This window comes from Mastacembelus armatus, chromosome 20, assembly GCF_900324485.2.
Source record: "Mastacembelus armatus chromosome 20, fMasArm1.2, whole genome shotgun sequence".
Taxonomy (NCBI): domain Eukaryota; kingdom Metazoa; phylum Chordata; class Actinopteri; order Synbranchiformes; family Mastacembelidae; genus Mastacembelus; species Mastacembelus armatus.
Window position 1 is genome coordinate 14,260,693 of NC_046652.1, and position 144,179 is coordinate 14,404,871.

The window sequence follows — 144,179 nt, forward strand, 5'->3', positions numbered from 1 at the left end:
CCACTGGCACCCTGTAAGTCAACAGCTCCAGTGGCGGTCGTTGTTTGACCCGGGCCACGACCGATCCAGTATGGAAGTCATATTTGTGATTCGCATGTTTGACTTAGCTTAAATTTTACGTCGGATGCTCTTCCTGACGCAACCTCTGCATTTACCCGGACTTGGGACCGACACTGGATTGTGCCCCCCTGTGGGTGCATGATATATATATATATATATATACTGTATGTATATCATGTATATAATATATATGTATATACTGTATATATATACAGTGGGTACGGAAAGTATTCAGACCCCTTTAAATTTTTCACTCTTTGTGTCATTGCAGCCATTTGCCAAAATCAAAAAAGTTCATTTTATTTCTCATTAATGTACACTCAGCACCCCATCTTGGCAGAAAAAAGCAGAAATTTTTGCAAATTTATTAAAAAAGAAAAACTGAAATATCACATGGTCATAAGTATTCAGACCCTTTGCAGTGACACTCATATTTAACTCACATGCTGTCCATTTCTTCAGATCCTCCTTGAGATGGTTCTGCTCCTTCATTGGAGTCCAGCTGTGTTTAATTAAACTCATTGGACTTGATTAGGAAAGGCACACACCTGTCTATATAAGACCTTACAGCTCACAGTGCATGTCAGAGCAAATGAGAATCATGAGGTTGAAGGTACTGTCCAAGGAGCTCAGAGACAGAATTGTGGCAAGGCAGAGATCTGGCCAAGGTTACAAAAGAATTTCTGCAGCACTCAAGGTTCCTAAGAGCACAGTGGCCTCCTTAATCCTCAAATGGACAAAGTATGGGACGACCAGAACTCTTCCTAGACCTGGCCGTCCAGCCAAACTGAGCAATCGTGGGAGAAGAGCCTTGGTGAGAGAGGTAAAGAAGAACCCAAAGATCACTGTGGCTGAGCTCCAGAGATGCAGTAGGGAGATGGGAGAAAGTTCCACAAAGTCAACTATCACTGCAGCCCTCCACCAGTCGGGGCTTTATGGCAGAGTGGCCCGACGGAAGCCTCTCCTCAGTGCAAGACACATGAAAGCCCACAGAGAGTTTGCCAAAAAACACATGAAGGACTCCCAGACTATGAGAAATAAGATTGTCTTGTCGGATGAGACCAAGATTGAACTTTTTGGCGTTAATTCTAAGCGGTATGTGTGGAGAAAACCAGGCACTGCTCATCATCTGCCCAATACAATCCCTACAGTGAAACATGGTGGTGGGAGCATCATGTTGTGGGGGTGTTTTTCAGCTGCAGGGACAGGACGACTGGTTGCAATTGAAGGAAAGATGAATGTGGCCAAGTACAGAGATATCCTGGAAGAAAACCTCTTCCAGAGTGCTCAGGACCTCAGACTGGGCCGAAGGTTCACCTTTCAACAGGACAATGACCCTAAGCACACAGCTAAAATAACAAAGGAGTGGCTTCGGAACAACTCTGTGACCGTTCTTGACTGGCCCAGCCAGAGCCCTGACCTAAACCCAATTGAGCATCTCTGGAGAGACCTGAAAATGGCTGTCCACCAACGTTCACCATCCAACCTGACAGAACTGGAGAGGATCTGCAAGGAAGAATGGCAGAGGATCCCCAAATCCAGGTGTGAAAAACTTGTTGCATCATTCCCAAGAAGACTCATGGCTGTACTAGCTCAAAAGGGTGCTTCAGCTCAATACTGAGCACAGGGTCTGAATACTTATGACCATGTGATATTTCAGTTTTTCTTTTTTAATAACTTTGCAAAAATTTCTACATTTGTTTTTTTCTGTCAAGATGGGGTGCTGAGTGTACATTAATGAGAAATAAAATGAACTTTTTTGATTTTGGCAAATGGCTGCAATGACACAAAGAGTGAAAAATTTAAAGGGGTCTGAATACTTTCCGTACCCACTGTATATATATCATGAACTAATATCTGATATATATCATGAACTAATATCTGAATTTTAGATTTGCTACCAATGTACAAGTTAAAAAGTGTATTTTAGAGGCTATTTTCACCTGTATTTTAAGCTGTTTTAAACTTATGCACTGGGATTTCATGTCACATTTAACATAACTGTAAAGTGACATGTCATAGGAAAAGCTCTCCAACCCTGCCTCCTAGAAATAGTGTTCATATATTTATATTATATGTTTATATATTCAGCTTAACTATAGATTGTGTAGACCATTTGCCTAGTCTGTGTTTTTACAGTGAGTGTTATGACAGAGAAGTTCAAAACAGGAAGATATTTTAATATTGATATTAACAAAAAATGTCTGTACTTTTATATGTTCATATATTTTTCTCATAAAATATTTTATTTATTTATTTTTTGCTTTTATGCTGTTTCTCTTATGGTGTTTCCTTTTTCTGAAGCACTTTGAATTGCCTTTTCATACTATCCCATACTAAACAAATAACGTTGCCTTGCTGTTAATACATCAGACTTAATGTGAGTCAAATAAGTAAAACACAGTTTTTATACAAGTGTAGTTTATTTAAGAAAACAGTGTTTATTACACGACCTATCTGCTGTATTTAGCCCTAATTCATGTTTTTACAACTCTAAGTACAAGTCTATTCACAGGACCCACCTAACAGAAACATACATTTTCATGTGGGCCTTGAGTAGTTACAAAATTTTTTGAGTGTCTCAAAAAAATAAAAAATACAGATTGATGATTGAGCGATAAATAGATAAATACACAAAAACCTAATCAAACTCAATCTGCCAATAAATAAATAGAACAATAAATAACATTCAAAATAGCTTTGGCCAAACGTGGGCCACTTCATTGTTCCCACAGAGTTGACATTGGTCTTGGTACTGTAAATGTGTCAGTGGACAGGACTCTAAACTGAATGAGTCCGCTTAACCTATGGGGTTCTCAGGAACAACACTTGGTATGTGGCATTAAATACCATTTGAAATAAAATAATAATTATATTGAGGCACTTTTAAGGATGTTGTAGGAAATGACATTTCCATGTGAATGCAAATTCCCCATGATAAAATAAAGTGTAAGACAAAAACAACATTCAATAGAAAGATACTTGAATGGCTGCTTTGCTCATGCTACCATATGTTCCTTCGATTTTTACAATTTTGGGATTGCGCATTGTAAAGTACTACCTTAAAAAAAAAAATTAATAAAAAAAAGGAAAACAAACCAGTGAGCTGGAAAACAGATGAAAACAAATAACATGGAATGAAACCAAAGCTAAAACACTGCTGAACATCATTACATATTTGCTCTCTGAATAACATCAGTGTGTGTTTTCCGTGGTTGTTGTGTCTGACTGAGATTCTGACTGTTCTCCAAATATCCCTGCGAGTGTCTTAAAGCGGGGACCCCAGTCACTGAGGTAATCATAGTCCTCCTCATGATCAACAGCAAGAGAGTCGATGGAGCTGAGTGACTCAGCCACAGAGCCATTACCCTCATAAGCATATGTAGCAAGAGAGTCATAGGGAGGTGCTGAGTTATCCATGTCATGCTCTTTCAGGCGCTGGTTGATGAAATCTCGGATGTCTGCACTGTCTTGAGAGACAGGTGGCCTGGGACCTCTGTTCATCTCAGGTTTGACATCCCTGCGGTACAGGTTCTCTTTGACAACCTTGGGATTGCGAAGCGTACCCATGTCAAATGCGTGCGTATCCTCCTCTCCTCCTCCTTCATCGTCATAGTGGATCACATTATCCCGGATGTCCTCCTTAGATGACATGAGGGTCTCCTTTTTCTTCTGCCCTCTCAAACCCACGTAGAGGACCACAATTACTTGGGAATCAAATAGAGAGAATCACATATTAGACTATCATAAATAAACCCAAATTAACATGTCCTAATCACATTACATGTGAGGAAACATGTTTTTAGTAATTTATACTTCAAAAGGTGTCAAAGTATTTAGGTCAAAAATGGCACATTTATTTATTTATTTATTTTTCAAATGTTCAGCAGTTTTTAGCCACAAATTGATGGTATCACTTATATGACCAGCATGTTTGCATTGTCATTATATGTTAGTATGCTAACACTGGCAGTCAGCTCAAAGCACCACTGTGTCCATATATCCAGCCTCATATAGCCACCAGAATTAGAATCCCTTTTGGACATCTGTTTCTATTGACATTAAGTGGATAGCACTGCTGAGAATAAACCAACATTTTACTGTTTTACTATGGAGCCATTCAAAGGCTGCTTGAGGGTCAGCGTGTTTTAGAGACCATAGTATCACTGTGTGATTTGTGTTCCAATAAATTTCCTTTTATTCCTTTGTCTTTTCAGTGCAATCTGCCCTCCTCTGTCTGTTGCACTCTTGCCCTACTTGCTGTCTCTTCACAAAAAAAAAAAAAAAAAAAAAAAATCAGTATTTGTATTTTTCTCTGGGTTGTTAATACACATTTGCATTTAGGAGGAGGAGTAATGGTCAGGATAAAATCAAAATCATTCAAATAACAATAAAAATAAATAAATACACATTTACTTTGAAAAAAAAAACTTATATAGGTATCTTTCTGCTTTTCTTCACTCCCATGAGATATTATCTTCCTGTGTATAGTGTGCCAGCTCCCCCCAGTGGAATGTATTTAGACTTCAACAACAGGCAGTTATAGGATATACTGGTTAACACAGATTGTTACTGTTCAGCCTACCCATGTCAGTTTTGAAGAAACATCAATTCAGGTGAAAGTCTCCTTGCTAGTCTGTTTAATTTACCTCATTATTTCTCTGCACAGGACAACTGGGTCATCCTGACAAATCCAACACAGCGACTAAGTGGCTCTATGGAAATGTTCACAGTGTGAGCTCTGATTTTCTTTCTCAGGGGCACCATGACAGTTTGGCATCAGCCTTAGCCTCAGGGGGGCGAGCTGACTTGGAGCTTTGAAGACATTCTTCTGAGATAAAGAGAGCACACCTCCACAGCTCTACAGTATACCATTATCATCGACTGTGTGCTTTTAGGTTAAAACAATGAAAAGTCAAGTTGATATTTCACACTATTCACTGATAGTAATGAAAACGGATTAATGATGAATCATAGGTTAAATTTCATGGATGATTCTTTGTTAAGCCATATATTACAAAGCAATAGAGGAAAGTAAATACAGCTAAATTCAAAGGTCATAGCTGTAAAATAGGAACTTCTTTAACAACCAACCATCCCATATTCATAATTCTGGAAATTATGCTATAAATTCACATTTAGTTCCTTGCTGTTATGCAGATGAGTGTGGACATTAATGACAGGGAGTTAAGAAGGGGTTTTACAACCATGACCTTGTGGGAAATATAAAAGCTGTAGTCTGGGAAGCAACCACAGGGCAGCAAGATTGGATTTAGTTTATAGAGCCAAGCATCCCTCCCTCCCATCTCAACTCTCTCACTGAATGAACAAATTCATATGGGTGATATAATTAACTGTGGAAAACTCCTGCAGTGAGACCAGGCTAATTCTAATGGTCAGCTATGTCTGTAGTCAGGTGTTATTGCAAAAACTTGAAACCCTACTGGAAAGTAAATGACAGAAAGATCGGTTAGATGTACATTTGTAGTTTTTGGTATTGAGCCCACTGAGCTTACAGTTTTGACTTGACATTGTGAGCTAATCACCATATAAAACCTGCAGCATGGATGACAAAGGCAAAACACATTAAAATTGTTTGCTGAGATACCACTGAGTCCATGTTTTGGACGAAGTTTGGGATTAAAGTATTTTCAGAATGTAAATCGTGCTGATAAATTTTGCTCTATAATTGAAAGACGATGATGATAGTAAAACAATAAATCAATATTTATACTCTCAAAGATACAAGGATATTTCATTCACAGGGCAGTCAAAATGTAAGGTTAAGGTCCTCTGATTTCAAGTTTCTTAAGATCTTGACTGTAGTAATAAGGTAATACAGATGGCAATTCCCTTTTTCTTTTATGATCATCAAGCCAGAACACAATAGATCTTACCTAACAGGATGATAATACATAGAAGGATGGCGATCAGAGCTCCTGTGCTGAGACCCACAGGGAGAAAGATGGCCTCTGCACTGCAAGTTAGCAAGGAACCATCTGATTCGCAGCCACAGACACGGATGGTTAGAGTGCCTGTACTGCTCTTTGGTGGGTAGCCATTATCCTCAATCACAACAGGAAGAAAGTAGATCTCCTGTAAACGGCGTCTAAAGCCACTCCGCTTTGTTACAATTCCAGCAGTGTTGTCTAGAAGAGAAACGAGCCATTCAAAATTATTTAATCAGCCATGATAAAAGAAAATTTAAAAACAGCTGTTTTTTTAAAGATATGTGTGTATTCCTTGATCTTTTCAGGTTAGAAAAGAAAATATTCCACCTACACATAACCTCACACCAATCATCAGTCTTCTACATTACAGTGCTAGGTATGTCAGGTCCAAGTACGTGTAAGCTAAAACATCTTTCACTGTGATTTCTCTTTACATCCGATATTAGGCCATCTCAAAATTTGCTTTTCTAAATGTGATGAGAACTACAACTTTTCAAAGACTTTGTAAATGACCACTCCAGAGAAACATCAGATCAGTAAAGATAGATAAATAAATAAATAACACACAAAGGGAACAACTTGGGAAGACAGCTGGAGGTGTGAAGATAGCGAGTGAAATAGAGGCCGACAATGTATACAAGGGAGAGGGAATGTGTCACGTTAAACCTGCCAGGTTATGTCTGCTATACCTAGACTGTCTGACCCCTGTCAAGCCATGTTTGTTCCACTGACGAAGCCTAGCACTTTTTCTTGACAGGAGGTCAGGCATTTTAGCACACCTTGCATGTTGTGCACAAGAGCGATTTTTTTTGTGTTTCCCTCTCTCTCTCTCTTGCTGAATCTATCTATGGTGCCTTTGGTATTTGTATTTCCTGTCCCTGCCTATCAGATCTCACTCTAGATCTGGAGAGTTTGCTTGCAGGGCCCCAGGCAGTCAGGAAACTGTGAGGCAGTGTGTCCAAAGGGTAAAACTGGATCAGAGGTTTGGTCTGGGGCTTGTCAAGGTTGATGAAGCATTCATTTCCTTGGCCTCATCCTGCCATGTCCCACTTTTCATTAGTCATCTTTCTGGTTAAACTTCAAAGAAATTGGCTAGTGCACACTGCAGAGTGCCAGCCCTTATCATAACATGTCTGACTGTATGCATTTAAATAATTTTTTGCACTGAAACATGCCACTCCACTCTTATAAGGTTAAAGCAGAAAACTTTGAACTAGCCACAAATCAGGTGTGCGTAGATAGTTGTAATGTCACATGATATTTTTTTCACCATATCAACTAATGGAGCTGTTGCAATATTACACTACCAGTCAAAACACTTTCTCATTCAGTTCAGAGGGAAAGCATGTCCAAATGTTTGACTGGTAGTGTATAAGAACACTTACTCCCAAAGTCCCGGATGGTAAAATTTTTGTTTTTTAATTCTTCCTTTGGAGATTTGAAGGAGAACTGTTGTCCAGCAGTTGGTAGATCCTGGTCATTTGCACTGAAGGTCTGAATCACCTGGTAAAAATAAAAATAGAAAGACATGGTCTTCAATGGTAAATATGAGGGCTTGGATAACTGAATTTTTTTTTTTTTTTTTTTACTAAGTTTTACATTCTAGTGATCTTTTTTGTACATTGTAGTAGACTATGAATAATTTGGAATAACTCTGCAGCCTGTGCATTTCTCAATATCAAATATTTCTCTGGAAATTCCTATAGGTTAAGTGGTGTCAGCTAGTTTTCAATTGTTTGCCTGTCAGATCTGTCATTGCTAATACAAGGCAGTAAATTACGTGTTGTTATGTGTTCATGTGGTTGCAGTCATTGAATATTAGATTGCTCTAGCCACTCATTATTAACCATTCTCACTCCTCCATGGGACCCCAAGGTATTCCATGGGGTTCTAAATGGGGCCTGCTATTCTTTGGACATGCCTGGAAAAGCTCCAAGGAGGAATCATGATTTTTCGATCACCACCCAAAGCTTGTGACCATAGGTGAGATTTGTAACATGCACTGACATGCCTTTTGGCTCAGCTGTCTCTTCATCACCATGGTCTGGTTCAACCCTTGCATTACTGCTGATGTTGTACCACTTTACCTGTCAATCTCATACTACTTCACTTGAGAACAAGACCCAGACAAAAATGCTTCTCTTGGGGCAGCAACTGAAACTGAAGGGAGTAATCTACCACTTCACTGGGGAGGATCATGGCTCCAGACTTAGAGGTGCTGACTCTCATCCTAGCAAACTTCCCCAGTGCATGCTGCAGGTCATGATCTGATTAAGCCAACAGAACTACATCAAGAGGAGGTGGACCCGGGGAGCCATGGTTTCCCTAATCTGGGTGAAGTGACACAACTCTGAATAGCCCATCTCACTGGGGTACATGATACTCTGTCAAGCCACTCCCCCAGGACCAAATTGACATGGTTCCACTGAGTTTTGTAGGTGGCATTTGAAGAGGAGTGGAGCCACGGCATTAAGAAGGGATAGAACTGCTCTTCCTTTTGGTTCCCAAGATGAAGCTAGTGCTGCTATTGTTACAGCTGACTGTACCACTACATATCACCACCTAGACATAGTGGAGGGGTTTGTGTGCTCTGTTGAATCCTGGAGCTGTGTTGTCGGGGGCAGTGGTCTCATTGCTCCCAATGGAGGAGCCAGACAACAACTGACTCCCTGAGAGACTGATAATTTCTTTAAACTTATAAATCACCTCAACACATGGTGTAATTCGAAACAGTCAGAACTACTGGGTATTCTTCAAGGGTCATGAACAAAAACCATTTGTTTTATAGACCTATTGTACTTACAGTTCATCTGCTGTCACAGAACATTACAGAACAATACAAAATAAAAGAAGAAAAGATGGAATCTGATCAATTCAGCACCTACTCCTACCTACTGCAGAACTTCAACAAACTTCATTCAAGTTCAAAACGTGTAGATGTATAGCAGCATTTGCTAAAACAACATTAAATGAACCAACTGCTAACGTCTCTATAATTCCACCTTGCTAGACAGAGACTGCTGATTCAGCAAACTCTACCAGACTGCTGACATCTTTACTTTCTCCTTTCCCCCAAATATCTCAGAACCCAGCTGTCCCACCATCCCATCTGTGCAACCAGTCTGTTTTTCCAGGCTCTCTAGCCTTGACCTGCTGGAGACCTGATGCCTTGGCCCTGGATCACCCACATGCAGGAGCAACTAATCAGCCCTTCTGCCCTTTTACACTGCTCCAACTGTGTTGCTGTCCCTCTCTTCCCCCTTTCATTATGTGAATGAAAACTTCTCCAGGGGAGTAAACCTAACAACAGGTGTTGAGTGCTCTGTTGTATTCAACAGATGTACACTTGACCAAATTATCTTTGTGATGAATAACTCTAAACCTGAAATTTTCATTAAATTTATCACCTTTATCTTATTTCAATTGTTATATCAGCTCAACAGTTCTATCAAACATTACTGCCACATTACTACTGTCCAGTAATAAATAGTGCAATGTTCTGGTTCAGTTTCTCCTTAATATAATAAGTGCTACTTATATAAAGGACCTATATATATATATATATATATATATATATATAGCTTTTTCTTTTGTCGTTGCTTTTTCACATTTTACAATTGATCAGTTGTACCGTCAAGCATCTGAGTAAATAATAAAATTAAAAATAATAAGGTACTTTTGTTACTACTGTTCCGACACATTTGCATGAACATGGTAAATTGTTTCTCCTGCTTGATTATATTCTCAACACAGATTATTTTGCATTAGATGTTCTATCACAGCATAACACAATCCAAAACAAACAATTTATATGTTTTTTCAGCAGTATGCAGATAGTCATAAAGGGAGATATTTGATGGATTTTACAAGAGAGGAGCTGTAATTTTTTTTTCTCATCAACAGCTGTGTGTAACACCTGGTGGATTTATGCTGTGAAAATAGTGGGGGAAAGTGCATCCTGCACTGGAGAGCAAGTAAGGAGGAAAAAACAGGAGAAGTGGATGGATGGAATTGTATTGAGATATTAAAAAAGGTGATTTGACTAAGAAGATAAAACCAACACAGAAGCAAGGAGACAGTGAATAAAACGCTAAACATGAATAAAAATGCAGTGTGTGTGTGTGTGTGTGCGTGCGTGTGTTTGCGCGTGTGTGTGTGTGTGTGTCAGATCTATGACAGACTTTTGATCTGTCTAGGATGTTCTCCCACTCGCCCACTGTCCTCTGGGATATCTTCCAGCCCTCTGTGACCCTCGACAGGATAAGTGGTACAGATAATGGATGGCTAAAAATACTGAGAATGCCTCTTAGTTCAGTAAAAAAAAAAATAATAAAAAATTCTCATTGTGCAGTTGTTCACTGGATAGAGGTTTCAAATGTTCATGCCACACTTGGCTATAAGTACTTAATTGGCCAACTGGCTTCAAATCTATTTATTGTATGATGTCTTAAAGTTAGGCAAAGGGAAGTGAAACCAGCTTTCAATTCTGTACATGCTGTACAATATACAGTAAAGGTCAAACATCCAAATTAAAGAACAATAAGGAAAACGCTTTTTTTTTTTTGGTTCAGAGGGGGGCTGAGATAGACAATAACAAAGTTAGAAGAAACTGGGTGACATATATATATATTTTTTTACCTAATGAGTCATGTACACCCATAACAACGAGAAGAGCACAGAATTAATGAAAAAAGGGGTTTTATGGTCTTAAGAGAGAAGAAAATGCTTAATAATCAGTTTTGCATTTGTGATCTGATTTATTTTGATCTCAGTATCAACCTGGCTTCAACTCTCTTTCTTAAATATCGTAAATCGACCTTACGTCTTATATCTGACAGCAAATTAACATGCCAACAAAGACAGTCATGCCTTCAAATTGAGGGCACAGCTACTGTTTTGAATGCAACAGGCCTGAGTACTGGAAAAGACACCCTCAGTGTGATGAGGAGTACAGCGTTTTCATGGACTGCCAAAGAAACTGTTCGCTTAAAACACTAACACTATGCTAGTTAATGGACTAATTTACAGACAGAGGGGTTTACAATGCATATATGCATTATGCATTATGCATATATATGCATATACCACCAATCAACCACCAGAAATAAAGAGTAGAGTACCCAAACAGGCACAGGAAGAACATGCAAACTCGACAGAAAGGTCCCTGCTGGGTTTCAAACCAGGAGGCAACAGTGCTAACAACCAATCCACCATGCTTCCCCTGTACAAAGCACTGTTGTGCTTTTTGACTGCATCTCCTATATTGAACTGTACCAATCAATTTACAACAGTTAAATTCATACTCCCTGCTGCAAAATCTATTAAAATAAAAAGATTTAGTCAGGTCACCTTGACTACATCACTGAAAACCAAGTCTCTATTGTGAATCATTTTAAGAGCAAAATACATGTAGTATATAGTATATTCACTACAGTATGTTGCTACAAAATGCAGAAAAACTGCATTAAACTCCAAACATTGTAAGTAACATCAGAATTGCATTATAGTGTAAATTATGCATTTATAAAAATTCACATTCTCACATTTTCACATCATAGGTTCTTGGTTTGAAACCCGTTAGGGACCTTTCTGTGCGAAGTTTGCATGTTCTCCCCGTGCTTGCATGGTTCTCCAGTTAAAACATGTATGTCAGGTTGATTGGTGACTCTAAATTGCCCATAGGAGTGAGTGTGAGTGTGTGAGGTTGTTTGTCTCTATGTGGCCCTGTGATGGACTGGTGACCTGTCCAGGGTGTACCCCTGCCTTTCACCCAAAGAGAGCTGGGATAGGCTCCAGCTGATCCCTGTGACCCAAATTAGGAATAAGCAGGTAGAGATAATGGATGGATGGATGGACATTCAGATGTGCCATATCATCTCTGTGGGAGAGCAAACAATCAGCAGGTGTGAGCTCACTGGAAAATCAACATGTTCTAATCCGGATGAGGCAGTGAAGAGATTATTTTATTTGTGAACATACCTGTCCTATTTTGGCATTTTCACACACAAAAGTCTCATAATGACTGGCAAGTTCAGGAGGGAACTCATTGATGTCCAACACATGGACAGTGACGGCCACCCGACTGGTCAGAACCGGACTGTCTGCAGAGAGAAACACAACACAACTGTTTAAATGAAACACAAAAGTACTTGGTACTGGACACACAAATACACTGCTCTGAGAATGTGTATATTTGCTACTACCATCTTATGATAAACCAACTACAGTATAAAGCAGGATGACCAGTTGCTTAAACAGGCTGTCATGCCCGTGTACCCAGTCAGAGTCTTCCTAACTAAAACTGCTAAGCTCTTTTCCCACTTTAAGATGCGCTGGTTAATTGCTAGAAAGCCTCTTGTGTATCTAGAACATGTTGATGCATAAATTGCACCTAGATAATGCTGTTTTATGATGCTTTTGATTTATGATGGAAAGGAGAATCAAATAAAAACAGACAGCAAAAACATCCCATACGCTGCCTACCAATAAAATATGCCTCACATTATGGAATATGGCTCTACAGAGAGATTATTTTCTTTATAAGCATTTTTTTCCTTGGCTTCTGTTTTGGGTTGCAACCATATGATGTGCAGCACATATTAATTATACTGGGGAAGCCCACTTGAGAGGGACTAACTTGAATCCAGGGTTGTTTGTTACAATGTTTCCTCACTGCAGGGACAAAGCAGGGGAATGTTTTTTTTTTTTTTGTATGGAAGCCCAGCTAAGGTGAACTTTATGGATTTGATGTGGGAATAGGCTTTGCTCTGCAATGGGGAGGTTAGTGTGCAGTGCATGGGTGCATAGGTTTGTGTGGGTGGCTGAGAAGAATGCTGTTGGGGGGGGGGGTATCTGTAGTGTCGTCTCAAGGGGATTGGAGATGCAGCCACGGCTCAGTTAGTAACCTGTGTCTGACCTTGATGGAAAAAGCAATCTTCCCACCACGGTAAAAAAGTGACCCTGAGCATGGGATTTGCTACTATGCATTGACTGAAATAACATCACTGCTGAGCCAGTAAAAATAGTGATCTTTTCTCTCACTGAGTTCCAAATTTTTTGGGCTCTAAAACGATAAGCAACGTGAAATCTTCCATGAATGAAATCTGTAATATTTTTCTTTTTTCCAAGGGCAACTGGATGGAAGATATTGTAGTAGATCAAAAAGTGATCTACTGACTGACTCTCAGTATGTCATCAGTGATATAGCTTTTAGCCCACTAGATGGAGCAGTGGTATAAAAGTTACATTAAAATCTGACCAACATCAGCATTGGAGTCCAATAGCACATGCTCTAATTATTTTATTGATTCTGAATCCTGTATTGCCACACAATGCTCGGATGGTTATCCATAAAGTTCCCTGCTTTGTACTACTTTTCTAATGGATATTACTTTTAATTAAGCAGTTTTAAAAAATAAAATCTGTCTTTGCAGTGAGTCAACCACATATAAAATGTGCTGCAAGAAAGATTTAGAAATGTTCCTTGAAGGTAGCACTCAAAAAGTGCTGTGGAGAGAATAAGTAAGCAAACTCACGACTGTTGTAAATTGACAGAAAGTGTTCTTCCTCTATACTATATGCCATTGATATGATTGATTATTGTATTCTATTGTACTGTTGCATTAAATGCATATTACCATGTCTTTAACACAGAAGCAAGGCCACCGGTCTTTAATGACAGAAAGGAAACTGTTAATCTAGTCCTATCATTTATTTAGCACACCTTCTGCTGTGTACTGTCTCAGAAGAGCAGCAGACACTGCTCTCATTTTGGTGCATGACCGCAGTGTCTAGCAATAACTGGGTAAAGGTTTTGGAGGCTTTGTGATTTGTAAAAGATCCAACTTAGGTGTTGTGCTAATCATTGCAAAGTAACAGAAGCTTTTATTCAAGGAAAATGTCACACCACAACTCATATTGTGGTATTTTTCTGGATCATTGCAGTGGAGAATAAAAGGTGTGGGTGGATAAATGTTAGAAAGCATTAGCATCAAGGACACACAGTAGATGCGAGAGACGGGTCAAATAAAAAGGTGTCCAATGATTTACTGTTTATTGAGAATTGCCGTGCAGTGCCAACCGAGGCTGCTCAAGTTTGCAGAAAAGGCAGAACTTTTTTTTTGTGTGCGTGTGTGTGTGTGTGTGTGTGCGTGACCTCTCATCATACAATGCATTACCTGCATGGACACTCTAAGTGTCTTTGCTTTAATATTTATTTCTATTCTTCATGGTGTAAAACTCAAATAACAGACAACAGCCCAGCAATGATAACAGAATTCATTATAGAGGAGCCTTAAGAGCTATGCCATACCCAGAACACATAGTTCTGTCAAATCACACTCAAGGTCAAAAACACACTGGAACTCACAAGTTGGGATACAAACTCTGGAGTGCTTAGTTTATCTCTATGCTTACTGCACTAGTGCCTGTGGTTGTGAAATTTTATTTTCTGTCACTGGGAAAGTTGTCTCTAGACGAACATCGGTCTTCTGAGGAGTGAACCAGACAGGGCAGAGGGCTGGACCGAAGGCTGACTTGGGTAAGATGATAAGAAAGGAGTAAAATGTAGATGTATGGTGGTAACACTGCCTGATCCCTGTACTCAGACAGACATAACATGCAGACCTTCCATCTCTGTCCTCCTCCTGACTCAACACTGCATCTTTTGGTCATCTGCCTGTTCCTTGACACTCTTACACAAAAGCGACACAAAGAACCACATACATGCATTGAAAACAGAATTAGCGTGTCACTGCCATGACCTTGACGAGAAGTGAGTAATATCAGTTTCCAAGGCAACAATGACTCAAGTTTTAACATCCCATATTTCACAGTCTGTCCTAATGAATATACAGCATGGATAATTTTGATTGAGTACCAGCCTGCCTCTGGGATAATGACTTTGATGGTTCTTAGCAGATCTGATGACTTGATGACAATGGATTTGCTTATTTATCCGGAAATTTGCTCCACTTCCTTCATAAAAAAATTAAAAGAAAACATAATTAGCTTGATGACATGTCTTAAAGCCACAGTTCTGCATTAGTTTGCTCTTCTTGGGCTCAACACACAGCAGGCTGTGAAGCAACTGCATTGGCTTGTTGTAAAACTCTGGAAGGTACACATTTTAGTGCGATGTAAGTAAAAGTTGACTTTAGCAAGAAAAGCTGTCTTCCAATGCCAATGTCATCAAACGTGTTAAAAAAGACAGTTAAAAATGAAAACAGTTGAGGTGAGTGTGCTAGAGGAGACAATGTCCTGAAGATACATTCCTCTGGGAGAGTCATCATGGTTTATAGTCTCCTATAAACCTTTCCAGCAAAATGGGATTGAGTATTGACTTGAGTAAAAGTGTGTTAAATCCTTCACACAGATTATGGCGGGAGAAGGACAACGACACCTACATGAATCACAATCGATCTTGTTGTCATACTTACTAAGTTTGGTCGCCACGATGGAGATATTGTGCTGGGCGATGCTCTCTCTGTCAAGGAGTTCGTTTGTGGAAATTGTTCCCTCCACTGGATCTATGTCGAAGTAGCTGTCCAAGTCACTCTTCCAGTCAATGGAATACCTGAATAAAAATGTTTGTTTAATGGCATTCATTTCCACCATAGAAAGGGAATTAAACCACAGTGATTTTCCCCTCTAGACTCATGTGTATGAATTAGGTGTGATATAATGTTGGTGTAGCCTTCATTACTCATTGTGAATGGTCATTTCCTGAAAATATGCTGAGGATGGTATATACAATCTAATCAAGTAATGGGTCACGTGTACTTTGGCCATGCTGAGCAAATAGTTTTCTTGGGAACATAAATTAATTTTAGATGGTGTTGAAACTGTATCAATCTCGCACAGTTGATGAACAACAAGGACAAAAAATGTTTGTTTGGTGTATGAGAACAGAGAGTTACATTGACCTCTTTGTGAAATGCATCTTTGGTTGCTCTGAATGCATGAAATACAAAAGGGATCTGAAGTAAAACTGCATGCCACTGACATATTCATCAAATCATGCAATTTTGTCTTGAAAGGCCATTTTTCATTAATAACTCTGTGATGATCAGTGGAATTCACATAGTAGAAAATGTGCTGTTGCTTTATTCCCCTTCAAAAGGAGGTTAGAGTTTGGGGGTTCAGTGCCTTGTACATCAGCATGTCCACAGGACTGATGCTGAATTTCTCAAGAGGCTTGAGCCTGAGCCTTTCAAATAAAGCACAGCCTCTCAATGCCACTACTCCACATTTTATTTATTTATTTTTTTTTTTTGGGGGGGGGGGTGTCTTTAAAGGTTATTTCTCATTATTATGTATCATGCTTGTTTTTCAAAGCTAAATTAGTTCAACAAACTGGACTTGACTCAGTCATTAAGAAAAAAATATTGCTGGTGTACATTCAAACCACCAAGTCTTTTACTGTAATGAGAATCATAAAACTACTTCAAAAATATTTTTCAGGCTTGCTTGCATCAAATTTTCTCTTTCAGTTTTGATTTTTCCACATCTTATCTTTAACTGTGTTGTTTGTAGGCTTGAAGTTAACATGATTGTGTCAAAATAGCTTAGTGTGATTCTCTTTGATATACATTACAGCAAAACTCCCATCAAGAATGTTTCCTCAGGGCAAAATGCATTTTTATAGAGACATTACTGGAGTCAACCGCTACTGTACAGAGTCTATGTGGCCCAGTGGGTAGAGTGAACACCTCATAATCAACATAGTATGTGTTAACGCACAGTGTACACTGTTTGTAGATCTTCTTCAGAAAGACAACAACACCTCTCCATCTCACTAACTACTTATAAAGCTAAATGGCAAACATGTTTCAGAGGCAATTTATTAGTTTTTTATGGAACAAAAACATGAAAAGTCTTTTACTTGTTATTGGTTCAGTGAATAGAGCTCATCAATGGCTGTGAAAAATACTCCACAGGTCTGAAGAGTACACTTAAACTTAATTCAGTACCTACAGTTGTAGATATGGAAACTAATTACAGAGTCGCTTTCTAATTTAAAGTGCAGAGATGTTAATTTAGTCCACTCAGCGTTGCACATGGTACACAAGATAATGTAAAAAAAAATCCAAATTGCAACTACAAATTCCACAGACATTTCTCACTTTAAGATCTTTACACTTGAAGGTTTTGCTTCAGTAGAATTTCTTATGCATGACTATTGTAGCTTGTCACTGTTTTGTGATATTGCCCTTTTAGACAGAAGCCAAAGGTGCTGTCTTTCAAACTGATTCAAACTCTAGGAAGCTCTTTAGAATTGGGCAACAATGCAGTATTCATGATGCCCTTTTTGTTTCCCCAGCTAGAGATAACTCAGCACAATACTTCTAAATAGCAGATTCGGATGAGTCTGAAGTCTAAAAGCATAATTCCTTATGCATGATGGGTCATTGGGTCTTTTGTTTTGAAGTGAAGAATGCAAGGCTGCTCTCCGAGGGCACACGAATGAACAATGTCACCAGTGATATTGATGAATATTTAAAGCACTGGAGACAAAGTGGAGATGCACATAATGGAGGGCATAAGCTTTTTGTTGTACAAATCTCTGTTAGTTTTTCATTATTGTGTTTCTTCTGAAATAAAATATTCATAATAAAACAACTACTGTCCACGCATCAGATGTTTATTGCCATTTGTGAAACATTTGACTGACAGACCTTTAAAGAACCATTACTACAAAGCAATCTGCCAGAGCAAAAGTAGTTGATAGATTTTAAAAATATGAGGGTCCTCATACAATTTTAAATATGCACTTCTTTTGTATTTCTAAAGGACTGTCTATAATTATCTACCACTCAGGTTTTATGTTACTATTGCATGTGTGTATTTGAGTGGGCATGCACTTGTGTGGTAATGGCTCCATAGCATGACGGAGTGATTGAGAAAGAACAGGAATGATTTGCTTTGAGTATAAATCAGGAGGTAAGTCAGGCATGTCACATCAGTCAAACTGACAGTGATATTTGAATGTCGCACCATACAATAATTAAGTTGAGACCAGCTATCTACACTACAGTGCTTTTTTAAAGTATTTTGTTAAACTATGAACTAAGCCGCACAACTTTCTGTGTGACTTATTTGACTGTGTCATCTGTTTTCTGTTGACTGATTGCATAATTTCTGGGTTTCTTACCTGGTTCCAGACTCTGCTTGAATTTTAGGCTTTGGCTCTTGTTTGTTCCCTGAAAGTTATGTTTGGATTTTGTGTCCGACTTCTGTCTTCCCTGATTTTGTTTACTTGGACTGTGAGTAGTTTATTTGATCATTAAATTTTTCATATCACTGTAACTGACTTTCTGCTTGTCTTGTCTGCATTTGGGTTCTCTCTCTCGGCATTGTGTTCTTATAACAGTATGTGACAGTACAATCTGGTCATAATGTATCCAGCAGACAGAACAAAAGAGTTTGTGGTGATCTGACACACCTTGGAACATTTTCAAAAGGCAGGCTACTTTGGCCCTAGACAGGAAAATTACTGTCTGGGCTATTATGGAGATGAGTTTGGTTTCCCGACTGATGATAATGGATTTTCCAGGGGTTCCTCAGTTATCAGCGGACAAAGTTTCTCTCCAGGAAAGCTTGCAGGTCTTCTGGTGTGCTCCTGTTCTCCAGTCGTGTCCTTGTGCACTCAAGCTCAGGCCTGGCATATGACCTCAATGCCAGCTATCTTTTGCCACAAGCCCTAGATGTGCAAATATCCATTCAGGTTGCTCTTCAGTTACATTTATGTTGAAAGATGGATGCCAGATGATGTTGCACCCAAGCTGACCACATTGCAGTAACCAAGTCGGAAAAACCAAAATCTAGCCAGGTTAACCATTGGTAGCAATACCAGTTTTTAACAACACATCATGTGCTATTTTGAACATAGGAACATTGTAGCAACATATGCACAGATAAATATTAGACAGGGCTGTGTGTACGGCCTTTAGTCAGACACAAATAAGACTGAAGTACTAACAGTGTATAGCTGTTGTATTGAGAGAAAAATAGATAAAAGACAGAAATACTAATAATAAACAGTATATTACTACAACTTTCACTCCATTGACCCAGTAGCAGCCATCTTGGATTTTGAGGTCAGTCTTGGTGAAGTTCTTCTGACTTTCCATATCAGAAATATAACTTCAGGTGGAGTTCCAGTTGAAATTTCTGGCTGGGAACTTGGAACCTCCAACTTCCCAGTTCATACGGAATACACTGGTTTAACTGGCCCAACTGGTCTCCAGCCCATCAACTTCACCTCTGGCGAATAACTGGCTTGTTTTTACATCCTGCTACTTTTTCCAGTCAGTCAGGCTCCAATCTGCTCCTGACATCCAGCAGTCAACTTTTGTGGACATTTGCCTTGCCTTTCCAAGGACGAATCTAAGACTTGTAGTGAATAGAAAGAAGCATTACTGCCCAGTGTCATAACTGGCAACCAGCCCCTACCTGAGTGATGTCATCTCCACCAAGTCCGACTGAAGAAACCACTTGGATGAGTATAAAAATTTTTCAACTCAATAACAATTCCATTTGCCAAGACCCAGCTTTTACATGTAGCATCATTGAGCCTCAGCTGTTCAGAACCACTGAAAAACCAGAAATCCAGCACCACAGAGCTGCAGATAAACAGCACATAGCACCATGACCAAACTCCAGTCAGTTTCTGAGTCTGTTCCAATGTAACTGTTCCTGAATTGGATGCCCCTGGCAAAAAAAAAAAAAAAAAGTCTTTGCTCTTAAGCCTATTTCTGCATTCCTGGGTTGGTGTTTCCAAATTCTTGAGTCATTTTCTGGGTCAGCCACTCTGGTTGATACCTCATCAGCTTTAGTTGTCTTTATTGGCTCAGGATCTCAGGCCAATGCCCCTCTTCCCAGCAGTCAGCTGCTATTATGTCAATGCATACGTCTGCTCCTCCAGCCATTGCTGAATCAGCTCCAGAGTTGGTCTACATTTCAGGTGCCATGTCAGCTTCAGAATTTGTTTCCCATGCCAAAACCCCACTAGGTCATCAACCCTCTTTCAACTCCAATGCCCAGCCATGCTTTCGTGTCATTGACCTCTATAGACACTTCCAAGTCCATGCTGCTACCTGCCTGTTCATCTTCCTGTCGGCCATCAGTCAGCTCCTCGCTCCAGCAGTTGGACCTGGTCTTGAGCAAAGTCTTTGTCTGCCATATGTGTCCTGCTTCAAATCTGCATTTAGGCCCTTTACTTGGTTTGTTTGCTTATGGTTATTGTTAGATGACCTCAAGTGACTGTAGCAATTATAGCACAAGCAAATGAGAAAGATGACAAGAACCACATTAGAAGGAGCGCATGGACGGATCATACTGTAAAACACAGACCACTCCCACAGGAGACTGGCAGTGAATTCCAGTGTCAAATTTTGTGTAGTTTATTTAAAACATTATTTTATTTATTTATTTATGTAGTTTATTTAAAACAAATTTACAGTTTTGGTTATCTAAACCCAAACCACGATCTTTTTTTTTTTCTAAATCTAGTCAAACACTGTTTTGTGTAAACCCAGGAAAATCATGACTGTAATAATAACAACTGTGTATAACTTTTTAAAACGTTTTTCATTATTCCAAAGGTCCAGTATGCTTATGGTTTTTATAATAAGATATGGACAGAGGTTTTGGTTAAGGGGCGTTTTGTTTAGATATCACATGCAGATATGGGGCTTCTAATATTTTTTATATTGTATCAGTTACATAACATCAGCTCCTAATCTGCTAATAAATTACACCAGCAGGATTTTAAAAGACAATGTCAAATGTTCTCCAGAGATTGATTAGTCCTCCAGCTGATGAGTAAAACTGACAGTACTCTCAAGATTAAAGCCATGATGGAATTGATGAATAGAGACTGGAGTTAATGACAGATGGATTAGAGACCTAAACCCTTCGATCACTGGCTGCAGTATCATAGTACTTCTCACTTTAGCTCTTTTATGCTTCCAGGCATTACAAGTGATATTCTGTTCAATAGTGAAGCCTCTCAAGACAAAGGTGTGTATTCAGTGCCAGGACTTCTCCATTAAATATCTGTGTTTATTCCAGAGTAAATTATTTATAGTCCTTTAGTGGATAATATGAAAATTGTTTAGATTACATGTAACTGCCAGTCTGCACTGACTTGAGGTTTCTTTCTTTTATTATAATTTATATAATATACTCTTCAAGTTGCATGTTCTCCCTGTGCTTGTGTGGGTTTTCTCCAGGTACTCTGGTTTCCTCGCACAGTCCAAAAACATGTATGTCAGGTTGATTGGTGACTCTAAATTGCCCATAGGAGTGAGTGTGAGTGTGTGAGGTTGTTTGTCTCTATGGGGCCCTGTGATGGACTGGTGACCTGTCCAGGGTGTACCCCTGCCTTTCACCCAAAGAGAGCTGGGATAGGCTCCAGCACATCCCTGGGACCCTGGTTAGGACTAAGTGGGTATAGATAATGGATGGATGGATGCTCTTCAAGTAAAAATAATTTACTGTGTCTGCAAAACTCCAACAATGCAATCAGAAAATCAAAACTTGGGCAAAATAGTCTCTTGACTTGACTATGAATATTTACTAATTAAAACCAAAGTCTGGCTAACTTAGGGGTCTGTGTAGTCAAATTCTAAAAGCACAAAAGAGGTTAATAAATCAGTCACTTCCTTTTATACTGTTTTGATTATCATATGTTAATTTTGATGAAAAAAGTGCACATACATAGAAATTCTTCAGTGTGCATAGCACAGCTCTTCAGTCTCATGGCTGAGTTCCTTGTAACATCACTGGAAGTGTAAATCAACATAGTATGTACTGCTCTGGACACTTTCAAAGCTTCTTTTAGATTACTGTCCCATACATTTAACTACCAAACCAATATCACTCATACATTCAAAAACATATAATTCTAACAAAAATAAAAATTATATATACAATAAATACAGTTTTAAAGTGTAATAACATATAAGTAGGTTATTATTAATATGGATTAACTAGACAATTAAAAAAATCTCCATCCACTGAATACTAAAAAAAAAAAAGTATTATTATTATTATAAATTATAATAAAATATATATGCAACACTTGGGTAAGAAAATTAAGTCAGGCGTCATATGTTTTTGTAGTATTCAGTGTTAGGAACATTCTTCAAGTTTCCTCAGTAGAAATGAAGCCATGCAAGCAATGGGAGAGGTATTATCTGTATATCTAATGGTTGATTTATGTTCTAAAATTCTTTGGGGGATATGACATTCTTTTTATGGTAGGTTATGAAGAATGAGTTTTTGTTTTGTTTTTTTTTTAAACCAGATATTTGTTAGTTGAACTGTTCATTCTCCGACAGTTTCTGTTTCTACAAGGTAAACAGTTTTAGATGAATGTCTCCTCTCTTCTAAGATCAGGTGTGTTAGACAGACTTTTGGTTATAATAACATTAAATAAAGGTGGATATGTAAAAGCGTGAAAGGCTGGGTACACCTTGGACCAGGCCAGTACATAGAGAGAGGCAAACATTCACATTCCTACCTACAGGAAATTTAGTCACCAATAAGCCTAACCCCAGCCTGCATGTCTTTGCACTATAGAGAGAACCCACACAGACACAGAAAGAACATTCAAACTCCATGCAGAAAAGACCCAAATTTGACTGTGGAATCCTCTTGCTGTTAAATGACACAACACTGCACCACTGTGTCGCCCGAGTGATAGTTATCTGATGCTAATCTAGTGTTTTGTTTTTTTTTCTTAGCTGCTAATTGTGAAAGACTTCTATTACAACATGAACCCTATTGTATTTTCATATTAAATGCTGTGTATACTACTAAGTTAAGGGACTTTGAAGTGTCTTTTTTCCTACAAAAACGTTTCTTAAGACGTACACAAAACTTTACTTATGGTTGAACTGATGTTTTCATTGAAGAGTACTAATATAAATCTAAATCAGACTTGTGGTTTAGCTAGGTAAACCAAACAAATGTCTTTTTTTTTTGATACATCATGTACTGCCATTTACAGTGAGTTATGTGTAAAAAGTCTGTTGTTTTAATCATAAGAGTTTAACTTTACCTGACTGGACTGCTGCTGGCATCTAGATCCTGTGCTGTCACGGCTCCAATGATGGTACCCGCAGGTGTGTCCTCATACACATCCATCACATACGAGTGCTTATTGAACACTGGGGGCTCATCCACATCCAAAACGTTAATCTTCACTGTTGCTGTATCTTTGAAAGCCCCGAAGCTCTGAAATCGTGGATCCAGATAAGCATTGGAGGCATCTACCTTAAAGGTGTAGGCCTTCTTGGTTTCATAGTCCAGGGGCTGTAAAACACAGAAAAATATAGTAAAAGTTACTTTTTTCATCTACTGTTTATTTTCTAGTAATAATTGTGTCATAGTCTACAATGTGTCAGCAATCTTTTTGTAATTTGCGTTGGGTGTAGTGTTCATTCTGTACAGGCTAAGAACTCTTGAGGAAAATCTGTAACTGAATATTTTTGTCAGTGTTGACAGGAGTTTGCCTTCAGACCATTTTTGTTATTCTAACACTTTCAAGCATGAGTAAGTGCTATCAGATGTCAACATCAACCTCTCATATCCCACAAATTTCAGTGTTTGGGTGTTTTTCAGTTTTTATGTAGTCACTCAAAACAAATAGTATTGTTATCACTTGCCAGAAGACCAGAACTGAGTAAACAAACTTGTGAAAACAACCCTCACTATGATGTCAACAGATATAAGGTCGGGGCTTGTCGCCAAGAGTCTGCGTTTTTCTAGGCACAGCGGGTCAGAGTGGTCCTTTTCTGATGTAACTGGTAACTACTAATGGGGCTATTGCAGATAGATAACTAGGAATAAAATCTGTATTATTAAGAGGGCCATGAAATTCAGATGAAACTTCCTTTCAAGAAAGTTGGGCTAGTTTAAAATGCAAACAAATTACTCTTACGCTTGAATGATGGTAGTAGTCCAAGCTTTCTTAGGACAGTTTAAAGGTGTCTGTTGTTGTGATTGCTATATGATGGCATGATGTAATACCCACTCATAGGTCAAAATTGAATTTAATTCATTAAAATTTTATTTTACATAAACACTGGGATTCCAAATGGTCACTCTACAAAGAGAAAAAAGTCAAACTGTAGTTCTTCAGAACTTTGCCCCCTTACAAGGGTTCCTCAAATAACTACTTTGGAGTTCATATGCTCTACTTTTTCAAGCCTCTGACATGTCAACTCAGGGTCAATTAGTCAAAAGCAAGGGGAGGAATCAGCATCCTTGGCATGTCTGCAGCCGAGGTGTAAACATCCGACAGCAGTGACATCCATGTTCGTGCTTCTGTCTGTCTCCTGCCCTCTCATGTGTGACCAACCATACTTGGCGAGCTCGCAGTCGGTCACGCTCCACTGGCCTGGAGTCACATGAGAGACATTCCTTTCTGTGTATTTCAAATTGACTAACATATAACTACTACGGCAGCAATGCTATCATTTGGCCCCAGGCTTCTCAGGCATGTTGTTCCAAAAGAAAACAGCTGGTAATAGCAATGTAAAATGTGGTTATGTGAAGAGGGTGAATATGAGGTGGGAGGTGCACTGGAGGAAAAGAAAGAAAGAAAGAAAAAGAAAACAAAAATGATGCAAGATAAATCTGACCAATTATCTGTTAACATTAAATGCACATAGGTTAGTGATCTAATTAGATTCCAACCACTTGAAATTATCAGAGGCTGTACCGTCATGATTTCACAGTTATGGCAGATGCTTCTCAAACCCTCTGTCCCTCTTCTATCGCCAGTCTTTCTACAAGAGCAGGTGTCCATAAAAAGAAGAAAAAAAAAAAGATGTGAAGACAAGCCAATCTGAAAGCAATCATTGACCATCAGCCACCATGATTGGTTTGATTACAGTGCACCAGATGCAACTGGCTAGGCACAGTGATAAAATCCTTCAACAGGAAATACATCCTGTCCCTTTCAATCTCTTTCAAGAAGTGACAACACTGAGAAGACTGCCCCTGAAGCAATAGTCCCATATAATATCCAAATCCATTGTACGTGTCATTTAAATGATGATCCCTACAACCAAGCCAAAAGACTTCCCTTCAAGCTACACCTCCAAAATAGACTAAAATGAACAGCAGTCATTATTTCAATGTTCCGAACTTATTGATTCCTGTAAAATGCTTAGATGCTCAAAAGAACTCAATGCACAGTACATTGCTTTACAGAGTCAGTTCTAGAGGTATATTAAGGATATAATCCAAATACTCTTAATATTTGGACTTTACATGTTGTGAAACCACTACAAAAAGCAAATAATATTCAATGATATAAATATGTAGTAAAAAACCCTTTTGCACTCTGTCATGTTATGTCTGGATCAGTGCGTATGGACAGCCATGCATAGCTCAGCAGACATATGTGCACAGACTGGGTAGGAGGAGGAAAGGTGAATCCGGGGAGTTGGGCAGCAGGAGGTGTACACCAGGCCTCATTAGGTAGAATCTTACAAGGGGTGAGGAAAAGCACTGCTTTCCATCTCAACATGCTGCATCACCACAATTAGGAGAGAGGCCCAACCTCTGACCCTTTATAACTGTCTAATTTTCATGTAATTCTCAGCAAGCCAAAGAATTCTGGAGTGTGACCGGGAAATGCTCACACACCAAAAAGTAGTTGTGACATAAATCTCCAAGCAGCACAGCCACTATCCTGGAGATTTACTTGATGTATAGGTAATGCCTCAACTTAAAAACGCTGAACATGAAAAATATTAAATAGGTGGAGATGGATTAGGTAATGTGTGAATATTTAAAAAAAAATTTATATTTATAGATATAACTTGTTTTAGTTTTGGCATGTGGACCTTTAAAGATATCACTCTGGTCTCAATAGTTAGCTTACTCTATCCAGCCATCCATCTATCCATTGTCTATACCGACTTACTCCTATTTAGGGCCACAGGGATCTGCTGGAGCTTATCCCAGCTCTCTTCAGGCAAAAGGCTGTTAGCTTACCACAACACTAAATTGCTGGCAGGCTAATTCGGCATTACAAAACCAAAACACTGCAACGATCAAAACTTAATTACTGACTTGGCACACTCTTGGGTTGAGAGACTGCCATCACATACTTTCTGCCACTAAAATACGAGAGCTATTTCACCAGAAAACTAGCTGAGGTAGCCACACCTAGACATATATTAATACCGACATAATTATTTGTTTTTCAACATATGTTAAAAAAGCAAGTGCATCTAATAATTTTTTTTTTAAAAACTTAGGAAACTAACTAGCTTTATTGGTGGATACACATTTTCCTATTGAGTTTCCTTAACAAAAGGTAAAGTGCCACATTTTTAAAATATTAGATTTTATGGCAGTGCTTTTTTTTTTAAAGAGATAGTATAATACAGGCAGCCACCAGGATTCAATTTTTTTTTTTTTTTGCAGTTGCTGCTGTTTGACAGTGTAGGACAGAATTTACCAGTGTTGCTGATGTTAACATTCAACAAAGACAACCACTAATAAGACATGCTCTCAGCAGAGTGCAAATCAGATGCCCTCACTGTGGTAATGTTGTCTCTGAGAGTACTTCTTAATTAACAATAATAACTAATAATATTATCAACCAACCGAACCACCAGATTATTTTCATTACTTTCATCCAATATGCTACATGACCTAAAATGTGTCTGTGCTACATCATTTTCTACATATTGGTTTGGATGAGTTGTTACATGTGATTATAAAGCTGGACATATTTATTCAGTCTAAAATTTATTCAACCGAGTATGTACTAAATTATTTTATCGGGATTGAGATGGTTTTCTCGTTGAGGTACTCAAAAAGGGATTATATTGCAGAAACAAGGTGTGGTTCAGTTCCTTAGCCCTTAGCAGATGGTAGAAGGAAAGGTCTTTCTAAAATAAATGGAACAATGCAAGGACTGCCATATGATTAACTGGCAAGGAAATCTCATATAGATGCACATTTAGATATTCTGGTTTGGGTGGTAAAAACACTAATGTTAAGAGCTTTACTGCTTTTTAAATATGTCTGAGATGCCCAATGGTCTGTCTGGCATGTATGTTGTTAAATAGGAAAAAAAAATGAGGCCAGGAGGGGGTAATGAGAAACTCTTGAGTTAATGAGAAGATGTGCTAATGTGTCAACGCTTGACTTGGGGAGAATCAAATCAGATCTGAGGCCATAGGGGAAATTTCTCAGGAAGGAAAAATGGCCATTCATTCTCAGACTGCATGTACCATTTTACATTTTTCTCCCTTCCTCGAAGATGACCTACTTATGGGCTCAGAACCAGCTCTGTATGACTATCTATTATCCATACCCACACATATATTATCCTTTGGCAAGTTGCACACACCTATGCACGTTCAATTGCATGTTTGATGTGTCTCATTAAAGCTTCAGTTGTTATGTGTCTTTTATGAGTTAGTGCGGACAAAACAAGGAAGTGTATCAACAGTGGAATTTGTAAGGAGGACAGACGGAGTTCCTCTAATGTCAGTGCTGCTGCTCTTCAACATCACAACAGAACACACTTGAAATTCTAGACATGGTGCAGTGCCCTTTGATATGTAAATGTGCACCTTCATTGCACTGGCAGTGATACTGAATGAAGGAACTTTTTTTCTTACCAATTGAAGCTGTTATGTTCCAAGAGAATTAGTTAATTTATAAAAGGAGACTAATCATGGCATCACAGTCTCACAGGTACGGTATTATACTTCACACACATGAAAAACTCCTTACGCCATCAGATTCAGATGTATGAATACTGAACAATAGTTGTGCTCGTTGATGATTTATACTGAGCTAATCCATAAAGGCAAATATGTTTCTCACTTGATACTTAGGTCTGTTTTGGTGCCTCCCTCCCAGCTTACTCCCTGAGCAGTCTAAAGTGTTAGTTGCAGCTGTTTTCTTTTCTTTACTTGTTTATTTATTTATTTATCTTGCTTGGTGATTATTTTGGGGACGGAAGAAGCAAATGATATGCATATTTAATAGGTTCCCAGTTTGTTTGTGTGTTCACTTCAGTATTACAGTAGCAGAGTTCAATACTCTTCTCAAACATCCACTATGTTCAGCCACAAATATTGGCCACAGTCTTCTGCCAGCACCCATGGGTGAATCTAGTCTTTCCTCTTGAAGAATCTTTATCACAGTATATCAAGTCATTAGCAGGTTGAGTCCATTTGTTTTTGCTGAGTACATGTATCACCATCAAGGCTGAAGATTGAATCTGGTGAAAAATACTGCAAATGTTCTATAACTTAGATCCATTTAACCACAATATTATATATTTGCAGTGCAGTGACACTTATGCATCATTATGGTTTATCCTTGGAGAGCAAATCAAGGCTAAACTGACCACACCTAGAATTTCATACATTTCCAATTGTAGCTGTTTAAGCCAACATATTTCTACAAACAGAAACATTAGGCCATGTATTTATACTTAACTCTAATAGCTTACTGCAAACTAACCTATTTTCATAATGGAAAATGAAATAAATGATTCTTTCTGGGAAACAAAGAAACTACAGCGTGAAAACTCCCCTGAGATTAACAGATAAGCAATAATGAATTAATGGTTTGCGTCTGGTGAAATATCTCTGTTGTGAATGAATGATTTCTTTATAAGGTCAAAGCAGTCGCTGACTGACAGTTGCAGAATAATGCTAAAGACCTCTAGCCACCATTGTGCCATCGGCAGTCAACTGACCATAGAGCACAATGAGCTTATCATCAGTGCAGATAAGCTTACATTGCCCAGAGAGCCATGTAATGTCCCGATGAATACCAGGGGGTCCTAACACTGTGAAGAAGAGTTTTGTACTTTATTGTGCAGCCATCAGTCACATCGGTTTGTGTCCTTGGCTGCCTCAAAGCATCTTCATCCCCCCACACGCCCAGTGCTCACAACAGTAGACTGCCATCTGAGAGCCTTGCCAGCAGCCCTGTCCACACTGCAATGGAGTAGAGTGACTGTGAAAGACTCGCACTGGCACTCTTAATAGGACAGGGTTAGCCACGGGATGAGCCTCGAGACACTAGTTTAATCTATTACACCCACGCCTCCCCAGGCCACCAGAGAGTAGTCACTTCATTGCCCTCAAGCACCACCACAGATGCCTCAGTCACTCCCACTCCTTATTTTTCTCTCTTTATACTCACTTTATACTTTATTCACTCACCCTCGATGCATGCATACTCAGAGGTATACAAACACACACACACACACACAAACTGCACCCTGCTTGGTTTCTTGGTGAGGTGTTATACATCTCTGCTGGGAATGTGGATATCCTGCTGTTCTCTGGTATTGTTTCTTTTTTCCTATCTTTCTCTACTCAATTCACACCAGGGCCTAAAATAACTCATTTCACCTCCCACTTGAACATTCAGCACTATAATCAATAGATTAGTTTCAACTCCTGTCTGTGAGCAAAACTCACATACAGGATCATAGCACTGAATGAGTCCTTAGATACAAAGCCTAAAAGTATTAGCTATATGTTAGTGACTTTCACAAGGTAAGGACATTCTGTTATCTTAAAATGTACGAATGCGTCCTTGTATAAACTGTAAACTGTATCTGATAACATCATTGTTTTTCAGCCTTCAGTCAAGTTAGCAGTTTGTTAATTTCTTTTATTATTTCATCAGTTTTTACTGCTTGGTAGTATTTCATCAAGACTGAAAGGCACTAACAGCTTCCATTCTCCGGAATGATTTACTGTTCCAACAGCCCAATGATGACATTTGTGACAGAGAAATTAGACTGCAGTCACTGTTTGGCTTTAGTGAAATTAAGTCCTTAATTGGGCAACATGGTGGCTTGGTACTTAGCACTGTTGCCTCACAGCAAGAGTTTGCATGTTCTCGTGCTTGTGTGAGTTTTCTCTGTGGACTCCAGTTTCCTCCCACAGTCCAAAAACATGTATGTCAGGTTGATTGGTGACTCTAAATTGCCCATAGGAGTGAGTGTGAGTGTGTGAGGTTGTTTGTCTCTATGTGGCCCTGGGATGGACTGGTGACCTGTCCAGGGTGGACCCCTGCCTTTCACCCAAAGAGAGCTGGGATAGGCTCCAGCAGATCCCTGTGATCCTAAATAGGAATAAGCCACTATAGGTAATGGATGGATGGATGAAAGTCCTGAATTGATGACAGGAAGGATGAAAAAGGCTTCTTGTCTCAATCCTGCCAATGCTTCTGACTTTGGGTCAATCTAAATAGGGCCATCCAAGAAATAAGTGGTATTTGTTCTCTATACACATACAGCTTTGCACTCTGTTGGTGACAAGCTATTTTCTGAAATGCCATCCATTACTGTAAAACCATCATTGTTCTTTGGAAATGGGGAAAATTGTCACTTTATATACATGTGATGGATTACTGGCCAATTTCTAGAGTTTTACCAGCATAAAGCATTTATTTATTCATTCATCTATTATCTATACCTACTTATTCATGTGGATCTGCTGGAGCCTAACCCAGCTCTGTTTTTGGTCAAAAGGAAGGGAACACCCTGGACAGGTCCCCAGTCCATCACAGGGCCACATAGAGACAAACAACCTCACACACTCACACTCACTCCTATGGGCAATTTAGAGTCACCAATCAACCTGACATACATGTTTTTGGACTGTGCGAGGAAACTGGAGTACAAGCATAAATCAAAATCCTGAAATATTTCAGTACACAATGAACAAATTAGAAATGAGATATCTGAATAATATTTCAAACTATTATACTGGTCTGGAATATAACTGGCAATCAGTAATTCTAAACAACAGTTTCAATTAAATTTGCAATAATCATTCACATTCCATTTTTACACTAGTGTATTTCTGTTTCTCTTCATGTTGCTGAAATATTGCCTCACTTACTAATTTAGCATTCTGTATAACAAACACTAAAAATAATAAATAAATAAATAATATATCAGGTTTTGGACACATATGTATACATGGACACTAAACCTTCTGATGAAAAAATAAACTTTCTTATTTCTGTTTTGTAATATATTCTAGTGGTAGAGTGTATATACAACACTGCAGTATACGAATCACCATGACTTCTCTATATTTGTTTTGAACCATTATGATTTTCAGTGTAGGGAATGTCAGAGATCTGTAGCAGATGGTCTTAATTCAAAGCATTGTGGCCACTGAGGACATTTGTACAGCGAACACATGTAGGTATTAACATCTCAGACACAGTGTCGTTAAACACTGACATTCTTGTAGGTTTAGAACATATTATTTTAGCTATACATATGTGTGTCTTTTCTTCTCCCAGGAAAAGGGAGAAACATGAAAACTGACAACTGATATTTAATTTGACCAGAAATGGGTTTACCAACGCAACCTAGATACTGATTCACTAACACCCCAAGCAGCGAGTGCACTTTAACAGAATGAGCTTTAACGTTTTCCACCGTTTGGAGTCCAAGAGGAAAAGGAAGTTTGAACCGATTGAATTAAAGGTGTTAGTGGGTGCATTGATGTTCAGGTGACGGGAATACTTGGGTATGACGCCCTAGACCCAACTGCAGAACAAGGTATAACCTCAAAAATATTTTTTTTATAAGTAAACAAATATGAATATACATTCAGTGGCAAACATGAACGGAGTTGTCCAATTTAAACATAAGAAAAACATCTTATTTTATGTGCAGTATGTGCATCAGATGCCATTTCCACACCAACAGACAGCCCTGCAGAGCCTCACAATCGCCAGTGTATGAGGATATTGACAAAGATTTGCTGCTTGAAAAAAAAAAAAAAAAAATCAGCCATTGGCATTTTAAGATGGATTGCTGTCCATTGCACAAGAGTTGCGCACTGTGTCCTCTTTGGCCCAAGCAATCAGGCACACACAGGGACACTCGTGCCATTGTGGCACACACCAGGCAGATGGTCAGCACTGTTTCTGGTGTGGCAATGGCCATAAATGCTCTAATAAGAGTGGTCCGAGATGGGGTAGACACACTTAATCCAAGTGGCCCAGCGGAACGGATAACACCCATGTCAGGGCAGCAGGGAACTAGTGAGGGAGAAGAGGCACCGCTGGGAGAGAAGTGAAAAAATTCAATACACAGAAAAGAAAATACTCAAATACTCAACTGAGAAACACTGGGAATAAGGAGGAAAGAGAAAGACAAATATGTCTTGCAGTCCGAACAATGAAACTGGCTTTTCAGCACGCCAAAGGTGCGCTCCACAATATTCCTTGTGCAAATATGGGCCAGATTATATCTGGGGGGTATGCACTGATCATCTGATGAAAAAAAATAGATGACATATGTTCTTGTTTTGATGCGTGAAATGTTTTTACGAAGGGTCAGTTATACATTTGACTTTACCTATTAGCCAGCTATCCCCAATTTCACAAATGTGTATGCTTGCAATTCCTGTATATATGTTTGAGGGGGGAATAGCTTTCACATGAGTACAGTCAATCGCTTCTATCACTTTTGGGAACCCAGCAACTGCATACAAGCTGCATTTAGTTTCATAGAGTGGATCCCGAGTGTGTGGAAACCTTGTGTACCTGCTCATCCTGCATGACATGGCATTAAGGACTTGTGTCAGCATACTTGAAAAACTTCTTTGGGAGAACCCAACAGTGACAGCTACAGTATGCTGAAGAGTAGCAAGAAGTTTGGTTATAGCAGGTACTGTGTGACCCATTTTTGTGACTGGCTCCAAATCAGCCTTTAGTTCATTTAACATCTTCAAAACTGCATCTAGCCTAGCGACACGGCTCAATAATGTTTGTCTGTCATTTCAAAAATGTTAACACGAGAGTGTTAATCTTTATGGATTCTTTGACTGTGATTACGTCCCCTCCTCTTCGCTGCCATAACAGCAGACATCTGTATGCATTGTAATTCAGGGCAGATTAGCACCATCTTTTTCTGATGTATTAAAAAGCAGGCGCATCAGCATCTGCAAAATTACTTTCAGGCTTGGTAAATCACATTGCGTGTACTACGTTGACCGATTTGCATCTTCTCCGCCCATTATTTTGCACCACAGGACATACAAGCCCTATATTACATATTCATTAAGTCAAACATACTAAATGGACAAGGCCCACTATTTTGCACATCGGTTAGACACAATTCTGCGTGCACACTGTTTGTTGATCAGGTTGCTGGTTTATTTGCGCCTGTTATCAAGTTTGCACACGTTTTTATACGTGCAAACCTTTAGTGAATCAGGCCCCTAAGGTTGCCAAGCCAATGCTTTAATTTTTGGGAATGCTCTTCCTCTCTATATACTCTATGTATCACAATGTTTGAATATAGCTGTGGCCTTCCATGTGCTTTTTTATGTAGAATGTGTTCCTGTGAGTGTACATGTTTATCCAGCATGTTTCCCTGGGAATTTATTGGTGGATTTACCTATTGTTTTCCATAATCTTATGTTTTGCAGATGGGATGTACAAACCCCCTACATGCTTCCGTGCTTCTATTTTCCTCTACCCCTGTATCTGCAGACTGGGAAACAGATGATCATCCTTTGAATCCATTACTCTGCCTGATCCTCTTATTATAGCCAACCTTCCTGTGACTCTAATTTATGGTCTGCCAAACTCTGCTCTGTGTACAATGTGGCTTCTGTGTCTGTCCTGCTGTGTTTTTTCAGCATGTGTCAAAAGAGAGGGAAGTCAAAAGAGAAAGAAAACGACCGAATGTAGAGAGAAGGATTGTCTGCACACATTTGCACACCTGTCTCTGGGGACATCCTACCAATCTGAAATAAGACAAGTCTGTGGGCGGGTCAGTATTCTGGGAACACAGTGAACAACTCATAAAGGCTTCATCTCCAGCTACCTACACCCCACACATTTTCCAAGACACAAATCATTCTTACACTTCTCTCTTCATCATCCTGTCAATGTCCTGCTAATATGACAATCCCACATAGAGAGGAGCATGTTTGTTTAATAAAACACCCTGTGGGTGGGTTTGGGAGGGGGTGTGGGGTGGGGTTTGGCCAGCTAAAGACACAACTGCAGTAAAAGTAAAATAATGTATTCTTTCTATTAATCAAGGGAATGCATGATGTAAACAAATAACATATTCATATTCATTTTCAGTATAATTCCTTCATGTCTCATTCTATTATTCATTGACTGTTAATTCCCTATACAGTAATCTACTGACTATACGCACCATTTACACCTGCAGTACCATTTATATATGTGCACATAACACACAAAGGTTTGCAAGCACTTATACACACATACACAGAGCATACTGAGGGAGCTTTTACACTGAGCAGCGAACCAATTACTCACTCAGCTGCATATTTTTGGGGATCAAAAGATCACACACCTTTGTGTACTTGTGTGCTGGGGCATGTACTAAAAATGTACCATTATATTGCAATCCTTTTTTCCACCAGTACTTTTGAGGTATCTCATATACTCACATAGCCAACGTTATATTCTAGGTCTCTCACATACATATATTTGCATTTCCCCATATATATAATACATTCTATAATACAGACCACGATATGAGAGGTTTTTTAGACTATATAGACCATACATAAGGATAATAGAAGGTGTAAGATCACCACCACTGTTTCACTTGGATTAATTAGTAGATAATCAAAAATAAATGAAATCTCTGGTGTATTATTATTGTCAGTTTAATCAGCTTGTTTAAAAAGATTCCCTACTGATGTCATTTTTTAAATAGTTATGGAAGAATTTGAAGCTGTTTACGATACAAATCTTTCAAATATTGCTATTGTTCTCAATTTTGCTAGGACTTCCTTGCCCTATAGTTGACACTCACTTCCTTTTTCACTTTACATCATGGACACAACTTTAAACGTTGTGCCAGCAAAGACTTCTAAATTTGCCTTGCCAAATTCATTCTGTCTGCTGTGAAACACTGTCTTGCATATTATTACAGTCACAAAAGTCCTATTTAGGATCATACATCCTTACACCTTAGCCTGATTGCTGGGTCATAGCACAAGCAGAAACAGTTAAGAATTCTACTATCAAATTATGCTTTATTTTGCTATGCCTCCATTTTTGAGCTTTAAGCATGCATGAACTGTTGCTTAGTTGTGTGTCTGAGTTGACATCTGTAGTGTCCAGTGTTTCAGGTGAAGCTAACCTGATGTATTCTAATCACAATCTGGCTAGTTTTGTTATTCAGTGTTGACTCTAAAGGCAATGAGAGCTAACAGTTTGCAAACTATGGAGTCTTGTTTACTGACCTGGCACTGTGCTTCATACTGAAGTATACCAAATTAGGGAGACAAACAATACGTTATCTGTAAACTTGGATTTCTCAGGCAATCTGTTTTTTATTAATATGCTCAAATGTCAAAAGGGAATCAGTGTAATGATGGTTTTATTAAAATTAATTACTTAATAAATCCTCGTTTTTGCTGCATTGATGCTTGTCACAATTTAAAAAGCAGGTTTAAGAGTAGGCTCTTGAAGCTTTTATAAAACCTTAGTGGGGCTCTTTCATTCTCTGCCCATGCATCATTTATAAATTGATATCACCTACCCACTATCACTGAGCTGAATGTTATAATAATATCATAATAATATCATTGCTCTTGCTTTCTATAGTCAAGCCTGTGGGTAGAAGAATGATATTATTTCCATTTAATGTGTATGGAAATGATGAGTTTTCAAGTCTAAGCATGCCCTAAGGAAAGTGTCACATCAAATCTGAGAATATACACAAACGAAGTAGTACATTTAATGGGGATATTTTAACTAAATACACCAAGGCAGTATTGGTTGATATGTTTCTTCCTCACTCAAAATATATAGATATGGTATTAATATATATATATATATATATATATATATATTTGTTAGACCACCATATTTCTCCCTCTTATTTTAGTCTGTTCTTGTAATGTCCCTTTTCTTCACCTCTTGCACTTGTGGGCCCTGAAAGAAAATTGGATGATATATCTCAAAGGCTTTACCCTCGGCCGAATAAATTCTCTATAATCAGTGGTTCTTTTGTGCCACTTGCCATTTTATGAAGTTATATCACAGCACTAAAACATCTGTGTGTAGTAAAATTTGGTTTTAAGTTAGATTTTTTTTTTTTCACTCATAATTTGGTTCTTTCCAGATACTCTTACTCTGTTTCAAAAAAAGCACAATAACTTTTGCTCTGAGTGCCTGAGTGTGCACTTGCTGCATTAACTCATTTAGCAAAAAGAACATATGGTATGGTAAATGAAGCCTGACATGTTGAGTGAATGATATAGCACTGGGGCACTGAGAGTAATGTCAGTGCTCTGAACTGGGCTTTAGGACTTGCACAGCAACATCACACAACTGAAAAATCTGATGTTGAGCACTTGTGTTGGAAAGTATCTTTCTTCGTACAGCATTATGACCTAGCTATACGTGCATAACTATCAATTATTATTAATCTTAATATTAATTATTAATTTATAACATTTAAATTTATATATTGCCTAGTCCATTGTTTTGTCTTTTGATCTTATTGATCCATGTCACCATTTTGAGTATAGTTTTATGTTAAAAAACATACCATCAATTCTCAAAAATGTCCTTATTTATTTATTTTTTATTACTGGTTACATAATAGGACTAGACGTTGCAGCCCCAAATGGCTCAACCCAGCATCCACCCCGAGTTGGTCCCAAGTCATTGTCCTGGTTGGCGTGTTTTGTTAATGACCACCTAGAGATGTTTCGTCCTGTGAGACACATCTTCAGATGTGTACCTCAACTTCATTGGGCGTTTGGACGAGACACCCTTGGCTGAGGCAGGCCCACTACAGGATGATCAGACCCAGAAGTGTGCCGCGCCAGAGCTAAGTGTTCACTTGACTGTCCATGCTAACTCCTTTCTTCTCAGCCACAGCGAGTGATTACTCTTTTCAGCGACTGGTGAGTTCCTTGATGGTCTTCTTCTGGGCTTGCACTCTGATGCCCATTTCCTTAGGAAGCCTAGCAGTTGAGTTGGCGATAAAACCTATGGAACCCCTTTGTATGCACTTTCACACTCCAGCCCCTTTCCTCTGCCTCTGCTGCCAGGTTGGCCTAGCACAGCTGTTTCCTTTCATATGCTTAATCGAGGGCATCTTCCCAAGGGACTGTTAGCTTAACAAAGAAGACTGTGGCAGGTGTTGGACCACAGAACCATGGCTGCGTGCAGGTTGGTCACAGTTATCTCTGGTGGGAAAGAAAGTCTCTGGCCAAAGTTGACTCACATTTCCCAATCTCTGGCAGTGTTAAATGGGCTCGAGTTTGATGGTGGGAGGTTGGCCCACTGTTTCTCTTCCTGGATGAAGGCTGTTGGCTTTGGGAAAGTAGTATGGGAATTATTGGGATGGCATTGGTTGTGGCTTTCTTGTGCTCTATTGCAGAGGTTAAGCATCTCAACACCCGGTTATGGTGCCAGGTGTATCTTTGTTGGGTCAGAGAGGATGTGTTTGAGGCTTGTTGGAGCAGCACACATGGGACATGCCCATGTGGATGTTGTTGCTCAAAACCTAATTTGCCATATTGGACATGCCCCACTATGTTCACATGTCTGTGGGCAGACTTTACATCAGCTACTGCTTCATCTGGCTTCCACTTCTTCCCTATAGCTAGATTAGGAGCAGCACCACATACAAAGAGACTGTGGGACTCGGTGAGTGTCATCTCCAGCAGTGCTTTGGCACATTAGCTCTTCCACCAGACTTGAGATAGGCAAGGAAAGAGCTCAGTTCGCATACAGCCCTATAGTGCTCACAAATTTTGGCAGCCCAAGCCACTTCCTTACTTGGGCATTCACGAGACTCTCCAGTTGATTGACATCTTAGAGAAATAAGGTGACTTCATACATGGTAGTTGGCCACATAAGACAGGGCACCACACCACACCACAACTTCAACTTCCCTGGAAGAGCTGTGTTGTTGATTTGTTTAAGGCCAATGATTGTGTCATGTCTGAGTGGTTCCACCTGTTCAGCATCGTTGAGGTCTGAGTTCTACCAGCGTCAATGGGTTTTGATGGCTATCTCAAGTATGGCTGGTATTGGCTTGTATTATGCACACCCTCTCACTGGCAAGTTGGTCTTTGATCATGTGTCATATGATGCTTGTGTGCTCCAGGCATCCTGAGAAGCCACTTATTCCTGCCTTCTGTATTGAGGTATCAACAAGGTTGCTTTTCAGTAAGTTGCTGTCTGATATCATTCTGCAGTGCTTTGAGACCAGTCTTTTCCACATCTCTGGCCTTCTTCCACTGCTTTCTCAGCTGCTTTCCTTCACCAGTCTCTTGATCTCTAGTTGTCTTCTGGACTTGCACTGAGCTGATGGTTCTTTGGTCATTTCAGTTTCTTGTTTCTTAATCCAAATCTCTCCACTCTGTAGCTGTAGATGACCTCCCCCATCTTCTCCAGCCTTAATTCAACATCTCCTTTCAGACTTGCAAGAAGATGGACAAGGTCTGTGTTGATGGCTACCCACTCTTTTTTTCTGGTAGAATTTAGGCCACAGGATTTGAGGCTTATGTCCATCCGTCCTCTATTCTAAAGCTTCCTGGGTGGGCAATGCACTCGAGACAGATGGTAGTCTTGTGCGTGATGTGGCTTCATCAGGGTTTCTGATACCCTGTGGACTGTGGTGCTTGTTCTGCCACTGGGCTACACTCAACTTATTTTTCCTATTTCTAAGGAAGTATTGGTCAATGCAAGACCCATCACTAAGCTCTCTCAGGGACACCTTCCAGCCCTGATGGATCACTAGGGATCCAAGGCATCGTCCTGGTTAAGTGTTAATTTAAATATCTCACAGTTAACACGAACTCAAAACTTTCTGCATCTTTATCTGGGGTCTTGAGCAATTCTGTATTACATACATTTCCACAGCAAGCCATTAGCACCATTCTGCTACTCTTCTCTTCGATGAACATTTGATTCCAGTCCTTTTACTGTTCAGTTTTTTGCTGATGAATATTAAGCTTAATAATAATGCAAGTCAACGTGAGCATTTTTTTTTTTTTTGCCCCAACCTTGATTAGCAACAATAGAATTATTTGTGCTGATTAGATGTTATTTGGGTCTGCAATTACAGCAATTATTTCTACATTAGAAATTACAGAATGTGGTAAACATGTTGTCTTGCGTTGTTTCTGAGACCTCATACCCGTTTGAGAATGATTATCCCTTCTTGATTGTGCTCATTGGTGGTGATGTCAAACATGGCACCTCCGTCACCTGGCACAATTGTGTATTCTACTTCAGCATTTTTTCCAATGTCCAAGTCATGGGCTTTGATTCTCCCAACAGCTGACCCAACAGCAGATGACTCAGGGACTCTTAGGTGAAAGAAACCTGTCAAGAAACAAAGATCAGACAGGACTCAGAGTCATTCTTCATCATCACTTGACATCACATGGAAATACTGAACTCCTCAGTTGCCCTAGTCTTTATGTAACAGCTCACCCACCCTGGGTTTTACCTACCTGAGGGCAAGCAGCTAATATGCTCTCTGTCTGAAGTCAGGCTTGTTACTATACATATTATTCAATTTTGCCATGTTCATACACTCACCGGCCACTTTATTAGATACACCTGTTCAATTGCTTGTTAACACAAATAGCTAATCAGACAATCAGTTGGCAGCAACTCAGTGCATTTAGGCATGTAGTATTGTATTGATTATTTCAATAACTGCTGATCTACTGGGATTTCACATACAACCATCTTTAGGGTCTGAAAAAGAGAAAATATACAGTGAGTGGCAGTTGTGTGGACAAAAATGCCTTGTTTATGTCAGAAGTCAGAGGAGAATGAGCTGACTGGTTTGAGATGATGGAAAGGCAACAGTAACTCAAATAACCTCTGGTTACAACCAAGGTATGTAGAATGCCATCTCTCAATGCAAAACACGTCAAACCTCAGCAGCAGAAGACCACACTGGGTGCCACTCCTGTCAGCTAAGAACAGGAAACTGAGGCTACAATTGACACAGGCTCACTAAAATTGGACAATAGAAGATTGGGAAAATGTTGCCTGGTTTGATGAGTCTTGATTTCAGCTGCATCATTCAGATGGGAGGTTCAGAATTTGGCATGACAACATGGACAGCATGGATCCATCTTGCCTTTTATGAGCGGATCAGTCTGGTCATGGTGGTGTAATGGTGTGGGGGATATTGTCTTGGCACACTTTGGGCCCCTTAGTACCAGTTGAGCATCATTTAAACGCCACAGCCGACCTGAGTATTGTTGCTGACCATGTCCATCCCTTTATAGCCACAGTGTACCCATCTTCTGATGGCTACTTCCAGCAGGATAATGCACCATGTCACAAAGCTCAGATCATCTCAAACTGGTTTCCTGAACATGATAATGAGTTCACTGTACTCCAATGGCCTCCACAGTCACCAGACCTCAATCCAGTAGAGCACTTTTGGGATGTGGTGGAATGGGAGATTTACATCATGGGTGTGTAGCTGACAATTCTGCAGCAACTGTGGGACGCTATCATGTCAATATGGACCAAAATCTCTGAGAAATGTTTCTAACAACTTGTTGAATCTATGCCACAAAGAATTAAGGCAGTTCTGAGTACCAAAGGTCCAACCTGGTACTAGCAAGGTGTACCCAATAAAGTGGCCAGTGAGTGTATATCAAGGCTGTATTTGGCTGGCTTAACCAGTAAAATCAACAAACGCACGAGCCTGGAGGTGGCTCTAATACTCCCAGCAGCAGAAACTTTTTCAGTTTTTCTTCACTCATGAAATGGCCAGATGTTAAAAAAATGGTATTTCCTTGTATAATATGGCATAATCTAGTGCTGCTATCAGACCACTTGTCTAGCGTCATCAAAATTGTAATATATGCTCAATTCTGTTATATAAATTCCTGACAAATTCATCAGCTGTAACAAATAAATAGGACAATACATTTTACATATAAGACAATTATAAAAAGAAAAACAAAAAAAAAGAAAAAAGATATAAAAAGATTTTGCTTTGTGGAATTATATTTGTTAGTCAAAATATAACGCGAACTAAAGAATGGATTGATGTACAGGAAAACATTTTGCCACACAGAAAAGAGCAATTAAGTACTATATAAACCCATAAGCAAAGTGCTTCAGTACTTTAGCATAACAGCAATCCTGCAGATGATTAAACTGCAACTTGAGCACATATATTGACCTGTGTTAAAAAGGGTGCTTCTTGGAAGAGATATATATATATATATATATATATATATAAAATGCACTTAACAATACACTTTTTTTTCTTAGAGGAACAACTAAATGTAATAATAAAGAAATAACCTTAGTTATTAGGAAATTAGGAAAAGTTGTACCTCAGTCTTGATCTTATGATTGAGAGAGGGTGAGCTGTAGTATATGGATGAATTTCCTTGCTGTATTTTCAATAAATAAATAATCATGTAGTATGAGGTACAAGAATTCATTAATAATAAGTCTTTCAAAGATCATGCCCTTTTAAGGATAGGACAAACACTTCTTTTTGTAAGCTCCAGTGTCAAAACAATATAAAGTTGCAGGTTAAGACATATTAGCAAACAACTGGCAGATGGCACAATCAGAAATTCTGAATTTATATTAACTAGAGTAGAAAAGAAATTTCTAAGTTAGATTTAGGGTGAAATCACTGAACAATATATCACTGAAACTGAATCATTTGGTCAATATAATCAATATAATCAATATAGTCTTTTTTTATCTGTAAATCTCAGTAGATGTAAAACAGAAGACAGAAGAAGAATGGATTTAGGACAAGGAAGACGAGCCACCATTCATGGCCCAACTGTCTATGCTGTGACAGCATTATGGAAATATCATCTTTCCCTCACAGCCAAAGGGGCTTGACCATCTGACTGTCTGTATTTACATTCAGAGGAGGCCATTGAGTGCTGCCTCCAAATACCTGAGGACACTGCATCACTACAAAACAGTATTTTTGCTTTCCTGTCATAAGCTTGCTGTTTTGGAACAAAATACATTTTCGACACACTTCAATAATGCTTATATGAACACAAGATTTTACAGATCAGTGAGTGCAGTTATGTTTCCATTTGGCATGACCTAGTGAATGGTATAATTGAATTAACCTTGTTTAGCAATTTATATAAAATGTTGGAATACAGAAATCCGGTAAATATATCAAACTTTACCTGGTGCAGCACAATCATGTTCAAACATGATGTGAATAAATATGGATGCCCCACGAGCTAAATAACACCAATCTGGGTTTATTTGCCGGGGGTAGTAACTGTAGATGCAATCATGCTAAATAAACAGGCCTCTCCTTACAACAGAGAATAATGAAAGCCAATTACAAAGAGTCGACATGATGAATACCCCCTGCCCTGTTGTAATTGCACTGTGTTTTTGTTATCATAAAATGTGTGAACCTGCATAAGGTCATCTGTATTATTATTTTTTTATAAAAATGAAAGTCAGTGTTGTTAAACAGCCATTAGGTTTAAATGTCTATTATCTACAAAGGGCACTCACTTTTTGAGAACCTGGGTGGGTTGTCGTTGACATCGCTGAGAGTGATGTTGACGGTGGTGGTCCCAGCCAGTCCTCCCAATTGTCCCCCCATGTCCTTGGCCTGGATTAACACCTGGTACTGTTCCTTTACCTCTCTGTCCATATTGGGCAAGGCTGTCTTTATAACCCCTGGTATACAGCAAGATTGATGACAATAATAAATAATAAAGGAGGAAGAAATAGAGGAAGAAGAGGTAGCAAGTCACAGAGAAAGTGAGATAAAATACAAAAGGAAAAAGTGGTAAACATTAATGCCCCTGAAATATGTTTGATGCCTAATCAGTTTACTTCAAAAACCTCAACATATTTCCACCTAAGGAGCTTGCTCCCCAGTCAGAAGCTACTTGCCTCTGACCAAGGCTGAAATAGAGGTCATTTCACAAACTAGAGACAATTGACATTCAATAGGGAACTCTAGTGAAGCCATATAATGATTCACTTGTGGATCAGAGACCCTGAGATCAGAGAGTGTTTGTACTGCAGATTAATAGGTAGGTCAGTGGGAGGTTGGCAGGCTAAAAAGGAAGTGTACAGAATAGGTGGCTCTGCACTTTTTTCACTCCTTTTTTAATTTACTATTGTAAGGATGTCTAGTTTGGCCTACTGACTGCTAAAGTGTGACTCCAAAATCAATGACTACGCTTATTTTTGAAATTCTTGTCATGTTTTTTGGTAAAAGAGGGGAGTCTGCCTCTCAGAGGGATAATTACCATGACATGCACTGTGATTTATGTATGTTGTTATCATCCCCCTCCCTTGCTCACCTTTTCCTTCCAGTGTTTGCTCCCTTTGTTGATGTGCATTTGGAGATAGATGCAGGCCCAGCAGGGCAAACATTTACTTTAATAGTTAGATTTTTCCCAGCATTCGTTTGAAATGCAGTCACAGTATTTGCTCTGTAAAGCTCTGGGATGAGCAGCATAATCAGATTCCACTGTATCTACCTGAGTGATATGTATGAATCTATTTTCATATGCTTTGAACTGTTCCAGATAGTATGCTAACAGCAGCCCACTACCGGCAAACACTGGTGATAGGAATGTATTTCAGATTTAGAGCAGTTGTTTGACTCTCAACCCAACCCCCCAACCACTGCTAATCTGCAACCTTTTTACTACCATTTTCCTCCTGTGATACCCTCCGCCGAGTGCAACAAAGTGCATGTATGCATCTAATGTTATTTTATTTGTCTTCTAGTGATTGGTGACAGGTCCTATAGCGACACTCTGTATTCTTGTTGTGTAGATTTAGAAAGTTACTGGTAGAATTGAGACAGCAGCTTATTTCTTGATGCGGAGGCTGACAGTCTGAGGTGCTTTTGTTAAATCCATATATAAAGCCAATTATAGCTTCTCTGAAACAGATATTCTGAATGTTTAATGTTTATTAATGATGAATACTTGAAATAACTATTGCTTGATTTAAGTGCAAAGTTATAATTGACCTTTTATTTCAGCACCTGAATCTACCAGAAAAAAATTCAGTCTTGCTTGGAAAACATGTGGCCCAAGGGTCAATTCCTATTTTACTGACCTATATCCTTCCATTACTCCATGTTATATTGCACTCACTGCTTAGAAGTGATTCACCCATTCTTATCATTTCAGACCTACATAACCTTGTTTCACTGCAAGGTTCCTTTCAATACAGTATATATCAAAATAAGGCAAAATGCAATGTACACAAACAAACACAGTACATCAGTAAAAGAGAAGAGATTTAAAAAGATTTAAAAAGTGTGAGCTTTGCACTGGCTGAATGACTATCTGTGAACACGAATCAGCTATAGAAATAAGTACGTACCTGTTTTAGGGTCAACAGAGAAGTATGGCTGGCCATGGAGAATGCTGTATACCACTCTAGCACTATTTCCATACGTAGGGTCATCAGCATCTGTGGCTGTCACTTGCGTCACATATGTCCCTGTGGAAAAGAGTCGGAAGACATATTAATGACTTAATTTGTTTCCTCTGGAGACTGAGATCAGAGGCATTTTGCCCATCCAACTGTGCTCGCTTACATTTTTTCAGACTGGATGATGAAAGAAAAGATTACATTTTATTTTTGAAGCAAATGTTTTAATTAGCCATACTTATAGGATACAAGCCAGTGATGCTTTGATTTGTGTTTGTGTTTTAAGCGAAGTCATGCTGTTACAAAGACGTCCCTATTCCACAGTATTAGGTTCGTTCGAGCTGGAAAGCACTGTGTTGTAATGGCTGAGCGATGTTGTCAGCTGTCACGCAATACCTTGGTCAACACAGCTGCAGTGTGAGATATGAATAACCTCCCTTAGCTCACACCTTGAAATGCCTTATATAGCATAAATATGATATATATGAAGACATATGTTAATTATTAAGACCTTCAGAATTGCCTGCAGTTTCTTCAAAGTCAAACATGCATAACTTTCCATTAAACTGACACTAAAGAGTTTAACAGAGAAGACTGTTGTAGTGTGCAGGATATTTTAGGCTTTTTAAATCCATATATAAATGGCAGAACTAATGTATGGATTATCTGTGGGTTTTAATCTATGTTTTCAAACTTTTTTAAGACATTCTAAATGACCAAAACAAACAAAAAAAAAAAAAGAATTGCAACCGTGAACAGGTGCTGAACAGTCCTTTATAGAGTGCAATGAGGAGTGAGATGGAAAAATACAGACACTCCTACCAGCACTTCACAACAGACATAGCTTACTTACTTTGGCAACATTGGATCCAAACTTGTAATTTAATGTACTGGCTTTTCCAACCCTTTGTGGTCAGAAAATATATCTTTCTAATAGCCCAAGACTTTTGAGTGTGAGACTCTGCAGATATTTGAAAATTAATTAGAAAAATTATGCTGAACTTGACAGTTCATTCCTTAACCTTATCTGTGTAAAACCATTATTTAATGAAATTAAAACCCATAAAATCACATTTCATATTATGATGGTAACTTGGTATGTGGGATTTTTAGAGCAATATTAATTTATTCCCTTCGTGTAACTCAGAAGCAAAGATATCATGTTGTGAAAGGCCTTTTTCTCAAATTACCATCCATTGTTTACAAAATGACGAAGACCAGTGTCATATTGTCATTTTGTGCTGCTTGTGCTCCATTTAAGTGTTTCCCCCATCATTATTGTTATGTAAGAAACAGCTTGCCAGTACAGGAACACAACTAGTAAGTAAGGAACTTTGCTACAGTACAGTTTTAATTTTACACACAGATATATATATATAGATACTGCATAACAAAATTTTGTTTATTACAGCAATGCATCAACATGGCTGCCATGTTTGGAAACAATACCCTATCTACTAATGCATGTAGGTGTATGAAGTTCAAAGATTTGTCGTCAAATAAAATAATCGTAGCTCACTGAATTTACTGATTTACTTTTCTGGTATTTGGTTTGTTACAATGTTTAGATACAGAATACATCCAGAGTGTGCTGGACTCAAATGCAAACACAGGACAAGAGAGATGGGGTTTTTGCTAGTTTTATTTAGTGGTGGAGCAAAACAAAATAACATAATGTAATCCAAAAGAAAACAAAAAAAGTGAAGTCAACAGAGCAGTGTGCAGTGAACATAGAAAGATAAGCTCTACAAAATTACTTAAAATATTCACTAGCATAAAGCAACAAAGCATAAATCTGAAATCCTGAAATGACAACGACATGAAGGGACAAAATAAATGATGATGATATGGCACCAGACAAAGAACAAAGTTATTTATAAGATCAAGAACCATCCACCCATCCATCCATCCATCCATCCATATATTTTCTTCCGCTTATCCGTGACCACGTCGTGGGGGCAGTAGCCTAAGTAGGGATACCCAGACTTCCTTTTCCCTGGACACTTCCTCCAGCTCTTCCAGGGGGACACCAAGGCATTCCCAGGCCAGCCGAGAGACATAGTCCCTCCAGCATGTCCTGGGTCTTCCCCGGGGCCTCCTCCTGGTGGGACATGCCCGGAACACCTCTCCAGGGAGGCGCCCAGGAGGCATCCGGAACAGATGCTCGAGCCACCTCAGCTGGCTCCTTTTGATGTGGAGGAGCAGCAGCTCTACACCGAGCTCCTTACCCTGTCTCTATGGGAGCATCCTGCCACCCTGTGGAGGAAGCTCATTTTAGCCACTTGTATCCGAGACCTTGTCCTTTCGGTCATGACCAAAGCTCATGACCATAGGTGAGAGTAGGAACATAGATTGACCAGTAAATCGAGAGGTTTGCCTTTCGGTTCAGCTCCTTCTTCACCACAACGGACCGGTACACCGACCGCATTACTGCTGCCGATGCCCCGATTCGATCTGATCTGATTGTTCTTGTGTTTCAAATACATGGGCCAAGCGTAGCCCATCAGTCTGGCACCGCATAGTCCCTAGAGGGGACAGAACAATCTGCAGAACTTTAACCAAAGAAATCAAACTAGTGAAAAGAGTCAGCGACAATAACAAACCCAAATCATTGGATCATGAACAAAGCCAAAACAAGTAGTTGTATCAAAATAAATGTCCAGAACAGGAAATGTCTGGCAACTCATAAAAGAACACTGAAAATGGACGGTGCATAGGATTCCTGAGTAGCTAACCTACAGGAGAACAGAAACAAGAGCCAGGCCAATTAGTAGGCCATATTTGATCGTGGACAACAGGGTTAGGCATTGGCATTCCGTAGGCCAAAATGGTCAGAGAAATTAAGGCAGTGTTGTTCCTTAGGTTGACACTGGACATGGACCTGAAGCCGGGACCATTCTGCTGGACAACCCTGGTCAAAGATGTGATGCCAGCATTGTTCTGGATGACACAAAATCATGGTCTATTTGGTGAGCAGCCTTGGAGGATTTCAGGAAATTGTGGTCTTCCTGGTTGGCAGCGTACACATAACTAATACACATATACAGTGTACTGCATTGAAATAAAAACTGTGCTGACCTGGAGTGGCCCCCTCCATCTACCTTAATAACATCTGCATCTCCCCTATATTTACAGTGGTTTGGGCAGAATCTTCACAAATAAGAACAGCCTTTCTTCAGCTAGCTAGGGACCAGTCCAGATGTCTGCACCCAATTCACAGAATGCTGGGTTACAATACACAACCAACATTGTGCCTCATCAGTGCACAGCCATCTTGGCTATTGCTTATAGATGAAAGCAATAGCAGGAGCAAACCTGGGCACACAAGCAACATCCAGAGGCAACCAGAAACACATTCCTTTAACCGTCAGTGAATCAGGAAAATAAAAACATGCACACATTCCCTGCATCTCCCACACTTACTCCTGAAAAGCACTCAAACCTCATGGGTAAAGGAGAAATGTGCAACATCTTGTGAATAAAAGTGGACAAAAGAACAAGGGGAGGCCCAGAAAGCACAGAGTGTATGTCCTTCACAAATGTTTCCTAGAGTAGAGTCACAGAGACCTCTGTGTAGTCCACTGATGGAGTGTGCACAGATACCAACTTGACACTCTTTCCCAGAAATACAGTAAGACTGAGCACAACCAATGAGACCAGCAGCTGTCCCTTTAAACAACCAAGACGCTCAGAGCAGTGAATGTCACAACAGATATCCCATCTGCCACCTCAGCCTACTAAGGGAAAGAAAAAACAGCACCCTGGACCTGAAGGAGCTAGTGATGCTCTTGGGAACTGAAGGAGCTAGTGATGCTCTTGGGAACTGTGATCCCCTGAATCTGCAAACACGCAGGAGAAAGAAGAGATAGTTAATTCTCTTTGCCAAAGAATAGAGCCAGTGTGGTCATTCCTGACAAAAAACCAGAGAGGAGCTGGCTACAGTGTTTCAAAGGGAGCTGTCAACACCAGTGCAAACTCCTACTTTTGATCCAGGATGCATACTTCTCCTTTCAGAAAATGAAGAGTCCAGATCTGTCACTCTGCTTATCCCCCAGAAAGAAAAGTGCAGAAACTTTCTGTGCTGGGGAAAGATGGGATGTGAAAATATGCATCTTTCAGGTCTATGGAGGTTAACAAGCTGCCTGGTGAACACACTGCATGACCCACACTAGCATCAATATGTAGAACCTCCACACCATCATTGATTTGTTGAACTGAGATAAATGAGAATGGACCTTATCTCCCCTGACTTCATGGACAGCAGGAAATGATGGGAGTAAAATCCCAGACTCACCTTCTCTGGTGATAACTCATGCAAACATGCTCCACAAAAGGAAGGCAATTCTCTACCACTCAACTGAATGCCAGTGGAGGAGTGGCAAGCTCTAGAGTGTAGCCTCTGCATATTAGCCTGTCTATCCATCTGGCCATTATGCACTGCTGCCACCACCTGGAGTAAAACTCTGAGAGTAGGCCATCCACAATACATTGCCCCCTTTAAAGTTCTGGCTGCAAGCCAATGTTTGGCCCTCTCTGCCCCTGTTTCTCTCATTGGGTTTATAGGAAGTGACCCATGGGGAGTCATGCACAAAAAGGCTAAGTGGGAGAGAGGACAGATTGAGGAAAAACACATTTGATATCGACAAGAGGACCAAGGGTGAGAGAGCGGAGAGGCAGCCCAATGGAAGTGGAAAACAGGCTCCAACTGCCCGGCAGGCAAACAGTCTGCACCAGGGGAGAGACCAGAAACATGAGACAGTATGATAAGTTTGATGCTTATGCAGGGCAAACTCATTCGCACTCCCTGAAGAGGGAACATTGTTGGAAGGGCTGATATATGTGACACAGTCATGGCTGAATCATGAGATACAGGAGTGAACTGGTTTGACAAACAAGTCTTCTTGCAATCTGTTAAACTCTTGACAATGTCCAGAACTTTCAAACATCTGGAACATCCATTTTCTGCCCACCCTGCCAAAACGTCCTCTGCTTCTGTGGGGGCTCAGGGATGGGGTTGGAACACTCTGCCATGCCTGGCAGCCTGTTGCTTGAAGCTGGATGCTGGCTGCTCAGGAGGCCGAGCAGAAGAAACCAGAGAACAGGACAGGATGCCATAGCAGGAGCCTGACCTGGATGCCTTCGCCTGGGCAGCTAAAAATGGCGCTCACACCAGACACTAGAGCAATGAGAGGGTGCCGTGGAACTTTGCGCCTCCACTGCCACTGAATGAAGCTCCTTCACAAGGGCATGAAATTGAGCAGTGGCTGGGGGGTTTGTAAAACCACACTGGTCAGCCGCAATGCAAATAATGTCCAGCAACTCCTGCAGAAGCTGACCCACACACAGCAAACAAGGGTGAAAATATAGCAATGGACAGAATAATCACTAGTTTTGGTGTGTCCCCTTAACTAGCCGGCATTGGAAATACTATTTCATTAGTACATTCATTTATATTAACAGATTTATTCAAAGGTGTCCAAGAGCAAAGAACACAAATGCAAGACACAAAGATAAGCTTGGTGTTTCTTAAGCAGATGGGGAAATTCTTTTGAAATACTACTTAAGGACAAGGATGCATGTATGCTTTAGGACCGACAGCTTTTTTGTGCATTAGGCCATGTATCAGTCAAATACTCACAACTAAAACATGTGTGAAAATAATTTAATTTTAGTTTATTTTCAGCTGCAGGGTTTTATGATTTATATGAACAGGAATCAGTCACCACGGGGATGACATTTACACGGTCATTTTAGATTCTGGTAGGCTGCTAGTTGCCTGTAAAGAGCTTGCTGTATATAAATAGGCTTTCCTATCTGAACATAGTAACAATTACATTAAAACATTAAGTGAGAGAGATTAGATATTCAGACCTCCCTAATAAAGCCATACATTCATTATTAGGCATACGAGAGAAGGGTTGCATTGTGTTTAACTGAAATATACAATAGATTAGATAAACAATCAGTTCAGCAAAGAAGGAGAAATCCACTGTGCTCAGAGTTCTGACGTAGTGAGAGTTGTAAGTAGATGATTACTACATATTTCTTTATCTTATGTAGGACTAAAAGGAAGTTGAATTAATTTTTGTGTGAATTAGAACTAGGTGGAAATGACTTCATAGGCCAGTAATGGCAAACAAAGGAGAATGCACACAGCAGCTTTGCAACATATAGATTATCTGTCTGATTTCATTGGATATCCATTTTATTACAATGTAAAGCAAATTACTATAAAATTGCAGTACAATCCAGATGAAACCAATGCATTTAGTAAAACACAAAAACATACACAGAGGTTTTGAATAAATTTGACATACAAAACATCTTATGTGCTAACATAAGAAAAAGGGAAGACTTTGTAAAATAAAAAAGATTGGGCCACTTGGGAAAAGTCTTTTGTGGAGGTACATGCAAAAGCCTGAATAAATAAATTCATCAAGCCAAAGATATTTTGTAGTAATAACAGTCTGTTGATTATACAACTATTTGATGTATTTTTTTCTAACAGATCATTCAGAGATAAACTCACTGCTAACAAATCTAAGGGAGTCTCTGAATTATTGTTGCGAATAATTTTATAATGCTTGGCCATAGATTACTTTTTATCACCAGCCATTATTTTGTATTTATGATCAGCATCTTTCTCGTTTAGGCTTTGTTTTTCTCTGCAAAATAAAAACCTCCTCAGGGACATTTTGGCCATAGGCATAAAAAAGGGTGTAACAGTTAATGAACCTACTGATCACACAAGCATTGCTGGTATAAATATTGATGAAGACCTAAGCTGGTTTGATGTTTATACAGTGGTTGCATCTCCTGGAGTATAGACAAGTTTGTATTCAAATTTGAACTTAGAGGTAAAGGTATCTTTTTTCACGCAAATTTTGTCGGGGTTTGATTAAAACATGGGAAACTCAACAAGCGCATTTTTGATAGTGCTGTCGTTCCACATAATTTGGCAGCTATTATCACTGTTATTCATTTTTATGGTTTCATCTGTAATGAGAGTGAAGAAAATGGTAATGAATGTGATTTCAAAACTCACTGCTTATTTAGCCTTGTTTTATGATACGTCACAATTGCTCATTTCCCTCACTATAAGCGCAAGTTATGATTCTCCTTGATTTCTAGTACACACAAGCACTGGAATATTTTTGCAGTTACATTTATGTGATATTATATCCAAGGTGTTATATGGAACAAAACTAAATACAAAATTTCACCTCCTCAGTAATCGCTCTCATCTTTGAAAAATGTTTTCAGGATATGACTTATCTTAGTCCCTATATGAGTCCCTTTCAAAAAACTAAATGGAAGAGACATAACACTGTATCACTGCAATAATCCCATTCAAGAAAATGAAAGGTAACCAAACATAAACGTAATTATTTCAAATAACTTTTGTAGACTGCAGTTAAGCAATAATACAATAACTTATAATAAAAAGTCTATGCATATTTAGTCAAAGGAATATAATATTATGAAATTGATGAATCTGCTTGACAAATGACAAAAAATGTATTATCCATATCAAAACTACAAATTATTTCTCATCTATTTGATCGTATGTGGGTGGTGTCTGTACTCTGTTTCAATCATCACACTATAAACCTGAAAGCTACAGAACTGTTTCAGAGCAGCATATGATTTTGAGTGTTCACTGAGGCTTCACTGTGTTGTTCCTGCTTTCTACCTGTACACAAGAGACTGCTGATTTTGGAGTTTTGAGGGCTTCATTGCCATTCAGATGAAGGGGAACCATTCTCCCAGCAAATTACCTTGATGTGTTCTCCCTGGGAGGAAGTATAAAGAAAAAGCCGTGAAAGATACTTAGGGCACACTAAGAATAACTGGTTCTTTGAAATGTCAAAATCTGTTGAGGGAATAGCTTTGCCTTCTGTTTGTACTAGTGATCCTCTTGAAACTCAACTTTTTTCTTCACCATTTCAGTAGGAGAAAACAAAACTTTTATGGTTCCAATGAAATAAAGGAGGTACTGACTTCTCTGTTGTTAATGAGCAGAAGATGTTTTCATTTTCAAATGGAAACGTACCTACTGGTGACATCTCAGGGACACTGGCCATATATGGTCCCTCCAGGAACTTTGGTTCATTGTCGTTGATGTCTTGAACCTTAATTACAAATTCTGATTCTGGCTCCAGGGGCCTATTGGTGTTGATGTCAACAGCCTGGGCGCGTAATGTGTAATAAGGCTTCTCCTCCCTATCCAGACTCCTTAAGGCATGGATGTCCCCCGTTGTTTGGTCAATTGTGAAAATGGAGCCAGCCCCATCCCCAGAGAGAGTGTACTTCACTGCATTGTCCCCCTTATCGAGGTCAGTGTGGAGCTGCAAGACCAAAAAAGGAAAAAGACAGGTTGAGTGCATACACTACCACAGATAATGATTCACTGAAAGTGCTGGGGAAGAGCTGTCAAAGAACACAATTTCACAAAGACAGTCAAGGAAACAGACTTTGGATCAAAGAGCAAATTCATGTCTCTGCAAAGATCTACAGAATACTGAGTCATGAAAACACTAAAATGATCATACTTTCAGAACATTTCACAGATTAATGAGGCTAAATCTCTCATAAATAATGTATTCTCAGTAAAATTATGTTGCAGTGATATTTCTGCTGTATTCTCTTATGGGAGATAGGATATCGTCACCTTCCTAAAATAATTCAGGAATTATTTAGGAATTTGACACAAATGATTTTTTTGCCTAAGTGAGATCTTCTTGATGCTGGCCATCTCTGGTAAAATCCCCTAAATCCTCAGTTGAATAGATCATGCAATTCAAACCCCATAATATTTATTTTGCCCAAGTCACAAGACAGAGTGACTTAGGCAACTTTATAAGCTTTTCAAGATGGCAGCCACTTCAAAAAGAAAGAAATTCCTCCTAGCTAGCGAAGTTATTGCCATAATACAGGACCCAGAGTCCATTGGTAAGTGATAAGATTCAAAAACCCAGCAAAGATAAGGTGGAGGGAGAAGTAAGGAGATGCATGTCCTTTTGTTTAATTGTTTAGTTGAACAATCATTTCACATTATCACAGAGGAAAAGATGACCTGCCATTTGTTTGGTTTATCTGAGACTGATTACAGTTTTGCTGTTTGAGTTTGCGTTTCCTGAATTAAAGGGCCTCTCACTGGGTTCCTGTGTGCTCCTCTAGTATTTTCAAATGTCTGTGGCTTACACTTCCCCATGGTCTGTCACAGTAGTGGGGAAAAAAGAAGTGCACTGTTTTACAGAAGTCATTTATTCCAGAAGTAATTTGGCCAAAGTCAGGTTCAAAATTGAGCAAGTTGCAAAGGCAGGTTCATAAGTTGGCCTAAGTCATCTAATCCTCTTATGTTATATAACTGAATGACAGCATTATTTGCATGTCAATAGTGTTTTCATAACCTTTTTGTGTGAAATGATTAATAAATATAATATACTGTATATCTGATTCAGTTTTTTCATTTTTGAAATATTATTTAAGACGGTGACGATATTGCAGCTTTTCTCAAAGATTGTGAAAACTCATTGTATAAATACAAAATAAAATATAAATACTCATTTTCCACTAGAACAACTTTTAATACTTGCCTGACAGCAGAGGTCTGCGACCAGCTGACTCGCAGCACAGTTGCAAAATATCACAACTCCAGCCAGAGACCATATTTGTTAATATAGATCTGGTCCCCAGCAGACCTCTTAGTTCAAGACAAACATATTCTGTGCTGGTGGCAGAAAGCCTATTGACATAGTTACTGTATCTTTACAGCCCTATAGAGATCGTTTATATAGTTAAAAACTTTTTAAATATTTAAGGGCTCTAATGTAAAATTATCATTAGCAAACACACTATGGATATGGATTTTTGTGTTCTTATCAATAGCTTGGAATTTCCACCAACACTGCTCTTCAGCAGTGTTGGTCTTTAAGCAACACAGTAGAGCCATACAGTATAAAGCTTAAAGCATAACTTGAACTGTGACACCTGAGACCACTGATTCTACAGAGTTTTTTCACTGAATACTGATGACTGTCCTGGGGCACCTGCCTTGAATGTCATAATGGTGTTCACTGGTCCATTATCACTTGTTGTGGGCCTCTACTTATGTGTCATATTTAGACAATCATTATCATGCTATCGACCTTAGTTCTCTTGTTTACAATAATAAACACTGAACACACTAAATGTGCATGGTTTGTTTTAGGGAAATTGTGTTTGTGCCCTATTAAATACAGCCACAATAGGTCATCTAATTACCACATCTACTGATACCAGACGGAGAAGAACGTGCCATCTTAACTAGATGATAATAGCACAACACTTAAATTGTCTGCCTGGTAAACCCATACCACGATGCTGATGTTTTCTTGGTTTTTTTTTTCCAGTAATTTGCTCTCTCTCTTTCCCACTGGTAAATATTATGATATAATTTCCACGTAGCTAATTTTCCACTGAACCTTTGTGGTAGTGCCAGCCATGGAGAGGAGAGGAAATTTGAGATGAAGCTATTAATTCTCTGTAGGTTACCGTTCAAAATGACCTAAGGCATGCAGACACAAGCACAAACACATTGGGAGTAATTGGTAATTCAGTGTAAATTGCCCATTTCACACAAGCATAGCATGGCATTATAATGTTATCACCCATGGTGCATTATTCATTACTAGTCAAATAAAACAGAATTATTTTTAGCACATGATACAATTTGGATGACATCTCTACCTGTTTACATTTTATTTCTTTATTTATTTGTTACAATGATCACAAAACCTGAAATGTAGAACATGTGTTGTCCATATGAATAATGTCAACAATATACTCCTCTTCCTCAAACTGCATAATCTCACAATAAACTTAAATTACAAACTGAATTCTGTGACTCCTTACACAACACTAGGTTAACTAATCTTCACTCCTGGCAAATAATATAATATAAAAAATAATTCCACTTATATTTAAAATCTGGTGAATCCAATTTATATAATTTGTCAACCAACCCTATTTAATATTTGTATCTAAGGAGCTAGATATTATCCTATTCATTATTGATTGTGATGATACCCTGGTTTACTGAGTTGTCAGGTGTCATTTCAATCCAGGATTGCCGAGTGGTAAATACAGTTCCAGCTTAAACATAAGGATGTGTAGTGTGCCGTGTCATTCACCTATACAATTATGGAACATTTAGGGAGAATGAACTATTCATGCTCTGGTCTGGCTTCAGAAAAAGGAAACAAAACGAGAAGATGAGATATATTACTGCCTGTCAGTGTTGTGTGTGAAAGTTATAAAAGAGCACAGTTCATTGAACAAGCTCATTTTTTGGTGAACTGAATGGATCAGTTTGCAACTAAAGAACGTGAGTGTCATTAAAATCCAGGTGGTGAAGGTGAGTGGCAAAGGCTTCATTCAGTTTCTAATTTTTCTACTATTCTGTGATCTTAGAAAAATTACACTAGCCAGAGCATGGAATGAATCGTACGAGAATCAATATCTTCCAGTGCCACAAAACACAATGCGTGCATGACAAAATGTGTAGTATTCAATTGTTGTCAAATAAATACAGTAAAAACATTACATCTCACTCTGAAATGTAGTGAAGTAGCAGAAAAAGGAGTAAATTACCTAATTACTAATTACTAATTACATGTACACTGGGGACTCAATATGGATTGGGTGAGGAGGGTCCTACTGAAAAAAATATTTGCTATTACTCAGTGCAATTTCTTTACAAAATAAAAAACAGAAACCAACACGCACTGGTTCATTTTGTTAACGATGAACTTAAACTTCCAAATTCTGAATGAATATGAATTTATTCATGTTAATGGGTGTAATTTGAACTGGATCTTGTGAAGTGTGAATTTACACTGCTGCATGTGCTTTGAATGAACCTCATTTAATCAGCCTTAGCAGTCGTCTTTCTGTTGGTCAATTAACAACAAATACTTGGAGGTAACATTTCTCTATTGATGGCCTGCACAACTATTAAATAAAGGCAATCCTTCGTGAGGACTTGAAAGACCTTGGAAATGGGGCTACCAAATGAGACAGGTCAAACAAATTTGTGAGTGTTGTGAGGCTACAATCAGGAAACCTTGGACAAAGTCTTTGTTATCGTTGCTTTTAAATGACTGGACTCAAGAGTTGAGCTAGAGTGGATGGCAGGTATTGATGGAAACCTTGGAAATATCATTTTGGTTTTGCACATTGATGGAGCTAGTTGTTAAGTTGTCAACACACTTCAGTTAGCTTAGACTATAAATGATTTTCTAGTGATTGCAGGCCATTACCTTGTATTGGTTTACCCATATGCAAAGGTGCATTATGTATTTGGTGCTGAAGTGATATTGTTTTGTATGGTTCACTATGTTTTGAAAATACTATGCTGTTTATGCTGCTTCTACTCAACAGTGTCACTATTTTGTTTTGTGCTCTGCTAATTCACCTATACTGACATGTGTGGGTGTGTGTAAGTGCATATGCATAGACATTTGTTTTTTATAAGTGAAATGGTGACTATGGATATTTTAATGATTTTTCAAACGGATGTAATCATGGACCAGATGGCCAATTTGACACACTTCAGGGGTGGTGTCTGACTACAGAAAGCAGAACATTATTCTATCCTCTTTTATTTTGTACCGCTTAGCAACCCTGCCAATTTACTGATGTCGGTTACTGCATCACTCAGTTGTCTATAATTTGCCTGTGATTTTATTCCAAATCCAGTGGTGGTGTTGGCTGATTTTTATCTATTAGGTAATTTCTGTTTCTTCACTTTTTTTTGTAATTATTCATGATATGTATATATGTATATGTATCGCAGGTACTGGTGTTTATTTATTTATTTGCATATATGTGTTTAGGCTTTGTGCCATTGTCTTAGTTATGTTTCTTTGTATATGTGTACATTTGCATGTATGCATGTCATACTTGTACTTATTTGCAGCAGTTATGTTGGCAATGGTTGCTTACAGGCTTTTGTGCCTGGTTTTGTTGAAAAATTGTTAAACACTTTTCTGTAAAATCAATCAAACAGAGAACCCCCTATTTAAATGTTCCCCCCTCAGACAAGTTGGGAAGCACAAACAATCATGTTATCTATTCTTGTGTAATTGCTGGAAATGGAATGCCTTACATGGATCCCAAGGATTTTGGGATTTTAACTCCTAAAATCAAAAGTGTGCTAGAGTGGTGGAGTCTCTGTACTTGTTTTTGGTATACTTCCTAAACATTAACTAGTAAAATACACTCTAGAGCATGTACCTAGATTATCCAGTTGTTTTTTATGCATATATGCAATACAAACAAGCCAAATGAAAGGGAACGATTTATTATTGACCCTTTTCTACACCAACATTTGTTTCTGTGTTTACTAGTCTTTAATAAAACATAATAATAAAACAAATGTTTATTCCAGTAAAGTAATCTGTTTTCTGTAATTATTCATGCATTCATTCATTTAGCATTTCCCATGACTTGTAATCTTTTGCAATTCATTCAACCTTTCAGCAGGATCACTTGTACTAGATTGTCTTTAGATTTAATTGTTACAAAACTTACTATTTTGCCACATTAGACAGATGATATTGTAATAAATGTGAACAACAGTTTCAGTTCAGACATGGTGAGTATCAGATGAACTGCTTTAATAGTGTAGTCATAATAAGGTCCATATTTTTACTAGTTTTTTTCATAGAAAAATACTGACAAAAAACACACAGTGGGTGTACATGTATACACCTCTGTACAGTATCATGCAACCAATAAAAATGACCTGTAACAAAAACACACACAAACACATTTGTTTATTTCTTATGGGGACTTTACATTGACTTACATTTATTTCCTGGACACTTGCCCTATCCTTAACTGCATCCATCCATCCATTATCTATACCCGCTTATTCCTTAACCAGGGTCCCAGGGATCTGCTGGAGCCTATCTCAGCTCTCTTTGGGTGAAAGACAGGGGTCCACCCTGGACAGGTCCCCAGTCCATCACAGGGCCACATAGAGACAAACAACCTCACACACTCACACTCACTCCTATGGGCAATTTAGAGTCACCAATCAACCTGACATACATGTTTTTGGAAAGTGGGAGGAAATCAGAGTACTCGGAGAAAACCCACACAAGCACGGGGAGAACACAGAAAGGCCGGGTTGCAAACCCACGACCTTCTTGCTGTGAAGCATCAGTACTAATCACTCAGTCACCAGGGTACCAGTGATCATCTGGTACCCAAGAGGAAGGCCAAGTACCTACCATATGTGTGTCTGCAGGTTTTACAAACACACACACACACAAAATTATCCATATATCTGTATAGATCGATAGATCACAGAAATTGAGTTTGGGTTGCATAAGTTTGTCTATTATATATAGTAAAATAAATAGTGAGGCAATTGAAGGAAGACAGGATGATAGTGTCACTACATAGATAATTTATATAATTAAATTTATATTATTTCGATAGTAAAACTATAACACATAAAGTTTAGTTAATTGTGATTGTTAGTTAACATTTAGTTAGTTTACCGCAAAAAGCATATTTTTCATTTGCAGCTTTTCAGTACAAATGTAGTGGAACTGATTCAGAAGTGAACAATATAAGATAAAAAACGAATGCAAATAGTAAAAGAATAGGTATGTTGACTCATTAATTATTGGTGAAACTTGAGTGGTATTAAATAAATATCCCATTACTCTAACAATGGCTCACAAGGACTTCTTACTACAAAATGCCCATTTGGCAGTATCACAACCTCAAATTCCTGAAGTGATTTTACTAAAGAGGAAAAGAAATTGTCCGTTCTTTTCTTGTAACAGTTGTTTCCAATTTCCAACACAAGAATGAAAAAAAGTCTGTGCCTGCAGAATTCAAATCATGGCATTAGTGATAACGTTATGTAAATCCAAACATTTGCTTAATATAAAAGAATTCCCAGGATTACAAACTCAGAGCTGGCTCATAGAGACAATATGATGATATGCACCCATATTATAATAAAAATGTTTTTACACTCCATTTTTTATGATAAGCATAATTAGGAAGACATTTTGCTTAAGGTACGAGTTCAGCTAAGCTATAAAAAGAAGCAGGTACTGCAAGGAAACTAAAAAAAATAAGATTCCTGTTACTGTTCAAACTCATACCATCTGTTTAAGCAATTATGTTTGCATTTGTCATTTTCTTGTCTCTCAGATGATTGCTCAGTATTCATCTGTCTACAGGGACTGTCAAACATATTATGTTTCTATTTTAGACAGTTAATGCTTTTGTCAAACACAATTCACTGATCATGAAACTCTTCACTCTTCCTTAACCTAATTTTACCAGGATGTATGGCTTGTTGGAGACACACATTAGATACTGTGGGTTCAAAGCCATGGCCTATACCTTTCACAGTGTCCTCTAGCAATTAGTCCATTGTTCCTTGCCTGACACCACTGAGCCAATGCAGAAGGCCAGCCACTGCATCAGAAATGTTGTAATGACAAATATCAACAAGCTCATGAGCATCCCCTATTAATCACAAATGCAAACTAGTGTACTCATATTCACTGAAGCTACTCAACTAATCATTCATCAGAGTGGCCATGCAGTAGTAGCATATTCAGAACAGCAATATGTTTTATAAGGACTCTGAAAGAGTGTGGTATTCCATGTTATTTTCAGGATTTGCAGCACACATGTTCCCTTAGCGACTATGAGGCAAACCTGCATATAGATTAATTTGAGTGATTTCAGTAGAGAACATAACCAACCTCTGTAGAAAATGGTGTAATTGGATTTCTGCAACAAGGATTATTTGGAGCTGCTCGCAGGAATGCATATGAAAGCCCAACACTTTGCTGAGGCTTTCTTGACTGGCCCAATAACCCTGCACCATGCAGTTAGGAACAATTACAAATGAGCAAATACTCTGAAAACGGTTACAACATACATAGCTAACATAAGCACTTGTGTTCTTGTGACTTGTGCAATGTATGATATTGATATTTAAAATTCCTGGTTTACATTATAAACATGTACGGTGGATTTAGACTTTGTGTGAATAAATTGATTTTGGTTCATAATTAATGATGTGTTACACTCTAAAACGTATCATAGCATATACTGTATCATGTATTCTGTCAGAATTGCTGAAACACTATGTGCTAGTAATCAGTGTAAATCCTTCAATACCCATTAGGGACTGTATACATCCCTGCCCTGAATTTATTTTTAATTTGCTATTCATTATATGAAAAATACTAATAATGATAACATTTCAATCTAATAATCACTCAACCACTGTCCTACCTCTCAGACTGAACAGCAGCATATTGGTATGTTCCACTTCTGAGTTGCATTCTAAGGCCTACAATATCATACCACACCATGACTGTTGGTTGTATGGTTTTTGAGGTAAGGAAACACATAGAACTGCTGAACAATTTTGGCTTGCATGCCTTTTTTTTTTTTTTTTTTGTTAACATCTAGAGGTTTGCTATCTGGGTTGTGTCATGGCTCACTCAGGTAATAGGAATGGAGGTGGAAAAACGCACACATATATGCACTGCATGCTATATGGGTAGATATACATTACAGATATGTACGTGTGTATGTGTGTGTTTGTGTGTCTGAAAGAAAGATCTAGAGAGAGATGGAAATTGGAAAAAAGGACACAATGGGATAGATTGACAGATATAGCCTAGGGTCTGTGAGAACAGTAAACCTGTGAAGCTGTATAGCACAATTCAGTGCTCAGTATGTCTCACCTATAGCTGTAAACAGGCATTCATGAAAACCCAGCAAACTACATTCACTTACTGTGGATGGGTGACGTTTGTGACTGTGGTCACATTAATATATATGATTGTTAATGATTTTAGAAACTAAGGCTCTATTTATTTTTATTATCAGACTTGATTAATCAGTATAGTAGCATTGAGATTAATGCACAATGCAGTTTTATAACTAGGATCACAATAGTACTGCCCATCAGTGTCAATGGGAAAATGGGAAATGTTGACCACAGTATTAAGTGATACTGAATGGACATTAGCACACCATTTCAAATATGAACCAGACAATTCGGGAGAAAAGGTCATTACCCACGAGGACAAAATATATGAACTATATTACTTTGGCAGGACAGATGAATGGCATCATTAGCTTTTATTTCAGCTGTTCTTTTCTGAATTTCTTGCAACATTCATCATCAACATATATTACAATTGTAAATGCCCTCAGCCTTTTAATATGTTATAATGAGCAGCTGAGTCACTGGCACACTTAATGCATAATATTCGGAGGAGCAATTCTTTTAAATCAGTGTGCATTTGACAGGAAATTACTTGAGCAAAAGATTTCTAGGTGAATTTATAGAAAAAAAGAGAAAAAAAAAACGTGTGAATATGAGAACGTTAAGCCACATATGTAAAGCAGTTCTTTCACTTGTTTTCAAATGTGTATCCATATATGAGTATAATTTGTATTAAGTAATTTTATTAATCCTCGAGTATAGGGTAATGTAATTGCAGATATAGTATTTGTCCTTGTGCACTATGTTCCCCTTCTCAGTGATTGCATTTTTGTTGTGCCAGACAGCCAGTTACTGCATTAGACACCCCTTTTATGGATCTCAGGAATAGATCAACAAGAATATTATTTGGTACTTTGCTCAGCCTCAGCATGTTGTACCCTTGCTTAGCTGTAGGTCACTGGATAGACCTATGTACAGAGTAGTAAAAAGCATTCCAGTTATGAAGCCTGTGATTTTGTAGTCAGTGTTAATTAGCTTGCAGTCAGTCACACCATTACAACAGTGGCTACTGTCATCACAGCACGTTTTTTTTATTTGGGCCTTTTTAGGTTTTCAAGCATTTTACAGCTAAATTCCAGGTAAATTAAACGGAACCATATTGTAATAAGGCTGGTAAATCCTAGACCGTAGAATATTTGTTGTACATTAGTCTTGTTGAAAAAACCTTTTATGTCCTTCTTATAGGTCTTCATTGAATGATTAAGCTGCGGGCTCCATATCAGCTATAAATCTCAGCCAGATGTGGGGTGGGACTGGGAGGATGAGCCATCAATAAAAGAAGTATGGTCATTCTTTGTCAGGCAGGGAGTGAAGGAATAAACAAGTTGTAGGTGAAACAGGGATGCCCTTTCTACCAAAAGTGGTTTATTGACTTTTATTTAAATGAGCGACCTTTTGTCTGCAGGTGTGAGAAATGGAGCATTGGAGCATGTCATTCCATGTCCTGTACTGAGAAACTTTTTATTTGATTTTTTTTTTGATTTTTAAAGGTCCTAAGTGTGATTTCATCTAAATTGATAGGATTTCTCTTTAACCTTTAGTGCATCTCCTATTTTTAAGGATGATGTTTTCTTTCTGAACTGAAAAAATGCTTCATTGTGGTAACTTTATTTTCCTTCACTGGATTTTCTTGCCAAGTGAAAAATGTGTTTTATTCCATTACGGTTACTAATCCTCATAACACTGCTTTACTGTGCTGCCTGCACGTGATTTCACTTAGAATGGTTATCTTATGTTATATACTGTATGTGCAGGTAGGTTCGCTTTGTCAACTAACCAAGGGTCACAGGCACATTTCAATCAGCTGAAAGCACTGTCATTAAAATATGATTATATTATATCAGCTATAAATTTCTTTGGGCACCAAAACACTTCAGTGTTGACAAATATTACAGTACATGTAACTTACTCAAGCTAGGATGGCAGCTCAGTGAAACGTTGAAAGAGATGCCCCTAGTGCTAGTGATGAGTGTAATTCAGCTAAATAACAAAAACTGGATTTCACAACAGGACCAGCTGATGGACAGACTAAAGAAGCTTATCAGAATTAAAGATGCAATGCGTGGGCATGGAGGATTTGGAGTTTTTTAAAGGCATCTTTGATGGACAGCTGACAGCTCAGTAATTAAAGCTAAGTAACAAGTAATGTAATGTATTACTTTTCCAAATCAGTAATTACAGAACCAATGTAATGACTAACTTAGTAGTTGAGTTTTCAAGTAACCTGCCCAACACTGCTGGTATTTGTATCTAATTGCATTGAGAATCTTGAGACCACGATGCCCTGATGTTGGTCCACAGTCAGACACATTATTGTCTGCAGTGTTGTAAATACATCATTTTAACATCTAATCGGAAGTCCCATCATCGTTGGTGATGGCCAGCCTGAGAGATGCACTGCTGGTAATGACACCTCTCCTGGCCGTACATGGCCTTTATATTTATCATGCATTGAAATGACAACCACAGTTCCAATAATGGAGAACTGCCACATTCCTATAATTCAGGAGAAAACATGTCAAACAGCAATTCATGACCATTATGGCCAAATGAAAAATATCATGATGCTAGACAGAAATGCTGCAGAATATCTGCTGAGCTGCTGAATTCAGTGGAGAGTTTAATAGAGAGTAAGAGAAAGCAGCCTGACTTGATTTACAGCCACACCACTAATGGCAGATGTTTCTTGCAGATAATCACTGCTCAGCATAGGAGAAGCTTCAGCATTATCTAATTGTGAGTGCACAGGGTTGTTACATTAACCCCCATAGCCTGTCTGGGATAAAATTGCTAATCTGCAATAAAGTGGCTGCTGTCAACAGGGGACAGACAGAAGTTTGGCTACACTACGGCTGGTATTAAATATGAATTGTGATCAAAGTGATTTCAGATCAATATATTCTTTTAGAGCCTTTGTATATCAAGCAAGAGAATGTGCCTTTTATTAAAAACTGCAGCGGAAGAGTCATAAAATTGTTATGGTTTGTTATTTTTATGTTTATTTGTCATTAACAAAATTGCAATATAGAACATACTTCAACAGGTAATAATGGTATAAATCCTTTACTAAATACTCCTGGTATCCTGCTTTTTACTGCTAATCTATTACTGTATTGCTATCACTATTGTACAATTTCTAAAGCAATTCTGATTTAATCTAAGTGGCAGTTTCAGTTTCACAAAGGAATCCAGAGCTGTTCATACTCTATAAAGAACCGCTTTTCTAAACAACTGCAGTTCAGTTACCCTTGAGCAAGGCCTCAGAGCAATTGCTTCCATATTAATTCCAGTAGTGGGGACCATTAAAGACCATGCAGAATCTAGTCCTGACCCGCTTTACACTTCAGGCAGGAGAGAGGATAATTAAGTAAGTAGTGTAAGTGGCAGCTCCCAGTACAGTGCCTGTAGGCTTTCTAACATTCCCTCCACGTTTAGTGGCTGCCACCTCAAGTTGCTGTTAGGGCAAGAATAATTAAAATCTGGCATAAATATTGAGATAAAGTATTGTGTGTAAAAATCAATAGGAATATATTACTCTTGTTGTTTTTCACAGATAGACACATTTGCAATTTTTTTCTTCTAAAATTAGGTCACATTCATTATAAATTCACTTTATTTTGTAGTCGCTACAACAAATGGAAATGTAGACTAGAAATATGTCGTCACAATAGAATTGTGCTTTGCTTCATTATGTATACAAAGGAGACCATAAAGGATTAATTATTATTATTATTATTATTATTATTATTATTATTATTATTATTATTATCATTATTGTTGTTTTTGTTGTTGTATTTGCTCCTTTCTATATCCCCTACAATGCTACAATGTAAATATCAAAATTTGGTGTTGTATGAATGTAATTTATGTTTAATACATTTCAATGAATATGGTATTAATTATAAAGGTAGTCAATAACAAGAATAATTTTCCCAGACTACTGTCTCACACAAACCCAGTCTCATTCCCATGGCATTAACGGACATTAAAGTCATGGCAAGTGCTGGAAATGCATTTTTGTAGAGAGCTATGACATTAGTGCAGATGTTTTGACGCTCAAAACAACAGCACTGGTCACATCCTTACAGTGACACGGTATAGATGCAACAAGCTTCTTGGTTTGAAGAGATGCTCAATTTCAGTGAGAAAAAATGTGCAATGTGTTGTAACCCATCCATCCATCCATCCATCTTCTTCCGCTTATCCAGGGTCGGGTCACGGGGCAGCAGCCTAGTCAGGGTTGCCCAGACTTCCTTTTCCCTGGACACTTCCTCCAGCTCTTACAGGAGGATACCGAGCCGTTCCCAGGCCAGACGAGAGACATAGTCCCTCCAGCATGTCTTGGGCCTTCCCCAGGGCCTCCTCCTGGTGGAACATGCATGGAACACCTCCCCAGGGAGGCGCCCAGGAGGCATCCAGAACAGGTGCTTGAGCCACCTCAGCTGGCTCCTCTCGATGTGGAGGAGCAGCGGCTCTACTCTGAGCTCCTCCCGGGTGGCCGAGCTCCTCACCCTATTCCTCACCCTATCTATAAGAGAGCCCCCGGACACACTTCGAAGGAAGCTCATTTCAGCCGCTTGTATTCAAGATCTTGTCCTTTCAGTCATGACCCAGTGCTCATGACCATAGGTGAGAGTTGGAACGTAGATTGAGATTTGCCTTTTGGCTCAGCTCTTTCTTCACAGCGGACCGGTACGTCAACCACGTTGCTGCTGCCAATGCACCAATCTGTCTGTCATTCTCACGCTCTGTCCTTCCCTCACTCGTGAACAAGATCCCAAGATACTTTAACTCCTCCACCTGAGGAAGAATCTCTCCCCTGACCTGGAGATGGCAAGCCACCTTTTTCCAGTTAAGAACCAAGTAACCCAAGCTGCAATATATTTTTATAACTAAACACATAGTTTTAATGCCTAAACTTAAGTACTTTAGTACTTCTCTTATTAAATCTAACCATGCAGTTTTTCTTAATATACCCTATCAGTTAACTAATGTTGAGAACAGCACTGGTTTGGTGGTTACCATTTCACAGCAAGAAGACCCCAGGTTGAAATCCATTTTTTTTGTGAATTAGTCATGTGGGTCTTGTTTATGTTTTTAAGTACCAGTATGGTCCAGTTAAAACACTTAATCTTGTTTCCAAACATCAGTACTCTCCACCCCATCAACAGTGGTTGTCCCACTTCCTCATTTCTCCCTCCAGGGTTTATGTTGCATTTTTTATGCTGTCAGAACTGACAGAATTACTGCCTCTTGTTAGCAATCTGAATTATGTGTTCAGCGCTAATTAGTAGTGATTTGGCTGTTGCAATTGTTGGAAATGATGTATTTGACTCAACCCTCTTGAAATAGATTCGACTACTGTTTACTATTGTTACTGCAGTGGAAGACATACAATCCTGACTAACACTTTCTCCTTTTGTTAGATTAATTGCACACTAAATAGAAACAAATTCTTGGTGAAACACTTTCTATTAATCCAGAGATATAAAAGTTAAATAATAGCTAAGAAGGGCTTGAAGCCACATATAAAATGGACTGACATATCATCTATTTACATATTTAACCTGTCACAGTGTTTCTATTGACAACAACAATAATAATATTAATAATAACAGACAAATGATTCGTATGATCTCCGCTGATAGATTTGGGAAGATGAAGATATTAAAATTGTACATTAACACAAATGCATCAAATTAAATAGAGATGATTCAAATCAGTGTGATGATTACTTGAAAAAACATGTTATAACATACACATAATTATTCACCCCATTCACATATACATAGATTATTCAGGTTACTAATGTAGATATAAAGAATAAAGTATTGAATAAAGAACACTTTGCTAGTGTTTAAGGATAAATGCAGGCAACTGACTGAATACAACAGCACAATAGCTGACATTTGGTGCTTTTGCTAATTAAATGAGAACCACATAACTAAACTGCCATGTACCCATAGTTTGAGGCACACACACACACACACAAATGAACCATAACTGCTGAGAAAATTACCTACATAATCGTAAAGAAGCTAATTAACGTTGATTGATTCTCAAAAAAAAAAAAAAAAAAAAAAAAAAAGGTAGATGAAAAAGCTTGGCATTCCTCTTCAACTGAATGCAGGAAATTTTGACGCCAAAGACGAAATACTAGTAATAAATTTGATAATTATTGTTTAGGTTCAGAGGAACACCTCTAACACTTAGAGGAAAGTGGCCAGCTCTTGAACCATACAACCTCAGTACTTTGCAGGTCACTGAATGGAAATCATGTTTACACTCTAGAGTGCATACATTACCAGTATTAGGCATTGATGTATTATAGGACAAGCATTTGTTGCAGCGAGACTCATGGACCATTAGAGTTTATTTATGTGCCTTGAGAAACAAAACTGTTACCTTTAGCAGCCTCTGAGATTGTACTGGAAAACTCATTGGAAGAGATATTACTAGCACCCAGCCCTCCCAGTGTACAGCCATTATTTAACTTTAACTTTTATCCTGTTACAGCTACAATTATTTTAAAGCAACAGTCTTTCCCTTGAGTGTCCCGACAAAGGTCTGAGGTTGTCATCTCCAAATGCTTTTCATATGGCAAAGGATCGGTCAATTATTTTGAAGCAGTGCAGCAGCCCAGGATTAAGTGTCTTAGGAGTGCATCAGACAGCAACTTTCCTCCTCTAGCTTTTAGCCTCAGAGACTTCCACAAACAGCATCATTTATCAGGGCTGATTGTTGTGCACTGTGGCAGATAACTTAGTCTTACTATTATCCTATGAAAGCTAGGAATTCATCCTTAAACTTACACGAAGTTTACTTATAAATTTCTTGAGCCACAGCAGAGTATACAAAAGCCAAAAAAGCCTATCTATCTATCTATCTATATCTATATATAGACAATGTTTCTTTGCATATAAAACCTCTTACAACACCTCTCTCATGATTACAAGCACCTGTCTAACCACTTGTCACTAAACGCTACTACAAATCTTGTTTGTGGCTAACAGCCTACTCTTCACCATGCAAGGGACATGGTCTTTCTTTTGTCTTCCGTCTCTGACAAAGACAGACAAAAGAATCTGGTATACCGGACCCTCTTGAGGCTAAAGTTCCTCTCTGAGTCCTCTGTGAAAGACATCAAGTAAAACGCACCAAGAAGTAAGTTTTGCCTATCTTGCCTAAATGCATGAAAAGCTGTTTTCATCTGCCTACCCAGGTCAGAAGCATCAGGGAGTAATTCAAGATAAAGGAGAAAGGCCTTTACGAGAAGCTCAGTCATCTAATCCCTGATAGCTTTCCAAAATGAAACTATTGTAACATGAACAAATGACTTAGCAAGTCTGTTAGTCTGACATGGTGACTTTCTGAGCATAGGGACGTTTCTTTTTCCTGTGGACACAACCACTAAAGCGTCACATGTAGGTGAATTAATAATAGTATAAATTTTGAAGCACACTTTAAATGCAATTAGAATAATGAATGGTTAATGTTAGAAGGAAATTGCTTTCCAATGAAAGGTAATCACTCAGCAGTGAAATGGCAATGGTAAATGAATCAAAAAATCACAGATTTTAAACGCTGGCAGAGCAAATGTACTAATGAAGCTGTGGCCTATTCAGGTACGTCAGCCTGACCTGAATTTTGTATACTTGGTAATCAGCAAGGGTTTTCAGACCAAAGGTGGAGAGACAAGCCAATGTCTCAGTTCTTTGTCAAGGCTAGTGAGAACTTTTAGTACCAGGGTGGAAAGTGATCAGATATAAGAGAAAAAAAAAAAAAAAATCAATGTTTTGATCATAGCTCTTTGCAAAGTTTAAAACAAAAATATAGAAACTGGACAATCTGATGTTCAAAAGACATGCCAATTTGGTACTGCAAGAAGGTTTTAGTTGCCTTGTTACAAAACAAAACAAACATATTTAAGTGAAAATAATCATTGATTAGCATGCTATAGCGATCTGCTGGACTGTGGAAGTAATTGTTATGGCCTCCAACAGCAAAGGACTACAACTCCCAGCTGGGCTGTGTCCTCATTCCTTCAGGGGAATGGCAACTTCCTGGACCAAATTCAGGATGTCATTATGGAGTAGATATATGCAGCAGCATAATGACCTTCAGCTTTAACCTTTGCTAGGTTTTATAAGCAAGATGTCCCTGTGTGATCCGTGCCACACAGGGACAGTCAGTCATAACAATAAGCTTGTCTGACAAAATGGGTCTGCACATCCCCATAATGAGATACCAAGACAGATCCTAGAAGGATAACGTGAAGTCAATTAGCTTGTAACCCCTGCTCTCACATAACATGAATGAAATGTCTCACAAGAACACCCTCCTTAAATGAAGAAAGGAAGAGGTGGGGCTTATTTTGATTGACAAGTGACACTAATTGCATCAAAGTCGATTTGATTTTTTACATATTACAGACATTTTGTCGAAGAGAACACCCATACCCAAGATATTTTCACACTGAATATGTACATATGTCAAAGACAAACATGCAATATTTTGATATTTATTTTGTTGATATTACCCATTTTAATCCAGAATAGTTTACACAAAACATAACTGTTCTTTTCTATTTCTATTTTATCTTCCTTGTGTGCTATAATCTTCTCTGTATATAACAGATTTTTCCAAGCTCTTTACTCTTTACTGTGATTTATGACTTTTCCTACACTATAAATATTTGGAAAATAAGGTTTTTTACCTTGCCCACATACTGCGGATCTGACCCCATGTACTCCTCCAGTACGAAGAACTGGTTCCACACCCAGCCTCTTTTGACCCGCTGAAATCCAGCTGCCCCATTCTTCATCGAGCCCACCAAGCTCCTGGCGTGCTCCCCTCTTGTCCTGCTTTGTCCCAGTGTCAGTGAAGGTGGACGCAAAGAAGAGACTGAGACTTCGTTGACAAGAATCCACAGGAACAGCAGCAGGCAGTTCCTTGTTAGCATTGGCAATCTGTGAGATTCAGGTTTCCAAGTTAAAGTCAAGTGATGAGAGCTGAGACACAATGAAACAACTTGTGAAGGTGGATATAGGGAATGGGTGAGGTAAGGGGTTGTGCCAAGTGTGGCAAACCCCAAAGCAGTTTTCCTGGATCTGTCAGGTTCCCACTCAGAGATGGAGCTGGCAAATTATGGAGCTCATCACCTGAAGGAAAGAAAACAAATGAACAGTATGAAAGGTTTGCTTTTTACCCAATCTTACAATACCTTCATTATAATACAGTATTATTCTGACTAGACAGTAACAATGACGTGTAACACACATGTTCATTATAAAGCTTGATGTTCAGAAATACCAATTTAATTTAGTGGCATTTTCTGGCCCATATTCTTCGTCTCTGTTTTTAGCTGCTGAATGATAAATGGTCATACTGGAATGCTTAAACATTAACTTAGGTGTTATAATTGTTTAATTAGTGATAGATTACATCTGCACTGTGATTTGCATTATTTTTAAATTAGCTATGTTATTGTCTCTTTAGTCAATGTGACTTTATTTTTCTTGTCAATTACAGGGCACCACACATTATGCCACAGACCTGTTACCCTACTGTTACTGTAGTTCCTGGATTGCCCATAAACAAAACATGTCCACAAAAAAAAAAAACAGCTTTTATTTAAGGACTGCTAATAAGCTTTTTTTTTTATTTTGCATTAACAAACCCTGCCTTAGTATTTTTTTTATTAAATCTCCTGAAATTGAAAAATAGATAAATAAATAAAAATGTGCAGTTATCCCAGTGACAGGCAACCATTTGAAGATATACCATGATGCATTGGCAGTTCATATATCAAAATGACATGTGCTGTATGAGCTGTCAGTGCAAAGCAGAATGCTCACAATGATTTCTTTAAGATTTTGCTTTGTCTGGGACATCACCCGGTTAGGAGCACAACAGATTTGACAAGCAACAGCCACAGGACATTTGCAGATTTGCAGCAGCATGTCATTTGACAGACGTGTTATATGAAAAGGGAATTAATAGTATATAGAAGATTAACATTAGACAGTCCAGCAATTGAATGATTTTTTTTTCTCTCCAGAATGTTTTGTTTATGTCTTCACATAGTTTTGTGAATTGTCTATGAATTGCAAACATGCATAAGACAGGAACTGATAGTTGTCGAAATATATTTTTTAACATGTTCGAGATTTTTAAAACACCTCAGTTACTATATGTAATACTTTTCAGTTTTCATTTCCTTTTCCTTTTCTGTCTAAAAATGCAAGTGGGTCTGATCTCTCAGTCTTAAAACAAACCATTTATGATATACTTTAGAGACCTAATGAAATTTATATCATCCATGAAACCTGTCAGAAGAAATACAGCTACTAAATAATTTGTCACATCAGGAGCATGTATTAGTGCATTAATACATAAGTAAATAAAAATTGAAATAAAAATCATTAAGCCTTAGGATATTCTACACTAACTGACCTATTTAGACATAAAATTATCTTTTTAATTCATAGTATCACTTTTTTTTTTATTGTGAGCATAGAAACAAGATTATGTCATTAAAAAGATCATACACTACACAGCCTTATGCACAAAGGCAGAATAAATAAATAAATCTTGCACAACCAAAGTAATTAGTAAAGCTTCACACATTAGAGCAAACAGATATTGCACTGTTGCTCTTCTTACCTTGTTTTCAATCATGACTACCATGTCAACACTCAAGCATTCAGCTCTGGCCTTGTTACGAGACACTTAATTGTACAGAGAAAGGAAACACACATTGTTGGAGTAAGGAATGGAGCTAATGGTTGCCACACCTGGTTTACTGTTCTTCTCTCCCTGCTAATACATTTATAAGCTGTAGAGTAATAGAAGACAGCGTGCCTTTAATTTCATAACTGGAGCCCTCATTGACATCATTGTCTTTGATTAATTATACAGACTTGGAACATTGGCTTCAGAGGGAAATTACTTCAACAAGGTTATGCTGTGCACCGAGATCCATTTATTCTCTCTGTCACCACAGTATCTTAAAAGTCAAAACTGATCTGCAAAGTTCTCCATGCAAAATTGGCAGGAACTATCTTGACATGGGTCAGACATGCTTCTCCCTTAGGTCGCTCCTCATTTAGCATTGACATAATGGAAAATGACTGTTCCCATAATTCCTGCAAAATCACGCTTCTGCCACTGTATGGCCCTGAGAGGGCTTGATGCATATTTTATGAGATAAGTTCATTAGCATCTGTTGGGCTTTGGTTGTGAGCCTTGACCTGTGTGTCTACTTCAGATAACATGAAGCAGTGGGCTGACAGCGTTCTCACACATCACCTTCAATAATCAAAGAACATATGGCTAGACGATCTGCTGGTGCAGATTACCACCCACAAGAGACTTCCACAGAAAGCTATTAGTCTTCAAGGCTTCCATAAACATGACAACCAAATAAGTAGGCATTGACTTCTGGCGGGGAGAAATGAGTCATCTGGTTCAGGTTCTTGTATTGCACATTTGCATATGCTTCACTTCTCAATGGATATGTGGGAAGGCATTTTTTTTTCTTTTCTATCTTTAATAGTTGCAGCAGATTGCAGCGTGGACTGGCATGTCATTCAATGACACAACATCCTGTTTTTTAAAGGTGTCATGGAGCTGCGTAGCCATGATTCAGGCAAAACATTATCATCTGGGTTTAAAAAAAGTATTTGGAATGTTAAAAACTATTTAATGTTGATTCAATAGCTGAAAATGTACAGAAGATTTGATTGAAGCTCTGAATTTATTGAGCTGTCATTCCTTGGTGTTAATATAAAGGGTTATATTTCATACCATCCAGAAATGAAAGCATCATCTAATGGTCATGTTACAAAAGCGTGTAGTCCACATTTCAAAGAAGCAGCAGGACTTCAACCAATGGATACCGTAATACAGTGATATACTACTGGCAATACCTTAGAGGATCACCATGAGTAAACCCTCACTGATTTAGTTAAGAGAAGGCAAATTAAAGTGTGGATATGAGATGATGGACTTGAAGCTTAAAGGTGTTGAGGAGTCCTGGATGCTGATAGTTGTTTTGCCAGTCCACAGGTGCTCGTTATGAACTGACCCTGGAACTCATCCAATGGTAAGATTTATTACTGATGAATGTAATTATGTGGTAATAGATTTACTTGAATATTGCACACCTTTCAATTTCTATTCCAATCATTCCTGTCATCATGTCATGAGCCAGACTTAATTGAAAATAAATGAATATTTTAGGGAACATTTTTGAAAAAATGTTAATGTGCCTTCATTTACCCTGTATGTGTGTCCATTCACTTGATTGAACATTAAAAGGTGAACAATTACTGAGAACAGATGGGCCAACTGCACAAGGAGCATCCTGCCACAGATAATGTTGTTTTCAATGTCTGATATAACAGTGCCCCTTGACCCTGGTTAAGGAATAAGCGGGTATAGAGAATGGATGGATGGATGGATGGATGGATGGATAGAACAGTGGCAAAGGCTCATCTCAAATAACAGATGTGTTGGACTTGGTGTTCATATTTTTGTTTTTCAGCCAGTGTTTGTGGGTCTGGTGGACCCACAATATGTATTTTGGGGTTTTTAATTAAACACAATCAATTTTATGCAATATAAACAGCAAATATGGTTAATATTTGCCCTTTACCTTTGTTAGATCATATTTATTAATTAAAGTGCTACTTCTTTTTGTTTTTTTTTTTTTAATAAAACATAATAAAAAAGAACATCAATTATAATCAGGATATGAGTGGGAAAAAAGGTTTTTCATAACTACTGATTGTTATTTATTTGAATTTCATCAGAAATTTAATCCATTCAGGTCAGTTTACACAACACAAGCTGAACACAGACAGTAACCACATCAGTCTAGGCAATACATCATCCCCACTGAACACACTACTTATACAACACATGTAGGGCAGAGTTTTACTGTATCTTGCATATGCAGTAAAAAATTAAAACTGGTCCCATAGACCTGAACACCATACAGGGGTAAAGCACTTTCAAGACAACAATCAAACAGTGACCTCAGCTAAACTGCGGGTCTGATTGGTCAGAAAGCATGTGCACTGACAAGATGAAAGATGAAAATGTTAGGAAAATCACTCTGAAGACACTGTTTCTGCATGACTAAGGCTAAAGAAGACTAATATAATTTAAGGCCTTCAGAGGACTAGTGGGAGGAGAAAAATGTAGGTGGAAGCAATGTAATCAAAATTGGACCACAGCAGGCCAGTCAAGCTAAATTGTCAAAGAACACCTCATGCATAGGTTATATCAATAGTAAACAAGTCACCAGTAAATCAAATGATTGCTACATTTACATCTACATTTACTCACTTAATATGCAGTTTGGGTTCACCTATGCTGTTATCTTTAAATAAAAACAAGGTGCGTTTTCCATGTTTAAGCATGAAACAATAATACATGAGATGCAAAGCACCACAGTGGATATGCTACTTTTTTGTTTTATTTTCTGTATATGATATTCACTGGAGGGCTGCTTGCATTCAAGGCTGTGCACAAAGCTGTAAAGGGAACAAAACTTCATTCCCTGAACAATGGAAACATTAATATGATATGATGAGTCATCTTCCCCACTTTTTCTTTCGTCCCACGCACATTATCTTTGGGAAGAGCCAAAGGATGTCTTCAAATCACATTATGTCTAGGCAGTTGTTAAGCTGGGTGGTGGCTATGAAATGTGGGCACTCACACCAGGAAGATGATGACTTTTTGTTTTGCCAGTCACCCTTCAGACAAACTAATTCATTCATGAGAAGTTGCACACTTGCAGGACAATACTGTAGAAAGGCTACTGATGATTTTTGTTTTATATTGGGTTTTTTGTCCAGCCCTCCGTTTGACCAACAGCATAGCACTTTAAATTAGCAACCTTGCTGAAAAACTGATTTAGACATAAATAGCACTGGTAATTTAAAAAAGATGAAGTCACTATTGAATTCCAGTTTTGGCCCATAGATGTGTCTTGTTGAAGAACATCTTTATCTTTCACTGAGTTCATTAGAACACTAAGGCAGTAAGCCAAAACACACTCATTTAATAGTGACAAATGGTAACTACTTTTTTTTTTTTTTTTGCCAAGTCCATTTCTGTGATAAATGTTCCTTGATGCTTACTTGACTAAAGTGCTCTGTCGGCAGAAACGAGGACATCACTGGAAAGAGACACTGTAAAGAGTTTTTGGTAATGTTGTGAAAACTCCTGTGGAAATAGAGTTTTATAGACTGTCAGTGAGTTAATATAGAACAGTGTTGGACTACAGATATGTTAATATTAAGAAATCAATTTTTGTTAAATAAAAAAAAAAGCCTAGGCTTGATGAATCATTAATTGAATAGTCATTTATTTAATTGTATGTTAAAGTATTGAGAGAGACAATTTTAAAGATCAGTATCAGGGTCAGCATTAAAATAATGGATAAAAATAAAGCCAATCAACATATAAATCCATGATTTTATTCTAATGTGTTCTTGTCCACCTTAGCCAACTAATGTCAGAATTAGAGTCTGAATTTGGATGTGTCTGTGCTCACCAGTGGAATAAATTGTTTTTTTTTAACAGATAAATATAAAAATTGGCTACATAAAAACATTTCTTTCCTATTAGCAAAGAGCTACATACAAAACATTCACGGCCAATCAGCCAATCAACTCAGAAAGCTAAAAATACAGATGTCAATGGCAGCTCATACCAGCTGTCACTATTAAACTTAAAAACCGTGAGCAAATTGGTGGCAGGCCAATTTAATTTAGTGTTGGGTTAAAGTGTGTTCTCTAAGCTGATGCAGCATTAAAAGATGTTTTTATGAAGCACCACTCTTAGAGAGTTTTGTAGATTCAATGACAACATCTTTCCTCTAGCTAACAGTTTCAGTAGTTGCATTCTCACAATTAAATATTCATTATATCAGATCAATAATTTAATCTTATCATCGATTTTAGCCAGCACCTTATATATTTGGATCAAGTACATTGTGAAACATGAAGACTGTCCAATTTAATGAAAAATGGCTCAGACTAGAAATCAGCAGGACTTCAATTGAGACACCCCTGGCACAATATCTATATAAAACAAACACTCTCCAGAAAAGTAAGTCTGTTTTTATTTGGAATATGTCACTCCATCACTCCTATATTTTCGCTTTGTCACCTTCTTGCTAGAGACAAAAGCAGTGTCAACCTAAACCCAAAACAATTGAGTTCTTCTGCATCAGTAGAAATCAATAGTTGTGCTCCATAAAAGTAAAATATCAGAACAATACAGACAAAAAAAAAACTCGTCTATTTCTCCTATATCCTGAAAATCCAGTGCTCAGCTTTCTTTTATCACGTCTTTGACATCTGTAGTTTTGACAGATAAAAGTATTCAGAGTCAAGAGCCATGTCTGGAGCACCACAGGTGGACAGGCAAAAGTTATTATCCAGGCAGTCAGTACTTATATTTAAATCTACTGTGCTGTGGTATGAGGGGCTGTTATGTCCATCCATTAACTATACCATCTGTCCTAAAGAGGGTCATGGAGTGCTGCAGCTAATCCCGGCTGACATTGGGCAAGAGGCAGGGTGTATCCTGGACAGATCACTACTCTTTCACAGGGCTGACACACAGAGAAAGACAAATTCACACATACAGTCAATTTAGAGTCACCAATTAACATAGTGTGTGTGTCTGGAGAAAATATTAAATTTGCTGTTGTGACTTCGCCAGAGGGGCTTTTTATTGTTATTATTGTTATTATTATTATTTCAGTCATAAATCACCTGACTGCTCAGGAGCATCTTTTCAGACATTTGTGAAACCAGAATTATTACATCTGACATTTTGACTCTTTTGATAAAATGACTTTCTCTAGGGGAAAAATAGCCCATTTCTGAGATGTTGCTCTCAGAGCATTGTTTTCTATCTTACTGTGATGGAGGAAAAAACAGACTTGATAATAGACAAACAATATGCAGCTTCATCAGATCAATTTTGTCAATTTAGGAGTCCTGAGATTTTTGACTATGTGCACTCCTTGAGATGGTATCACCCTTAAACATAATCCAGTGATGATGAAAATTAATAATTATCTCTGTGTCCTACTGAACGAAGGTTGCCTTTCTGTTAGGGACTGAACTTTTCCCTCCTGAAGATATAGAAGGCTTAGCTGTAGAAACTGGCCTAAGGCAGTAAAGAAGCACCACACTGACTCAGCTCTCTCCGCATGAACAAGTTTGAATCCCTTGCCAACAAATTATATGATGCAACAGGAATATATACAAAATAGAAATAGGCACAGAGGGTCTGAGTTTTATGACTTTTTCTTCTTAACTCTTTAGATGAGATGGATAATCTGTGACACTTAAAAAATGATCCCTAAAGAAGGAACGAGCCAAAGCTGCTTCTTGTTTTAGTAAGAACTGCTGCTGTTCCCTGATCTGAACCCAGTGAATGCATGTTAAAATAAAATATGTGAATGTGGAGACCTGTCAGCACACAGCTTGACTATGAACCAACAAGCCAGAATGATAGTGGAAGAGTCATTTTACCTGCTACTCCAGGGTGTGCAGTGAAAACTCAAATTCTTTTGATGCCCGCTGCTTCAGTTTGAACTAAGAAAACTGCAAGACTGAAATCTGAACCTTGTAGTTGTGATGCAGCGTGTCAATAAACGCTGCTGAAGATTTTGCCAGCTATTTACAGAAGAGGTTACAGAATGCAAGTCAGATTATAACGAGACAGATGTCACTGGGCAAGAGGTAAAGCACCTGCTCTTTTCTAGGTGGAGTAAAAAAAAAAAAAAGTTCTCACAAGAGAATGTGTAATCAAAACACTTGATCACTAAGAAATAAAAAAAAAGAGTAAAGATCTTGTAAGAAACACTTTCACTTTTCCACTAAGGTGTACAATCAATTTGTGAAAGGCAATGAAGCACAGAACCACTTTCTACTGTATAATGCAAATATTACTGCATTATGACAGACAATGATTTTGGTAAAAACAAAACAACAAACAAAACTAAGTTAAACATGATATAGTATGAGAGTTAAGAGTTTTTTTCCGAATATAATCGATATTCCATAGTTTATTAACATGTCTAGCATGGAGTTAAGACATCAGAATAATGTAACAGCTATGATAATCCACTATATACAGGATTGTTGTTGAAAGCTCAGCAGTAGAGTCATTTTTGCCACAAATGTCCTGCTATCATCATTAAGGGGCATTTAATGACATGAGATACTGCTATTCAGTAGCAAGTCTGCCAGTGAGAGCTGCACTTGGTGATCAGTAATCAATGAACAACACACCCCAAGAGATTTTTCATTATCACTTGTGATTTCACTCATGCAAGTTTAAAGTCTGTTTGGGTGAAATTTGCCAAGTTTGGAACAAGAGAAGAAAAAGAAGATTGGACCTTATTTACAAATTGTCGCTCCTAATAGAAGCTGCAGACCTGGAAAAGTTGTTCAATTGCTGTTGCTCAGTTGTGGCTGTTGGTGGATGTAATGTCACTGTAAAGCTCTCTACTGAGTCAGCTTAGTGGTGGTTCAATATTGTGGAGCTGATCTGGCACAGTTAATTAGTGTTATCTTTATTGGACAATCCGAAAGAGAATTTTCAGGATTTGCAGTTTTTTTTGTTTTTTTTTTGAGTTTTTATCATCCTTTCGTATGGTGAAAGGAGATTTTTAGGCATTTTGCCAAGTCATTTCCACAGCTGAAACTTCATGAAAGAAGAAAAAAATTGATGGACTGCAAGTTGGCCTCTTTAATCACAGCTGAACATCATTTCCCTATTACAGCTGTTGTCTTCTTCTAATTACCCTGATCTAATAACTGCATTTCCTTGCTGTGACAGACATATATCCCAAACTATTATGACTGTCATTATCCAGCCGGAGCATTTTTCACCCAACAAGTTTTCTATTTTCGCTTAATTAGACATTGCTAAATGTTAACAGATAAAGCTTGGGTGAACAAGTCAGTCTGTCTTCAGATTTACACCCAGGCTGAGCAGATGGCAGTAAATTAGATATGAGAGAGAAAAAAGAAAGGAGAAAGAAAATGGGTAGTGGCTTAAACATCTTCAGAATTCATGTGTACTTGTAGCAGAATAAGGCATTTGGAGGTGTCTACAAGGTGCTAGTGTGTTATATTCAAGAAATGTGATGCAAGTAATATTATCAGCAGTCTCACCTCTTTCTGTCCCCTTTCCACTGTTGACTGTTTTGACTGCTTGGCTGTTGTGATATTAGGTCTTACTGTAACATAACGTTAAGAAAACATGAAGACCAAAATGTTTTCACCTATTAACAGCCTTCCAAACTTCCCCCAAACAAAAAAAAAAAACCAAATAGAAAAAATAAATAGAAATAGAAAAGTGTTCATGAGTATTCACAAATATATGACAAGTAATACCAACATTGTTATTCAACTCTGTAGACAGGTGGATGCTAAGTTAATCCAACAAGTCACTGTTCACCAGTTAGGAGACTTATTTTGTACAATGGGTTTATCTTGGTCACCCTATGCAGAAACTGCTATTTGTGGAGGAACATGCACCTTGTTGTCACACTGTGCTGCTATATAAACCTCCCTCTCTACATGATAAGTAAATACAGAATAAGGTAATGCTGAGTATGTTTTTTTTCTCCAAGTTGCACTGCATTGTGTTTCTATTCTTTTGTTTATGTATATTTTTTCCCTTCCACCATAATGACTACAGTTAAAAAGGGAATTCTCACCCGATGAATGCTGTATTATTTTATTATTTCAGGATGGCTCTAAAAAGTTTGAACGCATAGAAACTTGATGATGCTTAATTAAGTGGCTCTGATGCTGTGGAGCTGTCGCTTTTGTGACTGCAGGATGGTGGAGAAATGAAAACCAATTAAGCCCTTTTGGTGTATAATACTGGCAAACAGTGTGGTGAGGAATATGAAGATTTGCACTTGACGTGGTATGTGGCAAAATTGCTCTTATGAATGACATACAGTATATTTACTAGTTCATGACTCTAAGTTATACTGTACAAATATGCCATTTAAATATTTGTGTGGTTGTGCATGTGTGTGTGTGGAGAGATACAGTATTATAACTTGGCATTGTCATTACATAGTTTGAAAAGCAAAATCTTAAACTTCATGCAAGCACAATTACACTTTTAAGGAAGGCATCATCAAACAAAGGCAGTGGCTCTTTCCTTTAAGATATACCACTTAACAGTAATTGTACAATATAGACAGTTTCATTCATTAGCCCAAGCTTTGTTTTGTCTTTTTTGTGCAATATGTTTTCTACATGTCAGTAATGGCTTAGCTGTTATTGTTTGACTGTGACTCATTATGACAATTCCATAGCACATCTTTTCACGCAGATTCGATGTTTAACTTAACAGTTCTATTCAAAATACAACCACATTAGTCTCTTTTTCAGAACAAGATTCATCACCGTGTTTTTTCTATTACCACCATAATCTAAATGCAAATTTCAACTGTCCCTTTTTCTAGCAGGATGACACTTCTGGCACAGCATGTGCACTAGGATTGAGATGTGTGTTTCTTCCCTATTCTACCTCAGTTACATGGAAATTTACTCTCAAATGAAGAGACTGCTTATCGTGTTGACATATTGTGAAAAAAAAAAAAAAGAAATCTAACACTGTTTTATTTTGGATCTACAGACCTATTGTCATAATAGCTACGTGCTCAGCTGTGTAAAACTGATTGCTTTCTAAGGAGAAAATCTTTGAAGCTGTCCACAGGGATGACTTAAGAGGAGAATATTATACTAAAATAAATCACCATATTACAGGGAGGAATTCGTAGTGGAGTTGTGGATTCACGGTGGTACTCTTCAATGTTCCAGCTGTTAATTTTGAATCCAATTAAATTACAGTTTCTATATCTATTGCTTTTAAATAAAATGTTTAAATTTAATCCTCAGGGGATATACTGCATTTGCCATCTGGACTTAAATCAAAGCTATGCAGAGATTTTTTCTCACTAAAGGTGTGAGACTTGTTACTTCCGTCAGTTACATGAGCAGATAGAGGAAAAATACACAGTATGCATGCTGTCTATAAACAGTGTGATGCCACAGCTCTCCTGGATGCACTGTTATGGCTTGGTGGCACTGAAAGTCTTCATCATGCCTTCCTCCCTTTTTACCCATGCCATCAATTTTCTCTGCATGGATACAGACCAGAGTGACACCTGGAGAGTTGCCTTCTTCAATCTCCGCTTTTCCTCAGCACTGTAAATACATCCCTAGCACAGGAACTAATCATGCCTGTCCACGTGTAACTTTAAACCCACACACTGGTGGTCTGACACCAATAATATTCCACTGCATGTTGCTGCTTTAGCAGTGACACACAGTTGTACATTATAATCGTGGTCAAAGATGCTTGTTGTGGCCTTTCATTTTCACTTCCTATTCATTGGAGGAGGAAAGGTTACAATTATTATTATCATTACTATTACTATTATTACAATTATTATTATTATTATTATCAGGAGGTGATGATAGTCTATTGTTGATATTCCTCCTGGACCAACAACATTTCCTTTTTAAGACAAACATTTTCAGTCATTACAGATGATAATTATGTTTGAGAGCATATCTTCTGGAGTGCAATAAGCATTTAGAATAAATAATCAGCAATCTTTGACTTGGAAAGGTCTGCTTAATTATTTAATGTCTCAAATGGATCTAATAGTCAACATCAAATAGATGATCATCAAACAGAGGATAAGGAGATGACATCTCCTCCACTCTACATGAGATCCAACTGTATTTGCTGAATTGTAGGTATATAATTTTGTTGATTCATATGTAATTGATCAGACAAGATCAACAAAAGTTAGATTAATGCAATAATCATCTTTCTCCGACTTTCCAACAGCTGTACAACAGCAAGTCCCTGGGAGCAAGACAAAACAATTTAAAATAATGGTAAATAATGAAATGCAGGGCAACGTTTCCCAATACTTTTGTTTCATGGTGTTGTAACTGCAAAAAATAGAACGAAAATATGTAAAGCCAATACACATAAGCTGTTATTAGGCTATGAATCTGTCCGTATTTCAAAAGATTCAAGACAAGCCAAGCCAGTATTGTTATTGTTGGACAACATCTGTTGCAGCAAATTTCAATAAAGATACACAGTAACTGTAAAGTGTCTAGTATAAATCATGACACAGGGAGCAGGACATTGACATTTAGTTTTATTATACAGAGCTATTATGCGGTGTGTACATAGGTTCAGTCTGTCTCTTAATTACGCTTTGTGACAGAATACTAAAGTATCACTGCATAAAATGTTTGACATTTCATTGCGAGATAACCCGGTACATGCAGCATATGGATAAGAGACATGATCCTGACCTCATAACTGCATGCAATGGTTTGCCAAGATGTACTGGTCATTAAACACACAAGTAATTATCAGAAGGTCATGTAAGCTGTCAATCATGTCACTGTATGATCGGGATATTCTATTGCTTCACCTTTTCTGTTGATTCATTCATCATTTGGGAGTAATGATCCTAACCCAGCAGTGAATGGAGATGCATGTAATGTTTTAGAAATATCGTGGCAATAACTGGTGTTTGTGTCCAGATAGCTTTATATTTTCCCATCTGAAAAATTCATAAGACACTGAAAGTTTTCATGATGTAAACACTTTTAATGGAAGTGAAAACAAATACTAAATTTTTGTCAAAACTGTAAATGAACAGCTGATTTTGCAAAAGTTCTTCCTTATGGGCATCTTATTTTCCTTTTTTCACATAATTACCTAAAACTCAAAAGAGGATTTGTGCATGATTATGTTAAACCTATAGTTTATTTAAAATTTGCCTTGTTGTTTGAGTGCTTCTGTCATTTTCTCTATGTGACTTCGGATGAAACCAAAAACAGATCCACGTTACATGAAAACAAACTGAAATTCTTTGAGTTACCGGGGCCATATAGCAACTTGTCAGTTGCAGCTCAATGTAGAGTTAATAAAAATAAACATCAGAGACCAGTTTGTTGAAAATATAGTGTGAACGTTTAACCGCTTAATGCAACTGCAGCCAAGATGAAATCTCAGTGAATCTGTGGTGGATACCTATACCAGCAAGGAATATGCACTTTTGCTGTTCTTTTTCTAATTACATGACTGATACATTTATTACACAAAAAAAATGGATGGATTTCAGATTATGCATGGAGGTTGAACTGTAAATGTTACTGCTACTCATCTTTGAGCATTATGTCTGTACAACAAATGTATCTCATTGGAATCGTAGAGTGGTTTCTCTCATTTGGGATGTGAAACAAAAGAAAATGTGCTGGGAACAGTGAGATCAGAAATATGGAACTCTATGCACATTTCAGCCTTTGCAGATGGGAAATTAGAAAAGTGCCAAGAGTATTATTGCACATTTAAACAACTTCAGTGTAGGGTATTTAATAGCCTCACACACTTTAGTGGGGGCATTGCACATTAAAATCTTAGTATCATACACCATCAAGCATATCTCTGAGCTTTAATGGCAGGATTAAAAAGTGCCATTTGCTTGTTTGCTTTTATAATACCATATAGCTCTTTGTTGCACTGCACACTTCTTCTGGCCGGAGTTCCAGTGAACTGTTTAATTTTCAGTTGTTGCTGGCATCCAGACTCCAGTAATTAGTTGCCAGAGATGACTGTCATTCATACACCGAGTGGTAATGGTGCTGTGTAATCAGCAATAACAAAGTCATAACAAGAATGCTTCTGTGTTTTAGACCCTCTACTCTCCCTCTGTCACAGAAATTAATAAAAAGTTGTCACAGGAAAATACACTTGACAGCGCTACATACTGTATATATTAGCTCACTAAGTTAAGAATGAATATTTTCAATGTCGATAAACTTTCATTTATTTGGCTCCAGATATCCTTCTGTTCTGTTGGCTGTTATATTGTCAGAAACACTGTCTACTTATTGCCTATCTGAAGGATTCTAGCAATGACTGCAAAATTATTTAAAAAACTCTGGATGCATTAAATTCTTCAATATCTTTTATTTTTAACATGGAAAGATGAATGGAAAATTATAAGGGAGGAAGCTTGAAAAAGAATATTATGTCAGTAATATAGCCAGCTGATTCTCCTTTATTGGAGTTATGTCCTTGAAATGAAACCTCCCTACGAAGCACCCTGGACCTAATTTCATTAAACGGTAGATTTTGCCTAGTCAGTGAACCTAAAATGATGCAGTTGAACTCTCTGGTCTACAGTCTCTGTCAAGTGTGGAGGGAGTGGGAGTGAATCAACCTTAGACAGGTTACCATGCAGTGGCCCCCAGTTAACCTCAACTCCTCCTTTACTTACTCTATTTTAACCTTGCTTTGAACGTCTCCTTTAGTTTCTACTACATGTTGTCCACTTTCTCCTCAGCTCTGGTGAAAATAAAAAAAAACTAATAAAAAATGGAGAGACAAAAGCAAATATTTATTTATTTTTTTCTTTCATGGTGTTATGGGTTATTAGGCACACAGAGTCACATTAAGCTGAGCCTCATTACCAAGGCAAAGAAACTCAAAAGCATTAGGGTTGGAGCTCACTGATGTATAGCTATGATCATCACATTGGTTATGCTAATCTAATGTCTGTCTATTTTCCATGTGTGTATGTGCTAACCTAATGTTCATGTTCATCAATGTGTGTATCTGTCTACATACGTGTACATGTCTATACATGCATACATATATATATATGTATGTATGTATATATGTATGTATATGTATGCATATAGACATACATATATATATATATATATATATATACATGTATGGGTTTTGAAAATCGATGTGGACACTGTGCTTGGCTTGCTCTTAGTGTACGAGGACTGACAAAGCAGTAAACATTTCCTCTGAGCTTTGCATCGTCTTCATGACTGTTAGAAACTCAGTGATCATATCAAACTAATGGGTCATTATGCACATTGCACACACTGGACATTAAGTGTAATAATTATCTAATTAATTAATGCAAAAAAAATAAAAATAATAATTCAAGCAGAAGAGAACTGCGTTTAATATTTTGCCTTAGGCAGCCTGCAGTGACTATACTATTTGATATAAATGATACGCCTCATGGAATCTCATCTTCCTCCCCTTTAGCGAAACAGCTCTGCAAGCTATTGATGTTTGCAGCAATGCACTCTGTACAGCTGGATGATATCGCTCTCAGATAAGTGCCAACAAAAAAAAGGTCCACTTTAACCTGCAATATGTTTTGTTGAAATAGAAGAGAAGCCACTTTTTGAGTTAATGGCTTTGATGTGGGTGTTCTGTAAGATAATTTTTTTTTGGAACATAATAGTGACCTCAGTTATTTGTCACTTCCACTACCTGCTGTAATCTTGTTGTGATTACTGAAAAGAATATGAGGCACAAATTTGAAAAAAACAAAAAAACAAAAAACACACATATATATATATATATATATATATATTACAGAGAGCACGGTCGACTACCTTTAATTTGAAGGGGAATTCACAGTATGCTTTTTTTTTTTCTTTGGTTTGTTTATTTGTTTTCTGTAACCTATGGTACAGTTACATTAATACAGAGGGGAAAAAAACTCAAAAACTTGCCAAAGGTTATTAAACAATAAATAAAGATGAATATTGTCCTTTGTTTTGTTTCTCTGAGCCCAGTTTAATGACAGTCATGGTGCTCCCTCTTCTCGAGATTCCTTTTACAGACTGTCAACCCCATTCTCAAAGCAGAGATAATCTAATGGCCCCTCAACCAAGCCTTACTATTAAAGTGGAGTGGTCTGACCTCAGAGGCAATCAGAAGCTACTTAGGCACTAGTGTTTTTCAGTACTTAATTATAGTGACACAAGCACTATTCCCAGAGTATTTAATCATACAACTCATGACGAAGTCTCTTTATTTCACTCAGCTGGAAAACCACTGTACTCTTCATCCCAGTTTTAAGTGGAGACAAATAATCCAGTAAGCAACTTTTGAAAGTTAGCTACAGAAGTCTTTCTTGCATACATTGCTAACTACAAATAAGGTAAATAGGCATAGTCAGTCTGGTAATGTGATTTTTTTTTTTTCTTTTTTTGAAAAATCATGTTCATTGTTTAATGTTGGAGAGATCTGAATGCTACTTTGTCTCAGAGGGCCCATCAGTATTTGTAATCAAAAATCACAGTTCAACATTATTAGCCTCAAGCAGTGCTGGTAATCAGTCAGCCAAAAAATATTAAAAGGTGGGCTTTTTCAGGCACTGAAGTGACATAACTACCTTAATCAAACAGTTATCACCCAAGAGGCCAGAGGGAGTGTGAATAATAAGAAAGCAATATCCTAGATTAAAAATTAGGCTTATCTGTAATGGCTGTGTCTCACTAGGCCAAAGGTGCCTAATGGTATAGAGTACAAAAACTGGATGGCACACTGGTGTTTTATGACTCACGTTGACAAAAAAACACCAAAAAAAAAAAAAAAAAACTGAATCTATTTCCTCCATTTCATTTTTTCCTGATCCTAAACACAACTGCTTTCGTTGTTTTGTGGTATGACTGAGCTTGGCATTTCTTGGGCTAAGCCTTTGTTAATGTGTATGTCATTTTTTTCTGCATTAAGAAGTGACAACCACTCTTTAAAGCAACATTCCAACAAAAACTGCATTCACTGCTGAATTTATGACAGCAGAAATATTTACAAAAATGCCTTTATTACATTTTAGAAATGGAAACACTTCTCTCACTGTATTGGCAGGATTTTAAAAAAGGATTATTCAGTATTCCAGATAGCATCCAATATCTTTGGTCGGTGTGGCAACAATAGTGGCCCTAAAATCCCACAGGGAGGAACTTTCTCACTCACTCTTTTTTCACTTTGTACTTGATTCTTTGCAAGTTGTATTGAAATATTGAATAGATGGAATCTAATGCTGACAGCGGCTGTAAAAGGCTTATGAATAACTTCACATGCTGCATTTTTTTTCCTGATGTGTATTATTCAATTCTAGTTAGTAAGTAAACTTTAAAAAGCTATTGCCAAAAGCATTTAAAGTGGAGCAGCTGAAGTGAATATAAAAAATCTTTAAAGTAAAGGGAAAGATAAAGTATTTCTTATTGTAAGCTGTCTAATATGCATGGGTTATTTGATACTGTGATGAAGTAGGGAGAATCTATTTCACCTTTTGTTTTAAGTAACATGTATTACATTAGGTTAAATTCAATCTCATCTCTACGTATATATTACAGATTAAAAAAAAAAATTAAATATTATTCATGATTAGAACCAAGGATTTTTAATCATATTTGTTTGTGTGTGCAATGCACCGTGTACAGGTTTGTATTTTGGGATGTTATAAATAATCAGAAAATGCTATAATGACATGGAAATGGAACAAAACTGGAAATGAAATCAAGTATAACATTTTATTATGTATAAATAACAGTCTGCCGTAAAAGTAGGAAAAAATACTCTAGATCTGTATTTTAAAGTGAGGCAAAAAGGTTTTATAAGCAGCTACTGTGAGACCTCATCTGTCTAATGTGACTCTATGCTTAATTTTGTTTCCTGAAGCTTTTGGCCTCAAATCATGATTTCCCCAGAGCAACTGTTGATTATATGATTCTTGCTCATATAAGAGCTTAACACATTATCCATATGTTTCTTGAATAAGTCACATGCACCAGTTATTTGTGTTTTTCATAGATCTTTATATCTAAATAAACAAATGTCACAAATTACAATATGAAGATATAATCATCATTCATCTAAAACATCTGCAGTGTTTTAATATTTTTTGAGGTGATGGATAATCTTCTCAGCGGTAAACAGAGTAAATCATTATACAGAATGTAAACTGCCTATTGGAACAGCAATTTATATACAGTGACTTGTTATTGTGCAGAGGAAAATTAATATGTCTGGGTAACTTCAAGACACATTTACTTTTTTTTCTGTTAAGGGTACTTTTTTTTTTATCTAAACCCAGTCTTATTTGTGTGATTTTCAAATATCAGTACATTACAGAGCCTTTAATAGTTTTCTATTTATGAACACTGAATGCATTATGAATTAAGAGTAAGAAGTGTATTAGCCATCAGAAGAGCTCTGCATAACAGAACAAGAAGCACTGCCTTCTTCAGACAGTTGTGGTTAGAGGCAGCTATTATCATTAACAAAGGATTCACAGAACTCTGTTCAACATTTGGCTTTGGTGTGAACATAACTGTTCATAAAAAAGTAATGTTAAATATGTTGAGATATCATAAAACATCTACACTCACGGGTTTGATTTATGAATCACATTTGTTCAGTTTTTATTGGTATTTGAATTCTTTCAAATCCAACACATCCTAAATTGCAAACAGATTGTCTCTTAACTCCATAATTCAAATCCTTGAAGGTACACTAGTATTGCCGTGGAGCAGTATTATCACATATGGGTCCCATTTTGTTTGTTTGTGTTCACTTTGGTACCCTATTACACATTCTTGTGTAGCGGACATAAGGCAGGAATATGTTTACATTCCAAGAGTGAGGAAGGAGTTTTACTTTTAGGGAATTTATTGCTCTAAACTTTTAGTGACCAACTAAGGTAAACAACAGGACGTGACACAGCCCTCTCCACCAAATGCTGCACTGTCAAGACTCCATTTGACAAAGAGCAGGCCACCGGCTCTTACTAAGAGAGCCCCTCTTAACAAACAGGCTCCCCCTGTTCACATCCCAGCCATAAATACCTTAAAACTACTCCCTTCCAGAAAGCACCTGAAACCTCTGCAATGACTTATGAATTGTTCTTGTTATATTTCTGCTTTGATTGCTAAATATGTAACGTGTGACCAGACTCATACAGAGCATTGCTGTCAGACTACGGTGTGATATAGAAGCCGTGCAGTTTTGATTTTCATTTATGTTGTTGATTAAGTATTGACTCTGGTTAGTTACTAAGTTTGTCATGTCCTTGAAATATGATGGGTGGAAAAAGAAATTATTGTTCCCACTTTAGAAAAATATTCTTAAAATTTACGTGGCATAAAGGAAAGATTTGTGTCTCGATTTACACAGAGCAATGAAACTGCACCATCACAGTCATGGGACTGTGAACCAATCACCAATGAGGATGGAGTCCCTCCTGGATCAACCACCTATATATTTAATTTCACTGCACTTAAATGTTAAATGTAAAATGTTACACACTATAATAGGTATGGTACAGTGACTGCTAAAAGGTAAATACAGATGTAAACAAATCAGGTTTTAAATGTGTAAGATACCTCAGCTTTGCAAATATTTTATAGGAAGGACATATAGTGAACACATTTGTTAGATGTCTTAAATTTTATGCAACTGCAAGAAAAAGTAATTTGCAAGTAGTAGTTTGCAATTTATTGGCTTTCAGCATAAATTTGTCCTGAATTATGATCTGATCTTCATCAAAGTCAACAATATCAACAAACAGAGTATTTCTAATCTGATACAAACACAACCTGTCATGATCCTTCCTGTCTTTATTCAACACACCCATTGAGCCTACAAAGAGATGGAGGAAAAAGTAATCGCAACAGTATTTTAATTATTGGCTTGAAACTTCTTTAGCAGCAGTAACCTCGAATAACCTGAGATGCAACACTGCAGCAGAGGAAAACATGAGATCAGTGCGGCGTGATGAAGACACTACATTCTGAAACAAATACAAATGCTGAATTTTCTTTTTTTTTAATATATATTGTAAGTATTCTTTTACAAAAAAACATTATTGTTTGTTTGTTTTGTGTTGTGTTTTTGTGTTTTATTTTGGTTTTTTTAAGAAACAATGGACTGTTTGAAGCTATTGGTACATTTTTATCTGGCTGTTGCAGTATTCATTCATTCACAGTTTTATTTAGTTTTATTCTTGGGATTAAAGTGTATGACGACAGAGATACAAAGGAACTGAATATAAATGCATATAAACATTAATATAAGATGTGTAGAAACAAAAAAAATCTTTTGGCTGGAAGAGAAAACTTTTACTAAGACTTAGCATTAGGATGGTAATTGTTTCATGTTCATTCACTTGTCATATGATTATCTAGTTTATAGGTAGTGACTGCAAATTTAGCACCACCTGTAGAGTCATCATACCCACTTTTAGGGGAAATGCAGCAGGCGTGAAAAAATTCTCCTTTAAATTTATTCAAGGGCACAACAGAGTGAAATTATTTTTCTTTTACACTTTTACACTAAACCAACAATCCCACACAAAAAAAAAAAAATCTCTCCCATCCTTTGGCCCTCACTTCCCCTTACAACACATACTATTCATCAGAAATACTGCACACAGAAAGAAAGTGCGATGATGCTGACCTTGAGGAAGTCTTGCTCGTAAGAAGACTCAACCAGGCCAAGATCTAGGGTCTGTCAAGATGATTTCTTATTCTATTTAATGGAAGAACTGTGATGCTTTATCACTCCCCAGGTTCATGGTTTATATAAGGCATGAGGCCCAGCCCTATTTGAAATGGTAAGCTGTTAAGTCAAAAACCCTGTACACAAAAAATATGTCCTTAAGAGTTATAGTGATTTAGGTGTGTGTGTGTGTGTGTGTGTGTGTTTGTGTGAATGGGTAATTTTATGTTAAATTGGTACTCTTCTGAATAGTAAACTAGGAAATAGATGACAATGTCCTCATATCTCCTCAATGACATTTTCCACTGAGGCACTGGTTGGGAGATAAGCATGAATGAATACAGAGGTAAGTGTTTCTTTGTCCTTATGCTTACCATCTAAGACCACAACTCAGAATTGGATTTCGTGCTTCAACTAAAGTTTTTGATTAGACTGAAATTTCTAAATCACAGGGTAATGTTAAAACATTACATTACCAAATTTACAGTTAATGCCAAATATTTTTTTTTTCTGTAACTTTAAATTTTGCAAAAATTGCATTCATAAAAATACAAGTAGAGATTTTGTGGAGATCCAGTTATCTCTTCTATCATATCTGTCTATATTGTTCTATATCTATATCTATCGCCATCAACATCAGGATCTCTTCATACTGCCTATATCTTAAGGTTTGTGCTATGTTTTGGTCCTTAAATGAAGAGAGCAAAGACAATAAAGTCCCATAGCATGTTTAACAAACTTTAATGTAGCTGTAGTCATAGAGTGTAAGCCATATCAGCAGTAGGTGACACGACTTGCAGTCTCACCCTACCATAGGCTCGAGAGCATGATAATACTATCAATGAGCAGAGTGATATTTCATGGGTAAATCCAAGTGAGTTTTGCTGTTAGCTCCCATCCTCCCATATCAAACAGCTGCCTCCTGCCATGCTAGCTCAGCCCCTGTTCTACTCCAGTAAGTTATGATGTAATTTCCCTCACTGCCATAATAGCGATATGAGGAGGAGATATCACAAGGAGCAACTTCCATGGCAAAATATTTCAAATTAAACTTCACTACCTTCACAAGCAATTCTATGCATCCAGAACGGGAGTTAAACCTCAGATATTAAGAATCATACATAGCAGTTTTATGATTTTTTTTTTTTTCTTGTTCTCTGTTTCAAGTCACAACTGTCATTCATAATATATTCTATTCTATTTAAATGTCTTTGTACCCTCTGTCGTATGCACCACAGTTTTAGGCACTGAGATAATGCATACTTGCTATTTGGTGTAGATGTCTGTGATAGGATTACTGAACAAACGGGAAATAGACAAACATTTATGCTACACTGGTTGCATTAAAACTAGTCTATATACAAGGGAGGGTAACTTGCTCAAGTGTGTTAAGCAAAATGTGAAATGTTATACTTTGTGAGAGGTACTTCACAGGAAGGTGGTGTCTGCTGCACTGGGAAATGATGTGATTTAAGGAGCACATTTTCTACTAATGAAAGAAGATGAGTTTTGACATGAATGAATAGAAGTGAAAATTTTATGTGGCATAACGTAGAGGGCAGAATTAATTGAAGATGTTTCCTTAAAAGAGAAAAAAGGAAACACTCCTTTTCCACCATAGGCACTTGGCAAACAGAACTTGTCTCCATTGCCCCAGTTCCTACTTTTGTTTCCACCTGCTTTGGAGACGGGTTCTAGGACCTGAATTTTGGCCCCTCTCACAAAGTAGTACTAAATCATGTTCCAGGAACTAGCATGGACATTTTATTTTTTATTAGTTCTTAATTCACTGTTTATGTACTTTTTATCTATTCTTACTATTTATCTTTGCTTTTAATGCACGTTGACCTTTTTTTTTTTCTTTTTTGGATGCTGTGATATTGAGTGGATGAATACCTTAATCTCCTTTAGGATTAATAAATCTATCTATCTATCTATCTATCTATCTATCTATCTATCTATCTATCTATCTATCTATCTATCTATCTATCTATCTATCAATCAGAGGGAGGAGATGCATGCTTGCATATCAAGCATGAGTGAACATACACTCATAATGGTGTAGAGGTGAAACAGTGGGCAAATCAATGAAGACAACAGATTTCTGCAAGTTTGTATTCTGCTTGTTCAACAGCTGTTTGATAAGCTGCTCATAAAGTCTCCATTACTGTCAGATTTTGTTGTACGCATGATTAATGAGCATTGTGGTCGCTGACTCAACATTTTCTGCTCAGGCATGTGTGTCCTGCCCTTGTGTAAATAGTGGACACAGGGAAAAATACTGTTGAAAAAAACAATGTGGAACTGACAACACAAGCCCATCAAGCTCCTCCAGGTTACAGATATGGGAAACTCAGGGTATGGCTCGTTAGGTTCCTGTGGTGGAAAAACCAATAATTGTTGCTTTAAAATTACAATTCCCCAGATACAAATAAAATAAAATAAAATAAAATAAACAAATACAATGGTTTGTCTAGAAATCAACAAAATAATAACATGTGAAAGAAATTTTACAATTTTAATATATGCCAGCCATGCTATTTGTCAAGCAGAAATGAGCCAGTTAACTATTTTGATAATTTACCGGTTGCAGATAATCAGTTGAGAAGATCAGCAGATTCTCACTAAATATCACATTAAAGTGAATAAGTCTGGGCTCTGAACTGCTGATAGATTAAAACAAGAAATATGAAAGTGTCAACATGTTTTCTTACACTTTTTCTGACATGTTACAGATTAATAATAAATAACAACTCAACATTTAAATGAATTAAAATCAACATTAGTTGAAGCCACAAATGAGAACTGATGTACTAGACTGCCACAACACAGGACTTCTATTATTTTTTTTTTTGAAGATCCCAGTTCAAGTTAAAATAATTGCGTGAATTTTATTGATCCCCTAAAGCCATTATCTTAAAAAAAAGGACTATGCTAATAGTATTGGAGTCCTCTTCAAGATTTAATCAATTCACTAGAATGGTGTATTCCATATCTATTTCCACCTCACACTTTCCTGCAGGAGTGCTCCTACTTTGCTCAGCCCCTATAATGAAAGGGCCCTTAGCACCCTCTCTAGAAATCATTACAATCTCCCTTTACCTCTGGGGTCAGTAAACCAATAGTCATTCACCTGTGTGACAGGAAATCTTTTCCAAGTTGCCACTGGGTGCTGTGAGGTTGTGTTAAACGTTATAGAGTTGAGACCAGCCAGAAATGACTGTGTGTTATTGTTTAGATGCGTCCTGGTGATTAAATGTGTGTCACATCAAAAGCATTTCTTCACAAATGCAAAGGATGGGAATTACATATATAACCTGCTAATTGCCTGACTTACTGAAACTGCAAGCAATGAAAACCTGTTATTAAGTGCTTGCCAAATATGGACACATAGCATAAGAGTAACATTCCAAATACCACAGTAAATGCACTGGTAAGAAACACCCTCCATCGTCCATTTGTATTTGTGTCTGTGCATGGCCTCCAGCAATTTATTTTTTATACCCACGATAATTTCTAGCCTCTGTTGGCTGTGAATTTGTGGTGGATTACTCAAAGGGGTGTCACAAACGTATACAAAGACAGGAGGGCCCCAGGGTCTCTTTGGACTATTTTAAGACTTTGTTCTGTGGGCTTCAAAAATGTGTTAAAGAAAGTTAATAAATAAAATACAGTAACAAAATGAGAAACAAATTATCTGACCTCACTTTGGATGTTTTCTTAAAATATTTATAAAGAAAGCATTGCTTAATAATATAAATGGTATTTAAAAAAATGTTATTTTTGTTGACCTTTCCAACTGGGCCATTCTGAGATAAGTCACAGCAGTCCTCCTCAGACATAAGTCATAATCAGTGTTCAAACATAATGTTTGTCAAGTGCCTGCCACAACATTTATCTCACATCATACTGAGTTCACTATTTGCATGTTCATGAGGAAAAACCTTTCCCCTTGATATAAAACTGTAATTGCAGGTGTATCCTTCCTACGTCCTATTTTCACCACTGCTTCAAACAACTTGCATATTCCTTGGGGGAGGTTATATTCATTCGCTTTCCAGAAAAATTTAAAAAATAGTCTCCACGTCAAGATGCAGAAACTGTGAAGTTTTACCTCTGCGAGATATTTCTACCAGAAAGGGGAAAACACCGTGTCCAAATCATGAACAGAGAACAGAGACAAATGTATATAAATAATTGCTAAGCAGAGTGAAGGGAAGTTGTCCATCATTCAGAGGAGAAGTGTTCACAATATGTCCTGGAGACTGAGAGTCATCCATTACTGTAAGATTTTAATTTGAGATGTTTAGCACTCTTGCTGTCAATTGTCTCAGAGCCAGGGAAAACCTTGTCTTAGAGGACTGCAGGGGTCTTGACTGAGAGTAGCTCACTGTGAGAGAAATTGCCGCCTGACACAAAGCACATTCATGCAAGTACAATAGTTTCATCTGAGATTGGCTTTGAGATTGCAGACAGAACACTCACATCCACTGTCTGATTAGCATTCAGATGCTTTAAACTGTGCCAGCAAGTTTCTGACAGTTAGCTTATTACAATTTATGGTGCTACAGAAATGCACACACACTTTCATTTCTCACAAACACATGCAGACACACACAGATGCACACTGAGACACATCTTTTTTAGAGCAGAATGATGTCAAAGTGAGCCAATTAAGTGTGGGGTGGATATTGAATAGCCCAAGGTAAAGAGAGTCTGGAGACTCCAAATAATCTCAATTATTGATTCTGTTTAAGCCAAGGCTCTTGATGGACACTTACTTCAAAATGCAGTGATAGGTCACATATCTGGATGACTGATCACCACAGTGCAGCTTACGGTAAAGGCTGCGGACCCTCCACTAATAAATGCTCATGCCTAATCAAACAGTGCAGCAGATGTGAAGAAATGATGACGGCCAAGTGGACATGTCCTTTAATTTACTGTGAAACTCTCAGTCTTGCCATTAAATTTACATGGACACACTGAGAGTAGAGAAAGCTAAGGAGAGGGTTGACTTTGCTTTCGCCCTGGCAACTTGTCTTATTGTGGCAGATGTTCATCTGTCTCTGCATGAAGGCAAGTGATTATAGTGTCTCTTGGTTTAGGTATTTCAGGTTTCACCTATTCCAACATGAGTTTTTAAAACTCTTAAGATAAGAGTCAGAAGACAGTACATATTCAAAAAACAGTATGAAGTGTTTGTCATTGGTTTAAAAGCATCACTGCAACATCACATATGAGCTTTTACCAAACAATCAACCAACTGTGTGCTGAATCAAAGTAATACTATTACTTTGGGCACAAGATGTCAGAGTTAAATTAATGATAAATCGTAAAAACTAATCAAATTTGATTTCACAGTTATAATTAAATGTGTGAGTTAAAAATTGCATTTACTCAAATAATTTAATTGGCCAGGAGAACTGAGACGTGATTAAAATCTGTTTAAACAGAAGACTTCACTCTTCCCTGTGTGAAACAAGACATCTGTTGCAGCAAAACTCAATATGATACTATATGATACAATACTGACCATGCAGAAAGGTGGGAAAGGTTTTCACTTATCAAGGACAGGACCGAAAAGTGTGCAACATTTGTAACAGTCAACAAATCAGAGAAATCTGACGCTTTTCATATTATAAAAAAGTTAGTCAACAGGTTAACAATGTTAGGAAAATGATTTTCTTTAACTTAACTAGATCATTTTTATATACATATTATGCACCTGAGCCAGGTAGTGTCAGTGTTATTATTTAATATGCAACAAGTATATTGCATGTCTTGTCATTTATCCTCTTTAATGCAGTTATAATATCTGAGTGGTTGGTGGCTGCATGCCCCGAATGCTCATTTCCTGCACAGTAGCCTCTGTGTTTTCTAAGAGTCCAGCTCCTCCTTTACTCTGAAAGTGGACTCCTTGGAGTGTAATTTGATTATTCCAAAGCAGGTGTTTGCAGCTGAATGCTGATAAGAAGACTCTGCGCCTCTTACACTAAACTTAGACATGCCTAATATAGTGGAAGGAAATAATGTATTTTTTGTTTCCTAATCTAATCTAATCTGTAAGTGACGATGGAATTTATTTTGAAAATCTTTGCTATAATTCACAAGGCATCTCTTCAGTCAGACTAAATCTCATGGGAAGTGAGTACTGTGCAGGATTCTGGTGTAATAATCACGATGCATAATGGTTCAATCCATAAAGTGCCAATAGTTACTGGATTATGTCTACCTCTGTTCATGTGGCTGCCAGTTGCTCAGACTCTAGATGCACTGAATGCAACACAGTCCTTGAGATAGCTGTGCCATGGAAGATTAGACTACATGGAGGATTTGAAAAGAAATTTAAGGTTATAACAACTTGCAGTAGAGCTACTGATGTAACAATAAAATGTATAAATTCACAGCAGATGTAGCTCAGCATTGCTTGAGGGCACATTTCTATACTTTGTGCCCTTATATCTCCTTTCTTGCTCATCTAAATAAGCATCTGCTACTGCAGAATAGGGCATGGCTGCATGTGTTATTCCATGTTTCTCAGCAAATCAGATTCTGTCAAGCCTCTGATATCCTCTCAGATTGGTCTCTCTAATCCCCTTCCACACAGCAAGAACGGTTTTACTCACTAATAATATTGCTGATATACACTGTGTGCAAACAAAAGGAATAATCTCAAGCCGGTGATTGAGCCATTAGACCCTGTGCACTGTTATCCTCAACTGACAACACAGTTTTATTAGTCCTGCACTGTGTAAATATATACTACTGTTATATTTATACTGACTCCATATGGCTGTCCTTGAAACTGTCATTTTTATCTTCATAAGTGAATTAAAAATAGAAATGAAACATCATTTAAAACATCTATAGTTCGGTGGAATACTTTCGCATGGCTTAGACCTACTCGCCAAAACCACTTGACATGCCATGGTGTGGTAATCAGTGTCGAACACACTTCAACACAGAGTTGAAAAGCTACATAGCCTTTCAAATGCAAATTGTCAGAAATGACTCTGATTTACAAACAGGGTCAGTGCATAAAAGTAAAGTGTTGACTGACATTTGAACTAAGCTGCTTTTAGCTTTTACTGATACTGGATTCTCTTTTCATTCGACAAGCCGTAACATAACTTAAGCACTCTTGTTTCTTACAGCTCTTTTGGTTGAAACGTTGTCAAGGGCACAGCTGATCTGCATTTCATCAGACTTTATCAGCTGTTAGAAATAGCTTTCTCAACTGTGTTTGCCTTAATGATGACACACATAACATAATCATAATCGTCATAATCTGTCAACAAGGTAAAACTGCACAAACCAACTGATAGTGGAGTTGCTATAGATCAGTTTAATTTCTGTAAAAGTGAAAACTAGGGTAGGCCACATAAGAAATGTCTACAGAGTAAGAGTAGCCTAGAAAGAAGATACACTTACCTTTAGTGGAACCTTAGAGCAGAGACGCAGCCAGTTTAATCCAAATCTTCACTGAATCAAACTGTCCTCCCACATTTACGCAAGAGCTGACTCTCTCCTTTGCAGCTTTTCACTCCTCTTCCAAGCCTCATTGGTGCCTTTCTTTCATTTTCCTGCTCTTTGTGTACAGTTTGAACCCACGCTAGAATAGAGCGGATGCTTGTAATTGAATGTGCGAGGCGCAGAGACGAGGCAGCTTCAGAATAGCTGGGGAATATTTAGGAGCGTGTCCGCGCGGTTCCAGGATGACGGCTGAGAAAGCGCGACTGAGTGAGCGGTGAAGTGAGGAAAAGAAGCTTGTGCGTCGGAGAGTACGAAGTGAGGGAGAAAGAGAGAGAGCGAGTGGGTAAGACAAAATGTGAGAGGGTTTATGTTGCGAACGGCAGTCGTGATTGCATTGGTGTAAGACTGCAGCGCCTCCCTCTAACCCTCCAACCCACCCTGGGCACTGGGGATCTTCATCATCAAGCAGATTAGAGCACACACACACGCGCGCGCGCACACGCACACACACACTAATGACACGCACACACACACTAATGACACACACACTGAGCCAGTGGTGTGTGCTGTGGTCACTGGCGACTGGAGATGGTCTAATCGGAGACACATGCATCTTTTGTCCAGGGTTTATGTGCATGTGGTGCCTTTAAGGTCCACCTGAAATTACAAATCTTCTCCCTCTTTGCAGCCATAGTTTAGTTGGTTGATTAATCTTTTCTTGGAAGTAAAAAAAATAAAAATTAATAAAATAAAAAATCTAATCTTTTTGTTTTTTCTTGTTTGACTGACAACTGAGCCACCAAAAGCAGGGGAATGAAACGTAAACAAACTTCTTTTGGTGAGTTGCAAACTACATTGCAGACAGAAGCAAAGAAAGATGATACCTACTCAAACATCTGAACCTGGAAATTGGCCAGTAACTTTTAAGGTTGTTTATGCTGCTACAGTTGACTACCTACTAAGCATTTTCTAAATATATTTATTTATTTAGTTTAAAGACATGTTTTTGTACCAGGTCCTGTGAGAAATTTGTTGTTCCCATACCCGTAGGCAAAGGAGACAAACTGTGGCACAGAAAGCTAATGATCTCTACATATGTTTTGTTTCCATAGGCTGCTGCATGTGTGGCTGAATATGTGACTGAAAGCCAGTGTTTGATGCTAATGCAATGTTTCTGTGTGAAGTTTGCATGTTCTCCCCCTGCCTGGTTTGGTTTTCCTCAGGTTTTCTTACTTCCCTTCCACAAATGCCATGCAGGTTGGGTTAATTGGTGACTTCTAAATTGTCAATAGGTGTGAATGTGAGTGTGAATGTTTTTGCAGGAATATAAATGTGTGCATGTTTCCAGGGTTGTGAAATGTGTTTTTACATGTTTGCTAGCTACAAAAGAGGTGCTAAGAGATAGGGGGGTGGAGGTCAGGCCTGGGGTAGCATGGGGGGAGGGGAAATCCAGTTGCAAGACCAGGCATCAGCTGGTTCCTGCTAATACTCATAACCTTTCCATGAGTAAAAGCTAATAAAGAAACCCAACACCCCCCCCCCACTACTCCCAATAGATATCACCACAAAGAAAAAAAAATTACATCATCTAAACGTCAAAACTTTGCATATTTTTCTGAAGTCAGTTGTCACTGACGGTGACCTAAATTCTCTTATTTTCAAGTTTTGCATGATTTAATGCACTCCTGCTTGCCTTACTTGGTCATGCAGACCATAGATGTCATTTTTTCTGGCATATTGAGGAGCAACCACCAGCTTTAACCTTTAAAATTAGACTTTGATATTGGGGGAGGGGAATCAAAGGTGGCACACATCACTCTACAGAAAAGGTTAGTGAGGCATTAGCATTTATTTCTCTCTATATTTCACTTTGACTGTCTTGAAGATGGACAGGGCTTACAGTGAAATAAAATGTCCTTACTCCTTACCCTTTGGACAAAATCATACTTTTTGTTAAAAAAATGCAAACTTATATCTTGAGTTCAGCAAAAACTTGTCGAGGTTTGTAGAATTAACATACAATGTAAATTTCAGGACAGGTACCAGTTTCTGTGCAATGTGGTGTGCCATCCAGGAAAATCACTTTAGTTGAATATAAGCAAAAATGATAATAATAATAATAATAATAAAGTTAAAATAATAATAATAATACTAAACATAAGGGCAATTTCATACAATATGTCCACCCCTCAGAGTAAACAACATAAACAGATCACAAACAGAAAACAAGAACACTGAATCACGTGAAAAATGATGCTTTAAAAAAAATCTCAAGAGCTGAAAGCTGTGTTTAAATACAGCTATGCAGAAATTTAAACACTCAGCAGTCCTGGCGGACAACCCTGTTCCCAGATCAACCCTGTCCAGATGGCATGGCATGGCCCTAGAGGACTCCATTTTTAATCCTCTTGGCACAGGCTCCGCTAAGCAAGAGGTGGATGCTCGGAGTCAGCCGTCAATCAGGGCATTTCAGACTGGCTCACTGTTACATGGGCCACAAAAGTGTTTCTCAAATACTGTATGCATATATGAGACAGAGAGAGAAAATTAATCGGCATCAGTCCATAAAAACGAGTGACTGACATTTAATTGAAGGTCAGGATGCAGTTACTGGCCAATTATGTAGGTCCACTGCAGACATGACAGAGGCTCTAGATATAGAAACAATCGGCATCAGCTCTCAGCATCAGCTCATTTGTTCAGATACATACTGAAGCTCACATGTAGACCACAGCACTGTACAAGTTAAGATCCACTTGTTTGAATAATACTTAAGATGTGATATAACCAATGAGATATTTAAACAAGCAGACTAAGGCCTGATAAACACTGGAATGTGTCCCCAAATATCAGAGGTCCCTACAAAATGACTGTTTATGTTGTGAAACTAATCACAATGATTTAGTCTGAAAACATCACCAGAGATTCAATAGAAAATTCTGCGATTAGAGGTTCATTAGGTAACAACAAAGAAAAGAGTCAATAAACCAGAATGGGCAAAAAATGAGATGGGCCCACCTGTTTTAAGATAAAGGTAAAGTAATGGAGTGTGGTAGGTACAAATATGTAACTAACGGTGGCTCAACTGCAACAAATTGGCTTGATTTCCTTGAAGATTTCACATGACAGAATTATCTTAATTATTATCTTAATCTCATGAAATTAATGCTGCTTATTTTGCAACAATGGCCATGAATGACATAAAAAAAATCCACGAGACGTGAATTACAGTGAATTTTTAACAAGCAAAGTGAATTTTTACACTATAAAACTGATGCAGAGCAATTATTCCAAATTAATTGCATCTGATTTAGTCTGTTAAATTTCAGTGATCCGTCATTTTAGGATTGTTTTTACAAGGCTCATAGAGAAGACAAATATTTAATTACAAATCATTTATTTATTTATTTAATGCTCATTATTTTCTTGGAACATGACTAAGATGCAGGACAGCAGGGACCCAGGTGTACTTCTTATTAGCGGCAAGTTAATGGAGTCACCAGTCAGCCTCTCTGGTTCATGCAGCTCAAGACAAGACCAGCTTGTCCTGAGGGAGGTCTGGCCCAAAAGAGAGCATCTGGAGCTCCGGTCTGCCTCTTCCTTTTTGACTCAGTGCAATTACCAACAAAAAAGACACATGCGTCATTCTGTAACATTTCATTCTGTAACAATTTCTGATTGTGGTGTTATATAGGATAGCTTGGTTTTAAAAAGGCATGCTCAAAAAGCTTTTGAGATAAATACTTCAAATATATTGGTGGAAATTAACCAAAACTGAAGAATGTTTAATTCTAACAGTTTACTCAATAGCCCGAAAAGCATCAGTGGTGTGTTTTAAGATGAGCATTTTGTAGACATGTATAAAGCAGTCATCATTGCTGCGCACAAAAAGCGGTCCTTATTTCAGGAAAAATGTTGGAAAGTACATTTATGCTTTCACGGCTCTGTTAGAGCTTTGCCTTGTAAATAGAGCTTAATTTATATGGTGAGAACTCATCCACATTCAAAGAGTTAAATCAGAGCAGAATAATATTTGATGGAGTCTGTGCACATTAACAGTCTCTTCACAATCAAGACCTGAAGCACAATAAGGAGAGAATTTTTAAGGAAATAATCACTGATCACAGTACCCATGCTGCACTAACCTGAAAAACAAAACAAACAAACAAACATAGAAAAAAACAAATTAAAACAGTCATGTGTTTTACAGAGCTTGTTTGAACAGAGTGAACCAAATATTCAGTCTGACAATGCCCCTTCAATACAGGTTGCCATTAACAACAATCAGTGCAGGCACTAGGAATGAGACGTCTAATCAGCTTCTCAAAGCTATAATGCCAACCTAATGAAAGTGATTAAAACCCTTATTTGAGAGAGGCCACTGCATGTTGCCCTGATGATGATTTTCTTCCTCACGCTGATGATAAAAGCAAAGTAATGCTAGATGGATTATTCTCAGCCAAGATTTAAGATATCGAACACGGAATTCATTTAATGAATAGAAAATATTGCTTGTGTGAGAGAAAAGCCCACATGCAATTTATTTTAGAGTTACACCAGGGTCTGTCTGAAGGATGAGGACGTAACATAAATTGCCCAACAAATAAAATAGGGTCACATTTTCTGCAGGTAGGAGTGAAAATCATCTCAAAGTTCGGATGATTTGACAATTTGATCAGCAATCTTTGCAAGTAATCAGTTCTAGCAGACACAAGCCCACTCCTGTCAGTGCTGTGGGCTGCTGCAGAATGAGCCCATATTACTCTTCTGCAGCAAAGGCTGAGGGATGTGTTGTCAGGCAAGCATTTGGAAAAGGTTTGGAGTGGGAATGGGAAGGAAGAAACACATTAAATACTGTGGATCCAGCCTGCAGAGGTGGAGGTATATTGAACGAGTGAAAGAGGACAGGCTGAACAGCCACGAGGGCTGTGGTGCAGAAACTGCCTCAACTCACCGCAGGGTCTGAATTGTGCTCTGCAGATAGAGTATATTACCTTTTCATGCTGTCCACCTGAATGCAGCCAACATCCTCATACTTGAGCCTTTTGGATGCATTTATGTTGTTTTCCTGTCTAAAAAGAAGTAACATATTTAAAAACTTCACAGTATACTTGCATTGTGATTTCATATATGCTCATAGTGTGTAGATGACAGAGATGCTCCACCGTGGTCTATTTTTCTGGCCACTGTGATGCAATGGGATAAGCACTGAGATCTGTCCTATTAATGATAGCAAGCCAACTTGGATGTTATGATGAAAACGAGAGACATGTAATCTCTTAGGAAGGAAATATGCCAGGAAAATGGCTTTCCTGTTTGTCCACAGCACAGATTTAGATCCCCTCATCCCAGCTGTCTCCCACTGCCTTCACAGGGTTAGTATTCTCTGAATTCCCATGGTGTGGCCAATCAACAGATGCGTTTAAGCAGAATTTGCCTACCCTTACCTCAATTCATATTATATATTATTATAATTTATAATTTTTATGTATTTACATTTATTTATAATTAAATAATTATACTATAGACATACTATACTTTCAAAAAATACAAGTAAGAAAGTATTTTTTATTTTTTATTTTATTTTTGGAATTTATTAAATAACATGCAGGGTGGATGTGCATAGGGTGACATGTAATATGGGGAGAGATGATGAGCACTTGCACGACTCATAAGCAACTGGTTATTGCAAACATACAAAGTAGCTGTAACACAGATACCATCCGAAGCCTAATTTGTTACTGACGAACATGATTCCAGCAATTTTGTTTCAAATTGGGTCAATAAATTGCTGTCAGTGTAATTCATTTGGCAAAGTGTCATTAAATCCAGAATGATGCCGGTTGTAGCGCTGCTGCATCCACCATTCTTGGCAAGCAAAGCTGAAATAAATGTTCGGCTGGACTGGTTTACAGCCACATGCACAAGCACACACACATACAGAGAGTAACAGATAAAGAAAGCCTACAGGATACAGATTACTTCGAAATGACGGTACCAATACAGGCAAATGACTGTCTTCACCTTGACCTTCATGAACTGATTTCACCATGAATAAAGAGCCTGAAGTTTTGGCGATTCCTACTGAGCATCATAAAACATGTGTACCCTGTTGGATTTCATTAATACAATTCAGAAACACATTAGAGTAGCTGAAGATAAGAAGCTCTTTTAAAAGACTCAGTCTTGCATTGATCTGGACATCTTGTGGCCGTAACAGCTTGTGCCCATTATGTTCTGTGACACATTTTTTTTTTTTTAATTGTCTGCCATTCATATTAGTTAAATGGGTAATCTGATTCATTGGGTAGGCTATACATGCTTTACCAGTGGCCAACGTGTGGCAATTTAAATAAAGGGCCATTTCTGTGTCATATAATTTCTGCATGGAAATCTGAAAGAAACGCTACAAACAAAGTTCTTGTTAAATACGCCGTCCCATTTCATTCTGTAATCTCCACAAGGGGCTACAGGGACTTGCCTCTGAATGTGTAAGCTAATAGGGGAATATCATTTGATATAGTTGTTAGCTATGAACATAATTCATGGTAGTTTTTTTTTCTGGCACACTATGATGCACCATAGTAAAAAGCACACAAACTTTGGATATTGAGTAGAACCAGGCGTTTTGAGTATGTGACCTTAGTTGAAAGTGCATTTTCAGTTTTCTCTTTTTACCAAAACAAAACAGGCTTTTTGAGGTTCTACAGTTTATGTGTTGTTGACAGTGCAAATTTCTGGCATTCTTCACTGATAATAACAAGGTTATATGTGACAAATAATGCAGTTATTGATCAAGTACTCAGGGACTTTCAGATTTTATTTCGTATGTTTGTCCATTTTGAAATCAGTATAATCTAATTTTTCGAGATTTTTGTGCAGCTTTTTTCTGATTGTGTTATTCTTTTGAAAAGTAAATGCTTGTAGTTGATTTCCAGGTGGTTTTGACTTAAATATGCAAAGTTGACTATCTACTATTATAACATAATAAATAATTAGATAAACATAACAAACTATGGAACACAGGTGAAATGAGAAAAGATAAATCAGTATAAACACAGTGTTCCATGTACTGAACTACCCAAACACTCTGCTGGAAACCTGTTACATGCACACCTTAGATTTAGCAAAGCACAGTTCATTTTACAATATTTCAGCACATTGTCTATGACCTGTCAGGAACATGTTCAGCCTGCTCAGAAAGTGGACCAGTTACTAATGGACTTAGCTCATTGTGATGTTGAGCATGGTATCATAATGAAATGGTTTCTTTCAGCAGAAACTGAAGAATAGCACTGGCAATCTTAGGCTTCAAAGCTGTTCAATCTTCCACTTGTTAATTGCTCTCTTGTCAGGAAGGCCACAATGTGCCAGTTCAACAGTGTTGAACAGTGTTGAGAAAAAAACAGATTGCGTATGGAGAGGAGAAATGCAGTGGTGTCACAGGTGAAGAGATGCTATTTAGGCACTCCTTTTTTTGTGTGCCATTTAGAAAATCAACAACATGGACTAACTGATTAGTTGTCTGTAGGCATACTTGCTTTATCACTTGTCAATATGTCTGGTGGTCAAAGGATGTGATAAAGATATGTCTTAGTATCTGTCCACTACAAAGACACACTGTTATGATGTGGTTGTTTCTGTTTCTGGTCCGACTTTTATTTTCGTTAGTTTCCTGTTTTCTCCAGTGTTGATCCCAGGTAGTTTTGTGTTTATTAGTTATATTACTTTCACCTGTGTTTGATTAGTTTATATTTAGTTCTATTCCCCCATCTATATATACCACCTGTTTTCCTTTGTTTGTTGTTGGAGCATTAGTTTGCTATGGGATGCGACATTTGTTTTGAGTCTCAGTTTGTTTTCGTTTTCACCTGTCCAGTTTTTCTCCCAGACAGTGGATTCCTCGTTTGTTGTGTCTGAGTCCTGGAAGATCCAGAAGTAATAAATCCTATTTTGTGTTCTGCATTTGGGTCCTACCTCTCCCCCTTCGTCACCGCACCCCACAAATCAGAACACACAGATGTGATATATTGACTTTTCTTTCTAAAACAACAAATATGATGCTGAGTTATTTTGTCCTAATGGAGGAAAAACTTTCCTAGACCCTTTGTCTGAACTTCAGAGTACATAATCTCTTTTGTAACTTGTTTAATTCCATTAACAGTGGGAGCTTTAGAGAAAGGTTATACATTAAGTCTGTGCAGGTATTTTTGACTGTGTTGTCTTTGCATCTCACAGATGCAAAACCAACATGGCTTTTAATAGAATAAGCCAATCAGCTAACAGGGAGTGTCTGCACGTGTCCACTTGTCATATTGGACGCCAGCATCAGTCAATACAGAAGGACACCGTAAAGATGACTTGATGATTCCAGTGTACACATTCTAACTTCCTATTTCTAACATACTTTATACATTCACTACAGGGCACATCAGAGTTTGTGTGATGCATCCCACCCGCTGCTATATTGCCAGGGCCATTCTGGTGAATTCAAATAGGCCTAGTAGTAAACACCTTGGGCTGCTTGTGGCTGTCAGACAGGAGAAATCCCATAAGCAATTAAGAGGGAATAATGTTTCCCACTTAAGTAGTTATCTATTATTATTTTACCTTTATTAACGTGGTAAATTTCAAAAAGTTAACTGGTACTTCTTTTAAGGCAACACAGTGTTTCTGTTGATACCAACTTAAGCCAGCTAGGTCAGGTGAAGAAAATAAATCCTTTGTGTTTTTCAAAAACTCTTAATACATTAGTAAGGTGTTGGAAAATATATTTATCAACTTTGTTATTTCACTGTGCCAGGTATCGTGTTAGCAACAATGGCTTAAATGGTCTAATTTAATTTTGCACTCACCTAACCTATGTCTATAGTCAAACATTCATTTGCTACAAAAGCATAACTGCATAACATTCTGGTGTTTTTTTCTGGTTTACTTTGTGTGTGTACAGGTTTCCAAAAAGTAAATAAAAAAGTCATGAATGGACAAGAAGCACAGAGGAGGGAGGACTTTTTTCTTGACCACTCATCCTGTCTGCAGCTGAAAACCTGCTGTGCATCTTTAATGACTACAGCTGAAGCTGTGAACGGAGTGTTTAAACTGAGAAGATGATAAAATAAAAATGAACCTGAGTTAGTTCACATTTTCAGGGTCGCAGGAAACTCATGTTTCTAAATTGAACCAGCGTGAAATGAATTAGAGCGAGTGACATTGTAAAGTGAATAGTTTCCCTAAATAAAATCAATTAAAACTAAAACAGGAAATGTATAACACTAGAAATGTAATTTTAATAATAGTGAAACCTGCCAACAGCTTTAGGCTGTGAGTATTTTAACTTTAGAGTTACCTGTAATTGAACACAGTATTATCCAGTCTTTACAGGGCCATGCACAGACTTTTTGAGTGGCATGTGCTGAAACTGAAAAAGGGGAACCTCCACCCCCCTTTTTATTGGGCACATCTTAATGACAAATAAATAACACAAAATAATAGTCTCAAAAGCTCAGTATTTATTCACTATTAATAAAAAAAATATAGATAATGTGTAGATATATAGGAATGTTATTCAAAAATGAACTAGCTAGCAAATACATGCATATTAGCACTGTAAACAATAACCATGCTTTGACCATATAATATGATTAAATGTTAATAAATTAAGTGTATCAGCAGATAGCATCATAAAGCAAAAGAAGACATTTCTAAAAAATGTATTTTCCTAGCTGACGAGGATCACTCAGTCGCTTTGTATCAAACTCCAATGGAGTTACCGGGTTTTTGACCAGCAAATGTGCAATTTGTCCATCATTAAAACGGCGACATCACATTACGTTTTCATCAACAGGCTACAAAGTCTGTTGTAGCAATATGTGCGCTCAGTTTTTCCTGTTGTAAAATACGTTTGGCCAAAATCTCATTTTATAAAAGATGAAATGCTATTGTATGCACAGGCTATTTAAGTGTAGGCTGCTGGCTTTGACTGACTTGGATGGCAAATGCTAGCCCTCTCTCGCTCTCTCTCTCTCTCTCTCTCTCTCTCTCTCTCTCTCTCTCTCCAGTCCGGTCTCAGACCTCAAATGCATAAAATATGAGCCTTTATAAACACACTAGTGTTTGTTGCATAAAGATAATGCTGTACTTATTCAAACAAGAAGATATTTGTTTACCCTAGCTGCTCTGCTGTGAACTTCCAGTTTAATTCACCTCTGGAGTTATGAGGTTTGCATGACAGTTTGAGCTGATCCAACAAGAATTACTCACAAGCTCTTTTGAATACCTTTTAGTATCTAAATATATTTGTAAAACGGACAGGCAGATGTAAAAGGGTGACCAATAGCATTGATCTATTAAACAAAAAGAACAAAAAAAAACGCCACCTCCAAAAAAAGGACAAAAAGGGCATGTGCTCTGCACAGGTTGAGCCCTACGTGTGCACGTGCCTGACTATTTCCAAAATTATTTACACTGTAAAATGATGTTAAGGCAGCTATTTGCAAGAAAAGCAAAGTACAAAAGATTATACCCTTTTCAATAAGTACCAAGAAGAAATTCATTTTAAATATAAAAATAAAACATTACATTCTACAAAAGATTTTGTGTTTTGGAATAAAAATTCACATTTCAGGATAACCAAACAGCCTGATTTATTAAAAAAAAAACATCTCTGGGGTAACAAGCTATAACAAACCAGCCAGCTGGAAAATGGACTGTAAATTCAGTGAGTTCTGATGACTTAGTGTGGACAGACCTCCTGCACTCGTATACATACATATATCAGGTAGCTCAACTGGCAGCCACATTGACGTATCATTGTAATAGAAGTGGGTAATGTGGCATCTACTGTCTATATCTATGATGTCTGCCCAAAAAAGAGGAGCTGCAGTGCAGCACACTTGTCAACATGGATGGAAATTAGGCTTGTGCAGCATGGTTGACTGGGCTGTTGTCTTTTAAGAGCTACATTTGAAAGAAATCAAGATCTCAGTCAGCCATATTGCACATACCTCATTTCCAGCCAAGCTGACAAGTGTGCTGCACTTGTTGCTCCTGCAGCTCCTCTGTTTTGCCAGCTCAGATCTTTTCTAAAGAGGGCACAAATAATCAGATGAACATGACTAAATATGAAAAGAAGTAAACTGCTGGACAAATAATGATGAATAGTGATGCCATAAGTGAAAACATGCAATATGTGCATCGTTTTACTTTGTGCTTTATTGACTGTATTTACATACACTTGATACACTTGAGTTTTCTTTTTTAAAACAAATGATATGGTACTGGCAGACCTGAAATTCTATGGTAGGTTTTGAGCATACCAAGGAAAAACAGATATTATAACATACAGCTCAAAACTCCAAAGGGTTAACTTGTGTTCTCAATGGACTATAGCCTACTGTCAGCTGATAGCTTTACTGAGGTACATGATTTAGAGTTGTAATAATAAAATAAAAACAAATAGTAGATCATGGGTGCCGGGACATAGGTGACAGGTAAACTGTGGGCCATTCACTTACATATTGGGTGGATGGAGGGGTTGCTCTGTGACTCATTCATCATTACTGTCCTGTGGTCACCTCTGAGTACTACCACACCTTCATTGATTTTTAAATAGTAAAATCCAATAATCTATTATTTATGTGCCAAATGTCCAGCCTGCGATATCACATGCACTTTTGAAGGATATATTTTTTTTACCTTGTTTGAAGCTGCTCCCAACAATATGAAAGGAGATGGGTGTATACAGTCAGAGAATATAATGTTGAGTGTGTGTTTATTTATTTATCTGTTTCATGCATTTACTCTTTTAGGGCTCGGTTCAGAGGAAGTGCACAATGAACATCTGAGCCTTTTGGGTAAGGATATTTCATAAACTGCAATAAGTGTTGTGTGCCAGCGGTGACTTCTTTCTCTCTGAAGACAGTTCAAAAATCATTTGGGAGTTACATATTTCTTTTTCATCGTGTTGAAATTAGACTGGCAGTTGGTTTCAAGTTTATATCACTAGAAAAGTAATGAACCAAGTGGAAAAACTTTTTGAAACATGTTCCATAGTGTGTGTAAGAGTGCAGTAATACATCTTTTAGTGTGTGTTTACAGATTACAGAGAATTTCTCCAAAGTTGTCTCAAATATCCAAGGGCCTTAAGATATCCTGACTGTATTATTGGCTTTTTCCTGACCATTGTTTTGATTTACAAGTTGACTCCAAAGATTTCAGTCACCACAAAGACAAAAACCTGACTTATTTCTTCACGGTATTGTCACTAAGACACACTTTTGTACTTTTGTACTTTTCAACTAGAATAAGTGGACTCTCCACAAATGTCGACTTACAAAGCCCCTAATATATATATATATATATATATATATATAAACTATTAACATTAGCATTAACAACACAAGTACATTAGTACATTTTATTTTATCTTATTTGAATGTTGTAGTACAATGGGTATACAATACAAAACCCACACTTAGGGGCTTTATAAGTAGACATTTGTGGAGAGTCCACTTATTCTCTCTGAAATGTCTATAAGTACAAAAGTGTGTTGAGTGGGTTGATAAATGTTTTTGTGAGACCACTGCTGTCTACATAATGATGAATCCAAGTTCTTCCTATGTAAAGCTTTTTTTTTTTTTGCTGTACAATAAAATATTTGCAGGATAAATGCCATTCTTTAATTTTGAAACATTTATTGTCAGATATAAAATTGTTTTAACTAGAGAACCAGTGGTTTTAGTATTTGACAGTGCAATTTCAAAAAACACAGATGTCATAGTTGTTATAGTTTGTTGAAGCACCTAAGGTCCCTACATGAAGTATGTTTCATGAGCATAAAGCTTGAGCTTTGAGTTTTGTGAGCATAAAGCTGTTGATATATTTGTCTGCCTTACAATATTTATGTGTGCATACATACAGTAGATATTCACACATATTGATACAAACACTAAGAAATATGGCAGCCATGGGGCACCCTTTCTTATTCACACCCACATTGTTGAGTTTTTAGTTGAAGCTAATAATTGGTTTACAGTACACTAAATATGCAGAACAGTATGATCACTGGTTTACCCCAAATAAGTCAATTTTTAGATGTTGCAAAAAAAAAAAAAAACAACAAAAAAAACACAGCATGATTGCATGAAGAAATAAGCTATGCACATAAAAAATAACGAATAGAAACAAGGCTTATAAAAACATAAAAACATAATGTTGATGTTTCATTGATATATCAAAGTACAAAATAAAAACAACATATTTAGATTGTCAAAAATTTTTGAATATTTGCATTTATACACCCAACCATCTAGCGACAGCAGTAATATAGTGATGTTTAAATTCCTTTTTTTATGGTTCCCCAAGAGCTTTAGAAGAAGGCATTTTCTTACACTTTACACTCTGTCTATAGTGATAAATCCTAATTGCAGTGCCTATTACTCATATTGGAGTAGGATTTTGTTCCTCACTATAGAGAAATTAAATCGCCTCTGCCTTCAGGGTGAAACAGTAATGCAGAAATGAAAGAAAAGCAAAAAAGTTGCAAATTAAAGTCGTTGCTTCCTCTGGCAGGTTCTTTTCAAGAGGAGCTGTCAGGGATTGACTGGAGAGCTGATCTCACTCAAGGAAATGATAATTAAATAATGGAACCCCACTTCTTGCAAATTCCACTATGGATTTAGGATTTCTCAGCAGTTTCACCTTCCCTACTGTGCCACACAATCAATATTTGATCAAGGTCCCAGTTATCAGAGCTTATGCACCCATTTTCAGTTTTAGTTCCCTTCCCAGATGTGTAATTCCATTAAATTGGGGTGGAAGCTTTTGGCAATATTTAATATTTCTAAGAGTGCTGCCACAATCAGTAGCCTTTGAACACCATAATATCATGCATGAGTAGCTTCCATGTATGTTGAATTCCTCATAGACTGTGGTCTGTAAACACATTCAAAGCACCTGGCCACACATCTGTCTGTCATATGAAAAAGAAAGTCGAACACTGTGTTAATGTAGAATCAGTTAATGTAGAACTGATGTATAATTTCATCCAAACTGGCCAGAATTAATCCAAGAACATTTCATTATATTATTTAGATACAGATATATAGAAAATGGTACATATTTTACCATTTATTTACTTATTTATGTTTTATTTATTTATTTATTTATTTTGTAATCTTATTCACACAACCATTGTTAAAGTACTAATAAACAAAGCAAAATGGATGGTTGTCTCAGTTTAGTGAGCCAGTGGGCAGTAAACTGATTTAGAGTTATTTTCAGAAGACTAGACGTTAATATCTGGGGAAAAGTTTCTGCAATAGTGATAAACTGGAACAATTTTTAAAAATATATTTTATGGATGGAAATGCCACTAGGAGAAGTCCCAGGATGCGAGAATGAACACTGTTCCCTCTTAGACAAGCACTTTGATGACACTTGGAATGGGCAATAATTAAAATCGTATTTGCATAATGTTCATCAAAAACTTTATGGACAGCAAATTTAATTAAACTACAGTACTTACACACCATGACTTTCTGGTAACTTAAAAAGTGATGCTATTTTTTTTTTCCCTTTCAAATGTATGCTAATTAGTCATTTGAAAGCATTTTCCACCCATTTGTTAATTTCTTCACACACAGCCTATATCTCTCTAGTGGTCACATGACAAATCATTTTGGTATTTTAACTTTAAACGAGTAAGCAGGACAATTAGAGACCTTTCAGTAAATATAAAGTGGATACTGTGAATTTGGCTAAAATGAGGGATTAACTACTTAAAATGTTCTGCTTGATCCCCTGACTGGACTTCAAAGTGAAGTTATATTGGAAGAGGAGTGTCTGAAAAGACAGGGCATTATCTGTTACTAACAGTCAGAAGTCACAGAGTGCTTCCAAGAAAGTTTGAACTGCACTGGAAGCACACTATGATTGCAAAACTGCCAGACTAATAGAAAATCTATGAAATGTTTATATAATGTTGTTGCTGTGCACTGCATGAAAAAAACGTGGAGACAGCATCACACATCAATGCTTAAATGTAATACAAATCAAAGCTTCAGAAAAAAAAAATCACACTACTCAGTGACAAGTAATACTGCAGAGTAATTGCAATTATTTTATTCAGGCTTGCTGCAGGACAACAGATTCAGGGAATGAAAAAGAAATTGTTTATACAGTAGGTTAGAGAGAGAGAGACCTTTCAGTTTGAGGGTTCTTCGCAGTATCTTAGCTGTTCCTAGCTCTGCGTTCTTCTGAACTGAGAGCTCTGATGTTGTTCTTAGGATCTGTTGGAGCCACTCTCCCGGTTTGGGGGTCACAGCCTCGAGGGTGCTGATTACCACGGGGACCACTGTTGCCTTCACTTTCCGCTTCTCGTGTTCCTTCTTTCTGATGTTGCTGTCACTTGGGATCGCTACATCTACCACTATGGCTTTCTTCTGCTGTTTGTCCACCACTACTATGTCCGGTTGGTTAGCCATCACCTGTTTGTCGGTCTGTATCTGGAAGTCCTACAGGATCTTAGCTCGGTCATTCTCTACCACCTTTGGAGGGGTGTCCCATTTTGACCTTGGGACCTCCAGCCCATACTCGGCACAGATGTTCCTGTACACTATGCCAGCCACTTGGTTATGGCGTTCTGTGTATGCCCTGTCTGCTAGCATCTTACAACCTGGTGTTGTGTGCTGGGTTGTCTCAGGGGCATCTTTGCACAGCCTGCACTTGGGGTCCTGCCTGGTGTGGTAGACCCCAGCCTCTATTGATCTTGCGCTCAGAGCCTGTTCCTGTCCTGCTCTGATTAGTGCCTCTGCGCTGTCTGTCAATCCAGCACGTTCCACTTCTTCTATCTGTCAGTGATACATACCGTGCAGGGGTTTGTCCTGCCATGATGGTTCTTGTTACTCTTCCTCTGCTTCAGACTTCTGTTGCCTGAGATATTCACTAAGTATTCCATCACTCAGGGCCTTCGTCCTGATGCACTCATGGATCTTTGCTGTTTCATCTTGGATGGTGGCTCTGACACTCACCAGTCCTCGGCTTCCTTACGTCCTCTTAGTGTACAGTCTCAGGATGCTGGATTTAGGGTGAAACCCTCCATGAATTGTGAAGAGCTTCCTTGTCTTAATATCAGAGGCCTCTATCTCCTCTTTTGGCCAGATTGCTATGCCAGCGGGGTATCTGATGACCGGCAGGGTGTAGTTGTTGTTAGCTTGGACCTTGTTCTTCCCATTTAGCTGACTTCTTAGGACTTGCATTACTCCCTAAAGATATTTGGCTGTGGCTGCTTTCCTTCTTCTTGGTTCCGAGTTGCCTGTGGGATTCCAAAGTACTTGAAGCTTTCCTCAACATCTGCTATGCTGCCTTCTGGCAGTTCAATTCCTTTAGTCCTGACAACCTTCCCTCTCTTTTTTATCATCCGACCACACTTATCCAGTCCAAATGACATTCCAATGTTGTTGCTGTAGATCCTGGTGGTGTGGATCAGTGAATGAATGACTCGCTCACTCCTGGCATACAGCGTGATGTCATCCATGTACAGGATATGACTAATGAAGGTTCTTAGAGTCGTATATATTCCATAACAACAAATACAATGTACAGTACTGTGCAAAAGTTTTGAGCATGAATTTTGAGCTCTATTAGTGCTTGACTGCTTCTAGTGTGTGACTGCTGATGCCCCCTCCAAAAAAAATAAAAGTAAGAATAATTTTGCGTACCACTGCCCAGTGGTGGCCTTTCCTCATGTTCTTAAAAATAACAAATGAACAAATGAAGAACAAAACTGCTAATAAAATTTACCCCCAGTTTGTTATCATTTCACCTGGCTCTGACCTGACCGCACTTTGGGTACCATGTCATGATAGCTACTAACGAATAAAAGATGTTTATAAATTATCTCAATGTCAAGCCAGTCAGTAACTGGTGTACTGCTCCTTCTGCTGTTGCCTGCTTCTCTGCTCCTCCTCCTTCTACCTTGTGCTTAAAATCACTGACCAATATTACCCATGTCATGCTGCTGGGCATGTGTAACTTCAAATGTAGTGCAACCTAATGAGGCATAATCAGACCTAGGTAATAATAAATATTTGTGTTATCTTAATGCGAGTAGAGGTCTGCAGGCTGCAGCAGTTCTTTGTCCTTTTCTCTCTCCATTTTTCTGTATGTCTTTGCTTGTACAGTAAAAGGCTAATCTACTCTATTACTGGCCAGATGTACTCAGGAAATATTTGCAGAAGCCCTTAGCAGGCCTTCTTCAACACCACACTCTAAAGCATGTAAGTTCAGCTTATAATAATAATAATAATACATTTTATTTCATGGCGCCTTTCAAACACTCAAGGTCACCTTACAGAGAGAAAAAGGAAGCATACAGCATGAAATACATAGAGTGCATTAAAACAACAATAAAATCAACAATGCATAAACAGAGGGCCAGAATGTAAAGGCAAAAGTGCGTAGCATCCAGGAAGTGGGCGATGTACAGCAAGAGCAAATTGAAACACAGAAACCCAGATGACAGAACAACAAATATGAAACAATATGAGACAATATGAAATAGGCGGAGGGTGGTAGAACATCACGGGCTGCTTTGAGAAGTTAAGACAGTTAGGTGGAAAACGCTATACGGAACAGATACGTTTTGAGTGATGATTTAAAAGTTGATAAGTCCGGAGACGACCGGATGTGATGAGGGAGAATGTTCCAAAGGCGGGGCGCAGTGTGGCTGAAGGATCTAGCGCCCATGGTGGCCAGGCGCACTGTAGGGGTGCAGAGGAGAGTGGAACTGGAGGAACGGAGAGTACGAAGCGGAGAATAGATGTGAAGTAGATCAGTGATGTATGGTGGGGCAATAGAGTGGAGGGCTTTGTAGGTGAGAAGGAGGATTTTATAGTTTATACGGAAGGACACAGGGAGCCAGTGAAGTTGTTTAAGGACAGGGGTAATATGATGTGAGAATGGAGTTCTGGTGATGATGCGGGCAGCAGAGTTCTGGACAAGTTGAAGTTTATGAAGTGATTTGAGAGGTAGACCAGTGAGGAGTGAGTTACAGTAATCCAAACGAGAGGTGACAAAGGCATTAACGAGTATGGCCGTGCTATTGATGGTGAGTGAAGAACGGATGCGGTTTATGTTACGGAGATGGGAGTAGGCCGACCGGGTAGTGGTATTGATATGCTGAGTGAAGGAGAGAGTACCGTCTAGGATGACACCCAGGCTTTTAACTTGGGGGGAGGGGAGGACAGTATTGTTGTCAATTAAAATGGAGAAGGTGCTGGTTTTAGAAAGGGTGGATTTGGTGCCCACGAGGAGAATTTCAGTTTTGTCGGGGTTGAGTTTCAAAAAGTTATGGGTGAACCAGGATTTGATATTATGTAAGCAGGTAAGGAGGGAGGGAGGGGGGAGGGTAGAAGATGGAGCAGCAGAGAGGTAGAGCTGGGTGTCGTCTGCGTAACAGTGGAAATTGATGTTATGTTGCCTAAAGATATGTCCGAGAGGAAGGAGATAAATAATGAAGAGGAGGGGCCCCAGGACAGAGCCCTGGGGCACGCCACAACTGACAGTAGAGGGCTGGGAGTGGAAGTTCTGGAGATGGACGGACTGGGTGCGGTCAGAGAGGTAGGAGGTGAACCATGAGAGGACCGAGCCGGCTATGCCGATGGAAGCAAGGCGATGGAGGAGAATATTGTGCGAGATGGTGTCAAAAGCTGCAGTTAGGTCAAGGAGGATGAGGATGGAGACAAGGCCAGAGTCTGCCAGAGTCCTTGTTTTTATAATTAATACTGCTGTGTGTTACAGTTAAACCTTGTTACTAATTAAATGCAGATCTTAGTCAAACTCAATACAGTTTAATTATATAGTTCCACAGTGTAAATGAAGTAGGACAACAAAAGAGAGTTAATGCGTGGTGTCACAGTATGGATGTACTGTATGCTTGAATCCAGCAGCAGCACCACCACCACAACATCTTGCACAGCACCTATGTCATTGCTGGAGGGGGACACAAATCTTTATCTATCTTTATCTCGCTTAGGGCACCAAAATAGTGGGAGCTGGCCCTGAAAGGTAATGTGTGTAAGCCCTTATACCTAGTAAGATCACAATTCTACAATCACAAAGATTCACAAATATATGTTTATAATATATTTATTATTATAATATAATGAGCACTCCCAGATATTCTTAATATTCTTAAAAAGCAGTGTGGGGGATGATCTGGGGGCCAAACCTTACAATAGGGCGGGCAGCTGTCCCCATGCCCCCTGGTAGATCTGGTCCCGGGAACCTTTGCCACATTTGGTTTGATTTTTTAAGTGTATTTCTTTTTGTGTCTTGTGTAGTATCACTTCAAAGAACTAACAACAAATAAATACAATAATATCATTATCATTATCAGATCATTATTTCATATCCAAGACTCAAATTGTATAAATCTGATGCAGAAATTAAGGCAAAAGGTGCAAAATATGTGCATGACCTTTATGACTTTAATCCCAATGTAGATACAGTATATACAGTACTACCTGGTAGTTAAATATAGGCCACTGATTCTAAATTAGGCGTAGCTGGACCCAATCAGCCGCTCTACCACAACTGTCTCACCACAATCTGCAGAGAGAGAGGAGAGGAGAGGAGAGGAGAGGAGAGGAGAGGAAAGGAAAGGAAAGGAAAGGAGAAGAGAAGAGAGGGGATTGGTGTGGAGACTAGAGGAGAGAGGAGAAGAGAAGAGAAGAGAATAGAAGAGAAGAGAAGAGATGAGAGTGGAGGTTAGAGGAGAAGAGAAGAGAGTTTAGTGGAGAGGGGAGGGGAAGCAAGCAGGAGAGAATGAGGAGCAAAGAGGTAGGAAACAGGAAAGAGGAGCTCAGCCTCCCATTCTACTTTTGGAAACTCTGGGAACCACAGTTAGACCTGCACTCTGCGAAGTGCTCTAGTGGGATGATATGGTACTATCAGTTCTTTAAGGTATGGAGGCGCTTGATCATGAAGACATCTGAATATGAGGAAAATGATTTTAAATTCTGTTATGGATTTTACAGTGAGCCAATGAAGATAAGCTAGTATAGGGGAATATGCTCTCTTGCTAGTTCCTGTCAAAACTCTGTCTCCAGCATTCTGGATAAACTGGAGGCTTTTTATGGAATTACTGGGTAGTCTGGATAGTAATGAGTGATCTAGCCTTGAAGTAACAGATGCATGGTCTAGTTTTTTCGGCATCATTTTGAGACAGGATGTTCTTGTTTCTACAATATTGCGCAAGTGAAAGAAGTCAGTTCTAGAGATGTGTTTTATGTGTGAATTAAAGGACATATCTTCGTCAAAAATAACTTTGAATAGTAGTGCTGGAGGCCAAAGTAGCTCTATTGTTAGATAAACTATTTCTGAGGATTTTAGGCCAAATACAATAACTTCAGTTTTCTCTGAATTTAAAAGTAGAAAGTTACTAGTCTTCCAGGCCTTTATATCCTTTAGACATGAAGTCAGATAGGTTTCATAGATAGATAAAGCTGAGTGTCATCTGCATAGCAATGGTAGTTAATACAGTGCTTCCTAATAACATTGCCTAAGGGAAGCATGTATAAGGTGAAAAGAATTGGTCCTAGCACAGAACCTTGTGGCACTCCATAACTAAATTTTGTGTCCGTGGAAGGTTTATCATGAACATGAATAAACTGGAATCTGTCTGATAAATAAGATTCGAACCATTTTAATGCTGTTCCTTTAATTCCAATCACATTTTCCAGTCTGCAATAAGATGCTGTGGTCGATAGTGTCATATGCAGAACTTCACGTTGTGGTGTCCCTTGTCTCCACAGGCACACCATTCCTGTCTTCATCGCTGCCACTCATTGGGTTTTAGTCTTGCACTTCAAAGAGTGCATGGGTTCTTCTTCCTGAGTAGAAGGAAAAGCTGGTGTTGAAGAATCCATTACTGGAAGAGGAGATAGCTCTGGTCATCCCCAGGAAGTTGCCTGTCTCGCTAAACCTCTCTTTTCCCCACGTCTCTCTGAGTCTCTTGTCTTGTCATGTAGTGACACTCACTCTAACCTCTCCAAAAAGCTCCACGGAGACCCTTATCATTCCATCTACTTTTAGCTGCTGATATGCGGAAGTTAAATGAGTATGTGCTGACAGAATTTAAACCTTGTTTAAGTGACAGTAACTAACTACTCAAACGAATCACAAATGGGAGATTTAGACTTAGATTTTTCTGTAGAATAGGTGAAAGGTTGTTGATCGAAAACTAGCTTACACTGGTATAGAAATTGGCTGCACACCCCAAATTCCGAAGGTATGGATATGTGTGGTTTCCGAGAGAGACTAGGTGGTGAAGTCTGTGTGAATGGAGTATCCATTGACACTAGTTTCACAGTAGAAGCAGTCGGTCTGGTAGTTTGAAGAGGTTGTCTAGCAGTGACTTGCTCCTAGGCGTCAAATATTACTGACAACTTCTTCATACCTGTCAACACTGGGATTTGAAAATAAGGGAAATCCAACTGCAACTCCATAGCAGCATAGCTTAAATAGGCCACTGATTGTAGGTAGGCCGAATCAGCCATTCTATCCCAACTCTCACCACAGTCTGCAGAGTTAGATAAAGAAAGGTAAAAGAGAACACACATATATACATGAATTCACAACAAGGTGATGTATTGTTTGTCTGGGAAAACACTTGCTTTAGGTAACCAGTTGCATGTATTGAGAGACACAAATGTAAGTGTTGGGGAGTGCGTTAGGTGTACAAAGTATATCTTCAGGACACCACTTTTGAGGTGTGCAAGTGAATACTGTAATAAAAGCAGTGATTGCTCAACTTTCCACCCCTTTTTTTTCTTTTAATTCTTGTAAAAGCGTTACTTATTGTGTCTTATTGTCTCCATTTACCAAATGGCTTTACCCATAGCATTCACCTCAAACAAGCAATCAGACACTTTGTCTTTTGCTGCTGTTGTGACTGCACAATCCAAAAACCTTTAAATTAGGCTTTTCTGTCCTTTCCCATATTATGCAGAAATAGACAGAAAATGGGGAAGCAGTGACAAAGAAGGGAGAGATGTGTGACAAAACTCTTCTATGGGATGTACTTGGCATACCACAACCATCCAGTGAACCTTTTACGGGACGTGTCCTGATAATAACGAGTATCATGATTATGATCCAATATGGGTATAGAAACACAGTGTAGTGTTGGTAGGCCTGTGTTCGAGAGCCTGTTTACCAATAGCAACATTACTCCTAAGAGCATGTCAATAAAACAGTAAAACCGGAACAACTTCATTTAATCTCTACATGTTGTCAACCCACATATTTCACTAAATGATGTGGGGCACGGTGCCAGAAAGGTCACAGTTGCTTCCTCATGCTGCAAAGAAAGCTGATGGAAGACTCAGCACTGAGACTAAATTTATAGTTCTATTTTGAGCAAGAGACATGTTATTTCTTCTGATACACTTTCCTTTCATACTGACAGTGTTTGCTCAGGAGAGGACAGTACTGACTGAATCTCAGAGGGAAAAATGTCTTCTAATACTGATCAATTTTCAGAATAGTTTTATCATTGACGATATTATTGGTATCAAGAATGGTAAGTCACCAGTATTAACCATACATCAACACTTTTTTTTTTTTGACCACAGTTACATTTATCTTGCATCATTAACAGATAAATAAATATATCTTGTTACCAGTGACCTTTTATAGGTTTGGTAAAGTCAAATCTGTTTCAAATGCATTTTGTTATCCTTCAGAAGTGTTCATACCAACACACAGAAAGAACGAGGTTCATGCTCAATTTTATTCATGCTATTATTTTAATTGTTATTATTAAACCAAATGTGTTTATTAGTAAAATATTAAGGGTTACTTGGCCCGTATGCTTTTTTTGGCCTTGATAAACTGCAAGACATTTTAAGGTGTCAGTATCTCAGCATCTTTCACACTGCCATATATCTTTCATGCCACTACTGCCAAAACTACGGGACTATCATAGTAAACAATGCAGAGTTGGGATAAACTTCTCAAAATATACTTCAACATGCATTTAGCAACAAGATTAAATCTGTGGCAAGTGTATTACACTTCTATTCAAGCATTACTACAGCTGAATTAGGTGTGTGTGAATAAAGAACTCAGTATACCAGTGTCAGGAAATCTATGAGCTGTTCAAAGTACCATTTAATCAATTATGAAATAATGAAATTGTTTTTCAACCTCATTTTGAACAAAGAAAATAGTTCCTTATAAAATAGATTCCTCCTAATGATGAACTGTAAATGTTAATTTCCCAATATATGTAAGAATACGACCTTAAAAAAATAAATAAATAAATAAATATGTGCAAGAGTTACTGTAATTAGAATAAATAAAAATACAAATAAAAGTATATGTGCTGACTTTACTGATGGCAAATAAATTAGCTGTTCTCATTCAACAATGTGACACATTTAATTTCAAATTCTGACCAAAGATATATTTTTATTCAACTTTTAAAAAAATGAGCTGGACAAGAATTTAGAATTTATTGACATACAGACATACATACACTTCTGGACCAGAGCTGCGAATATTGTATTTTAAAGAGAAATTAAGGGAATCTTTTACATTTTCTCACCTCATTCTACCAAGCAGGGTGATTGATAAAATCCATATAGTTTTCAAAACACAGATTAGTGGCTAAAAACCTCCTGAAACATTTACTAAATACCTATAAATAAAATCTTGACATGAAAAAAGTCATCCTTGGAAAAAACTCAGGGGATCTGCAGCAGGGATTGTCTGATTGGTAAGTTTTAAACCTTCAAGGAAAAATATATTCTGAAGCAGACTTTGTTGGGTTTTAATTATGCATGTACTAGACAACAATGCCCTATGAAGTTTTGAAGGTTACGAAGGTATTTCTATTGGAAAGTACGACAAAGTGAAACCAGTGAGGGGAAAAAAAAAATCTTTGGTTCATACTTTGAAGTATTGTTATAACTAACAATCACCCCTTATTGTTATGTCTATTATGGATGTGTTACAAAGAAATGGAGGCTTGTAACTCACAACAAAGACACTTGGTTACAGTTAGAGATAAAGAGACTGACTTTTCCGGTCCTATAGCGTAGTCTTGGCTGGAGATCTAATTTCAGTAATTAGAGCTATAAAGGAAGTGAAATCTCATCACAGAATATCAGATCAGACACTTCTAAGGCTGCTTTAGATCCTCTATTGAACTTCTTTAGACAAAGAAAGCTTGGGTAATTAAGTCTGGGAATCCAATGGCTTTGGCTGATTTATTGTTATTAGTTAGGCCTGTAAAAGAACAATGACTGGAATGATAAATCTGCCCTGATTATTTATCCATATGTTAGGGCATCAAAAAGAAAATTAACCAGAGGGCTGTGCACGCTGTAATGCATGAGCTTTTAAATGCATTATTAGTTACACCCACTGACTAAGTAGTATTTCATGGTATACTTGCATTCAATTTTAAGTCTGTAAAATCAGTAACATAAGATACTGTGGATGAGTGTGATTTGTATTTTTTGTGAATGCAGACATATTTTAGTGATGAGAAAGGGTTTTATTTCAAAGTCTAGTTCCCACAGAATCCATTTTGCATTCTAATAGCAGCATGGCTTGCTCTCGCTTTCCAAGCACAGCTCTTTCTCCTCTTATCCCCTGCAAATATATTACTGTGGCACGTTCAAGTTTTCAGACATTCATAATTGAGTAGCATATGATGAATAGCACAAGGGTGTTCCATTTTAGGCTGACTAGAAAACAGTGGCAAGGTTTGCAATGAGCCAATGCTTTCTTCCAGCTATCAAGTTCCATGTATCTCAATACAGAAAACAATTTGCACCAGTCAGTGCATGAAAAGGAATACAAATTTATAGCAACATGACATTTTTACATTTTCACTTAAGTGTCACAAAGATATTTAATTTATTATATTTATTGTTCATTTGTTTGTGTAAATACAAGGTTTTATTATTTTAGGATTGAATAATGTTATAAATATATAAAGTTTTAATTAAGCAAATTAAGATTTATAATAGTGGCAGATGTGGTGCAGGCACTCTGGTTCAAGTAACATTCACTTATTGAAAAATCTTTACACTTAAATTGAAAGCTCAGATCATTTTAATAACATCAGAGCCTAGCATTAGCTGCAATTTATCTACACTCACTTGCTCAAGCAATCCCTGCATATCTTGCTTTTCCTTTTAAAATGTTAAAGGTGCACAGCTCTGACACCCATGTATTTAGTATAGCCAATTTAGCAAACTACTGATTTATTATCAGTCTTGCAGCTCCTGCCTTGGGGGAGCCATAATAGCCCTATGGATGCATCCCCCTGATCCACTACAGATTAAATGAGGGGCTATTTTATATGGTTTTGTTCCGCATGCTCATAAAGTCTTTATATCCTTTGTCAGGTGACAGTTTAGTCTATTGTACATGAGTGCCTCTAAAGTTTAACCTAGGATTTATTGGTGTGTGATTGGAAGATGGGTGCATAAATAAAATCATTGACGGATACATCACCACCCAAGGTCACATGTAATCTACCACTTCTCAGCAGAAGTGTTTATTGAGAGGGCACTCACTTGATTAAAAAATGATTTAGACTGGGATCTGGGATGAGGAACGTTTAGCTTGGTTCAATTTTTCTATACAACATAATGGGAGGTATTAAAATATTAAAGTCCTATAGGAAACGAATGCAGTGGTTGAATTGCTCTTCATGATGTGGTGACATAAATTAACTACCTACAGCAGATAGCTTAAACCATGTTGTCTTATGAAGCAAGCTCACTTTAATTGGTTTTTATTAATTAGATTTATCATTCTGGGGATAAGTGTCTTGAGAACATGACAGGTCCAACTATACCTATCTGCTTGTGGATGCATATTTCATAACACAATAAGACATTTGATTAAGGAATCTACTGGAGTGGAGAGAGTGTTTTTGTTCAGTATTGGCATGTCATCTCACATTTTCTACAGCATCCTTCTCCATCGTTTCTGACATTACATCAGCAGAAGACTTTTCAATCAGCTGTCTGGGTTCAAGATTCATGTAATCTATGAACGATATTTTCCTGAGAATTCAAGTTTCTTGAGGCTGAAATGAAGAGTTTACAATTCAACCAAGGGGTTTGTTCAACATGGACTGCTTAAAAGCAGAACGATTACATGCTAGAAGGTGAGAGAAAAAACCCTTGAGGGTCCTTTGATCGCTTGTTCGGAATCCATTACTTGGGCTCAGTGAAGACAAGGAGATCCAGCAGCATAAATTAACATCAACAGCAAATCAGCTAATGGAGGAAGATCTACACAGCCCCCATACTCATTGAAAGTAAAATGAATAGAGCAATACCCACCTCTTTTAAATATTCTGCAAGAAAGATGAGAATGGCTGGATTAAGTTGTGTAATGTAATGTTTCGATTATTTTTGGGATAATCTAGTTTATGATTTTTAATCACTTTTAGTGGAAACCAAGTGCATGCTGTGGCGTTCTTTTTTAACAATCCACTGTGTAGTCACAAACTTTTCACTTTTATGTGAGATTCAATTCTTAGTTTCCACGGAAATGTAAATGATAAAACCATTAATATGGCTACAGTGATATTAGAGAATTATGTCTCAGGAGAAATAACCCCATAGAAACTCAACTAGATAGAGGAAGATAATGAATATGAATGTAAACTTGTAATCGTTGCAAAATATGTGTGACTTGGTTCAAACACACAGTTGTGTTCAAGTAAATTTTTTTATTTATTTTATTTTAGCATATAGAGGTTTCAAAATACTCTTAACTTCTGTTGAACCACAGAATGTACCACATTTTTACCTCAACATTAGAAAGTATAAACTTATGACTGCTTTCATATAAAAACAAGTGGTTGTCTTCTTCGCACAGTTCAAAGACATGAGGTTTATTCTGAGTGTGATAGTTTTTCTATCACCATATGTCAGATGGGATTGGCTGCAGTTCCACCATGGCCTGCTACAGAATAAGCAGTATAGATACAGATACTGGATGGAAGACTCCAGTAGATCCCCCATGACCCTAAACAGGAATAAGCGACTATAGATAATGGATGGATAGATGGGTACTGGATAGGTGATGCATTCAAAAACATAGTAGGATAAGTTAAGTCCAGTTACATTTTATTGGAGGAGGAGTGTTATCCTTCCAGTTAAAACCAACGTTCTTTGTTACAGCGAAATGAAAACACCAAAAACACCAACTCGTAATGTTTATCCATTGCTTATTCTAGGCATTGAATAATAAATTGTATTACATGTCATGTAAGAATACCCAAATTAAATGGCATCTATATGGTGAATCATTTCAAGAGGCATGCATTCAAAATTGGTGTTGCAAAGGTAGTTAAAATTAAATTGGTGTCAATCTGTAGACTCACAATTAAAGAGGACACTTACCAAGTAAAAAGCTCTCATTACAATTTATTTATGTGGGGCAGATAATCCCATTTGCATATTGCTATTATTACAGTCCCTATTTTTGGAATGAACAAATAGATATTGCACTATGGTACACTAACTGATATGCAATCAGCTCCATATGAGGCATACTATTGAAAAATAAATCAAAAATTAGTTAAGTAAATAAAAACATGAAAGACAACATGGACATTTTTGCTCAGACTGCATAGGAACTCACAATTCACTATCCTTTCACTTTAATAATTACAGGACAAACACAAATGGAACCAACAACCAGTGGTCCCCGATCTCAGCAGCTTGTTATTAGAAAGAAGCCCAGTGGAGCTCGTTAGTGGATGAGGGGAGATGAAGTAAATAAGGTTAATTGGCCGACCTGTCAGACCCAGGAAAATACTCACGCTGACATGAAACAACTGAAACATGATTTCACCCTTTGCGCCCACACTCCCCCTGCTCTTTACGGTCATTAGCATTTTGAAGGGTTGTGATGTGGTGGCAGTAGTGGTGGAGATTGTAACCAAGGTGTTTAAACCACAGATGAAGGAGATCAACTTGAGAGTTTAAACCTTGTGCAAAATAGGAGTGTGTCACATCCAGCTAATAATGGTTTGGTTGACAAAATCAAAGATGTCTTTGCTTTTAAAGTGCTTAGCATTAGAAATAGAGCAATATTTAGCATTTAAGAACAGGACCTATCATTAAATTTATGATGTTTTACATGAAGGTACCACTGAAAGATTCTAACAACCCCAAGGAATAATAATAATATATTAGGCTATATATAAGCCCACTTACCTGCTTTGGAGCAGTGGTACAACTCCAAAGCAGTTCAGTGAGCAAATGCACATAAACAGCATTAATGAGAGACAATAATTACTTCTTATTCAAGGCTACCTCATTAATGCTGAGTGAAAAAATGGGACTGTATAGAGTTAAATAGATGTTTTAATATGCATGTCATCAGCATGCTCTGCTTTCTTGATAGTCTAATTTGTTTTTACATTCACTATTGAATGCTGAAGGTATTGTAATGGCTAATGGAGACTATAGTTTGGGCTGTCCTCAAAAGCCATCAAGATTTTCAGCTGCTTCTGTTAATGACAAAGGACAGTTAATTAATTGTCTTGTCTTATGGGAAATGTATCTATCATCACATTTACTGAACCAATCACAGCTCTGCAAGGAAAAAAAGGGAATTCAAAAATGTCCCTATGACTCAAAAGTCATGCTGCAAGATTGTGATTGCAGAGGAAAACTCTGATAACACCATCCATTATGGATTGCTGAGGAAAGCAAAAAAAGAAAAAAAAACACTTGAGATTATCTTCTCTGATAGAGAACATAAAAGTACTATCTACATCTTGGTATGTAAAAACAGGCGCATGACAATATATTGTTAAAAATATAGAACCAAAATTAAAAAGCCATCCAGTGACCTAAAATACACTGCACCGTAGTTACACTGGATTTTGTTGTATCTATATACTAACTAAATTAACAGTTTTTTAATTAAAGGCATAATAACTAACGTGCAGGCGTTGTAACTTTTCAGATGGAAAAAAGATTATGTGCTTTTGATTGAGTTTTCTCTCGTCTTCCCTGCATGACCCCACACATGACTCAAGCTCAGACAAAATAAAACTAATTTGACACATGCATTATTTACTAATCAGGAATGCTTATATATAGCAGAGGTGGTAAAAGTACTAATATTCTATACTTAAGTAAAAGTACAGATACTTGTGTGAAAAAAGACTGGAAAACGTAGAAGTACTGACACAACTCTTTTACTCAAGTAAAAGTAAGAACGTGCAGGGTCTGAAATCTCGTTAGGCACCCCTGGAGTGGGTCCGATCCGATAGTTGTATGTCCAGATATTTCACCAAAGATCGTCGGATAAATTTGAATACAGTCTAACAAATTTTATATCTAATAAAAGCTAAAAGTCTCACGATTCAAATGGTATAAAGCAATTTAGGATTGAATAATCACAGCGACTACAGTTTCTTAATATTTAACAACAGTACAAATACAGTACAGTAGGCTGGTTCTTACCTTTCTGTCGTGTTACTTCATACGTGTACTCAAACATCGAGTGTCGCATATCGTTTTGTTCATTAGAATCCATAGAACAAAGTGCACCCATGTTTTAGTCCAAAAGACGTATTATTATACAGTAAATCCATCATTCTCCTCATGAAAAGCTGTAACCCGGTCCGTTTTACGGTTGATTTCGCCGTTTATTCAATAAAGTTTGACATAGCAAGCCTCTGTGAATCACGAGGCCTCAATCAAACCTGTTTGGTACGTTTCACAGCGTAACTAACCCTAAAACCAATAGAATTCACACCCTCAGTGAAAATCCCAGTCAGGGGGCATAGACCAACTTCGATTGACAGTAGAAACAGCCAGTCGCATTGTTCATAAATGATGACGCATCTTGTAGCCAATGATAGGGCCTTTCCAACAGTATATGACTCGTTATGTTTGATGACGCAGCAGTGGGCTTTAAAGGGCCCCCTCTCCTTACTGTAAATGTTGCCTTGACAACGCTGGTCAAGCAGAGCTCGACGCTAGAGGGGGAGGGGAGTCATGTTTCACATTTTACAGCGCGCCGATAGAAAACTGGGAAGTTTTTGCTTCAAACGACACCAAGGTCATCAATATAACTCTTAAAATGTAAGAACAACAGCTAGTTTTATTTGGTATGTGTTTTTCTTAAATACGGCCATGGATGGGGAATGTTTTCCTTTTCCGAATCTGCTGCATCGTCGTCGGACTTGGCAATACTCCCTGGATCCCTTTCTTCCTCCATGTCGCACTGTAAGTTTTCTCTCTATCATAATCATGTCGTCATCAGCGGAGGTTGAAAAAATAACATGCCTGTGTCCTAGAGAAGGAAGACAAAACTGATTTGGAAGAAGAGGAGATATCTAAAGAAGAAGATAGGAAAGATAGTATACCCCAGATAATATTTCCCCATCTTCAGGTGAAGAAGAAATCCCCCAAGCTGGCATAGAAAACTTTTTTTTTCCCCAAATACCAGCAAAATTACCTGCTTTTCTTCACCATATGGCAACCAGGGCAAAATGGCAGCAGACGATGTCATGAAGATGACCCCAAGGCCCACAAGATATGTTGTTTTCCATGCCTGGGACATCATCTTAACATTTTCTATGGTCATTATAGGAGTCATTGAAATATAATCATCAAAAATGACCAAAGTTCCCAGAAAAATGGAAACAAGTGGAAATTTGTGGATGCTTGTCTGCATAGGATTTCTAATCTTAGCAGGTGTGTATAGGTCCAGAGATCTCTAGTCTAGATACAGAGAGTGATGTTCCATGACACAATGTCATGTTGTACTTGATGTGACAGATGGACTGAGGGGTCACAATGTCACGTGGGCCATTGTTTTTTTCATATCTTATGAACTTAGTCATCATTTGCAACACGATCGACACGGTCAGAAAGAACAAGCCTGCACTGTCTCCTGCACTACGTGCAACAAGGGGGAGAGAGGCCTTCTCCTCAACCATCATTCTGGACTACACCCACAACAAAGGAGGTGAGGACAACCTGGACAAGGTGACTGGAAACTACAGCTGCAGGGGGATGATTGCCTGCTGGCCTATAGCCATCTTTTATAATATCAATATCATATGGAGGTAGGCTTTACACTGCCTGGACACTTGTCTTATAATAAATATGTCTTTCTTAAACCATTTATACCTATGCAGGTACTTTTAACAATAGACAAAATAATAAACGTATAAAATATGACTGTTGTCATAAGGAGAAAAACCTTAACATTCACAAAGTTTGTGATGAATAATGATCTTTCTTTACGCAAAATAAATTTGAGGATTGAAATGAAATTTGTATACTCACACACTCACACGCACACACACACACACACACACACACACACACACACACACACACACACACACACACATTATATATATATATATATATATGGCAAAATAATTATGCCAAGAATTAGATCTATTGTGAGCTTAGCAAGTACAAAAAAAAACCAACTTTGCTCTGGCCTTTTGTGATTCATCTATTCTGCCTTTTTGATCAGATATACTCTCTGCTCCACGACCTTCACTGGACAAGCATTGGTTTCAGCCCTGTGATTTTCACCTCCACACTGTATTTGGTGTGGGTGCCTGTTGAGATACTAATACAGCCCACGGTCCATGGCTTTAATATGATAACCTAAGCACATGCTCTTCTATTCAACCTTCAGCATTTTCAAATGTATCTTCAAGTTGCTGTTTTTAATGAAACAGTGGTGTTTATTTAAACTAGAGGCACATTGAGGTCACTTAACTTACTGTTCGTGTGTCTGTTTGTATAAAATTAAAAAAAAAAAAAGGAATACAAGCCATCATCCAAGAGCATGGACCAGAGGAAAACAAAAACAAACTTTAAAGTACATAAGAGATCCATAAAATATAGTAGGAACATATCAGCCTCAACATTATGACCACTGACAGATAAAGTGAATAACACTGATTATCCTGTTACTGTGGCGCCTGTCAGCGTGTTGGGTATATTACGCAGCAGGTGAACATTAAGTCCTCAAAGTTGATGTGTTGGCAGCAAGAAAAACAGGTGTAAGGATATGAGTGGCTCTGAGAGGGGCCAAAGTCTGGTAGCTAGATGTCTGGGTCAGAGCATCTCCCAAACTATAGATCTTGTTGGGTGTTCCAGGTCTGCAGTGGTTAGTACTGACCAAAAGTCAGTCATGGGTGTCCAAGGCTCACTGATGATGAGTTTAACCTGCTGTCAAGACCATCATTGAGTGTCATTGGTAAGTAGATCTGAAGATCATGAGCATAACAGTGAAAAAGTATGTTATATTTTACAATCACATGGCCCAGAGGAAACAAATATATAGAAAATATCGGTCCATGAATGGAGCCGTGGGCAATGCCAAAGAGGAAAGGGGCAGAGGAAGAATGGTTATCATTAATAAAAATTCTAAACCTACTATCCGTGAAATAGGTATCAAACCAGTTTAAAGCTGATCCCCAATGGCCTACAGTTTGATAAAGACTAATAAAGAAGAATTTTGTGGTCAATAGTAGCAGTCATGAGATCCAAAAGAAGCAATAATAACTAAGGATTTGTTGAAAATAAAACATAAACAGTAACAATTTGAGATGTTCAGGATATTGATTAATATGATTATGCCCCAAAGTCTAAAAGAAAGATTTACATTACACTTACAAACTAAAAATCACAAATAAAATGGAATAAAATAGCAGAAGCGCTTCAGGTCATGCATATAGAAAATTCCACTTCTGTCTAAGGTTAATTGTAAATATATATTTGCAAACCATAACAGAAAGTGCACTATATTCCTGGTAGTTTTCCATCTTCAAAAAGACCTGCAAATCTGGGTGCATAGACATCTGAGGAAATGTAGCATGTCATCTTCTCTAATGTGATAGGAGCCATCAGATAATCAAGCTGGCAAGCTGCACTCACTTTTATTTGAACTGTAAAAGTTGATGAATCAGACTTGGCTGTACACTTAAGACCCCTCTATCCTTCTCTCTCTTTTGTTTGTTGCTTGTCCAACATTTGTCTGTCTCATCCATCCTATTAGGGCACAGTGCCATTCAATATGCTACCCTTCAAAAATTTGCATGCACCGACCAATTCTATCCATTTGAGTCACAAAGGATGGACATTGCCTTGTGTTTCCATATTGCCTTTGCATCAGACAACTTTTTTTTTCATAACTAAAAATAGAATTGCAACTAATAGGTTTTGCTGCCATTTGTCTTCTCTATTAAATTCAATTAAAGTCATTGTTTTCTCTAAATATGCCAGTAACAGTTTTACAATGATATAATTGTTAAACTGGGTCGAGAATACAGGTTATCTGGGATCTTTGCTTGAAGTGTGACTCAAAGATTAAATGGTTATCAATTAATTGCTCAGTGCTGAGCAACTAAACAGTTAATCAACTAATCATTTTAACTAGATGAAATGATATCATGATTTTTTTTTCCTTTAAAAATTATTAGAAGCTACTTTTAAAATAATAACAATGTGCAATATACTAACCAGTTACTAGATGATAAATACAATTTTATTTGCAAACCTCTTGAAAACCACTGCATCCCTGAAACCCTCTGCTTTTTTTTCCCCCTTAAGAATATGAGGAACCCAGCTGTGCCTCTTTCTCTCCTCATCCCTGTCGTCCCTTTCACTCGAGTTCTCTGTGCTGGATCATCTCATCCTGGGACCTCTCTCTCCTCTGGCTGTCGGTACGTTGCTCAGATGTCTGGATCTGGATCTTTGTCCTTCAGGGGTCCCAGCTTCTTCTTTGTCTCTCTCATTTGGTCCATTTACTGTTCATTTCCCTTTGTCCTTTTCTATGTTTGTTTTCCTTCCCCTGCATGTGTGAATAATGTGCTTGGGTATTTGCCTTTTGTTTGTCTCTGTAGCCTGTCCTCTTTCCAATTCCTGGCTGCAGAGAAGGCTGTGTGGCTCGGGTGTGTAGGTGGCACTTGGAAGATACTCTTCCCCCCCAGATCATGTTCTTCATATACTGTATGTTTGCAATATACAGTTTACTAATCAGAATGTTCATATACTGTAATTTTAGTATGTTTATGCATTCTGTATGCATCTATAGCATGGCTGTTCATCCAGGAATAAGGATTTTTTTGTTTTTGTTTTTTTTGCAGGGGGGGGGTATGCTGTACAAACAGTAATACCACTTGACACATATTTGTCACTTACAATATTGAGACATATACAACAATCTGACTTGGCATGATTTTTTTTCACAATCAACTCATAACCACTTTTGCAGTCGTTCTAATTTCCTTTAGCCTAAATGCTTAATTTATAAAATAAATGTAATTAAGAAGTCACATGCTCTTGCCTCTACTGAAACTGTGACACTCTATTGCAGCTGAGTGTGCTTCCAGTTTTTTTACTGTGACCTTGTCATTATTACAGTACTGTGCATCATGATACGATAAAAATGTGACAATTGCAGACTGCTATACCTTAAATCGATGCCGGCACTGTTGCAATTATTACTGCTTCATATTTTGCAGAACTTTGAACACTCACCATAAATATACCCCTAAGCAATTTTAAAATCACAAAAGGCAGCCATTATTCATGTTATACTCTAACAACATGGGGCAGCTTGTGTGAGTTTGAGTCTCCCTAGACCCTCTAGCAGCTGAAAAGAAATTCACTAGACTAGCCTAACTTTAAAGTAGACGATGGTCAAATTTCTTAAACATGCTTAAAATCTGAATTTAAATTCTACATATTCTGTGCTGATTTGCTACTACTACTTATTACTGACTTTTACTTAGCAGTGCCACAGTAGAAATGTGTCAATATGCATCACTACATTTTGCACAAGTATTAATGACAGCTACACTTGGCCTTATTTAAAATTAGACCAAGAGCAAGAGAAAGAAGGTCCACTTAATATTGTCACAGATCCTTGTAATAACCTTCATAGTTGTACAATGATGTAAATGAATTAAAAGGCTGCTATAATTTCTGAGGCACTATGCCAAGAGTTCTGGCATATAGGGAACCACAAAGAGCCTGCTGTGCTCTCCCTTGATTTCTTTTGTTCTAATTCATATGTCTATCTTCTGGACATAATCCTCATTGTCAGTTGTCGGTCTGAGCGATTGAATAGCCTTGTCAAGCCTCCCCACAGCCCCCTTCTGTACTGCAGTCTTGGCAGGCAGGGTTGGATGACACTGCCTATCTCTGCCTTTCTCTCAAAAATCCTGGCGCTTCAGCTGTTGGTATTGTATTGGTTGATTTTCGGGTAGATGGTTTGATTTGTTGGCACAATTAATAGGGCAACAATTAAATCATGGTTACAACATTGTCATCCCAGTTTTGCCTGCTGTGATTGTTCATATTTGGACTTGGATGACATTGTGGTGTTTTGGGAGGACCTGCAATGTTTCTATGCCCATTGCTTTGTTGACTGGCACTAAAATAATGCATGCATTTCTTAATATTCAAAATAAGTGCCACTTTGTGCTGTCCAATATGTAAAATTATGTACACTCTGTAAGGAGGATGGAATATAAAGAAGGCAATCAGCTTTGGACTAAATTAATCATACTGAGATTAAAGTCATGCTGATATCAAAGTCTTTCTCAGACTGTATGAAAACATGCGTTTCCTTTGTGTTTTCATCTTTAAAAAAATCTACATTTTGTTTCTGATTCTGATGTCCAAACTAAACATTTTTTCTAGCAAACATGCAAGGGATTCAGTAATATAACAATTCTTATACATATAGTGCTGAGTCTTTGGCTTTTTCCCTTATTTACCACATAATATTTGTAGTGAGTGTGTGCATGTAGTGTGATATGCAAAAAGGTGTTCTGGTCAGATGTTTTGTGTATCACTGGTATCTCTTGTGTAGTTCAGCACTCTTTAAGAACATGAACTCTGCCTGTTTGCCTGTCACTGTTGTCTACTTGTGTAAATGCAGAGGTGGACAGATTGTGCCCATGGCCTTTTGTTTCAAGTCTCTGTGGACGCCCCTCGTGTGACAGGCTGTGTTCAGGTGAAAACCTTGCCGAGCACCCTGCTGGAAGGTTAAGTGCTCTTGCATATCACCATGGGGACTGAAGACAGACAGGCAAAGTGGGCATTTCATGTTTATCTATACTTTGTATTTATTATTATAAAGCTATATATTTGCCCAGATTGAGGTATCCAACTGTTTAACATTCTCTCCGCTGCCGCATCTTATTGTCTCTCTTAAAATATTCATGAAAAATACATTAATTTCTTTCAACTTTGCCCACACATAAATCAGATTAGCTAACTATCATGTCAGTGTTGTTTCAAACATGGTTCCTACTTGAAGTTGGACCTTTAGCAATATTTGTATTTTGAATGTAATTGCAGCATGTGATCCTGTGGAGATATTTTTCATATGAGCTGGAATTATTAGTCAAGCAATTGCTTAGTTAACTGTTAATATTAACGCTACTACTACTACTAATAATGATAATGATAATTTGCAACTACTTTAATAATGGAATAATTATTTTAGTCATGTTCTAAGATATTTCCAGCTTCTCAGACGTAAGGATTAGATTCTGTTCGTTGCTGCATGCAACACTAAACTTGACACTCTTCACTGACTTAATTAATAGACAACATAAGTGAAATAATTGTTTATATTTATCTGACTTACATCAAGATTTTCCCATGTATTCCTAACAAACTGGGAATTGTTGTAAAGCATTCTTTGTCATGCAGGTTGCTTTAACTAATATGGATTTTAATATCCGTGGGTGTTAAATATCTTGGATTCTGTCCACCATCCACACTGACCAGAAAACATCAGATCTGTGACAGCTGCCCTGTGAATATATTCCATAGCACAAAGTAAAGCATATAGCTAATTTGTCATTTGGTCTTGTTTCTGTTCTGTTGTTTACCATGTTGTTTTTCTGCTAGAGGGATTTGCTGAACAAGCAGGTTTTCTTTTGCCAATTTCTTGAAAGCCTAAATGCTTCAATGCAAATGTTTTCATGAGATAATTATGAAAGATCAAAGATTTAAGTGTGCTTGGTTTACTTTCAGGATCTTCTGTTCATCAGTGTAGTGCATTATTTAGCTGTTTTGTCAGAAACATTTAATCCAAATAACTTAAACAGGCATCGTCTCCATTGTTTGTTGTTCTTCTGGCTCTGGATGTCTACGTGTTTCATAAGGGTTTTATCCGTAAGAGTTTATACATGACATGATTAAAGGTGTGCTGATTCTGGAATTTGTATTTTGTTAGAAACAGTGAGCACTTATAGGTCCAAAATGAAGCAAAGCTACACTGTATGAATGTGACCATTTCTTCGAGGACATTTTCTATTCTATCACAGTGTGTGTGCAGATCTTTCCACTGTCATTTGAAGTAAGACTCATTATACTATCATGGATAGTCAGCTGTGCACACATTCAGCACAGTTTTATTTGACACCTTATACACAACCATAGCTTCCTATCTCTCCAACAGCAGGCAAGACAAATGGAAATAATTATTAAGAATACCATTAAATATTTAAAGAAACAGAATCCAAAAATGTATATACCTGAATACTGATTCACTGGTCATTAAGAAATATAAATAGATGACAAACTACATAGGGCATGAAAAGTCTACATTTTTGCCAAAAACAAGAAAATTCCCACAAATTAGTTTCTGATAGGAATTGAGTTTTTATCAAAACCTTTGATAGAGGACAGTGACTTTTATAAGTAACTGACAGATTTTCTGACTGCAGTGAAAACACACCTTTCAACCTTAGGCCTTATGACTCCCTGAATCCTCCTCATTATTAACCTCTACTCTCCCCAATCAGCTATGCAATACACATAACTGGAGGTACCCAGGTGAATTTTCATTTACCTGACACTCAAACATGTACTTACTTTTTTTGTTCTGAAATGGATGTTGGTATGATTGCATCCCCACTGACCTCATTAAAAAGGGTGAGAGTCATAGCAAGTGAGAGAGATGGAAGGGATAGAGAAAAAAAAAGTGTCGGCCGCATTCTTGTCTGCAGGTTCTCCGTCAGGCAGACACAAAAGCAGTGATGTGACTAATGCTGTAAATGTGCTGGCGTGCTTACAATATGGGCTGCTTGAGCAAGCCAAGCCAGTCAGTGTTTTGTTGCCAGCCTCCTCACCTCTACATCTCAAAAATTAATTGAGAAAAGCAATTTAAACTTTTGTCTCACTTGGCTTTTCATTTTTACTTTGGTGTGAGAGAACTAGTATGATACTGTTACAAAGGAACAGGATATTTGCTTTGGATATGGAGTAAGGGACTAAAGAACGATATATTTGATATGCTTTTTTTTCATCTGAGATATTTAATTATATTGTTTCATGTCACACGTATTAATGAAGATAAAACCTAATTTATGCTTAATATGAGACAGCTTTAGGCATGTGTAATACAGAGTGGAAAACCTAACACCCTTCAATTGTCCCTCTGAATGGAGTAAATGCAAGTCCTTAACCTGTGTTTTGTTAGGTATTTAAAGAATATTCATATATCAGGTCTGATTGACACATTTTATTTATTTATTTTGAACAGTTTAGGACAATATTCACTAATTGTTACAATAACGATTATTTTATATTTACATAGTGCTTGGTTGTTTCTTAATGCAGTACCCTCTATCTATGCCATGTTTCATATTCCTTTTGAAAAACATGGCTATGCTACATTTTTTGGAGTGAGATGGCTGAAGTGCATTAACTGTATTAGGTGTGAGCATTTAATTCTGTGCTCCCTTTAAAGGGTGCTGCACTGGGTACTTACCATCTGTCTATGTCAAACAACATTTATTATTTATTCTTCTTTGAGAGCACAAAAGTGTTTTTGGTGACATGTAGCAATATCTAAATGGATTCTTCGAGTGCATCCAACCCCCATTTTTCCTTTGCACACTTCAGGGCATCCTGTCACTGTAGATTAGTTTGAAGATGTGCATTGATTCCTTTGTGGCAGTTATTGTGTTCTCCATTTGCTTTCTGTTAGTCTATTAGGACCATTGAGTACAGTGCTATTCCAGCCTCATGAAGTGATTGCAAGTTGCTTTAAAATCTTAATAACAAATGAACAGTAGCTATTAAGCTCATGAACTTAATACATACATGTATCTCTTACCATGACTACGTCCTACTCTACCCACAATACTCAAACTAAAAGAAACAAAAATGGTCAATACAAAAATTTTAGAGTAGAGATAACATCACAGCATTTAGTAATTTTTGTTAACATTAACATCACACACATACAGATTAAGCAAAATAAAATAAATAAAAAAACGACTATTATATGTGTCATCTCATGTTAAAAAATATGAGACCACAGATAAAAAAAATGGTGTCTGTGTGTCACTATCTCTTTAAAAAGAGGACATTTTGTGCATTCTTCTTCAAATCTAGTATCTAGTAGGAGATCTAAGAATGCACCAAAGTGAAACATCACAAGGACTTTGCAATTCAGTTTGAGAAATTTGGCCATAAACATTTACAATGTTGTTTCCAGTAGCAGCAGGCTGATTTGGAAGTTTTCTGGCCAATTTATTCAAATGGAAATTAATTTGCAATTGATAGCTCAGTATGAAAAGTGGGAATTGAATGCTCAATTTGGTAAAGGAAAACAAAATCAATTGCATTTCATATCGCCATGTTTTTTGGTGTCAGAACAAAACAGTGCCCCCAGTGCATTTCATTTACGTTGTTAGTGTGGGTCCAGCATCAGCAACTGAGGTTTTTGATAGTGTGCAAAGGACAGGGCGGAATAACTTTCTTCCATAACAGGTCTTGATACCACAGGAATTCATGATGCAGGCATTGCAGGCTGTGTGTATACCTGTCTTAAAAATACTTCTGGAGGGTATAGAAGGATACATTTCTCATGACTTAAAAATTAAGGACATTGCAGCCCTGGACACAGTCAGCAAAAGTAGTAGTAGTAAAAGTTGTTCATAATGAGATGTAGCCTAAGCAACATTTAAATGTAATTGTTCTGTCTCATTGTTCTCGGCTATTGCTAATGGGTCAAAACAATAGCCAGAAATGCTCCATGTCTCACTGGGCAACCTAGGAGGAAAATCCACAACACTAGAGCCGGACTTGAACCGAACTCCCGGTGGGGAACATAAGTACACACATAACCAGAGAGCTGGGCACTTAACAGCAATGGCCTAGATCAGTGTGGGCTACATGCACGCGTCTCCACAGTAAGTGGAGAGCTGAGCGCGTGACCTTGGTTTCCTGGTTTCTGGGCGAGCTAGTGCTTACACTCTTATATATCAATATCTGAAATGTGCAACACACTACTACTAAGCTAAATTGTACCTATGACTTTTTCATGAATTGGAAGATGTGTGTAATGCACATATAGTAGGAAAAAAAGTGTATCTCACCTTAATCACATATTGCTGTTGGCTGCCATGACAGCCTGAAGCAGGCGGGATGTGATCCATATATGATGGTAGGGTGATTAGGGAGTTTATCTGAATCTGTCATCAATCAGATGCATTATACAATTTTACAAAATGAGTTGTGTATATTTTATTATATATATAATGTCGTGTACATAAGTGATAGATAGTAGGTTGGGGGTTACTGGTAGTATGTTTTCCTGGACTTAACTGACAAATCTGTGTCTACTATTTATCTAATGGGATTTAGGTATAAGCTGCTGTCCCACTTTAATATATGCTTCTTTTCTTTTATTTATTATATTTTTTAATACATTTTTTTTTACCTCTGCTAGAAACTTGTCACCTCAATACATGGTTTGTTTCAGCAAAAAACACAGCAGCAAACATTTACCTAATCTGTTTTATGGACCTTGTTTTCTCCTTTGCAAGTATTCAGATGTGACAGATGCAGAGCTAGACACTGTGGTACTGGAATCCACAGACTTTGTGGCACGTTCCTATTGTCCCACTGTCAAATCTTCAAGTACACAGGGCTCTTGTGAAACCTGCTATGCAGGCTTTCTGTAAGTCAACTTTTCTTCAGACTTCAGACTGAGAGAATGACCAAAAGTTCATAGATATTTGCGATGTCAACATGGTTGACATATGGTTTTCTTTTTGACTATGCTGTTTGGGCAGCATGGCTGTGTTGTCTCATAGCAAGAAGGTTCTGGGTTTAAAGCCATTTCGACCTGAGTCTGTTTGGAGATTGTATGTTCTCCACATGCCTGTCATGGTTTTCTCTGGGTAGTCTTGAATCATGTATATTCCACCATTGAATGTCACTAACCTTGTGCTCTCTCTCTCTCTCCCCTAGTTTGTGCTCTCTCCCTCTCCCTCTCTCTCTCTCTCTGTACCTTCTGCAGGTGTCCCTGGTCCTGGAGCTGTATATTGCTGATGTGCAGTTACTGGCCCCACCAACCTGCAGTGTCTATTTGTTGTTTATTGTTGCTGTTCTTTTCTCTCTGCTCTATCCACTCACCCCAACCGGTTGAGGCAGATGGCCGCCCAAACTGAGCCTGGTTCTGCTGGAGGTTGTTTCTTCCGTTAAAGGGAGTTTTTCCTCTCCACTGTCACCACGTGCTGCTCATAAGGGATTTGTTGGGTTTTTAGTTTTAGTTTTTGTAAAGTGCCTTGAGATGATTTGCATTGTGATTTGGCGCTATGCAAATAAAATTGAATTGAAATAGTCTGGCTTCCTCCCACAGTCCAAAAACATGCAGGGTAAGGTTAACCTTTGTGTTGTGTTTATATTTTTGTTATTCAGCCAGTGTTTGTGGGTCTGGCAGGCCCACTGCATATTGCAAGCAATATAAACAGCATATATGGTTAATATTTGCCCTTTACCTTTGTTAGATCACATTTATAAATTAAAGTGCCACTCAATTTTTTTTTTGTTTTTTTAATAAAATAAAAAAAGAAAATCAATTATAATCAAAATATAAGTGAAAGAAAAAACAAGCTTGCTTCATAACTATTGATTGTTATTTATATGAACTTGAATTAGAAATGTAACCCAGTCAGGTCAGTTTACACAACATACATACAGTAACCACGTCAGTCTAGACAACACTTCAGCCCCACTGAACACATTACCTTTTCATACCAGCCTATACAACACATGAGGAGCAGAGTTTTGCTATGTGTGTGCTGCATATGTGGTAAAAAATTAAAACAGGTCCCACAGACCCGAACACCATACAAGAGTTAATTGGTGACTCCAATTCATCTGTAGGTGTGAATGTGAGTGTAGGCTGGTGATCTGTCCAGGGTGTACCCTGCTTCTCACCGAATTTCACCTGGGATTGGCTCCAGTTCCCCACAACCCTGGATGTACCAGGATAAGTGGTAAATAATGGATGGATGGATGCTGTTGTTACGAAAAGAGTAAATTTGACAACTACTTTTCATCCACTCTGTAAGGATATAATGTGGAACATGTTCAAATCAGGCTGTCAATCCCTTAAATGCCTTGACTGTGAGGGAAGTAAAGTCCCAAACCCACAATAGGAAAAAATAAAAAATAAAAAAACAAAAACAAAAAACAACTTGTTTTGACATTGTCAGGGTAACGTGATAATTTGCAATATGCCCTATTTCTATTTATACCACACCCCCCCCTTGCTCCCTCTCACTCACTCACTTTCCAGCTGACATCATTAACGTTGGTGACGTTTAAGGCTTAGGCCTTAGGGGGCATTGGGATTTGGCCCCAGTCTCCATACAAAAGGTCATCTGGTGCAAAGTATGTTCTTATTTATAGTGTACTTGTTAAAGCTTCAGTTGTCCCACAAACATTGTTAATCCATTATTATTCAATTTTCATTCACATTACATTCCAAGGGAATTATGTTGCATTAATCACATGATTATTTTTATTATCCATTCATACTCATATCTCATATGCTTTCATACAGTTTTCAAATTAAATTTCTGTACTGATACTATGTCAAGTTGCAAGAGTGTGCAAATCACACCGAAGTGTGAATCCAAACAATATATCTCTGCCAATATCATGTTCTGCAGGAAAGATGATGATCTCAGGGCCAAATTGTGGTCTGTTATATTGTTTTAGTGAAGATAAACAAGGAACTGTAGGAGAAGCTTTATGTGCAGTTTAAAACAGCTGTGGATAGCAGATCCTGTAAGAATCACTCACACTCATTTATAGAACAGGCCAGACTATTCATTATTAACAACACTAAACATCATTTTCTATATCATTTTGGTTGGGAATGTTTAATTTATATAAACTTATTAGGTCTGCAGCAGGTTTTATGGTTGATACAGTCAACTGCCTACTGTATCAGTAGCCTATACAATACACGATTTTTTTAAATTTAAGATAATATGTAGGTGAGTTATCTAGTGTTTGTCTTGAAAAGAGAGAAACTTGAACAACTTTAGGATCACCATATTAGTACTAGTCAGGTTGCCGATTTAAAGTCCTGTTGCTTTTTGTGAGTAGGTAAAGTTAAGTAGTAATTTATTTATTTATTTATTAGTCAGTGTTGTTCTCTCAACTGTTTTTGTTTTGTCATTGCTTCAGACTCACCTCAGCAGGTTAAAAGACAGATCTTCAACAGGCTGAGAACCAAAAATAACCAGTCACCATACCAGCTGTGGCAATAGAACAGAGATGCTGCTGCTGATCCCTAAGAGTTAAGTAGGCTTACACTTTAATGGTGTGGCCAAATTAGAAAGCATGTTACTGGGAACAAGAGATGCAGTAGTTGCCTTAGGCATATTGAATGTTATACACTAAGCGTAGTTCTGACCTAAAATACTCAGCATTGTGGAAAATACATAACTGAAAAAGCTGAAGGTGGAAATGAAATGTTGAATCATCTTTGAATGTCTGGCTTTCCCATGAACTTCGTCTTTGGATTTTTATTTTGACAGCACTTGGTGTTTGTTTCTGATCTTGTTCCTTTAGTTTTCTATTGTTTTTATGTTGTTGCTCCTCAGTACTGATTATTTTAGCATTAGCATTAGCATTAGCTAGTTTTTGTTCATTTTATTGCCTAACCCTAAACCAAGACATGTTATTTCCTAAACCTAACGGAGACATTTTAATGCCTAAATATAACCAAGTAGTTGTCGTGCTTAAACCTGAACGGTGAAACGGTACAGTAATGAAAATCTATGGGATAAAAATTAACCTAGGTTCAGTCGGTTCTAGTAGGTGAGTAGGGTTCTATATAAATGGGACTGACGTACGCTGGAAACGCCTATTCAGTAGTAAGACAACAGTTAAAATAGAATATGAAAATAGTATACTGCCAAAGCATGATGAAGAAATAAATGGGCTTATGATTGTAAAATGATAAAATAAATGTTACTAATAGCAGATAAAGGAAAAATAAAGGAAGGAGCAGAGGTTGAGTATAGAAGACAAGAAGAAGGAAGGAAGGATCGGAGAAAGGAAAGAAAGAAGGCTGAGTGAAAGGAGGAGTGAAGGCAGAAGTTTTATTCTATAAATTAGATATATGAATTTATCTAAGCTAACCCTACCTGCTTCCATGTTACTGCTACATTGCAAGTTATTGCAAATGCTTGATTGTAGTTGTTGCTGCTAAGGGTGGCCCAACCAGTTATTAGGTTTAGGGGGCAAACACTTTTTCACACAGGGCCATGTAGTTTTGGATTTTATTTTCCCTTAATAATAAAAACCTTCATTTAAAAACTGCATGATGTGTTTACTTGTGTTGTCTTTGACTAATATTTAAATTTGTTTGATGATCTGAAACAAAGTGTGACAAACATGCAAAAAAATAAGAATCAGGAGGGGGGGCAACACTTTTTCACACCACTGTATCTCTCCAGCTGTTTCTTTCTTTCTGTCATTCCAATTGTCCCTGCTGTGCTTCTGATTTGTCCTTTGCACATCTCCAGCCTCAGCTTGTCTCCTAATCTCTTAAACAACCAGTTTCCAACTGTCAGCTGCTGATGCTTTACTCCACATGACCTGTGATGTACCTAGACCATTCTAAATAGAAAAGAAATAGAAAACATTGTAATAACATGGAAGAATGTTCTGGGTCCAAATCCTGTCATATGTTCTCCCTCTGTCTGTGTAAATTTTCTCCCAGGTACTCTAGCTTCCTCCCACGTTACAATCACATGCAGGTTAGGTTAATTGGTGACTCTAAATTGCCCATAGTTGTGAATGTTTGTATCTATATATCACCTCTGTGATAGACAGGTACCATGTTATCTTATCCTACCCAAGTAGGCAGGGATTGGCTCCACTGCAGCCCTTGATGGATGGATGGACAACATGCACACAGGACACACAAAGAGTAATGAGGTCTATCTCTCAAATATGTTAGTACTGTAGGCCTCGATAACTTCTGATTTTTTCACAGAAAAACCATGGAAGATATCTTTAAATAAATAAATTCCCCAGGACATCTTTACAGGCTTTACCTTCTACTTTGAAACAATTACAAAAGATACATCTTCCATGGATTTTATAACTCTCATGTTCTTTATGTTTTTATTTTATTTATTTATTTATTTTTTTTGCTATGTAGTAGTACTAGTTTCCCGTTTGGGTGACAAATGTACTTTGAATTTGTATGTCATCATGGATGCTGCAGTCATTGGATGAATGCACTTATAAACACATTTGACCTTTTTATGTAATAAACACCAACAGAATCATTGGCTTCAGTCTCTTGCTCTATCGTGTTACAAAGATGACGAAATCTTCAAAAGACAGCTCAGTGGATGGACGGCCAGCGGCTGGGGATGAAGAAGAGACTAAAGCAGGGGGCCAGCCATGCACAGATGGTTGATAGCTATTAGAAGTATAGGCAGAGTGGCTGATTTGCCCTGTAGTAAAGTATTGTGTGTATGGTCGTAGGGTTACTTAGATTTCACAGACGACAGTATGATTTTAGATGTAGGTTCTGGCCACAGTACATGCATGTCACCATATGGAACAGGCTGCTATTTCTGTGTGAGGTTATGCAATCAAGATTTTTAAACATTTTTA

The 144,179-nt window shown here is 37.8% G+C and overlaps 1 protein-coding gene across 1 annotated transcript; it reads right to left on the reverse strand.

Moving 5' to 3' along the window:
- Positions 1–3,255: 3,255 nt before the first annotated feature.
- LOC113121517 (cadherin-12-like) lies at positions 3,256–98,417 on the reverse strand. Its single transcript, XM_026292090.1, has 12 exons — positions 98,137–98,417; positions 69,995–70,439; positions 52,507–52,801; positions 44,403–44,522; positions 42,561–42,728; positions 39,205–39,392; positions 23,077–23,330; positions 15,449–15,585; positions 11,991–12,112; positions 7,397–7,514; positions 5,958–6,209; positions 3,256–3,767 (listed from the first exon to the last, which is right to left on the reverse strand). Exons 2-12 carry the CDS (start codon positions 70,238–70,240, stop codon positions 3,256–3,258), a joined length of 2,412 nt encoding a protein of 803 aa, XP_026147875.1. The 5' UTR covers positions 70,241–70,439; positions 98,137–98,417.
- Positions 98,418–144,179: the final 45,762 nt, after the last annotated feature.

What these genes read in the sequence shown, in the direction of transcription:
- LOC113121517 (XM_026292090.1), bottom strand. Translation starts at nt 70,240, where the DNA reads ATGCTAACAAGGAACTGCCTGCTGCTGTTCCTGTGGATTCTTGTCAAC. An exon ending in TACCATCCGGGACTTTGGGA is followed by an intron (nt 6,210 to 7,396) that starts GTAAGTGTTCTT and finishes TTTCTCTTCTAG; the next exon opens with ACAACACTGCTGGAATTGTA. An exon ending in ATGTATTATCATCCTGTTAG is followed by an intron (nt 3,768 to 5,957) that starts GTAAGATCTATT and finishes TTGATTCCCAAG; the next exon opens with TAATTGTGGTCCTCTACGTG.